The sequence below is a fragment of the Balaenoptera acutorostrata genome, chromosome 20, assembly GCF_949987535.1.
Source record: "Balaenoptera acutorostrata chromosome 20, mBalAcu1.1, whole genome shotgun sequence".
Lineage (NCBI taxonomy): Eukaryota > Metazoa > Chordata > Mammalia > Artiodactyla > Balaenopteridae > Balaenoptera > Balaenoptera acutorostrata.
In genome coordinates, this window is record NC_080083.1 from 62010759 (window position 1) to 62117109 (window position 106351).

At 47.0% G+C, this 106351-nt stretch overlaps 1 protein-coding gene and 1 long non-coding RNA gene across 5 annotated transcripts; one reads left to right on the top strand and one right to left on the bottom strand.

Moving 5' to 3' along the window:
* Positions 1 to 15480: 15480 nt before the first annotated feature.
* LOC103010405 (uncharacterized) lies at positions 15481 to 58185 on the bottom strand. Its single transcript, XR_009006320.1, has 3 exons — positions 57954 to 58185; positions 25374 to 25536; positions 15481 to 15610 (listed from the first exon to the last, which is right to left on the bottom strand). It is a non-coding gene; the product is annotated as an uncharacterized LOC103010405 (long non-coding RNA).
* On the top strand, positions 56796 to 102930 carry FAM20A (FAM20A golgi associated secretory pathway pseudokinase). Of its 4 annotated transcripts, XR_009006317.1 has the most exons (12): positions 56796 to 57686; positions 89778 to 89962; positions 90637 to 90687; positions 92442 to 92520; positions 96641 to 96733; positions 98089 to 98204; positions 98716 to 98896; positions 99831 to 99940; positions 100432 to 100513; positions 101017 to 101076; positions 102013 to 102267; positions 102362 to 102501. XR_009006317.1 is itself a non-coding variant. In XM_057536158.1 (11 exons), the coding sequence occupies exons 1-11, from the start codon at positions 57331 to 57333 to the stop codon at positions 102581 to 102583; spliced, it is 1566 nt and encodes a 521-aa protein (XP_057392141.1). In that variant the 5' UTR covers positions 56801 to 57330; the 3' UTR covers positions 102584 to 102930. The 4 variants fall into 4 exon arrangements, 1 of the variants encoding a protein (XP_057392141.1); XR_009006319.1 differs by lacking the exon at positions 102013 to 102267 and having other exon boundaries at positions 56798 to 57686; positions 101017 to 101177; positions 102331 to 102471; XR_009006318.1 differs by lacking the exon at positions 102013 to 102267 and having other exon boundaries at positions 56798 to 57686; positions 101017 to 101144; positions 102331 to 102468.
* The last annotated feature ends 3421 nt before the right edge of the window (positions 102931 to 106351 follow it).

A 106351-nucleotide genomic window follows, 5' to 3' on the forward strand; every position in this document is an offset into this window, starting at 1 on the left:
CAGGTGTCTGTCCCTCAGGCTCAGTCATTCATTCGGCAAATGTCTGCGTGAGTCCCTACGACATACCAGCACCGGGCAGGTGTTCGGGATACCCAGGGAGCAAGGCAGATGTGGTCTTTACCCCCAGCCCAACCCAGAACCTAAAGGTTAGTGTGAAGAACAGACAAGCAAGTGGTTGCCATAAAAGATGATACGTGAGTATCTCCATGGGGAAACACGGGATTCCATGGGGCCATATTGGCAGGGGACTTGGCTTTACCTGGGGGATCAAAGAAGACTTTGCTGAGGAAGTGATATTTCCACTGAGATGGGGGTGAGCCAACCAGAGAACAGGCATCTTCCAGGCATGAGGAACAGCACGTAGGAAGTCCCAGTGGTGAGTGGGCACAATGCTCTCAGGAAACTGAAAGGGGCCCACATGGCTGCAGTGGGAGACTGTGTAGGGAGAAGGGAGGGACCAGGTGAGGTGGAAGAAGCACCAGGTGCCGGGGCGGGGGGACCTCAGACACCAGGGCAGAGACTTCAAGCCTCACCCCCAGAACAGTGGGGACCCACTGATGGATCTCAGCACGGGAGAGCCATGCAGGCTTGCCCGTAAAAAGGCTGACCCTAGTTACCACGAGCAGGGAGCGTCAGAGTATCGGAGACGAGAGATTCTAGTTAGGAATCTAATGCCACAGTCCAGGCGAGACAAGCGACGACCTGGCCCAAGCCGGGGGCCAGAGACACAGTTCGGGGGTACCCTGGAAAAACCTGATGTTTGAGCAGATGTCAGAAGTGTGGGATCCAAAGGTTTCCCAAAGAGCTTCTGGGTTTCTGGCGGGAGCAACTGGGTGGGTGGTGGTACCGCTTGCTGGAATAGGGTCAGCCATCCTGGCTGACCTGGGGACCCATACACCACTGTCTCCAGACAAGACTGAACCCCCGGTTCCAAGACACAGATCTAGCAACAAACTGCTGAAACAGAGCTCATACAAAACTAGCAAATCACAAGCTCCTACTATATAGTACAGGGAACTAAAGTCAACGTCTTGCGATAACCTAGAATGGAACAGAATCTGAAAAAGAATAGGTATACATGTATATCTATATACGTATATATATAGAACTGAATCACCTTGCTGTACTCTTGAAACTATCACAACATTGTAAATTAACTATACTTCAATTTAAAAAGTGAACTGAAAGACAAAAACAAAAATAGCAAATAGCCTGTCCATGTATGATTTTGTTACATCAGGGAATTTCAAACAAGGCTAACTCTTTATAAGCACGCCTGGGTCTCACATTATCCACATCCCTGAGAAACCAAACAAAGCAGAAAAAAAAAAAAAAAAAAGCAAAATCAAAAGACTTGCTCACAGTTTTGTTTTGTTTTGTTCCTATTTCTTGCTGACTGGAACTAAATGTTGCCATATGGTCAGAAAACGTCCAACATTTGCATGTTGGGGTTTTTTTTTTTTTCTTATTTAGTTTTATCTGGTCAACTCACAGAGCCTTCAGCTATGAAACCCTATAATCTGCACTTCGTGACTAGCCATATAATTGAGCAGTTGCAGTCACGGCTGAGGGCTGCTGTGTGGACGGTAGTCTCTGGGTTTTTTTCCAAATTTTTTTCTGAATGCCGGGAAAGGGAACCACGTGAGTGGAATCTCAGGGCCCCTGGTCCTGGAATCTGCAGACCTTCTTCCAGGAGTAATGAAGGTGAAGAAGCAGGGCCTTGGAAAGCACAGTGAATCCAGCTTGGGAGCATTTCCCAGGGTGATCTTCTGTAGTTTTTTTTGTTTTTTTTTTTAAATTAGAATCTTGGGAAAAGCTACATCTGCCCAGAGCCTACTTGAGCGCTTAGAAGCGTCTTTTTAGGGCTCTGTGCCACAGACACCACTGCTTGCAGAGTGCCACCCATGCCTCAGGGCGTCAACACCAGCCCACTGCTTGATATCTCAGCACAGAGGTGGGGAGTAACTTCCTCCACTTTTCAGGTGTGCGAGCGGGCTGGCTGTGGGTTAGCTTGTATTACATCAGGCTGTGCGTAACTTACAGTGACAGATCTTGAACCCAAGCCCATGTGATGGTCAAGAAGATAAAGTCTCCCATTGTACCCTAAACTTGTTGACCTGTGAGTCAAGTGCAGAGACGTTCCACAGCCCTGAAACAGCACCATCTGTACTTTTGTCCCTCTTCCCAGGGTTCTAGAATTGTCCGGGTGTCTCTAAGTCCAACATGTCCCAAACTCCAAACATCACACCTCCTCCAAAGTCTTTATTCTTTCCTCCTGTATTCCCCGTCTCACTTAATAAAGCTGCCGTCTACTGTTATTAGAAAAGGAAATCTTGAGGAAGTCTTAATATCTCTCTCCCTCCTCTGTGTGTGTGTGTGTGTGTGTGACCCACTTCCCTTCCCTTCTAAGCATCTTTCGAATTAACTACATCCCTCATCTCCATCCTCCCTCCACTATCTTAGCTTTAACCCTCTCCATCTCTACTCTACATTTACAAGAGCCCCATAACAATTCTCCTTGTCAGAACGATTTTTCTGAAACACAAATGTGATTGCGGGTCCCCACTCCTCAAATTGCTCCTCGTTGCCTCTAAACGGTAGGAGTCAAAACCCTTGGCGAGTCACACAGGGCCCCTCTTCATGTGCTCCAGCCTCATCTCCTGCTTCTTCCCACACACCTTCTTCAATTCCGCCCCCTCACGTCCACACCCCTCCGTGCACACTGAGCCCTCTTCACCACTGAATATCCTGGATGCTCAAGTTCTTCTCTACGTTTACACAGAATCGTCCTTCTGCCATGACTGTCCTTCCTCTCCTTATCTTCTGGGGAACTCCAGCGTGTCCTCAGGACTCAGCTGGAAAGTCACCTTCTCTGTGAAGCCTCCTCCCTACTCACAAGCAGGATCCGTGCCTCTATTTTGCTCCGCTGTTACAATCTTTATCGCAGTGAGTCGCGGTTATCCGTTGTCTGTCTTGAGGACTCTGATTTCCTGAAGAGCGGCAGTGATGTCTTAACCACCTCTGTGTCCTCCCACGCCCAGCCCCATGCCTGGTACTCAATGGCTACTCATTCAACGTCTGGCAAAGAAGAGGATGAATGAGGAAAAGAAAAACATGGCCCCCAGGCTTTGGAAAATCAGGTGTGGTTTTGCACTAAGGGGAGAGCTGTTACCAGGCACTGGAGAAGATGCTGATGAAGGCACAAGGAGACTCAGAGGTCAATGTGCCCGTGACGGACGGGGTGCACATGGGGTGTTTGAAAGCTCCAAGAGCTACAACTGAACGCCAGCAGGCTTCCCTGCAACTGGCCAGCAGCTTCCTTAAGCAGCACCGTGTGTTTTGTGTAACTGAGGCAGTTCTACCCATCTTGTAAATCAGAGTCTGAAAATGGCCACGTTGCGGTAATCTTGCAAGGAAACAGGAGGAAGGCTTTGTTGGGAGGCCTTCCCCTGTCAGGCTGGGCAAATCGTTTCCCAGGTCTCATTTTATTTCAGCATGAATATATTGCACACCTGTTGGGGACCTGGCCTTTTGCTCTCCACTCTGATGAAAGTTTTTAAGTAGTAGATATTCTCTCTCCACTCAGGAGATTGCAGTCTGCTTGGAAAAGCCAGCATATATACCTGGAATTATTAGAAGTCACAAGACCGTATCAGATCAGTGGAAGATTGTATAAAATCAGTTGGGAGTAAAGAGGCACCTAGAGAATGGACGGATGGATGGATGGGTGGATGGATGGATGGATGGATATGTGGATGGATGGATGGATAGGTGGATGGATGGATGGATAGGTGGTTGGGTGGGTACATGGATGGATGGGTAGATGGATGGACAACTGAATATTCTCTGGACCGAGAATTGCTTTAAGTTAATCAGATACGTGAGAAAATTTTAGTGCTTCAAGGTGCCAGTCTTTCAACACTCCAAGTAACACAATGATTTAGCCCAATTTAAAATAGTCAATATTACTTTAAGGAATGACACTGATGAGTGTGAGATGTGAGAATTTTTGGAAGGTTGCAGGTATTGACATGTTTTTTGGTCCCCAAATGACACCTACTTTGCCTGCAGAAAATGCTAGTCCTGGCAGGAAGTCCCAGCAGCGCCACACCACTTAGGAATGAAAATAAGCGGCAAACAGGAAACCACGTTTATTTTTTACTGCAAGTCAGCCAAACTCCCACACCTGTGCTTTGCATTTCCTCTGTTGGGTGTCATAAAGTGCAGCAAGAAAATGACACTTGCCTGCTGCCTTTCTCCCGAGAAGCTGTCTTACCATCACCCGGCTGGGTTCAGAGAGTGTGAGAGAATGCAGGGGAGCACAGCTGGGGACAGTACAGGGAAAAGTGCTCCATCCTCCAGCCAGGATTCCTCAAGAGAGTCATTTTGCAACTCTCCCTCCCAGGGAAGCATGTAGCTCCTTAGCAATGGCTGTGCTTCTGAGTACAAGGTAGCATTTGATAAACCGGCCCCTCCCACTGACAACATGAAAATTATTCTGTAATGAAATGATTTGGAAGAAAACAATCGACCCTGACAGCCATGGGCTGTGCTCCATGTTTCTTGCTTACCGGGACAGGGAAAATTTGCCTTCGAACGATTATCTTGCCCACGATTTCTTCAGTCAATGGACTTTATCCCAGGGAGGCTCTTCCTGAGAGCGATTGAAACGTGAATACCTGTTCTAAGTTAGACCGCTCTTTCAACTCCATTTAAGTGACTGTTATCATGCCTCGTCTTCCATAATGATGCACCTTGGGGGGCCAAAATGTCTCTGAGGTGCAGGCCTTTAATGAGGATCTTCATCCAAGAGATATAATTCGACCCGTCGGCTGTGCAGCCGTCACCAGCTCAGCTGGGCCCTGTCCCCGCTTGCACTGAACTTCTCTTGCCCTCTTAAGAGGACTTCTGCTTGGCTCTCTCCTGTTTTCTCACGGCCTAGGCACCTGAGGTGTCTCTCTGCTTGGACCTGCCTGTGCGGTCTTCATATAGCAATAGCATCATATCTGAACACTAACAGACAGATTGGAGAAATATCCTTCTTCATATTCACAGGAGTAAAAAAATCATCGGGTTGTTCAGCTGAGAGCAAAGTTGCTTTCTTTTTTTAATTTTAATTTTTTTATTGAAGTAGAGCTGATTTACAATGTTGTATACGTTTCTGGTGTGCAGCAACGTGTTCAGTTATACATATACATACACATATGTATATTCCTTTTCCTTAAGGTTTATTACAGGATATTGAATATAGTTCCCTGTGCTACACAGCAGGACCTTGTTGTTTTTCTATTTTATATATAGTAGTTTGGATCTGCTAATCCCAAACTCCTAATTTATCCCTCCCGCCTCTTCCCCTTTGGTAACCGTAAGTTTGTTCTCTATGTCTGTGAGTCTTTTTCTGCTTCATCAATAAGTTCATTTGTATCATTTTTTTTAGATTCCACACGGAATCTATCACATGGTAAATGGATATCATATGATATCTGTCTTTCTCTGTCTGACTTACTGCACTTAGTATGATAATTTCTAGGTCCATCCATGTTGCTGCAAATAGCATTATTTCATTTTTTTATGGCTGAGTAGTATTCCATTGTATATATGTACCACATCTTCTTTATCATTCATCTGTCGATAGACATTTAGGTGGCTTCCATGTCTTGGCTATTGTGAAATAGTACTGCTATGAACATAGGGGTGCATATATCTTTTCGAATTAGAGTTTTGTCCGGGTATATGCCCAAGAGTGGGATTGCTGGATCATATGGTAGCTCTATGTCTAGTTTTTCAAGGAACCCGTATACTGTCCTCCATAGTGGCTGCACCAACTTACATTCCCCCCACCGTGTAGGAGGGTTCCCTTTTCTCAGCACCCTCTCCAGAATTTGTTATTTGTAGACTTTTTAATGATGGCCATTCTGACTGGTGTGAGATGGTACGTCATTATAGTTCCAATTTGCATTTCTCTAATAATTAATGACGTTGAGCATCTTTTCCTATGCCTATTGGCCATCTGTGTGTCTTCTTTGGATACATGTCTATTTAGGTCTTCTGCCCTTAGAACAGAGTTGCTTGCAAATGTAGTTGCTCTCTACCTCACACCCATTAGGATGGCTACCACTTAAAAAAAAAACAAAAAAAACAAGATAACAAATGTTAGCAAAGATGTGGAGAAACTGGAACCTTTGTGCACTTTTAGTGGGAAGGTAAAATGGTACAGCGACTGTGAAAAATGGTATGGCAGTTCCTCAAAAAATTAAAAATTGAATTACCATATCATTCAGCAATTCCACTTCTGGCTATATACCCCCAAAGAATTGAAATCAGGGTCTTAGATATTTGTACACCCATTTTCATAGTAGTATTATTCACCATAGCTAAAATGGGGAAGTGACCAAGTGTCCATCAGTGGATGGATGGATAAGCAAAATGTAGTCTATACATACAGTGGAATATTATTTAGTCTTAAAAAAGAAAGAAATTCTGACATATGCTATAACATGGACGAACCTTGAGGAAATTATGTTAATGAAATAAGCCAGTCAAAAAAAGACAAATATTATATGATTTCACTTATATGAGGTACCCAGATTAGTAAAAATCAGAGAGACAGAAAGTAACTGGTGGTAGCCAGGGGCTGGCGGGAGGAGGAATGGGGAGTCAGTGTTTAATGGCTTTAGGGTTTCAGCTTTTCAAGACGGAGATAATTCCGGAGACAGATGGTAGCGATGGTTACACAACAGGGTAAATGTATTTAATACTACTGAGCTGTATGCTTAAAATGGTTAATGCAGTAGATGTTGTGTGTATTTTATCACACTTAAAATTTTTTTAAATTCTTTATACAATGTGTGCCTGAGTTTTTGCACATATTGAAGAATCTAGACCATTCTGACTTTTTCCCAGGTACAAAAGAGTCTGAAAACTCTTCTAAGAGTTTCAGGAAAGCAAACTGCCATTGCTTTCAGTGTAGGAAGGATCTTGTCCTGAACTTAAGCTGTGTTTCCCTGAGGACTCAGGTATGAGCAGGAATCACTAGAGGCCTCTAAGGTTGATCAAATAATGATGCAACCCCTCGTGGACTTAGGACTGAGTCCCGGGAAGAAAGGGGCTACAAGTAAAATGATGGAAATATTATGGGATCGTGGGGGCCATGACAGTGATGGCCTGGAACCGAGACACGGTAACACAAAATGGGAAGAGACGGGGCATCCCAAGCAACTCTGGCACCCCACAGCCACCAGCCAATTAGCAGCGCCCAAGGCTCCAGCGCTGACAGAATGAGCCCCCAGAACCCACAGCTAATTGGGAAGCAGGAAGAGGCACCGGCAACTCTGGACCAAAGTCAGTGCCCTCGGTGGAGATGCCAGTATTTTTAATCATGGTGCCCTCCCACGGCAGTGCTGTGGCCAAGTCCTTGGGTGTAGCTCCACGGGCAGAAAATATCCTCAAAGGAGCCAAGGCGGAAGGAAAGGAACATGGCAGAGGCCAGATGAAGCACAAAGATTTACTTATGAGCACATATGAGGACACCCAGGAATAACGGGTGGGGATACAGAAGGGAGCCCTTCATCCTTCAACGGTGAGCAAGGCACATCCAAAGTCAGGACCCATTATTACTATTATTAATGTGAGCCCGTTCTGCCCCCTAGGCAGGCTGGAGATGCCATGAGTTGCATTAAGATTCTTAAATATATTTGTTAAGTGAAAAGTTCTCACCAGGCTATGTGTATAGACGGGCATGTGGGCATTTGGAGTATGAACAACCTGTCCTAGGATAGGAGCCCTAGGACACAGCGCCGAGGAGGAGATACCTGTGACTAAGGCTCGCCGCTGAGTGCTCTTAGGAGCCGTACTTGTGAAGGAGTGAGGGACGTGGGACGGGGAGAGGGAGGCTTGAGCTCTGAGGCAGTTGCCAACTGCAGCCTCAGTCCCCACCCCACGGGGAGTCCTGAAACACAGATGGTCCTTCTTTCTAGAAAGCTGAATCTTTGGATTTCTGCATCAACCAGCCACTGGACGGGGTTACCCCGTGGGAGGACGTGCTTTGACTAAGGATGCTCTGTTCAGTGAAGGGGGCGCTGGGGGCTCAGCACGATCCAGGCAACGCTCGGGACAGCTATAGGAACAGCCTCTGGTCCTGAAGTGGGATCTCAGTGGCGTATTTCATCATCCACTACACTCGATTTCACGTAACTTCTTTTTACTGCCGTGCACCCCTAATCCTGAGTTATTCTGAGAAGTAGAACACAAAGACCCAGCTGAGCCTTCCAGGCTCCCTCCCCCAAACTCACTTGAACTAGAAGAGGGAAATAACGGGGTAGAGGAGGGGATATTAAGCAGAGACCTAACTTTTTGAGATTAGACTTTGGGAAGGAAAGGAACCAGCACCAATAACCCTTAGAGACCATCACGGCATCTGCCTTTGGTGCCATCTGACCTTCCTTTCTTCATCCTGCCCCTCATCTTCCTCTTCTTCCCTTCTCATTAATGATTGAAGTCCTTCTCTTGTACGGAAGGGCAAGACCCCAGTCTTCATGGAACTTCCCGTCTAGTTGGAGACACGGGTAAATAATTACAGTAGGGTAATGAGAGGTTACGACTCTTGCAGCACAGAAGGGTGCAGGGGGGCGGAATCCAGCACCAACATCAGGCAAGCCAGGAGCTGGGAGGAGGTCAGGAAATGCGGGGTGAGCGTGCAGACGGGGAGAGCTGGAGGGCTACTCACAAGCAGAAAGGACAGAGGTGCAGAGACGTCAGCTCACACCATTCATGAGCCCTCTACCTGAAAAGTAGTGGGATGCTGTGGGCTGTCGTATGATGAAACAACATGATAAACATGTTTTAGTTGTCATGGTTTCTGTTGTTGTTTATTACATCATTCGGAATTCCATCTAACAGCCTCCCCACCCCAGCCCTGCCTCTCAACTTCAATGTTTTCTTTTTTCTCAATCGAAACTCCCATTCCAGGAGTGTTGCTGCCTGTAACTAGGCGTGGAGTTGACGGCCAGGTTACAGCAATCAATACGAAGGTGTACCAGTGTTCACAGCAAGCAGCATTGTTTACAGTAGCCAGGACATGGAGGCAACCTAAGTGTCCATCGACAGAGGAATGGATAGAGAAGACGTGGTGTATATATACGATGGAATACTACTCAGCCATAAGAAGGCATGAAATAATGCCATTTGCAGGAACATGGATACACCTAGAGAAAACCATACTAAGTGAGGCAAGTCAGAAAGAGAAGGACAAATACCATACGATATCACTTATTTGTGGAATCTAAAAAAAATGATACAAATGAACTTATTTATAAAACAGAAACAGACTCACAGACGTGGAAAACAAACTTACCGTTACTGAAGGGGAAAGGTGGGGGGAGGGATAAATTAGGAGGAGGTTGGTATTAACAAATACACACTACTAGACATAAAATAGGCAACTAATGGGCTTCCCTGGTGGTGCAGTGGTTAAGAATCTGCCTGCCAATGCAGGGGACACGGGTTCGAGCCCTGGTCCGGGAAGATCCCACATGCCGCGGAGCAACTAAGCCCCTGCGCCACAACGACTGAGCCTGCGCTCTAGAGCCCGCGAGCCACAACTACTGAGCCCGCCTGCCACAACTACTGAAGCCCGCGTGCCTAGAGCCCATGCTCCGCAACAAGAGAAGCCACCGCGATGAGAAGCCCGCGCACCACAACGAAGAGTAGCCCCTGCTCGCCTCAACTAGAGAAAGCCCGCACGCAGCAATGAAAACCCAACAGCCAAAAATAAATTAATTAATTAAAAAAAATAGATGACTAATAAGGACCTGCTGTATAGCACAGGGAACTCTACTCAGTACTCCGCAATGACCTATATGGAAAGGAATCTGAAAAAGAGTGGATATATGTATATATATATATGTATAACTGAATCACTTTGCAGTACAGCGGAAACTAACACAACATTGTAAATCAACTATACTCCAATAAAAATTTTTAAAAAATAAAATAAAATAGGGCTTCCCTGGTGGCGCAGTGGTTGAGAATCTGCCTGCCAATGCAGGGGACACGGGTTCGAGCCCTGGTCTGGGAAGATCCCACATGCCGCAGAGCAACTGGGCCCGTGAGCCACAACTACTGAGCCTGCGCGTCTGGAGCCTGTGCTCCGCAATAAGAGAGGCCGCGACAGTGAGAGGCCCGCGCACCGCGATGAAGAGTGGCCCCCGCTTGCCAGAACTGGAGAAAGCCCTCGCACAGAGATGAAGACCCAACACAGCCAAAAATAAATAAATAAATAAAAATAAAATTAAAAAAAAAAAACAAACGGAGAATTTAGCTCGTGCAAATTGAACCACCAGAGCCTTCAGGAAGGTTTGCCAGCTGTTCTTTGCAGTTTGTCAGAATCATACCACCTCTAACCCCTTCCCTCTGGCCAGTCTTTATCTCTTCCTGTCCCCCCTGAAGTTGCAAACGCCACATCTTCAGAAGCTAAGTAACAGATCGGTCCACTGTGATGACTGAATAAGAAATAAAGCCATTTGCCTTGAAGGGAGGGACATCAGTGTGGAACGGGTTTAGTAACAGTGAAGCCCAAAAGCAGGGATGGGTGAGTGGAAGGCCTATCCTTCCTTCATTTAATCACCTCCCACTCCTACCACTGTCCTGAGATTAAAATACACAAACATTTGTTTAGTCGAGATGGCGTTCACCCAAAAACAGAATCTCTCACCTCTTGGTCCCCTAGATGCTGACCTCAGATCCAAACCAAAGGAAATGCAGGATGAGAAGACAAAGACAAGGCAGAGTTTGGACCTTAATGGCCGTTTCCTCACGCCAGATGGGTCTGTCCTTAATTTCACTGTCCTACTAATTGGTAGGTCTCTGCTGTTATGGACTCGCTGGCATTCGGGCCTGGTCTGGTCTTGATTTAAGAGAAGGAAATAAGTCACAAATCTTTGTGGACAAAGATAATTGCCATGGGCCATGCATTTCCCAACCAGAGTCTTTTCCTCATTGCCACCGGATTCACGAGGACTCCATCTCGCCAGCCTCGGCCACAGTTATTCCCCCAGAGTGGGCGTCGGGGTCCCTGCCCTCTTGGCTTTTAATGTGGCCATCTGCTAGTCTTTGAATTTCTCCTCTTCCACCCCCTGCTACCCATCTCCCGAGGCTTAAGAGAAGTTTCCTTGAGAGCAACAACTCTCAGTTGTCCAGAGAAAGGCTTTTGTACTTGTCCATTTGCAGTCTAACTGTTCAATTCATAAATTGATGAATGAAATGGTCTATTATCTCTACGTCTACGTATGTTGTGATCTGGCCTAAGGGTCATGCATAACTTGTAAGCTCTTTAGGGAGATCATGGCAGCTGCTAAAGAAGTTTAGGGTGGGGAAGGTTTAGCTATTCTCTTATAACCTTCCTGCCAGGGCGTAAGGAAAGAAAATCTCAGACCAAAGTCTTCCAACCACATGGACATTTACTCAACAAACGTTCCTTGGCAAGCAGACACAAAACAGTTCACGCAATCAGTTCTGCAGACTCAAATGAAGTCCCAACTCTCTGTCTCTTGGGAGCTTTGAACAGTTCCTTTATTAGAAAGGTTTGGTCAAGACAGACACAACAACTCCAGAAGCAGGATTCAATTCTCTCAGTTGGATTCAGGCCACTGGAAATGTTCCAGGGTCACAAGCTAAACATAAGACTACTCACTCTAAGAGTACCGGCTACAGCCTTGCAAGATTTTCATACCCTGGGGTTGGAAGGTACGGGTGTCTCCAAAACACTTTAGCCAACACCCAAAAACTGAATGCTTTCTTTTCTCCGATGAGAGCTGATTTCTAACAGTCATCGTGCTAGCTAACAAGGTACTATTTTCACCAATAAAAGTTAATTCTAATATCACTCTGTTTCCCAGCAATGTCTGCTGCTTCCAGCCACCAGCCTGTAGTATTGGCTACAGTGGGCCCAGGAAAATAATACAGCATCAAAGGGGAGACACTGAGCTGTTGGCTGGCTTCATGGATCTAGAGCTCAGAAGACCAGTACATGGGCTGCAAGTTGACAACAAATGGGTCACGAGAGGAGAAGGATGCAGCTGCCTGAGGAAAGCAGGCAGAGCGAGAAGAGAGAGTGCAGGACAGAATGATGAAGAAGACCAATCCTCCGGGTCAGAGGAAGAGCGGTCTGCAAAGCACAAGGACTTTGGAAAAGTAACGAGAGAGGAATGCACGGTCTTCGGCGTGTTAGGCAAAGCTCCAGGAAAGAGTCGACTTTTGGAGAACTTGCGAGGTGGCAATGAGAAATTGGATGAGGATGGATTTTCGACACTGGTGAAATCAGGGTAGGAGCTGTACTGGGAAGATCCAAAAAACGAATTAAGAGAATAAGATCAGGGCCTGGGTGTGATGGGGGGAGAACAGCAAGATAACACAGAGGATGCAGAGAGTGCAGGGGCAACGAAGCTGCAAGCGACACACGGAGAAGACCGGCTGACAATCGAACAGCAGAGAAGCACGCTCTCAGGATGTGTGCGATCACAGCAAGCCTACATCGAGGTACATGCTCATGAAGAACCAATCAGAGCGAGCCTGGGGCCTCCAGAGTAGTCATTCTTTTTTGCCGGTGTAGACCTTAAACTCAAGGGGGTGAATGATGCCCTAGAGTTAAAACTATGTACAGACTTGCAGGAAAGGCCCCTAACTCGGATTTCCCCTCACTTCTTTTCAAACCAGAATTCCTTGGACTTGACTGAATCTAATTCACCAGTCATTTGTATTAACAAGCCCACGCAGATCTGGGAGTTTTGCTTTATTCTGTGACAGCGTATAAAATGCTAATGAACACAGTCTCCTAGCTACTTTTGAAAAAAAAATAGAAAAGAAAAAATTATGTTGCAAACAATCCTCCTTGAATTTTGACGCTGCTTCTACAACTTTCCCTCTGGTAGCCAAAAGTAACTGCACTCAGTTGGGGCAAAGAAATCTTTGTTTTCTCATTATAGAACAGATGTTTTACAGAAGCCATTACCCCTATGCCACCCGTAAAAAATAATCTAACAAATTGATCTTTGATTTAGAAAATAGCTATGTGATTCTGCCAGCAAAAAAAAAAAAAAAAATCTTATTAGGAAAAAAAATGAGTTGTCATTTATATGGACCAGATGTATTTCAGAGCAGCTTTCCTTGATTTCCCAGGATTCTGAGAGTCCAGGAATTAGGGACAAGTGCCTGTCACTGCTGGTTCCGTGGAAGTAGGTAAGGGGGGTGGAGGTTAGGGGGAGGGGGTACAACACACTTTATTTTGGCAGAACAGGTATTTCATGAACATGCTTCTGTTGGCTCTCAGGACCGAGGTCAATCTCAAGTAATATCTGTTCTGTAAAAATAACTTTCAACAGGATCATTGTGACCCATCATTCACTTAATATTCAACTTTACGGAGCATCTACAGTCTCAGGCAGGTACCACTGCCCTGCTCAAGAACTTTCAGTGGTCCCCCTATTGCCTACTAAACTAGGCATTAGCGCTTCTCCTGGAAGCTGGAGACCCGCCGTGCATGCTCCTAAAATCCTTCTCCAGCCCCAGTTTCCTCTCCTCTGTGCTCCCACCAAGCTAGACCACTCACGTTTTCACCATCCCTCTCAGCTTTCCCACCCATCCCAGCTGGACCTTCCTAGCTGGAGGTGGGTCCCATTGTATGCAATGAATGTGTTTCTTCGATTCACACATCTTAGGACCAATTAACCTGAAGCAACATATATAAAGTTTGGAGTATATATTCTCTGACCAGCCAAAGCTACAAGCAAATTTGTTCTTACAGATGTGTAGCCGTCAGTTTTTCCAATTTCCAAATCTATAAACTATTTTAGGACTTCTGTTAGCCACAAATATATTTTAGAAAGCATCCATTTGAAACTGTATATTTCTAATATTACCCTTTTCCTTTAAACATTTGTGTAAATTACCATGTATGTTGTCCAGTAACCTCCTTTCTTTGCTTAATTGTTTCCTTACTCACAAATACAGAGCCACCTTTTCATTGTTAACAGTTGTTTAGCATTTCAGTGAATGAATACACCACAATTTATTTAACTTTTTTTTTTTTTTGCAGTCTTGCCAAATCATTTCTTCAGGTGTAGCCTGGAAATGTAACTATGTGTAATCTGGGAGGGAATTGTGGGCCAAATTTTATTACCAGATTTCCATTCATCCATTCTTTCAACAAACATTTACTGAGCAAGGACTATGAATAAAACCTTGTTTAAGTACTGGAGACACAGTGGTGAAGATGGCGGGCACTGACTTTGGAGACAGTGGTGAAGATGGCGGGCACTGACTTTGGAGACACAGTGGAGAAGATGGCGGGCACTGACTTTGGAGACACAGTGGAGAAGATGGCGGGCACTGACTTTGGAGACAGTGGTGACGATGGCGGGCACTGACTTTGGAGACACAGCGGTGAAGATGGCGGGCACTGACTTTGGAGACACAGCGGTGAAGATGGCGGGCACTGACTTTGGAGACACAGCGGTGAAGATGGCGGGCACTGACTTTGGAGACAGTGGTGAAGATGGCGGGCACTGACTTTGGAGACAGTGGTGAAGATGGCGGGCACTGACTTTGGAGACACAGCGGTGAAGATGGCGGGCACTGACTTTGGAGACACAGCGGTGAAGATGGCGGGCACTGACTTTGGAGACACAGCGGTGAAGATGGCGGGCACTGACTTTGGAGACACAGCGGTGAAGATGGCGGGCACTGACTTTGGAGACACAGCGGTGAAGATGGCGGGCACTGACTTTGGAGACACAGCGGTGAAGATGGCGGGCACTGACTTTGGAGACACAGCGGTGAAGATGGCGGGCACTGACTTTGGAGACACAGCGGTGAAGATGGCGGGCACTGACTTTGGAGACACAGCGGTGAAGATGGCGGGCACTGACTTTGGAGACACAGCGGTGAAGATGGCGGGCACTGCCTTTGGAGACACAGCGGTGAAGATGGCGGGCACTGACTTTGGAGACACAGCGGTGAAGATGGCGGGCACTGACTTTGGAGACACAGCGGTGAAGATGGCGGGCACTGACTTTGGAGACACAGCGGTGAAGATGGCGGGCACTGACTTTGGAGACACAGCGGTGAAGATGGCGGGCACTGACTTTGGAGACACAGCGGTGAAGATGGCGGGCACTGACTTTGGAGACACAGCGGTGAAGATGGCGGGCACTGACTTTGGAGATACAGTGGTGAAGATGGCGGGCACTGCCTTTGGAGACACAGCGGTGAAGATGGCGGGCACTGACTTTGGAGGCACAGCGGTGAAGATGGCGGGCACTGACTTTGGAGGCACAGCGGTGAAGATGGCGGGCACTGACTTTGGAGACACAGCGGTGAAGATGGCGGGCACTGACTTTGGAGACACAGTGGTGACGATGGCGGGCACTGACTTTGGAGACACAGTGGTGACGATGGCGGGCACTGACTTTGGAGACACAGCGGTGAAGATGGCGGGCACTGACTTTGGAGACACAGCGGTGAAGATGGCGGGCACTGACTTTGGAGACACAGTGGTGAAGATGGCGGGCACTGACTTTGGAGACACAGCGGTGAAGATGGCGGGCACTGACTTTTCCTTCATGGAGCACCCATTTCAGTAGGAAAAGACATAAATGTATAGACAAGTAAATATACAAATAAGCAAGGTAATTTTAGATGGGATTCAGTGCTTTGGAGGAAATAAATGGGGTTTTGTGATAAAGAGCAACTGGTAGGTGGGGGAAGAGGGATGTGTCCTTCAGGGTCAGTCAGAGAAGAGGACCAGTACAGATATATATTACGAGGTTTATTGCAAGAAACCGGCTTACACAATGGTGGGCCCTGGCTACGCAAGTCCAAAATCCATAGGGCAGCCTGTTGGGAAGAGCAGGCTGGCACTCTGGACATGGACTTAAAGGGCTAAGCACAGGTGAGATTTCTTTTTGTTTATGGAAGCCTCAGCCCTGCTTTTGAGGCCTTTCAACTGGTTGAATCAGGTTCCCCCAGATTATCTAGGAAAATCTCCCTGTGTTCACATCAACTGATTATGGACTTCAATCACATCCACAAAATACTTTCACAGCAGTGCCCAGATTTGTGTTCGGCTCTAGAACTAAAGACTGTAGCCTAGCTAAACTGACACATCAAAAAACCATCGCAGTGTCCTGGATGGGATGGTCCCAAAGAGTGACATTTGGACAAAAACTTGTGGAAAGAGAGAAACCGAGCAGGAGAAACAATTACCTAGGCCCTAACACTGGAAAGATCGCAGTGGGTTTAAAGTACTGCCGGGAGGCCAATGTGCCTGGACTGTTATAAGCCAGGAGGAAGAAAGAACAAAATTAAATGGAGGCTACCCAATTACGTGGGCCTTTCAGGTCACAGAAAAATGTGTGCATTTTATTCTAACTCAAATAGGAAGTCATAAAAAGTTTTAACCAGCAGAGTGATCCAAATTCACACCATTTTAAAGAGATTACAAGGGAATACCCTGACGGTCCAGTAGTTAGGACTCTGAGCTTTCACTGTTGAAGGCCTGGGTTCGATCCCTGGTCGGGGAACTAAGATCCCACAAGCCACGAGGCACGGCCCAAAAGAAAAAAAAAAAGAAAGAAAGAAAGAAATGTGAAGCCGTTTTAAAAAATAAACTAAAAACTACAAAATCAATAAAAATAAAAAGATAACCAGTCGCTGTGTAGGGAGATCAGTTAGAAGGGGATGCAGGTGAGAGTGGATTGTGGTACCACTGGGCTACTGGAGGTGAGATGCAGGGAAGCACAGAGGTTTGGGAAATATTTTGGAGGAACCCCAAGACAGACACTGCTACTTAGCTATCAGGATCCACACTCCCCTTTTCACTTACAAGTCTCACTTTTGTTCGAGGCAGGAATATTGGAATGCTTATTATCCTCAGCTATGTCTACTGCTGGAGTTGCCCAGGGACCTGTAAAGGATTCTAGGAGAGCTTTTCTTAAGGACAGACTCAACTGGCTTGATTTTTGCCCTTCCGCCTTCTTCCTGCCTAAATAAGAATGCAATTTTAGGTATAGATGCTATCTTGAAACAATGAAGGCAAAAGCCACACTCTTGGGGGTGTTCATCTGTGCGTATACCTGTACGGAGACAAGGGGCTTATTTGCATATACATAGCATTAAGAAATGGAACCCTTTATAAATGAACTAATTTGTTGAGTCTGGACTTGAGTTATCAGAGGTAAAAGTTCTCAGAAGTCTCTTCTCTTGTCTTGACAAACAGAGCGCCCGTTTGTCTTTTCCTAGCAAGACACAATTAGGCCTTGATGTAGAGATGGCAGGTTGAAATATTATGATTTCATCCATCATATTCATAATTGATGCATTTGCATCTCTAAGGAACCAGATCAGAATAAACAAACTCCTGGCATTTTCTCAAATTTTGGTCTCTGTCATTTATCTCTTAATAATTTCCAGAAGAGGCGGTGGAAAAAGAAGCAATGGTTCAGCTGGGGTCAGCTTCCAAGCAACTGACTGATGTTAGCATTGGAATCTTTCTTCAGTGACGTCTTCAGAAGAGAGAGGAGTGTGAAGGCATAATGCGTAATCCCCACGTATCCTGAAAGGATGCAAGACACTCAACAGAGATGCTTACAATCTAGTGCTTTTGGATTTCTTTCTCTTTTTGGCTTTGCTGGTTACTTTTGTTAGGAAGATACCTCCATCTTGTTCCACTGAAGTAAATGTCAAAGTGGCCTTTGGAATAATAGGACCCAAGAGTTTATTTGTAGCATCTCTTGTTAGGAAACTAGAAGAGTGACCCTAGAGAATCATTTGCTGCATCAGATGTTTTGTTCTCACAGCTCTGGTTTCCCAATTGTCATCTTATTTACAAACGAGAGATTAGGCTGCAGAAAGAGCAAAGGCCTAGCTTTGTAAAGGTGCAGATTCTAGGGCTAAACCTCAAACCAATAAACTTCAGGGGTGGGACCTGGGAACCCGTATGTGATCCTGATAACCTATGACTCTTCCCCACGCCTAAGATTCCAGCATATTGTGATTTCTTCTGGAAGCAAACAAGAACAAGGTTGAAAGAATAATCCAGAGGCAAAGTCTGTTGAAAGTGGCTAAATTCAGAGCTGGGGAATATGCAGGAGAAAAAGCTACCAGGCTCGCCACCATTTATTGGGGAAATCAAGCCTATTCACAAGGTCAAATGTTTCAGGAGTAACACAAAGTACCACACCAACAGAAGAAAGAAAACCAGCCATAAATGCTAAAGGTACGAGTGGTAAAAGAATAATCAGAGGTGGAAGGGGACTGTTTCTTGCAAGAAAATTAGTTTGTTTTGATACTGGGGAAACTGCACATCTGCATAAGAAATACTGATTTGGTGACAGTTATATATTAGAATTAATTATTTTCAGCCCAGAAACAAAAGCATGACTGTGTGGGCATATAGTATAGGATGTAGCATATTCCAAGTGGAGGGGAAAAGAAACACTATTTAATAATTGTGTTGAGATTTTCCATTTTGCAAAAGGAGTTAGATTCCTCCCTCATACACAAAAATGAATTCCAGATGGATTAAATACCCAAAGATAAACCACAAGCTACAAAAGCATTAGAAAAAATAGACAAATTTTTTATAGTTTTAAGGCTAAGAAAGTCTTCCTAAGCAAGACATAAAACTGAGGTCTAATTGAAAAGATCTGACAGATTTGACAACACAAAAATGGAAAATCTGCACTACAAAAGTTACCATAAACAGAGTTAAAATCAAACAAACCAATAACGGGCTGAAAGAAAATATGCTCAGCAAATAAAATATAAAGAAATAATATCCAGAATGTAGAGTTATTGCAAATCAACGAGAAATGGGCAAACAGCACAACAGAAGACCAACAAACAAATGAAACCAGGTGAACGGTAAGAACAGACAACAGGAAAGGAACCGAAATCATGAGCAAACATGAAAAAATGCTAAACCTCATTGAAACTCTAGCGGGATAAAAATTATTACAGCAAATATTTTTATGATATTGATAACATCCACTGTGAGCAAAAAGGCAAGATCAAAGACACTGTCCATACACTGTTGGTATGACTGTAAATGCACAAATATTAATTCATTAATGCCCATATCCCTGGAATCAGAAATTCCATTTCTAAGAGTGTATCCTCAGAAAATACCAGTGCCAGTACTACAAAGATGCATGTAGAAAACAAAAAAGTTCACTTCAAAACAAAAAGATGTGTATATGTCTATATACATATAGACATACACACACACAATGGAATACTACTCAGTCATCAAAAAGGACAAAACTGCTATTTGCAGCAATATGGATGGACTTGGAGGGCATTATGCTAAGTGAAATAAGTTAGACAGAGAAAGACAAATACTGTATGATACCACTTATATGTGGAATCTAATAAACACAACAAACTAGTGAATATAACAAAAAAGAAGCAGACCCACAGATACAGAGAACAAACTGGTGGGTACCAGTGGCGGTGATGGGGGTCGGGGGGAGCTGCAGTACAGGGGTGGGGGAGTGAGAGGTACAGACCACTGGGCGTAAGACAGGCTCAAGGATGTAGTGTACAACACAGGGACCATAGCCAATATTTTGTAATAACTGTAAATGGAGTGTAACCTTTTAAAATTGTACAAAAACTAAAAATTAAAAAATTAAAATTAAAAAATAAGTTAAACATTAGAAATGCCTGCAAATAGAATTCTTGATCAAGGGGTAGGAAGATTTTTAAGTTCTCTATTTTTTTTTTTTTTTGTAAATTTACTTATTTATTTTTGGTTGCATTGGGTCTTCGTTGCTGCACACGGGCTTTCTCTAGTTGGGGTGAGTGAGGGCTACTCTTCGTTGAGGTGCATGAGCTTCTCATTGCGGTGGCTTCTCATGTTGCAGAGCACGGGCTCTAGGCGCACGGGCTCTAGGCGCACGGGCTTCAGTAGTTGTGGTGCACAGGCTTAGTTGCTCCGCGGCATGTGGGATCTTCCCGGACCAGGGCTCGAACCCGTGTCCCCTGCATTGGCAGGCGGATTCTTAACCACTGCGTCACAAGGGGCACCAAGTTCTCTATTTTTAAGAGGCATATTTCAAAATACTCTGTACATTTTCTACACAGGACTCAGGATAAAAATAAGTAAACTACCCTATAATTATTTGTTCAGCAGTATTACAGTTCTGCCGCTGTAAGCTACCCGAGGGCAGAGACCATGCCCAGCCTGTGCCTGATGGTCATTATGGAATGAGCGAAACCTTCCAAGCCTTGATCAAACACCAAATTCTAGTGAAATAAATAACTTCAGCTATTTATGAGAGTGTGAAACTCCTAAAAGGACCCCGCTTTGTGTAACGAAGATGGCATGAAACTAGGAATTGGATGACTTAAGTCAAATCACCTTACACAAGCCATTTCACCTCCCTGATCTCCAATTAACATGTTTGCAAAAGAAGGATAATAACTGTCCCTCTAAAGGATTCCTGTGGGGATTCATGAAATAACCTAGGAGGTCGAGCTCAATGTAGATCTGGAGTTTTATCAAGACTGAGTATTTTGTGCAATAAGATGAAAATTGAAAGATACTTATGACAGGTAATTGCTTCCTTCAGGAAATGGTTTCTTCAGGGAATGGTTTCTTAGAAATAGTGATGATTTACCCCAACCCGGCATCCGTGTATCAGCAGAGCCAAGAGTAAGCAGAATGGACAAGTCATCCTGAGCTCTCAGGAAACAGGGTTATGCTTCAGGAAAAGAAACAAACGCTTGTTGTTTTGTTTCAGTCTCAAACTGGGGTTTTGACATACATCTAATCTTCACATCACTTCCTGAGCTTGTGTGGTGGATGCTTGGAAGAGGATAGGTCCAGTACCCTATGACGTGTCATTGTGTCCCTTTGCAAAGTCGTGAACCCCTGGAATCCATTCTGTACACGGTGACCTCAGCCCCTGGTCACAGATGATTAGTCTAGAAAGGGGTAGCTGCCCAAGCTGGTCCAATCAGAGTATCTCTTCTAGAAACTTGCAAAAGGCCAGCCTCTCTGTTGACCAAAGCTGTTAACTTTAACCCTGAAATGGTATGGCAACCTTTCTCTTTCCAGTTGTTAAAAGTGGGATTTTTGCACTCCACTGACTAACCTCAGAGAATTTATCAGTAGAGGTAAGACTGAAATCACAACCTGTTATGTATTTTTGGCTTTGATCTCTCTGTCTCTCTCCCTCCCTCTCTCCCTCCTTCTCTCTCTCTGGTCAATTTCTTTATCATCATGCACAGGAGCAGGGGGGTAGGGAAATTCACAAAACATTAGTACTTGTCATGTAGTACTCCCCCCCCCCATGGTGCAAGTTTAAAAAACAGTAACAATAGTAGGCTTTCTCATCCACAGCCCCACTCTCCTCCAGCTGTTGAAATTTTATAAGGCGAGCTTGTGGCTGGATGAAACAGCACACAGAAAACAGACAAAGTGCTTCCTAGGTCACAGCTCACTTGGATGCACTGGAGAACGTGGTGTGGCTTTTCCTGTGCACCGAGGCAGGCTTTTTGCGGCCACTAATACATGCAGCAGAAGCCGTGTGTCCCGGAGCGCACCAGTCAATATGAGAAACAACTTTGAAGAAGACCTATGTCACCAATATGGAAAGGCCCCAAACGAGTATTTTAAAATAATGACTTCCACAGCCAAGTTTATACAGATATCCTCCCAAACTCCCCCTCCCCCCATAAGTAGTTTAGAAGCTGGTCTGGAGGGTGGGATGGGAGAATGAAAACATCGGCAAGGGAAACGTAGAAAAGAAAGAAGAAATTCTTGTTCCGGGATTTCCAGTGGCTTTCCTGCTCCTGGTTCCTTTTTTTTTTTGTAAGTTACATGAGATAGATACAGAAGCAGCCTTAAGATAAATTGCTGAAGTTGTCTTGGGTGAGGTTCCAATGTTTGTAACAAAACAAGTCTAAATTTTACTGATAGATGGTACTATCCCCCTCTCTCAGTGAGGAACCTGAGGGTTAATGAAGGCAAGTGAGTTGGCCAAGATCAAACGGTTCTCGCCCCAGGTTTATCTGACTCCCAAGCCCACGGTCTTTCCATTGAGCTGATGAGGACAGGATGTGTCCCAGCCGATAGCAGCCTGAATTATCCGGGTACACTGCCTTGTTGATTTCCTTCTTGGCTCCAAGCAACAAGTTATCTAATGAGACAATCTCATTCATTCCTTGTTCCTATGCTTCCTAGTCTCCTGGTCAGGACTAGAATTCCATTCCCACCCACAGCCCTTGAAACCTCTAGGTCATAGCAGGTCAGGGAGAGAGGAATCTGGGAAGGAAAGCTTTGTGTACCTCTCCTCTCAGACTCGAGGCTGGAAAGGGTGGCTACTGTTTACCCTTGTATTATTTGACTGTGTTCTTAAAAATTAAAAGGCAAGAGGTAAATTGAAGTCCTTCCAAAGGTCAGCTCACTCAATCTTCCCTCCCACCTTGCCTTACACGCAGGTATTTCTGAAGGAAGTGGGCCCTACAGTTGAACAGAATTGATGCCTTTGAATTTTCTTTATTTTGGTAAAAATTAGAGGGACAGAAACATGTATCACCCAGAATCCTACCATCCTAGCAGTTCCAGTGTTAAGGGATTTGGTACATCTTTCCCATCCTTTTTCTTATGCATCTGTTTCAAATAAAGTTGTTGTGAAGGGGTCCGATTTTGTAACATGTTCTTTTTTTAATAAGCATTTTCCCTGTTGCTGCATGTTCTTTACAACCATACATTTAAGGATAGACAAATTTTAAGGATATAGCATAATTAAGATTTTTTACAGGGGTAAATTAAGATAATTTACAGGGGGTTCTCTGCAGGGAACTGAATCACTTTGCTGTCCACCTGAATCATTGTAAAATAAACTTTACTTCAATTTAAAAAAAATTAAAAAGGTAAATAAGCACTAGGAATGTAATGCACAACAGGATGACTATAGCTACCACTGTTGCATGATATATCAGAAAGTTGTTAAGATCCTAAGAGTTCATCACAAGGAGAAAATCTGCTTTCTTTTTTCTTTTCTTCTTTCTTTTCTTTTTATTGTCTCTACATGAGATGATAGATGTTAGCTAAACCTGTGGTGATTTCATATATTTCACCATATATGTAAATCAAACCATCATGCTACACGCCTTAAATTTATCCAGTGATGTATGTCAATTATTTCTCAATAAAACTGGGAAAATATATATACAGTCAGTGAGTTTTGAAAAACACACACATCCGTGTAACCACCACCGCAGTCAAGATGCAGAACTTTGTCTTCATTCCAAAAAGCTCTCCATCTCTACCTTCAGCCCCAGGCAACCACTGAACTGTCACTCTAGACTGATTTTGTCTGCTGTAGAATTTCATAGATACCATTCACTCTATTTCCTTCCACGCATCATAATGTTTTTGAGATACAGCCATGCTGATGCAGGTATAAAGTAGTTTTTGTTTCTTTTTATTGCTTTATATCCACCGAATGGATATATCACAATTTCTTTATCCATTCACTATCTGGTGAACGTCTGGGCTGCTTCCAGGGTTTTTTTTTTTTTTTTTTTTTTTTGGTTATTATAAATAAAACTGCAATAAACATTTCTGTATAATTCTTTTTGTGGATGTATGTTTTCATTTCTTTTACGTACACACCTAGGAGTGAAATTTCTGGATCGTCTGGTAAGTGTATAAACTTTATGAGAAACTGTCAGACTTTTTCCTAAAGTGTTTCTACAACTTTACATTCCCAGCAGTAATGAAGTCGGTTCTCATGTCCCCACATCCTCACGGGCGCTGCCGTTGTCGGCCTTTTTAATTTGAAATGGGTGGAGGCAGGACCAAAATTCCAAACTCTTTCTCTGGAAAGAGGTAAAGTATTATATACTACTGTGCTACACAGCCATGCAACTTGTGCCTTACCAGATGATACTGGTTAATTTCTGTGACGTTTGTTTTGGTGGAGAGCAGGCTAGAAAGAAAGAAGCAAAGGGGGAGGTAAGGGGGGGGGATATTAAAGAAGTGAAGGAGAGTGTGTAGGTGGGAAGCGGGGTTCCATGGAGACACCCCAAAAGGATTAGCTGGGTGACGTAACAGCAGCCAACCTGAGTTAGAACTCAGAGGTTGGCAGATATCTGTCACTCCCAAGCTTAGGTTCCTGGATAGAAGGAGTCCATAAAATTGGAGCCGGAGCCCAGAAATCACACTCGTGGCAGCGGACGGAGACTCCTGCATATGTATGAACTCTCTGACGATAAGACTCAGCTTAGAGCTCTGTGAATTTTATCAGTCCTTGCTCATGGCTTGTGAACACTTGTCTAGAGTTTTGCAACTTGTGAATATCCAGCCTCAATTACTGAAATGAACTGTGTGTTTAGGGTGAAAATACCCTTTCCTTTGCCACCTCCAAAGCATGTGTCTTGCTTTTTGGACATGACCAGTCATGATGTCAACAGGTACAGTCTAACCTAGTCTTCCCACCGCAAGCATCTGTGAATATGTTACAAGAGGCCATGCTTCAAATCTTGTATATAAAAACCAGGGTCTTAGGTTTGCTAAATCAACATGCTCAAAATAAAATATGTTAGAGCCATAATTCCCATGGTGAAAGAAACAATGGCTAGTGTACATCAGAGGTTTTGCCTACTTTCAGACTCATGCACAGTTAAATAAAGGTCTTTGTGCCTCTTGGGTTTTTCCATCTTCATAAACAAGGACCAAACAATGGACCTCCTTGATGATAACTAAAAAGGGGAAATTTTCAGAAAACCAACCCTATTTGTATGATGATTATCATAAATTAACATTTATTCTGTGCTTGCCAAAGGCCAGGCATTCATTGCGCTAAGCTCTTAACATGCATTTGAGTGACTCATTTAAACATTTAAACAGCCCTATCCCATACAGTCGTCCCTTGACATCCCTGGGTGATGGGTCCCAGGAGACCCTGCCGATACCCAAATTTGCGGATGCTCAAGTTCCTCATATAAAATGCTGTCCTAAGCGAGTACAGTCAACCATATCTGCGGGGTTTTGCATCCGAGGATTCAACCCACCGCAGATCGTAATTTCGCGATTGGAAATCCTCCATGGGTTGAATCTACGGATATGAAACCCGCAGATACGGAGGGCAGGTGCTGTACTCCTCTTATCCCCATTTTAAAAACTGGCGAGGTGGAGTAGCTTGCCCAAGGTCAACAATGTGAAAAGTGCCAGAACCAGGAATCGAACATACGCTTTCTCACTCCAAAGCTGATGTCCTTAACTACCACCCAGTTACAGAACACAGTAAAATGAACTTGCCACCAGTACTATCTCAATGAATGGAATTGAGTTAATTAGTTTATCTCACCTTGCTACAAACGCACATAGGTTGGGCCATTGGTATAAGCCACGTTTTCCAAAGCATAACCCAGCAAAGTTTCCAGGAGGGTTCTCTTATTCTCCTTCCTTCTCCAGCTCCGGAGCTCCCACCTCTCCAGACACCACACGTTTTTAGCAGACATCGGGTGAACCTTAAGAAAGAAGGCCAAACATGAAGAGTAGCTTCTAGGAGAATTATAGTATCATTAAAATGCCTACGGGGGGCTTCCCTGGTGGCGCAGTGGTTGAGAATCTGCCTGCCAATGCAGGGGACACGGGTTCGAGCCCTTGTCTGGGAAGATCCCACATGCCGCGGAGCAGCTAAGCCTGTGCGCCACAACTACTGAGCCTGCGTGTCTGGAGCGTGTGCTCCGCAACAAGAGAGGCCGCGACAGTGAGAGGCCCGCGCACCACGATGAAGAGTGGCCCCCGCTCGCTGCAACTAGAGAAAGCTCTCGTGCAGAAACGAAGACCCAACATAGCCAAAAATAAATAAATAAATAAATTAAAAAAAAAAAAAGAGTGAGCAAAACTTATTCTAGAAAAAAAAAATGCCTACAGGGTGGAAAAAATCAAAACACACTTAGATCTACACACATTTCATGGCAGTTCACCTGGGGCATTAGATTTCGTAGCAAGGTAATATATTTCAAACACTGTTAACTTTTGTTCTCTCCTTTTGGGCCCTTCTTCCGTTTTTAACAGCAAAGCTATTTCATGCTTATTGGTTCAGGGGATGATGTAAAGAAAGAAGCAAAGGGAAAAAATAATACTTTCCAGACTGTAATGTTTTAAAAGCCCAGGATGTTAGGGCCTGGAAAGGACTCTCAGCCTAGACAAAATATTTCTTGGAAAACATCCTGAGTAAGAGTAAAGCCAGGTAGGAACCACGCAAAAGGAACAAGGAAGTCCCTACGGGGACATGCTTGGGCCAATGAAGGAAGACCAAGTTGGGTGGCAGTTGTCTCATCCGATGCCCTTGTAACCTCATTAAAGAGTAGATAAGCCCGTGGGACATTTGGTTCCCCCAAATTTAAATACAATCCTAGAGCAGAAAAAGAAAAAAAAAAACAGTTAACCGAGATTAAATGTTTTCCACTCTGGTGAAATAAGGGTTTGAAATAGAAGTTAGATTGAATTTCAGAAATACATTGTAAGTTGTTTTTCTTGTACACTCAGGCTTCTGGGCTAACATTCACACCTATGACAATTTATACAATTGAATGCAAAGCAGGCGAGCATTCCTGGCGGGCTCCTGTCTCAAAGGGTATCTCAGGGAAGGATGGAAAGGAAGACTTTACAGGCCACAAGTTTGGGAAATTTCTGGACAGCAAAAGGGACAGGCCATGCTTTACTGCCAAGTCATCTCGTATTAAAGGACAATTTGTTTCTTTATAGACATCCCAGAGCAGGGACGTCAAACAATTTCGAAACACTTCTTCGTAGGGAAAGGGCCAAAATGTTACATAAAGTTAAACACCAATGTGCAGCCCAAGGCCCAAGACGAATAGTGAACCTCTCCAAATGTACTAGGAACCCTGTTTCCTGGAAGGGGCAGCGTCCACCTTTGTGCTCTGTGGACTTGATGCCACTGTTTGCTTTTCTCTTTGAGAGGAGCTAGACAGGCTACATTTTTAGCCAACAAATAAAGGAAGGGAGAAATCCACAGAAAAACAGGTGCTGTATCTGGTTCCCCTCTGACTGCCAAATATCCTGAGTGTGGATCCAATTTCATGCACACTTTTAACTCAATTGCTGCTTTACAGACAGGACAGGTACAGAAATGACAAGAGAGGTGCTTCCTACAGTCACAAAGGATTCTGGGTCTTTATATGCAAAGTGTGGTCCAAGGATCCACAGGAATAGCATCACCTGGGAGCTTGTTACAAATGGCTCTTGGGCCCCACCCAACACTGGAGCACAGAGGACTTTTAGGGCCGTGAAAATACTCTGTATGACATTATCGTGATAGGTAAACGTCATTATACAATTGTCCAAACCCATAGAATATACAACACCAAGAGTGAACCCAAAGGTAAACGACGGATTTCAGACGATGAGTTAATGTAAGTTCATCCGTTGTAACACACGTCCGGCTCTGGTGAGGGGTGTGGATCATGGGGAGGCTGTGTGGGGGGAGGGGGCAGGGGGAATATGGGACATCTCTGTGCCTTCCTCTCAATTTTGTCTTAAACCTAAACTTCCCTAAAAAATATATAAAGTCTTTTTTAAAAAAATGAGACCCCCAACTGCTCCAGCTCACAGTGGGAGCTGTGTGAAACCCTATCATAAGCACAGAGAGGAGTCCAGGCCTGGAGGGAGTCTGCCTGAGATCGAACCCTGCCCTCTTTATTATCAGCTCTAGAGCCTTAAGCAAAGTGCTCTCTGGGCCTCAGTTTCCTAACCTGTAAAATGGGGACAATGATGATAATAATGGAATTTAGCTTCCAGGATTGTCGAAAGGATTAGATGGAACAAAATACATTAAAAACATTTAGAATGACACCCAGCACAGTGAGCTCTCAATAAATGTCAGTTTTTAGTGTTTGTAAGAGGAGGTGTTTTGTGTGTCGATACCTAACAAAGGAGCTGAGACCGTCTTGGAGATTTCTTCCCTGCTCTTTCTTTTCAGCTGCAGAAGACACAGTAAATGGTTTTAACTGCTTCCGTCGGGTCCACGCTAAATGGTGGGCAGTGTAGTCAACTCTCGGAAAGAACGGCTTACATCACTGTTTCTCAAACTAGTCATTCTAGAAACATCTTCATTTTTTTAAACCATTTCCATATACAACCCTTATACATTATTTTTACATAAATCAGTTTACAATGAATTTGGTTTTTTTAGAAGCCACATCCTAGGCAATAAATAAGACCTATGAAATCAGTAGTTTGATGTGCTAAGTTGTATTTTTTTTCTAATCCATGTGAAAGGGAAACCATAACTATGGAAATAAAAACATTCACATATGCATAAAAGTGTGACTGAGAACTTGAGGAAGTCTCTTCATTCTTCCGTGAGCATTTTATTAGCTCCCAGCTGCAGTTCTAAATGTTTTGACATTAAATCTCTCCACCCAAGTGACTTGAGCAAAACCTTTTGGCTTCCAGCTCCTCCAGCTCAGCCGGGGACCAGAATCACCAATCGATTTGCCCAAGATTTACACGGCCGTGCAGGGCGGAATAGACCACAGCTTTTCTGAAATACAGAAGGGGTGAGCATCCGTCTTTGCCCCAACAGCACTGGGACAGCAGCTGTGTCTGCAGCCCTATTCCAAGCCTCCCCACTTGGTGACTTTGTGTCTCATTCCTGTGATTGTTTAGAACGCCTTCCTTTCACATCAGTTTGATTGCTGCATTCATACTGCAGAGCTAGAAGTAATTATTTCTAAATGTCATGGCTTTCATTTTGCGGTTTTCCAACGTCCGAGGGGCCCAATTTCTTCCAGAGTCACTCATCAAAGTTTTTTTCACAGAACCAACGCAATGGCTTGGTGTTCCTGCCATCCTGCTTGTCACAAAGCATATTTCAAAGGCTGAGTCTCCTGGGCCTCAGATTCCATTCTTCTTAAACATGTAAAAAATAAAAGCTACTACAAAAGGAATGTGTGAGCAAACTCCCATGAGTGACAGCCTCCAGCCCAATTATTTCTTTCCCACATTTTTTCCTCGGTGAATTGCCTAGCAATATTCTAGGGATTCTTGACAACATTAATTAAGGTCTGAGGAAGGAGGACAAATTAGTAGTGTCTCTCTGCTCTGCTTTAGAACAAGCGTGATAACATCCTTGGACGTTGTTATCAACAACATTCAGTTCAACTCAGTAACTATTTTTTGAGGGTTCCAGGCAAGCCACAAGCACTAAGTGCTTCCCGGTGACAAGACTTCGATGTGACATCCTGCGGTCGTCACAAAAGAGGGATGTGTCTTTTCCACCCAACAAAAAATGTTTTCAGCTTGTGTTTATCTAAATCATGCATTCTCAGTGGGAGGAAAATCGGTTCTTAGAGGTGAAAATACCTTGGCTATGAGAACGGTACACGGCCCTCCAAAGCTCAACTCTACCCCACAAAATCTTATTCCCTAGAAGTTAATTCCTCTCATCAGAGACACATTTAATTTTAATTAATTGAAGTATTTAATTGCATTTAATAATTTCATTTAATTTTTTTCTTAGGGGCAGTGATAATGGGGGAAAAAAAGGTCGAGAAACACTGAAAATGAAATGAGACTGTACTTCAAATGTACTTCTCCTTTGACCTAGAAATTCTGCTTCTCTTATCCTCCTAGAGAAAAGGTTCCCAAAAGAAGCACGTATACAAAGTTGCTGACAGCACCATCTTTTTTAATAGTGCAAAAACCTAAATATCCATTAGTTGAAATGGTTAAGTAAACCAAGGCACATCTGTATTATGAGATACTACGTACCAGTTAAAAGGAGTAAGGTAAGTCTAGATACAGAGAGCGAACCATGTCATATTACTGGGTAGAAAAAGCAATCTGCAGAATACATATGCGTGATCGCATTTATATTAGAACAAAAACACAAGATCTATATGGTTTTATATGCACATGTTATATATGTAAATACAAAAGAAAGTGAATGGTAGGATACACACAAAAGTAATAAACCCAGGTTACCTCTGGGGAGAGGAATGGATGTGATGGTCGAGGGGTGGTTGAAGAGGTCCATGGGCTGTTTATTTATCTCTTGCTTTGTGCTTTGTTTTTGCATTTTTTCACAAGAAAGAGTCATGAACAACTTGTAGAAATAAGAATAATAATAAATATTTACAAAAAAGTAAACACTACCTCAACCACCTGACTACTGCCCTGAAGAAAAAGTTAGTCACTTTATTTCTAATAAAACTGGAAATCAAAAGCCTGCAAGCTCCAGCTGGGTTAAAGTTGTATCTGTTTAAAAAATCAAATTATAGAAAAAAATGACAAAAAGATATGCCAAGGCTTTGAAAAAAAAAAGTTTACCAAGATTTGAATAGAAGAAATCAAAAAGTAAAGAGATCGATTTTACTACGTAAAAATGAAACAACAGCGAGCAATATTTCTCCAGGTTGGCTTGGAAATATGTGTCAAAGTGTAAACCAGCATACCTTTTAACCAGCAGTCACAATGCTAGGAATTACACAAGGATGTTTATCGCTGTGTGCTTTATTATGCAATAGAGAAAGATTAGAAATCACTTAAAAGTCCATTACTAGAGGATTGATTAAGCAAAATATGGCATATACGTACAAAGAAACACTCTGCATTCATTCCCAATGATGGTCTATTATGGAAAGAAATTTCCAAGACATTACTGTATTTTTTTCAAGTTGCATCCACCAAGGAGATTTAATGTTGATTTGCAGATACAATACAAATAAGGCTTTCACTAACTGGCCAGAGAGGAAAATTCTAATTGTTAAAAAAAAAAAAAATGTATTGATGGTCAATCAAAGAAATTTGCTGGCCCTCTTTCAGGTGTAATGATGACCCACTTGCAAGGTCAAACAAACAAACAGATATATTATTCCCATCTATCAAGTTATCAAATATAAAACATACATATAATGTAAAAAAAAATTAAGAAATAATATACACATAGGAAAGGACAAAATGTTCAATGTAACAGTCAATGAATTTTGACCCCAATGTGCATACACACACAGTGAAACAAGACTTTACTGTATTTTAAAAAGTAGGTTATAGAAAAACACAAGAGGACAATCTGATTTCCATACATAAATATTTACAGCTGTTCTGATTCTTGGCAAGAGGACTCGTTTCCTCCCCATGTGTACCCTCTCTCAGGACTGCTCCAGTGTCTTCGGTGACATAGTAGCTAGTTTCCCTCAGAGTGAGTGACCTAAGAGTAGGACGGATGCCTCAGTGTTTGAATGACCAAGCCTCAGGAGCCATGCTCTGTCATTTCTGCGATATCCTCTTATCCACACATGTCAGTCCCATTCAATATGGAAGGCATGAAACATACATAAGGGCATGAAAACCAGGATGCAGGAATCACCGGGAAGCCTTTTGAAGGCTGGCTACCACCAGTATATATTTTTCTAAGTTTTTGTAAATCTTATGGAGGCAAAATGGAACAAAAATAAGTCCATAAAGGCTATAGCACTGTGCCAAGAGGGGTACGCGCATTCCTGTTGTACATCAAACCTAGATGTAAATACTGCTATTCTCTATGCCGCCGAAAAGGAACTAAAACGCTCCCAATAAAGTTATGGCGTGAAGCTTACTTATCACTTTGAATTTTTACTGTCTACTTATTGAGAGAGCTGCTTTAGACATATGGTTAGTGATTGTTTATCATAGATCCCTTCTGTGTGTGTCTTAATGAGAAAGAAAATATAAGACATTTAAAACGTTGAGTCTGAACGTTCTAAATCGTTTCTCAATCTGAGTCATCAACGTCCACGTTTTTCCACACAAAATTCAGGCGACCAATGATTCTCCTCCGGGATTTTCTTCTAACACTGACACCTGTTCTGCAGCTTTTGCTGTTGGTGCTTTCTTGATCATACTACAATCAATCACAACAACCTCTCATTGCTTTGAAATTTCTTCCATCTAGTCTGTGGAACTTCACAATTTCTCCTGCCTTCAATCACATAGCTTAGTAAGGGATAAAAAAAATCCTTCTGTGTGTATTTCCAAAATAAATAACTAAATAAAGCAGCTTTACCTACTCATCGATATCAAATGAGTCGATATCGACTCACTTTATCGAATCCCTTCCTTAGGGTCTCATGAAACCGTCATTGTTTTGCAAGAAAAAACATGGAACTGTGGTCATTTCTCCACTGATGAATACTTGCTTCACAAATATCCAATTTATGTGCCACCTGTCTGGCAATAATTGTAAGATGCATCCTTGACTTCAGAGATGTTAAACTATGGACAATATACATCCTAGAATTGATGACATATAGTGTCCTATTTGAACCTCCCAACAGCCCTGTGAAATAGTTACTGTTTTTACAGATGAATATGCAGAAATGTAACTAGAGAAAAGAACTTGTCCAAGGTCACACAATCAGTGAGACAGAACAGATACTCAACTCCAGAACCTTCTGACGCTATAAGCCGAGCATATGACCTCCACACTCTGCTACTTCACAAGTCAGTAGAGTCATTTTCGTCCCTAGCATCATGGTCGACATTGTCATCACCATGACTCTCTTTGTCATGGTCTTCATCATCACTGTCATAGTGAGACAGGCTGGGACCTGGGACCCTTTGCTGCAGGGCTTGCACCTGGACAAACGTCTCCTCAAGCAACAAAATACAAAGAAACTATAAGGGACTAAAAATAACTGCATGCATGCCCAGTTGCGGCAAATTCTGGACAAAAGATAAGACCAAAAAGCCCAACTGTCACTTCCGAAGAGCCACGAGCAAAAGCAGAGTCCTGTGCAGGCCCCCTGAGCTCAACACCACCTAAGGGGTGGGCAGACCACCTCAGCCACCCCTCCTGCCTGACCCCCGGACGCACCCCTGCCCTCACCCCATGTAAGGAGCCAGCTGCCCCCTGCCTCAGGGAGTGAGCAAAGGAACGTGTTGTTTGTTCTCACTCCCCCCTGCTGCAGCAGGGGCCCCAGCAAAGCCTTGCCTGAATTTCTTGTCTGGTCTCTAGTCAATTTCTATTGATTAAGGAGGCCAAGAACCCCAGTCAGTAATGACAGTAATCACCAGCATCTTCGTCATCAACACAGCTAATATTTACTGAGCATGTATTTACCCTGTGCTAGGCTCTGTGCTAAGGTTTACATGGTCTGCCTCATAACTACCCAACAGATAGGTTTTTTTATAACCTCATTCCACAAGCATTGATAGTAAGATTCAACAGGGTCAAGTAACTTGTTCAAAATTATTCATCTGACACCCGAATTCAAACCCTGGCCACCTGACTATAGATACCACACTCTCAACTACTACAGGATTAAGTACAGGACACAGCAAACTGCAGGCACTCGGTCAATGGCATGTATACTGTGCCTATCCCAGTGACTGGTATGCAGGAAATAAACAATTTTAACAACAATAATAGCAGCTAGCATTGACCGAGCAATTATGACATGCCAGGCATTATGCCAAGGGCTTCATACGGTTTATTTCTTTTAGTCTTCATATGAGCCCTAGGAGGCAGGCACTGTTTTACCCTCATTTTACAGGTGAGGAAATTGAGAACTGGAGAAATTAAGAATGTGTCCAAGGTTATACAACCAGTGAGTGACCCAGCACTAAATCAAGCCCAAGAAGCCTGATTCAAAAGCCCATGTTCTCAAGTACTACACAATATTGCCTCCTACAAAGAGCATTCTGAGTGAATTTGTTTCCACTGACTCACTCCACAAATATTTCCAGGCCTATGTGTTGTGCCGAGTGCAATGGATACAGTAAAGAATAAGAGAAAGATCGACTCTGCCTTCATGGAAATTACAGTCTGCATGAAACACCAATAAAAATGAGAACTGTGAAGACCGAATAGAAAGATGGTGATAGAACACTCGCATTTACATCCTACCCTTCCCAAAACTCTGCTAAGAAGATAATGAGATTACAATGATGATAAGTAAAATTTATCATGATGTGTCAGACATTGATATGAATGTTTTACAGGTATTATAACATTAAACTGTAATAGGAAAGAACAAATCTGACTCCATATTGGATCTGTTTCTTTTACTTTAACCTTTGTACTCTATTGCTTTTGCTATAAGTTAATCACTAAAAGAATGTTGCTTATAGCCTGAAATATACAGGGTAGCCCATTCTCAAGGCTCTGACCTTTATAGGTATAACACTTTCCCATTCATCCATAGAGAAAAAGTTGCAGAACAGAGAATAACATTTGTCTTGTTGGAGTGACCTGACCTATGGGGACAGATGCAAGAACAAAGGATTCTGACACCAAGAAGTCTGCAACAACCAACCACACGCCCTCCCCTTTTAGTACAAAAGAAGCCTGAATTCTAACTGGGGGAAGAGGATTCTTTGGGACACTAGCCCACCAGCTTCTCGGTCTGCTGGCTTTCCAAATAAAGTCACTATTTCTTGCCCCAATAACTAGTTTTTCGATTTATTGTCCTTTCATGCAGCAAACAGTATGAGCTTGGACTTGGTAAAAAAAAAAAAAACAAAAAAAACCCAACCTTATAACAACCTGTTTTACAGATGAAAAAAATCTAAGGCTTGGAGCAGTCAAGGAATTTGTCCAAAGCCATGCAATTAGTTTGTGGCAAAGCAAGTGTAAGAATCCAGAGCTTGTGCTTTAATGCACCTCTTTACACAGTAAAGGAACAGAAGTATACATTCTCAAGGACAGAGACTTCAGGAGAAGGGATATCCTTGAATGGATCAATAGAATCTTCAAGAATGGAAAGCAGGGCAGGAGGAGTAGCTTATTTAGCCGGGCAGAGAACGCCATGAATAAAAGAGGAGGACTGAGAAAAGAACTGCTTCTCCCCACTGCTGGACTTCAAAGAGACACATAAATTGGGGACATCTGATGTCACAGAGTGTGGGAGGGGGTCACAAGAAGTCACCCTAGAGTGTGCGGTGGAAGCCGATATTCATCACCATCAACACCTTCACCTGCTCCTGTGCAGGCAAGGATCCTCCCCGCAAGCAGACGTCAGCAGGGAAACGTACCAGCTTCCGGTGTCTTCTTCCAAATGGAGATGTGACTCACTCTTGGCCTCTCCCAAACCCTCACCTGCTCCCCCCACGGGGCAAGAATGGTTCACCTGGGAAGATCTGGCCACGCTTATTAGTTCAGCCCCTGCCTCGCTTTCTTCTTGGGAGAGAGTCTGTCCAGGAGACAGCATGTTTCCTTCTGGTCTTCCCTGATATAAGTCTCACCATGAGAGGAGGCCTGTCTGGGGCCAGCGCCGCCCATGAGTGGGTGTGTAAGTCTACACGTTCTAGGGTTCAGGCCACAGGCCCACTTGGCTCTCACTCGAAGCCACATCTCAACCTGAGCTTTTAACAGTTTAATAGAAGTGGTGTTTTGATCTCCCATCTGCCTTAGGTTTTTGTCTTATTTCTCAATTTTCTCAGAACTTTGGTTAATTAAGAAAAACAGAGAAAGAAGCAAAGAGACAGAGAGAGAGACAAAGGAAGAAGGAAGGAAGGAAGGAGGGAGGGGAGGGAGGGAGGGAGGAAGAGGAAAGGAAAGCAGAAAATGCAGGATTTTTAAAAAAATGTTAAATAACATCCTTGGAGAGAGATGAGGAGAATAATGTATCCATAAAACAAGAATTTATTAATCAGAGAGCAAAGAAGAGTTCTCGAAAAGTAAAGGGAAAGCTCTCGAAATAAAAATTTCTCTTGATGAACTTGAAGATAAAGTTCACCCTAGTTCCTCTCCCAGAAAGAGAACAAATATAGAGATAAGGAGATGAAAACTATTGGGTGGAGGGGAGAGAGACATGAAAGAAAGGATCAATCCAGAAGCTTGAACAGCCAAATAATAACAGGAGCTCTAGTTCCAAACAGAAAACAGTAGGTAGGAAATATATATGTACAAGGAGAAAGGAGCCTCCAGGTTGAAAGAGCATTCTAGGAGCCCCGCATCAGAAGCTAAAAGAGACCTACCTCAAAGGTACGTCATCACAGAATTTTACAAATCAGGGATAAAGAGCCACAAAAGGCATCCCCCCAGCAGTGCCCCCCGCGACAAGGCACTGTGAAAGCCACGCTTTGAGGTTAAGACAGCGAACTTTGGAAATCTTCACACCTTCAAACCCCTTGATTTTCTGCCACAGCTTTTCTTTTCTTTTTTTTTTTTTTTTTAGCAATTCCTGACCCTGAATAAAGCCAACCATCCATTCTCTCTGTTCCTCTTCCCAAATGTTGCTGGAGGAAGTGCTGAAACTGTGCTAATTGTGCTACAGGCCCAGGGCTCACAGCTTCCACTGGGCACACGCTCTGGGTCATCAGGCCCAGCGAACAACCTTTCCATCCCTGCATGGCCGTAAGAAGACAGTCGGACGTGAGTGTATGTTCACATGTGTAGATATGCTGCTTTCATATTGTAAAGTATATTACACACTATATAAAATATAAATAATGTAGTATATAATTCTGTATTACAAACTATATTATTACATAATATATAAAATATGTAAAATATTTTATATATAAATATCAATACATATATTACCATATATATACACATATGCATATATGTATATACCATATATATACACACACATATGTATATATATAAAAACTCAGATCATGATAAGGGCTGTAAAATCCACATTCCTCCGTGAACGAGACCCTCACAAAACGTCACCCTGTACGTTGTTACAGGGATCCTTTTGCCTGGACTATTCCTACCCATTAATTAATGTTCATTAATGATAATTAGTGTCTTGGGTCAAACCTCCTTTCCTGCAGAGGCCTCCTTTGAGCCCCCTACCCCAATGCGTTGTGATGCCCCAGAGCACGGTAGCAAATTCACAGGGAACACTCTGGGGTATTTTTTAATTTCAAGGGAAATCCTACAGTGGTTGACATCTGTTGGACACATAATTCCTAATTCAAGGTGTTTTGCAGTTTCAACTTTAGATCACTGCCTTCTTTTTGATCAAATTTGAGCAAAGTTGGGATTAGGGCAGTTGGCGTGATCAAAAAGCAAGAACCACCTGATAATCACTGTGGGAAAGGACCTGAGAGTGGCGGGGTCTGATCTGATGCCAACATTTGAGAAGTTATCCCCAACAAGAACACATGTAACGTTAGCAAGTAATCATTTTTCAAAACAAAATAAAAGAGTTTTCTCTCGATTTCTGTGTATTATTTTTCAAACTTCTACTAAATTGTTAGGACATAAACCCTAAGTTTTTTGGACCTGATCACTTAACAAACAGAACTTGGGTATTTCTTTTGGCCTCGCGTGCTGCGGAAGAATTACTAAGGCACTAAGGACTCTGTGAACCCAGGAAGTTTGGGAATCTCTGTCCTAGACCATTAGATCCACAATCATCTGTCTTTGCAGGGCTCTTTACTTCCCTTCACACAACAGTCACTGTACTTTTTTTTAATATATAAATATATTGATTTTATTTATTTATTTTTGGCTGCATTGGGTCTTCATTGCAGCACGCGGACTTCTCATTGCGGTGGCTTCTCTTGTTGCGGAGCACTGGCTCTAGGTACACGGGCTTCAGTAGTTGCAGCACGCAGGCTCAGTAGTTGTGGCTCGCGGGCTCTAGAACGCAGGCTCAGTAGTTGTGGCATGAGGGCGTCAGTAGTTGTGGCGTGCAGACTCAGTAGTTGTGGCTTGTGGGCTCTAGAGCGCAGGCTCAGTAGTTGTGGCGTGAGGGCATCAGTAGTTGTGGTGTGCAGACTCAGTAGTTGTGGCTTGTGGGCTCTAGAACGCAGGCTCAGTAGTTGTGGCGTGAGGGTGTCAGTAGTTGTGCCGTGCAGACTCAGTAGTTGTGGCTTGTGGGCTCTAGAGCGCAGGCTCAGTAGTTGTGGCACACAGGCTTAGCTGCTCTGCGCCATGCGGGATCTTCCCGGACCAGGGATCGAACCTGTGTCCCCTGCATTGGCAGGTAGATTCTTAACCACTGTGCCACCAGGGAAGTCCCAGTCATTGTACTTTGTTGCAAGTACTTGAGAAGCAAAGTACTTTGATCTGCCTGCTGCTAGAACAGACCACGCGTGCGCACATGCACACACACACAGACACACACACCTCTATCTCCTTTCACATGCATGGGAGCCTCCCTCCATTTGTAACTGGCATTTGAAAGAGGAAATTTGGAGAACAAACCAAATGAAGACGAATGAAACCGTGTCCACGCACGGGGCCCCTTTCAGGTCCAGTAGGAGAGAAAACAGTAGAGGCAGAAACCAGGGCAGCTGTTGTAAAACTATAGACAGAAAAAGGGATATTTTGCAACCTCAGGAGACAAAGCATAGACAGAGCCCAGCCCAGGGTGGCACCCTTGCACTTGACATTGATGCTCCCCCGAGCACAGGTTTTTCAGACAGTGGGACTGGAACAGAGGAATGGGAGCTGGAATGGGAGGGTCCAAGCAGGACAGATGCACTGCAGGGGACAGACTGGTTTCTGGACCCATCCGTTGGGAGAGTCCCCTCAACATCTGGGAAATCATTTAAATGAGGGCTGAGAGCCTGCCACTCATAGATGGGAAGATTTTGGATCAACGGTAAGCTGTATGAAGACAAAGACAAAATCTAACATCCTTACCCTCGTGTCTCTAGTATCTATGACAGGGCTGACCCCACGGTAAGTGCTCATTCATTTGTTTTCGTCTATGTGTGTTTCTTTGTTTACGTCTAACTCCCTGCTAAAAGAGCACAAACCTTTCCAACCTATCAAACTCAAAATATACAAAGCCAAACTCAATGTCTTCTTCTCATTTGCTCCTCCTTGTCTTGGAAGGTCCTTTAACTGTCCCACATTCTTCAATACCCCCAAACCAGTCCTCCGCTATGGTTTCCATCTCTGACCTCTCTCTTGAATTCTGCCTGAGTCAGGTCTTCACTGCCTCTTCCTTGAGCCTCTCCTCCATTCTAGCCCATCCTACACACTCCTTCCTAAAACTGTGACGGGGAGAAGTATATCTGACTCTGTGTGGATCTCTTTCTTTTCCTTCCACCTTTGTGCTCTGTTGCCTGTACTTAGTCATGCTGACTCTGCACCTTTTGCAACAGAATGTTGCCTATAGCCTGAAATATACAGGACAACCCATTCTCAAGTCTCTGACCTTTTTTTTTTTTTTTTTTTTTTAAAGAAATTATTATTATTATTTTTTAATTTATTTATTTTATTTATCTTTGGCTGTGTTGGGTCTTCGTTTCCGTGCGAGGGCCCTCTCCAGCTGTGGCAAGCGGGGACCACTCTTCATCGCGGTGCGCGGGCCTCTCACTGTCACGGCCTCTCCTGTTGCGGAGCACAGGCTCCAGACGCGCAAGCTCAGTAACTGTGGCTCACGGGCCCAGTTGCTCCGCGGCATGTGGGATCTTCCCGGACCAAGGCTCGAACCCGTGTCCCCTGCACTGGCAGGCAGACTCTCAACCACTGCGCCACCAGGGAAGCCCGTCTCTGACCTTTTATAACACTTTTCCATTCACGCAGAGTTAAAAAGTTGCAGAACAGAGAATAACATTTGTTTTGTTGAAGGTTGACAGGAACACCATGATCTGACCTATGTGGACAGATGCGAGAACAAAGGATTCCAGCACCAAGAAGAATGCAGCAACCAGCCACACCCCTCCCTCACTTTGCCTTTAAAAAGGTTTTGCTGAAACCCTTTGGGGAGTTCGGGGCTTTGGGGGCAGGAGACACCCATCTACTTGCATGGCCCTGCAATAAACCTTTCTCTGCTTCAAACTCCGATGTTTCAGTTTGTTTGGACTCACTCTGTGTTGGGCACACAAACTTACGTTCAATAACCGGTAACAAAACCCAACTGTTCGCTCTGCTACTCAGAAACTTTCCATGGCTCCTTAGTCCTGTCTAATAAAGGCCAAATTCCTTAATGAAGACTGTGAAGGCCCCTTCTGGCCCCTTTCAACTTCAGTTTCTCCCATTTCCCTCACCCTGTACTGAATGCCCTACACTCTTGCATCTTTGTGTTTTTACCCATTGCATCATGCTGTATATTCTCTCTCATGCTGGATTGTAAGTTCCTTGAACCCTAGGACATGTATTATTTGTCTTTATATCCCCCTGTGCCCCTGCACCCAATACAAGTGCCTTGTTTGGGGAGGGGTACTTAATACACAGTCTACGGGAACAATATTTATTAGCATGATACTCAGGGCTCTCCCTCCCCCCCTTAATGACTCCACCCCAGGGAAGGAGAAAATGACTTATCTGACTCATGAGTTTGGCAAAAGGATCTGAGTTTGCTCAACTCAGCACCCACCCCCCTCCATTCTCTCTTTGAGGAACCAGCCACCTATAGTTAACCTGTATTCTCACTGAATTCTCATTTCTTCTTGGCCACCCAGAAAGTTTGGGGCAGGATCATTCCAGCAAAGAAGGCCTCAAGCTTTGGGGAGGGATGCAAGTTTAATCCAGGGGCGTGTAAACAAACCTATTGGCCAGATTAACCCATGCCCTACAATATAATGCTTTGTGAATAAGAAAGGTGATATTTTTATCTCCATCTGTCTAATTCTTATGTCCATTTTTCAACTCTTCCCAATTAAGGCAGGTTAGAGGGGTGTTATATTTTAGGTCCTCTCAGAACCTAGTGTCTCATCCAGACAATGTGTGTCCTATATGTAGCCTTGATTTAGCTGGCTTGAATTCCGTCCCAGAGACTTATTTTCAGCTTTCTCATCCTGAGTGAGATTGAACAAACAAAGCCTTACTTTATAAATAGTACAACAGCAACATGGCATCTCTCAACTGAGGAAACTGAAACATTTGGGTTTTGAGAAACATCATTTGTTATTGCACAAACAGCAGGCGGTTGGGAAAAGCCAAAAGTGAATTTTCCATGTCAAATTCCTCTTCATCTATAAATCCTCCCCTTCCCAGGGAAATTTATCGGATTCTGGCTCCCGTTTCCCTTTGGTCATCAAATTTAATTTCCCAGGAGTTTTGTTTTTCCTTTTTTTAGTTTCTATTCTAAACTTGTAAAATTTTCCCAATTCTTGATGTTCCAGATCTTCTCCTGTCTCCTCAATCTGTCACTTCTAACCTATTCCTTCCCTCTACCTCCACTCTCCACTTTTATTCCTCTGTAAATTCTAGAGATGACCAGACCTCCTGCTTCTCTAAGATCCATTTTGAGCCTTTGCGTTTCTTTTGTTAACATCTCAAAACATCCACCAACATTCTGCATCCTTCTCTCCATTCTCTGATCATACGCCTCTCCTCCTCCAAAGTGAACTTTTCACTTCTACCCTCCATTGAACCCAGGAGACCCACTTTTCTCCACTCCTTTTACATCCTCTCTATTTCTTTTTCTCCCCTGGCTGCTTCCCACCTGCCTTTGAACATACCCAGATCCCTTCGTTTTGAAAACCCTCTCACTTTTCACTTCATTTATTGCCCACCTCTGGCTGCCTTCCCGGCTCACCCCCCTTTCATTCACTGTCAAAGCTCTAAAAACATCATTACACAGGTTCTACCTGTATTTCCACATCACTGAATTGCTCCAGGACTCCATGACCTTTTGCTTCCAACCCAAGAATTCAATGGAAAGAACTGCTCTTAAAGTTCACCAACAATTTCTTCATTGTCACATTCTTCAGTCTTTACTCAGCCCTTGTTCCTCTTGAATTCTTTGATTCATTCAACACTGATGGCCACTTTCTACCCGACCAACACCACTGGCTTATTTATCTGTCTTTTTGTCTTAGTCTCATGTTCTTTCTCTCAAAACTGTGATCCAGTCCTGAGTCTTGGTAAACTCTATAGCAAGCATTCATGGTTGCCGTGCTCACTTGACGTGACTAATAGAACAACCCAATCACGGCAAAATGTTCCCATTTGACAGTGAGTGATGTAGGGATGGGCATGTGACCCATTTCTGATCCATGATAAAGGGAAGACCTCTTAGGGGTTCAGGGAAACATTTTACTTCGTATAAGAGAGGCATACAAGGAGAAAAGCATTTCTTCCTGCCCATCCCTATTTTCTTGGGATGTCATCACATAAGAACATGAAGTATCGAGCCGTGCCATCTTGTCACCAAGAGGGACGGTCAAGAGAAGAACATAGAAGCCAAGACTGTCCCCTGATATCAAGGAAATTCCAAGCCGATGCTGAAACTTCCCATATGCTTGAACAACAATAGGTCTAGAGGTAAGTAATCAACTACTGACTGTATTTCTATTACTTGCACCCAAATACATTGAAGCATTCTTCCAAAACTCTACCTCATCCATTCTCACAGAATATATTGTGATATCTATGCTGACCTCATCAAAATTCTTATCTCCAAATGTCTCTCCCACCCCCAGACTCCCCAAGTCCTAGGTGTTTCCACTCGGGTTTCACGCCATCAGCTTAAAGCACCATGTTCAAATCCAAACTCATCAGTTTTCCGCTAAAGTGAGCCAGCCTTTTGTCATCTTCATAAAGATTAAGAAACCATTTGAGCTTTATTAGAAGAACATGAGTTTCAACCTTGCTAGAACTTCCCAGGTGGTATGGGTGGGGGGGAGTTATGCAGACAGGTAAGACAGAATTTAAGATTTATGTCTTAATGAGGCTTATCTCTGTCTGGGTACGCTAGATATTTCACAATGGATATGGGTATAAAAACATGGATGAGACACAGGGTACATAGCAGGAAGTGGCCAAAGATAAAGCCAAAATGAGAGCAGTCATGAGACCATGAGAGACGCCTTCCTAAAGAGTTAGGCCTTAATAGCGTAGATTGTGTAAGATTTTAAGCTATGGAACAACATGACAGATTTACATTTTGCAGAAGTAGCTTCAGCAACAGCATGAAGAATGGATCAGAAGATGAAAGCCTGAGATACCAGAGCTTTTAAGGCAGTTAACTGAGCCAGGCAGCGGTTGGCAAGATCACTTCTTAGCTAAGGCAGCCCTGCCAATGACAGAGCAAAGCATGGTACAAAATCCCCACCAACGCAGGACTCCAGAGCTCTCCATTGGGCTGGTAGAGACTATCAGAGCTGCATCGCAGTCAGATGGCCCCTTCTGCCCAGTAAATCTTGTGTACGCAGCATCTGTATCCCAGAGAACCCAACGGACGCAAAGGACACGAGTTCATGCCTATTATTCGATTTGCTTAAATAAGCATTTAAAAGGCATTAAAGTAAAGAGGTAAGAGGTTAGTGATTTCTTCAACTAACCAAAACTACCAAATACTGATATTCTTATTCAAAGCAATTCACTTTCTAATTAATGTGCTCAGTCCTCCCTGGTTCTTTTTTTAAAATTAATTTTTATTGGAGTATAGTTGCTTACAATGGTGTGTCAGTTTCTGCTGTACAGCAAAGTGAATCAGCCATACGTATACATATATGCCCTTTCTTTTGGATTTCCTTCCCATTTAGGTCACCACAGTGCATTAAGTAGAGTTCCCTGTGCTATACAGTAGGTTCTCATTAGTTGTCTATTTTATACATAGTATCAATAGTGTGTATGTGTCAATCCCAATCTCCCAATTCCTCCCACCCCTCCCCCCTTCTCCCTTGGTATCCATACATGTTATCCATGTCTGTCTCTATTCTCCCTGATTCTTTATCTCTGTTAACCCAGAATATAACCATATTCCATCAATACTCTCTCCAAAATATCATCAATTTCTATTGTTTTACTTTCCTCTTAAATTTTATCTTGCAACCAAATATTACATAGGAAAAATAAACGAGGATGAATTAATAAATCACGTGTAAAAGAATTCTTTCAAGCCCCTTTGTGTATGTCATTACTGATTATTTTCCAGACTCAGCTATCTTATGACATAAACCACAGTCATTCAACACATAACTCCATATGGCAAAAGCTCTGTATAGTAAGGTGAACTTACAAGGCATGTATTAAATCTGTTCCCAGAACATCATGGGCAGAAGCATTGCCAATAGAATTAATTGAAAAGATTCTTGTTTCTGAGAATCTAACAATTTATTTCACAAAGACAGAGGTTCATTTTCTCTTTCTTCCTTTTATACCAATCATCACTGATCCCAGATTAATATTCCAAGAAAAGCACATATAGCTACAAATATGTTGGCATTTCCTTCTTACAAAAAAAACAGCAGGGACTTCCCTGGTGGCACAGTGGTTAAGAATCTGCCTGCCAATTCAGGGGACACGGGTACGAGCCCTGGTCCAGGAAGATCCCACATGCCGCAGAGCAGCTAAGTCCATGCACCACAACTACTGAGCCTGAGCTCTAGAGCCCACGGGCCACAACTACTGAGCCCGCGTGCTGCAACTACTGAAGCCCACGTGCCTAGAGCCGGTGCTCTCCAACAAGAGAAGCCACTGCAATGAGAAGCCCGCGCACCGCAACGAAATGTAGCCCCTGCTCACCACAACTAGAGAAAGCCAGCACACAGCAACGAAGACCCAACGCAGCCAAAAATAAGAAGAAAGAAAAAAAAGAAAAAGAAAAACAACAAAGCAGATAAAAATCTGCTTTCCCAGATTCTAGAGAGCCAGTACTGTATTACTGGTATCCTATTGCAACTTTCTGATTTTTTCTTTCAGGGGTCAGCAAACTACCACCCATGGACCTAATCTGGCCCACCACTTGTTTTTGTAAATAAAGTTTTACTGGAACACAGAGGTGCTGTCTGTTTAAATATTGTCTCTGGCTGCTTTCCTACTACAATGACAGAGTTGAATCATAGCAACAAGGACCATCTAGCCCACAAAGCCTGAAACATTTACTATCTGGCTCTTAACAACAACAACAAAAATTGTCCTAGTTAAAAAAGCATGGCATTTTCTCACATTTCAGGTATTTATTCGTTCATCATTATCCATTCACAACATTTTAACTGACACCTTAACATGTTAACATCATTGTTAATGTGTCAATCTGAAATCAGCAATGATTTTTGAAGATCATAATGAATACTCTTCTTTTCTTTTGATTAATATGTGATTATTATTTTTTAATGAACCTAATTTAAAAAAATCTATCACCAAGAAGATATTTAGAATCTTGAGTATAGCACTCTATATTCATCCATGTTTTAGGTTAGCTTTAAACTTCAAGCTTTAAAACAAAAAAAAGATTAACCTCCACAAGAGACTGGAAATAAAACTATAGCTTTAAAAAAAATTAAAAGATAATTATGCCCTAATTGCCGTGTTTTCCTTTCTTTCCTTTTGGAAAGATTGCCTCTCTAAATAAAAGAAGATGTCAGCCTTTTAAAATGCCTTTTATCCCCGGATCTTTTGACGTCACGGACCTTCTTATTTTAATGGTGCAACATCTTCTTAGGAATTAATCAATGAATCATAGCCTGAGAATGAGATGGAAAAGGAGGAGGAGGAGGTCTACACTGAAAGAAAGAGATGCAGGGAGATTCCAGACTTGATCTGCTGCTATAGGCGGTGAGGGCTGCACAGACCACAAGTCTGCTCAACTCAGATGCCCAGGAGGCTAAGCGTGGACGTCTGGTTACCAACTTCCGTGTCCAGCTTTGAGCTGGGAGCTCTTTAGGTTTGCCCTAGAGCATACATGAACACAGGTCTCTGCGTGATGAACTTGCCCCTCCTCCTGAGCTGCCTGATTTCCTCCCCCTGTTTCCTTCTCTAAGTGGGTACAGTTGTTTGGGGTTCTGTGAACTGTGGGTTCAACCATGTCTTCAAGAGGATGAGATCGGCATTTCTCAATGTGGTCCCTCATTTGTCATACGCCAACTGTTTTTTTACTTTTTATTTCAAAAGTAATACAAAGATCTTTGCATAAAAATCATAAAAATACTGGTAAGCAAAAAAAGACAAAGGAAAATTCAGATTATCCATAAATCCTACCACCCAAGGAAGCCACTGTAACATGTTGCTATGTATTTGGTCATACATGTAGTGGGTCAAATGTGCTCATCCACTGCCCCCAAAAGATATGTCAACTAGACCTGGAAATGTGACCTGATTTGGAAAAAGGTTCTTTGCAAATGTAATTACGTTAAGGATCTCAAAATGAGAGCACCCTGGATTATCCAATAGGTCCTGAATCCAATGGCTCGTGTTCTCATAAGGAGAGGAGGAAGTACGTGAAGACAGAAGCAGAGACTCGAGTGATGCTGCCACGGGCCGAGGAATGCCTGTGACCGGAGCAGGACCCTATGGTCCCTCCCCCCACGTCCTCCACCTGCCTTTTGTCTGTAGAAAAACTTTAGCCAAAGAATAAGTTTAATCAGAGAAGTGAGGAAATGAAGAAGCAAAGGAAAGCAAACAGGCCAAAATAATAGCAGTTGAGTCATGAAACAGGGTCAAGGACTTTTGGTTCCTTCTCAAGGGCTCTAGATAATATTCTGAGCCATGTCCTGCGAGCTGCCTTAGAGATACTGAAACCCCACCAGGCGGAGGAAGTTAACTCCATGATGACCAGACTGTAGCTGCGACATAAGCTGCCATAATTCCAAGGCCTCAGGAAAATGGGAACAAACCTACCCTGGAACTGAAGATTTATTGTACTTAAAACAGTCAAGATGACGCTGATCAGATACCACAGGACCAATTTCAAGATGAGTGTCAAGCTGGCTGTGCTGTCTCTACACGTAGCCCCCTCCTTCTGCCTACGTACCCCTGAAACTCCCCTTTAAAACCTCTCGCCCTGGTTGCCAGTCAGGGAGCTGGCCTTTGGGCACGAGCCTGCCCTCCCCGCAGTTGCCAGCCTCGGGAATAAAGCAGACTTTCCTCTCCACCAACCTAGCCTCTCGTGCAGGGAGCAGACACACCCCACTTTTGGTAACACCTGGAGCCTCCAGAAGCTGGAAGAGACAAGGGAGCATGGCCCTTGCTTTCAGACTTCTGGTGTCCAGAATTGCAAGAGAATACATTTCTGTCGTCTAAAGGTGCCAGGTGTGTGGCCATTTGTTACAGCAGCCCTAGGAAGCTAATACAATACATCTGTTCAGTAACTATTGAACAACAGCTGTGAACTAGCTATTATACCTAGGAATTGAAGAATAAGACACCAAACCTTTCAAAGTCTTTTTCTACCCATACACAGAAATATATGCATAAGTATATTTTTAATGGGTTATAATGTAAAAGTTGCTGTTAATACATCTTTTTACCTAATAATCTAGACACATGTTCGTGATAATAAATACACAGAGCTTCATCTTACAGATTTTGCCTAAACAGTTCTCAACTTTGGAACATTGACCTTATTTCCATTTTTTTTTTCTATACTGCAATAACCATTCTTTATCTAACTACTTATGTACACATGTGATGATTTCCTTAAATTTTTAAAAATGGAATTTAGAGGTCAAAGTCTGTGCCAGTTATCAACTTCTTGTCTCAGTTCCAAATCTACCCTTCTTTCCCCTGCTTTGTGAAACCAGAGCTGGACCCTGTAAACATTTCTCCTCCACCAGCTGACACAATGTGGGGCTTTGTCAACAGAAGCTGCCGTAGAAAAACCGCAAGGCAGCAGTGGCAGGAAGACACTTCCTTCTGGGTCCCAGCGCCTCTTTTTTTAGGCAGCAGAGAGGCCGCCCTCGCAGACCAGCTCCAACCCCAGGCCCAGCCACGTGAACACCTCCACACTGTAGCTGTTTCCACTGCCACTCTGGCCATGGCCTCAGACATCTGTCTCACCTTCCATGGACATGTCTACAGATCCACACGGCGTGCTGTGTGCACAGTTTCTCCACTACCCGTGGCTGGGTTTTCCAGTAGTGGACACATGACCTTCAAGGAGATCTAAGTCTCAGCCTTGCGTAGGGGATGGGAGACCCCTCCTCAACCTTCATTCCTTCACTGTCTACTTTTCCTCAGCCTAGATGCAAGAGCTTCTTTTCTGCACATGCTACTTCTGGATCCTTGAAAGGTGTCCTATCATTTTTACTAGCTAACAGTCCTTTGGATTAAATCTTTCTCATTCAAATAACCAATGTGCTTTCAGTCTCCTAACTGAGTCTGGCTGATAATCAAGCCTCAATGCACTGACGTGACCGTACAATGCCTTCCCCAAGCTATAACCAATTCTGGATATTTTCATTCATTTTTAGCAATGACAATAGGATAAGAAAGAAAGTATCCCTTGTCGATTGCTTTCATTTGCCTTTCCTTGATTACTAGGAAGGTGGAGGAAAGACTATGTGAGTGTATGCTGTATTGGAAGGAGTTATATCCAACCAATAATACTGTCCCCCGGGAAGGGACTGAGGTTAAGGAGAGGGAGGTGGAAGGGGGTCGTCCATTTATTACTCTAAAATCTTATATATTGTCCAAATACTATCCACAGAGAAGACGTTCATGGATTACTTCTATAATTAAGCATATATCCATCATGACAGCAACGTGCTGTTGCAAACTCTCTCTAGCTGGTACTAGTCAGAATCTTCATTAGCAGAGCTGAGCAACCGACTTTGGAAGTGCCTTATCTAGACCTGTAACCGCAGGCTCCAGCCCTCATCTCTCTAAGGCTGCATCTCGAACACCGAAAGGAAATGAGGGCCCAGCATATGTGCTTGGTCACAGCAGCTCTACTTCCTGTATTTCGGGGGGTGGGACGTTGTTAGAGCACATGTGAAACCATGGGCTGGATCCTAAGTTCAGATGTTTAGTTCATGAGATCTGGTCACCATACCTCTTGGGGAGAACAAAAGGAGAATACAGAGACCAATATAGGGTCCAAGTGCCTTTTCCCAACTATGGGGTGAACACGGTTGGAGATTTTGAAACGTGGGACTTAGTCTAACCCAGAGAGAAGAGGACATGATTAGTTCAGCCCAGGGATGGGCTACAGTTATCTACCTCCTTCCAAAATGATTAGTCATCTTTCACACCTTTCATCCTTCCTTCCCAATTAAAAACAAAAAACTGGGACTTCCCTGGTGGTCCAGTGGTTAAGATTCCACCCTTCCGGGCTTCCCTGGTGGTGCAGTGGTTGAGAATCTGACTGCCAATGCAGGGGACACGGGTTCGAGCCCTGGTCTGGGAAGATCCCACATGCCGCAGAGCAACTAGGCCCGTGAGCCACAATTACTGAGCCTGCGCGTCTGGAGCCTGTGCTCCGCAACAAGAGAGGCCACGATAGTGAGAGGCCCGCGCACCGCGATGAAGAGCGGCCCCCGCTCGCCACAACTAGAGAAAAAAGCCCTCACACAGAAACGAAGACCCAACACAGCCATAAATAAATAAATAAATAAATAAATAAATAAATAAATAAATAAATAAAATTAAAAAAAAAAAAAAAAAGATTCCACCCTTCCGCTGCAGGGGGCGTGGGTGGGATCCCTGGTCGGGGAACTAAGATCCCACATGCCACGGGGCATGGCCAAAAAATTAATTAATTAATTAATTTTAAAAAATGTTTAAAAACCAAAAACCATGAAGAGTTAAGATGATGGAATTGTACTTATCACAACTGAGAATTGTATAATTCTCTGTCTGATGGGGCCAAAATATGATAATATTGTGTTACAAATATTTGAAATCCTTTCAGGGAGGAAAGATTCTTTAATTACCCAGATGTTTAAAAAGGTACACTAATCATCAAAAACCCCGGTAAGGTAATTTTCACTTCACCACCCCGTCAAAAGACATTGACTGAAGGCAGGTTAATTTTCAAAGCCTTTTGGACTCATTTTTTCAGCTGTGTTGATGTCCTGTGGCTGAACTTTGAGCCGGAACAAGATATTTGTTTGTGTTACATTTGTCTAATGTTTGTCTCACCCACTAGCTATGAATTCGCATAATGGGTTAGGAACAGTGAAAAATGCTTAAAGACCTGGCTTTCTAAAGACCCCCAAAATCCCAACCTCCCACCTTCTGAAAACAGCTATGCTATCAAAGTAGCAAAAAGTGAACCAGGGAAAACACATCTTTTGTTGTTCGGTGAGATTATAAAACTCACATAACATGCACAAGTGTGCTGCTTAGAAGAATTACATGATTTGGAAGCAGCTACACGTAAGTTTATGGATTTCTTCCAATTCAAAATAGAATTTAATATTATGCAGCTGATTTAAGTCAAGATGGCTCTCACACGTATTCTTTGCCCTCTCATGTATCTCCTTTTTAAAGAAATGGTTCAAGTTTCTTGACTGTGGATTTTTATTAACCTGCTTAATCTGAATATCAAAGCCCAACTCTTTAGCTCAACTGTCTCTTTAAGAAGATTGAATACCCCAGGATATGAGCCACAAGGAAAATCAAGTTTTTAAGGAAATACTGTAAGTATACAAACAAGCATAGAGAATAATATGACTAACATCCATATACTCACCACCCAACTTTGTCAGATTTAAACATTTTGTGATATACACTTCAGATCTCTTTTTCTAAGAAATAAATCATAACCAACATTATTGAAGACCCGTGTATAATCTTCCACCATCCCACTGGTCTCACTTCAATCCCATATATATCCACTATGCTGAATTTGGTAATCATCCTTCTCATACAGGTTTTTATAATTTCACTAAATCTGTATTTATCCATAAATAATATTGAGAATTGCTTTGCCAGTTTTGAAGTTTATTAAATAGCATCCTACTACTATACACACACGCTCACACACACACCTATATATCATATATAAATATTCTCATCCTTTCTCTACTTGAAGATGTATCTCTGTTCAGAAAATACAGTTCCTTCATTTTAACTGCTGTTTCCCATTGTACAGCCATACCACAATTTATTTACTTATTCTCCTACGGATAGACATTTCGATTTTTTGCACTTCTTTGCTATTATAAGGCAGGCTGCAGGGAAAGTTCTTTGGGATAGATGTATGCATCTTTTGTTTTTTATTTTCTTTTGTTTTTAATGTATAGATAAGAGAATACTATGACCAATAAAATTCACCTTTTTGAAAAAGGTGCAGCTCTGAGAGTTTTAAGGCATGTACGCACTGGTGTGACCACCACCACAATGAGAATTCAGAGCAGGTCCGTCACCCAAAACAACTCTGACAGGTTCCTCCTTTGTAATCACACGTTTGTCGCTGCCCCGATGCCTGGTAGCCACTGGTCCATTCCCTGTCACCATAGTTTTTCCAATTCCAGGATATCATACTAATATGGCTGCTTCCTTTCGGCACTATGCCTTTGAGATGCATCCGGGCCGTAGCGTGCATCAATACTTTGTTCCTTATTATTGCTAAGTAGTATTCCATTGTATGAATGTACAACACTTTACATCTATTTTGCCCATCGAAGGACATTTGCATTCCTTCCGAACTTTGGCAATTATTAATAAAGCTGCTCTAAACCTTCACAGACAGGTTTTTGTGCACACAGAAGTCTTCGATTCATCTGGGTAAATACCTAGCTGTGGGATTACTGGGTCTAACGGTAAGTTTGCGTTTATCTTTCCAAATTCTTGGAAATTTACAGGGATCTTTCTGTAATAGATTTCTAGTATAATTCTATTATGATCAGAGAACATAATTTGTATGATTTGGATTCTTTTAAATTTTTTAAGGTTTGTTTTATAACCCAGGATATAGTCTATCTTGGCGTATGTCATGTACGCTTAAAAATAATATGCATTATGTTGCTGTTGAGTGGCGGATACTGTAAATGTCAATTAGATCCAGTTGGCTGAAGCACTGTTCAGTTCTACTATATCCTTGTCTTGCAGAGAAGAAAAAAATTGGTTTCTAGCTATAATTGTTGGATTTGTCCATTCCTTCCTTTGGCTTTATTAGTTTTACTTCATGTTGTTAAAAACATACATGTTAACATACATCTTGTTAAAATATTCACATTAAGGATTATTATGCCTTCTTGGTGAACTGAGGTTTTTTTGTGGTCACTTTAGGGGTTACAATCTATGAATGTAACATTTCTCACTCTACTCAGCATTAATATTACCACTTCAAGGGGAGTATAGAACCCTTACCAGCTTTATAGGTTACTTTACCCTTCTCCTTTTATGTTTAGTGGTCATTAAGTCTGTAGATGTTGTAACTCCATCAGACATGCTTTCAACTATCATATATATTTTTTTTAATTTATGAGGAGAAAAAGAATCTATTATATTTTCCCAGATATTTAGCATTTCTGTTGCTCTTCCTTCACTCCCAACGTTCCAGGTTTCCCTTTGGTAGAATTTGTCTTCCATCTGAAAAACTGATTTAGCATTTCTATTAGAGCAAGCCTGCTGGCAATGAATTCTCTTAGTTTTTTTTATTCGTATTTCATCATCATTCATGAAGGATAATAATTCTAAGAGGGGATTTTGGAATTGTCTAACTTAAAGAACTCATTTTACATATGAGGAAAATGAAGCCCAGAGGCATCAGATAATTTGCCCCCGTGTCACCGAGCTGGTTATTGCCTGAGCCAGGATCGAGGTTCCTGCTTCCTGACTCCCAGCTCAGTGCTCTTACGTTGCCTCAATTATTTACTTTACACTGGAAATAAAGTTGTGCAAAAAGAGCTGGATTATTGTATGCTAGTACAAGAAAAAACTGTACAATTATCATTTTTTAGAACTGAGAAGGACCTCAGAGATGACTCATATCTGTGCTTTGTGTTTCAGATGGGGAAACCGAGGCCCAGGGAAGGTAATTCAGCAAAGCCGTGACTTTTTATAGCAAGATCACACTTGTAAAAAGCAAGCACTGGGGTTGCTTGTTTATTTGTTTGTGTTCCCTATTAGTGGTGATGGATTGCGCTGGACCAAACTAACTTATACCCCTACTCACTCTTTCTCTCTCTCTCTCTCTCTCTCTCTCTCTCTCTCTCTCTCTCTCTCTCAACTTTACGACACAAGTCAGAACACCAGCCCTGGGCAATGCATCCCAGCTGGACCGTTTGGAATCAAATCTATAACTCTGTTCTCATTAGCACTATCCTCTCAACCAATGATTCCCAAACTTCAGCGTGTATCAGAATTGGACCTCAGTGTGTGCAGAACCGTATGAGCTGGTAAGAATCAGCTTATTGAAACTGCACATTCCTGGTCCCACTTCCAAAGACCCCGATTCACTAGATCTAGGGAGTGACCCTGGAATTTACCTTTTTACAAACACCCCAGGTAATTCAGATCCACAGGCTGCACTTTGAGAAATCTCTGGCCTGTGTTGAGGCATTATGTTTTGGTCATGAATAGAAAATTCTGGACTTTCTAGCTCAGAATAAGATAAGAGTGAGTCCAACACCAAATCAGTATCAGTTTTCTGAATCCCGCTCCATTCTGGATCTGCCATTGACAGTAGTCTAATTGCTTCCCTCCTCTCTCACTGGTTACTGAGACAGCAGGTAAAGGTAACCTTGTCCTCATACACATCTATACAGTAACAAAATCTCTTAGGGACACAGATGTCTGCAGTTAGCATAGCTATTTCATTATATGTCTCTTACCTATTGCTCTTTCAATAGGTCCATCAAGATTCCTAAGGTTTAGATAGTCTAACTAAATATAATATTTAACATATTCTGGGGTCAGATCTTAAAAGTCCCGATTTTTTAATTTTAATTTTAATTTTTATTTTGGCCACGCCGCACGGCATACGGGATCTTAGTTCCCTGACCAGGGATCCAACCCATGCCCTCTGCAGTGGAAGCGTGGAATCTTACCCACTGGACTGCCAGGGAAGTCCCAGAAGTCCAGATTTTTTTAATACTCTTTTCAAACCACCTCCTGGATACCTGAGGACACACAGACCCACATATACAAGCATCATTTAGTCCACAGGTGTTTGTTAATTTCAGCTCCATGCCTTCGATGTAAGAGTTCCTATGAAAGCAGGAAAAGGAGGGGGAGCAGGTCGGCCCCGTACTCGTGGAGTTAGCGCCTAGTGTAGAAAACCAACCACACAAACAAGAAACAACTAGTCGTGTTTTAAGGAACATATGAACATGTGCACAATAGAAATAAGAGTGCAACCTTCACAGATTGAAGAGCTCTTGTGTTTAAATGCTGACTGTTGTTTTCATGATTTAATTCCTGGAAATAGAGGGCTTGATATTTAGCTAGACTGAAAGGAAACACAAGTGCCCTTTGCGTTTGCTCCTCCTAATACCTGCCGTGGCTCAGATTCTCTCATCTGCCCAGGGTCCTCTGTCTTAATTGTCTCCTGGATACAGACAGATCTGGCTTCTCTAATAACCAGAAGAGATGCTTGAAGGGAGGAACCATGTCTTGTATTTCTTCTTCATCTCCTACAGGGTCCCAAGTTGTTATTTTATTGTAACCAATAGTTCAGCCCCTCCGGGATACCAGGCTCTGTGTGAGAGGCTACAGCTGCAGAGGTATAGCCTGAGATCCCTGCCTCCAATGATTTCCCTTCATTCCTTCTGCAAAAACTTCTCAAGCATTTCCCAAGCCAATAACCCTGTCCTCAGAGCCCCCAGTCCTTAGGTAACAGTCTCCTTCTACACTTTAGGAGGTCATGCTCCAGCGAGGAAGGCAGACGTGCACTGGATTCGATTGCAAGGGCTGCTGTAACTAAGGGCCACAAGCTGGGTAGCTGAGACAACAGAAGTATATTGTCTCACAGTTCTGGAGGCCAGAGTCTAAGATCAAGGAGTTGGCAGGGTTGGTCTCCCCTGAGGGCTATGAAGGCGAATCTGCTCCATGCCTCTTACCTAACTGCTGGAGGTTTGCTAGCCATCCTTGGCCTTCCCTGGCTTGTGGAAGCAACACCCTGATCTCTGACTTCACCCTCACGTGGAATTCTCCTTATGTGCATACGCCTCTGTGTCCAAAGTCCCCCTTTTTATAAGGACACCAGTCATACACTCTACTCCAGTATGACCTCATCTTAACTAATAGCATCTGCAACGGCCCTACTTCCAAATAAGGTCCCCTTCTGAGGTATTAAGAGCTAGGATTTAAACATATAAATTTGGGGGGGGGGCTACAAAATTCAAACCATAAAGCAAATAAACCACTAAACTCAACATGAGGGACACAGATGAGGCTGGTAAGGAAGCCAGGGCCCAAAACGTGGAGAGTCAGAGCAGGGGCAGAAGGGAAAGGCTCATTTCTGGGAGAGAGAAGGAGAGATTTAGACAAACCCTGAGGACAGTGACCTCTGCCTGGTCAACTCTGCCTGTAGGGTTTCCACTCTCCCACCCCAACCTTATTCACACTTCATATCTGACTTCCACACGCGGTTTTGCCCTTGACCTTTGTAGGGCAGGGAGAACACGTTGAGATAGTCCCTACTTGAGTCAGGAATACTGCTTCCTGAATTGAGCTCACACAAAAGACTACTGAGCGAGCAGGACCCCATGGGTGCGCGAGAAGTGAAGTCATAAGACGTGTGGTGGCGTCATGCCCACGTCCTCTGCCAGCCCAGAAACGCAGTCTAGTTATTACAGATGCAACGCCGACCCACGCCTGACTTCTTCACCCTCTGGCATGGATGCCTAATTAGACACATCCGAAGCTGCAAAGTGTCTTAGAAACTGGAGACCAGTTCGAAATTAATTGCAGAGAAAAAGAAGAAGGTGGTTCAAAAAACCTCCTAAAAAATCCTGCCAGCACACCCAGCTGAGCGGAGCAGCTGGCAATAGTATCATCTCGGACCTGCTCACTCGGACTAGGCATTTTAGGCCACTACGTTGTGTTGCTGACGATGGTCCCTTTTTGGCATCTTCCTTTTCAGTACTTTTCTATTTTTGTCCCACTCGCCATCTCGAACCTATCCCGGTGTACGACAGGAACCAGGAAGTAATCATATTTCTGGCAAACACATCTTTCACACTTACCACGTGCTGTTCAAAGCAAGTTATAGGCTTTAAGCGGCTCAAGCCACACAATAACCCTGTGGGGTAGGTTCTATTACCATGTTCCCTTACAAATGATGGGCATGGCAAAGGCCACAAGGATCTCCCGCCGAACCACAGGAGCAAGAACTCTGGTCAGAACCCACAAGTCCAAGTGTGTCTGAGGGTTCTTGACTCCAGCAGAGAAGGACGGGGTTAAAGAACGGGGTCCCCAGACGCGGGAGGGAACCGCTGCTGCCTGGGCGGGCGGCTCAGGCTGAAGATGTCTTTCGCTCCACATCCAGCAGGCGGGGGGTTTCGGTGAGCACTTCGCCATCCCACCAGGTCATTAAACAGAGGAGCCCGGAGTTCAGGGCCAGGCAACTGGCTCTCCCTCTTCCTCAACGGGAAAATGGAGTGGGGAAGTAGAAGTGACCTCACAGGATATCGGGAGAAAGCCTGATTCATGTGGGCGGACCCGCCTTCACACCCAGCTCACCGCAAAAGTTCGGAGTGGGGTCATGGGGCCGGGGGTGGACGCCCCCCTCGTTCGCTGCGAGACAGATTTCCTCTCGGTAGAGTGCAGGCGCAGTTGGCACCAAACTCCCTCCAAACAGGAAGTCGCCAAGATGCTAGGTGGAACCGGTGCCTTCTTTTTAAAGGTCAAACTTTTTCCTTGGCTAAGCGGCTGTTTCCCGAGCGCCTACTACGTGCCAAGCACATGCACACGACATGTAGTCCTTATGGATCAAGTGGGCGCTCTGCGGGAAGATGCAAAGAGAGAAAAGACCACACACGCGCGCGCGCGCACACACACACACACACACACACACACACACCTGGCAAATCTTACAGGAGACAGGCTTCCCGGGAGCTGTCTTGTTTCTAGGAAATCAACATGAAAATCGAAGGTCTCGTGCACACACCGAGGAAGCCCCCCTTCCCCGCACCGAGCGCCCGGCCTGAGCCCCGGGCAGGGCCAGCGGGGGTCCCGGGCGAGGGCGGAGGGCGCGCGCGCGGCGGGGCGGGTGACCAGGTGGACCGGCAGGGCCGGAAGAGGGCTCGGAGTTGGCGGGCGGGCGGGCGGCGCCGGAGGCAGGTGCCAGCGGGAGTGGGCGGGGGCGACCCGGCGTCACCCTCCTCCGGGGGCCGGGCGCGCACACCAGCTCGGCCCGCGGAGCCGGGGACACGGGCGTCCCCGCCGCCCGCAGGAGGAGCCCGAGCGACCGCATCCTCCGGAGAGACGCCCCGGGCTCCGCAGCCGCCCTCCCCCTCCTCCGAGAGGCGAGAGGCAAGCGCCGCCCGTCCCCGCGCCCCGAGCCTCCACCTGCCGCGGACTCCCGGGCGGCCGGGCGCGGGGCAGAGAAGGTGCGAGAAACAGGGGCCCGGGAGACAGCGGCCCCCGGGGACCGCTCCGCGCGGAGAGGGGACGCCCTTCCACGCCGCCAGCCCCCGCGCGTCCGGCGCCCCGGCCCCGAGTTCAAGGGCCACCGCCCTCGGAGGGGCCTCTCCGCGCGGGGAGCGCCCCGGCCCCGCGGACCCCGGCCCGTCCCGGGGCTCCGGCGCCTCGCCCCCCCCCACCCCCCCGCGGCGGGGCCATGCCGGGGCTGCGCCGGGACCGCCTGCTGACCCTGCTGCTGCTGGGCGCGCTGCTGGCCGCCGACCTCTACTTCCACCTCGGGCCCCGGGTGCGGCGCCGCCTGCGGCCCCGGGAGCGCCCGCCCGGCTGCCCGTGCGCCCGCCGCGCCGCCCCCTCGGCCCCCCGGCCGGCCGCGCGCCACGTTCCCCCGGCCGAGCCGGACGGCAGCGGCCCCGGCTCCAAGCTGCGGGCCCTCTTCGCGCACCCGCTGTACAACGAGCCGGAGGAGCCGCCGCTGCTGGGGCCCGAGGACTCGCTCCTGGCCGGCCCCGAGGCGCTGCGCTATTACCGGAGGAAGGTGGCCCGCTGGAACAGGTGAGACCCCGCGCCCCGGCGCCCGGCCCCGAGCCGACCTCCGCGCGAGGAAGAGTTTCTGGGCAGCAGCGCCAGCAGGAGGTGCTCCCAGCTCCTCTCCCCGCGAGCCCCTGGGGGTCCATCCTGAGCCCCTTCTGTTCCCCGGGCCATCTCCCCCCTCTTTCTCCCGGTCCTGATGTGGAAAGCCGCTGCCGGACTTCGGTTTTCCAGAATGAGGTTCCCCAACAGAGCAACTCGAGAGAGAGCTGCTTCGAATCCGGCACCTACCTCTAGACCTGGGCGCCTTCCACGAACCGAGGCTACACCCGCAACCCGGCTCTTCCCCTTTGCTTATTCCTCTGCCCGGGGTCAGAGATCACGAGAGGTCAGCCGGGCAGAAAGTCAGTGGTCAGTTTCCTGACATGGTCGCCACGCTGTGCTATTTACAACGTGGCTTGTCCCGTGAGTGTTACAACCTGCAGGCAGTTTTATTATCGTGGGGATTTGGGCACGGGGGAGATAAAAATCTACCTGGGAATTTTTTAAAATCCAAGGCAAAATATAGAGAGAAAAAAATGCCAAACGTATTTAGGCTAATATTAAGAAGGATTTTTGTGTGTGTGAAAGAACAGGGTGGGAGGGTCCTTTGGAGAAGCTGGAATGGTCAGTTCTGAGATCCTCAGCTGATGACAGAAGGCCTTCATAGGAGTTAGGACTCTGTTTTGAAGTACACACTGGTCTACAGATCATTCACTCCACTTTTGGACCGCACCCATCACTTTTCTTAATACAAGAGATTTCCAAGTGAGATGTCTTCACTGGTTTTATAGTCCCTCTGGAAGATGGGTAGACATAAATCTCTATGGAAGTTCGGCGCTAGCCCAGTTTAACTGTTTGCTCGTTATTCTGTAGCGCTGAGACTGACCAGGGGTGGAGGGGGCCTTCAGAAAGCAAAAAAGAAAAAAAATTGAGAGTTACTGGCTGAAGTCACTGTGGTGCGTTTCAGTTGCAACTGGCTGATGATTTTATATTAAAAAGAAAGTGGTTCTGGATTCTCTTGCTAATTGGACGCAATAAAAAGGCAGTTTGAGATTGCTTCTCAGACACTGTCATTTTCGATATTACCTTTATTTCATCAATAACGTGCAGATCAGTGAGCTAGGAAATTTTGCCCTTGGAAAATTATCTCCACGTCCATTGAGGATTTGAGGGGGGACCGTGGGAGAAGTTGCTTGCTTTTGTCAATGTCGATCAATATTCGCTTACTCACATTTCTGTGGCCTTAAACTTCCCTATATTACTTTTGTCCTTAAGGAGAGTCGAAGGGAATATTTTGGCAGAAAAGCAAAAGTCTTTCTCACCAATCTGTCCTACAAACAATTTTGAGCTTGAGTTCTGTGCCATTATAGGTCAGGAAAACACATTTACTGACCAGGAATGATCTTGGGCATTTAACAGAGGTTTGATGGGGACTGGTGACCTTGCTGTATTCGGCGCTAACAGAGTAGTTTTGTGTGGTTGGTTGAACGTGACAGTTGTGATACCTATTCATCACTGCCTTTTAATACTTGAGATCTCAAGTGAGGTTTGTGGGCTGTAACAGGAGGGGAGCTACACTTACAAGTGTTGAAACCGGACCCCAGAGGCAGAGAACCTTCACCCAAACTGCATTGTAAATGTCAAGGCAAGGATTTTAATACGTGTATATACCAGGGCTAAAAATAGAATGTGGGAGACTCATTAGCCGGGGTGCGTTGGAATTGCACTCCAAGTTCTATTGTGAGAGATAGTCACTCATTACCTTAAGTGAGACAGTGCCCTGACGATGTGAGGACACATTAAAAAGTACCTGCTACGATGTGCGGGGCCAACCAACGCTCCAGATTTCAGTGCAGACAATTAGAACGAGCAGCAAAGCAAAAAAGAACAGGGAGGGACCTTGCCAATTGTTTCCCTCTTGCACAGACAAGCCCCCCTTGTTTGTAGCCACAAGCCAGCCAGTATTGAAAAGCCAGGGCTTTCTTAGACATATGTGGATGCCACCCTACCAGTAATTACTTAGCCTCATTAACTGCTATCCAGAATAATTGTAGCAGTAAACCAATCTGCCTCCCCGGGAGCCGTGCAGGTAATAAACTAACCAAATCAGCATTTCCTCCCCAGTGGCCCAGAGGAGCCCATTAGTCTGAGTGAGTGATTTTTTTATTTTAAACCACCACACTAATAAGTACTGGTATGAAGTCAGAACGTATCTTTCTATAACTTGAGCTCGTCACGGATAGGAGTTAGGACACGGCCTGCCTTTTCCTCCGCAGCACGTCTCTTTTTGATTTCAGTGGCAGATGGAGCTTATACACTGTTTTGAATGTTTCAGGTTCTTGATTGGTATTTGTCCGCGGGACATCAACATGTAGTTGACACGATGGGTAGGGTGTGCTGTCCTTCTGCTGTCACGAAGCTTTCTGCAGACCTCCTCGACGAGCTGCTCTTCCCTCCCTTCCTCTCTTTTCCCCCTCGCAATGTAACTGAGTGGGGCAGCAAGCCAAGTTAAAAATGCAATCGGGGAAAATATCTCTGTCGGGCCATTGGCCGCTGATCACCGCGAGCGGTCCAACACGTTTGGCGCCTCTCTTGACTGGCGAAGAGGAGGGCACACAGGGAGCCCAGGAAGTGGGGTCGTCACTATTTCAGACCTTAAGCCAACAAGCCAGACGAAGCCTTTTCCTTTCAAAGCAGTGGTGGAGGGCGGCGCTTACCTGGAGCCCAGGTTCATGCTGGTGCTGCCCTTACATCTTAGAGGCTGAGCTCTGGGTTCCTTCCCCGCCCAGCAGCTGCCCTGAGCCAGACAGCATCTGTCCTTTGACATGTCAAAGCCGGTCACCTTGGCTTGGCCGTTTGCCCTCATATCTTTGGTCGGTTCCTCTGTAACCCTCTGGTCTGACAGTCAAGGTCAGACAGGGTCATGCCTGCCTGGTGTAAGAACTCCGGCAGCTACAGCACACATGCAAGTTTTCCACTCTCTGCTTTTCTTTCTTGACCTCATCCTCAGGTATCAAGAAGGTTATATTTTCCTGCACTTACCGAGTCAGCATTTCTCAAACGTGTGCATACCTGTGTCTTTCCCTCCATCGGATGCCCCTGTCTTCCGCCTTCACACCTCCACCGCTTGCCTTCGCTGAAGAAAGGCTGGCCCTGAGTCTCCCTCTGAAAATCACAGCAAAGAGACAGCTTTGCAAAAATGACAGCTGTTTGAGGGAAGTAAATTGGCTCTGGTTTTTCCCGGAGAAGCTATGAGAAGATCCAGAAGCCAAAGCAGTTGTAGGAGAGCGGCAGCGGAGGGTGGGGCCGGGGCGGGGGGATGCCAGAAGAGACGGGCAAGAATTCAGCTGGGCATGAGAGTGGTCTGGTCTAGGAATTGCTGGAGAAAAAGCTTCTTCCCACCGTGGCATCCGGGGAATAGGAAATAAAATCTCCTTATTCTCACCCCCTCCTTTTTATCTCTTTCCTGCTTATCTCACGCTGGCCCCAGATCGTTTGGAGCGCAGAGTTATTGAGAACAGGCAGTTCAGCTCACAGAGCAGATAAAAGCCCGGGGTCTCACTCAGGGATGCCGGCCATTTGTCATTCACCCAGAGTCAGCAGGACCTGGACCCCTTGTTCGATTCTTCCGCCAGTGATGCCAGGCTGAGAAAGGAAATGAGCCTCCTGGGATTTGAAGAGGGACCTCAGTCACCACCTGTATGTGGTTAGCAGAACAAATGGGAATCTGGACTTCCATTTCTCTTTTCTCCCAATTAGAGCCTTGCTTGGCCGGTTGGGAAAAGCTATGATTGTAGTGGTTTCTGTATCCCTGGATTTGTAGCTGGAGGAAACCTCTCCACTCTTCTCAGAGCCAAAAGCTTCAAGCAGATGGTTTCAGAGAGAGCTCATCCAGAGGCCGTTTCCAGGTTCCTGCTCCCTCACTTCAAAGCTCAGGTCGCATTGCAGTCAACACAGCAGAGACCTAAACCAGGGAGGGTACCAGTGTTCATCCAAGGAGGACGGCACTTCCGGTCTCCAGCTGCATCAGAATGAAGCCCGTGGGCCAAGAACTGAAAGATGCTCATCAGCTGTTCCATTGGTCCCAACCGCTGACAGCCCCCTTTTACCCCAACCAAATTCTCATCCATCTGGGAACTCCACTGGGTAGTTCTTTGCATGCAAATCCTCCTACCTGAGACATGCTTGGTAGGTGCCAGGTACTTGACATACACTTGCTAACTCAGGCCTCACAATTTCCTGAGAAGTAGGTGCACACTTCATTATCCAATCCAATGCTAATCTAGGTACTGCAGTAAAGGGAATTTACAGATGTAATTAAAGCCCCAGACCGGTTGACCTTGGGATAGGGAGATTACCCAGGTATGCCGGACCTAATCACATGAGCCCTTTAAAAGCAGAGTTTTCTCTGGCTGGTCAAAGAAGAGGAGGTCAGAGACTCCACGTATGATAAGGGTTGGATGTCCCGTTGCTGACTTGGAGATGGAGGGGCCATGTGGCAGGAGAGATGAGTGACCCTCAGGGCCTAAGATGGGCCCTAGTCGACAGCCAGCCAGGAAACAGGGACCTCAGTCCTACAGCCACAAGAAATGAATACTGTCAACAGCGAGAGTGAGCACGGAAGCAGATCCTTCCCCAGAATCTCCAGGCAAGAACTCTACCTAGCTGATGACAACTTCACCCTTGTAAAGCCTGTGCAGGGAACTCAGTCACGCTGAGCTGGATTTCTGCCCTATAGCTCAGGGAGCTAATCAGTGGGTATTGTTTAAAGCCACAAGGTTGGAAAACTAATTCAGCACTGTGTTTACTTCATTTTATGGAGGAAACGGGGGATGGGAAGGTGGTTATAACTTGCCTTCTTAAGTCAGGCAGCTAGCAAACCTCAGGCAGCCTTTGCACCCAGAGGGTCTGGCTCTAGAATCCATGCTCTCTGACCAGCAGCTTTCACCCTCTGCATCCTTGGACGTCCACAGGTGCTCGCTTTTCCTCTCCTGGAAAGGCTTTTCTGACTACTTCCACCCACTCTGGTCCCTCCCTGACTAGACTCATCTTCTCCATATACCATCACGTTAATTGTTACGACCGTGCAGCTTCATGGCAGCTGTCACGTGAGCATGAATGGCCACTTGCTCCTGGCATGAAAAGCCCCCAGCTTGCACACGGTTGCACGAATACATCTGTTTCATGGTTCCCCGTAGGGGAGAGCCAGAGTAAATATCTGTGGGACAAACAATGGGGGACAGACGACCTCAGGATTTGGGGGCCGTTAGTCAATGGCCTGTTAGCCCCTATGGGAGAGAAGAAGCCTTGAACAAAAACAATCTTAACCGTAAAATTATCCCACCTATAACCTGGCTCTTCCTCCCTCTAAAAGTCAAAGGCAAAGCCAGCCTACTGAGACATCCTGGAATTTGGATCTGGGGTGCCCTCCCTACTGCAGTAGCGTAAATAAAATCAACTTCCAAAAAAAGAAAGCCCTGAAAGAAAGTTGAGGAGGTGCCGTTTGCCAAGAAGAGAGAATTTCCTCAGCTTCCTGAACTTTCTGAGGAAGAGCAGCCAAAAAGTCATGCATTCAAGAAAAGTGGGAACCACAGAGAGACCCTGACTCAGACAAAGCAACCCCCACTCACCCCTTGGTAGGTGCTGACCTGTGTTTTCCTTGTGATTATTCATTAAACTGGAGGGCGATGAGAACCTGTGGATTCTGCTGAAGTCGGCTTTCGCGTGGCTAAAAGCCGAGTGAGGACTTCCCTGGTGGCGCAGTGGTTGAGAATCTGCCTGCCAATGCAGGGGACACGGGTTCGAGCCCTGGTCTGGGAAGATCCCACATGCCGCGGAGCAACTAGGCCCGTGAGCCACAGCTACTGAGCCTGCGCGTCTGGAGCCTGTGCTCCGCAACAAGAGAGGCCGCGATAGTGAGAGGCCCGCGCACCGCGATGAAGAGTGGCCCCCGCTCGCCGCAACTAAAGAAAGCCCTCGCCCAGAAACGAAGACCCAACGCAGCCAAAAATAAAATAAATAAATAAATAAAATAAATTTAAAAAAAAAAGAAAAAGAATTAGAAATGGACTGCTTACCTTTAAAAAAATTTAAAAATAAAAAATAAAAAATAAAAGCTGAGTGAGAATTCTAAACAGCTGCAGCTTTAGTGGAGCAGAAATTCCTAGGAGTGAGAGCATCTGCACACCTGTTATTACAGGCAGGCACACACGTATATGCCTAAGGAAAACCATAGCACGGAAAAAGAAAAGGCCTAGTTCTTTTTATGGCCTGACAGTTGGCAGGATGTCCTGTGGTTGAAGCGTGAAATCAAGACAGAACTGAGTTTGAGTGCCTTGGAGATGCCAACATCCAAGATGTCGATCCCTGGAGGCTGACCTTGGAAGCCAAGAACTGGAGACCGCCAGCATCATCGGGCTTGAGCCTATTTGATCAGATTCTCTAGTAACAAACCAGGTAAATTTGGGAAGCCACAGGGGATAGAAAATAGCGCAGGACTATGGTTCCCAAGAAGCCAGGAACCTGTAATAAAATTCAGCAAAATGTGGAGAGTAGAGAGAAACCTGTAATAAAATTTCAGCAAAATGTGGAGAGTAGAGAGAAACTTGAGGAGTCGTTGGCACAGGGGCAGATGAACTGAGGCGCTGGACCATAAAAACCAAGATGGCCTGAGGAGAGATGGGAATTTAGACAGCTTGGGAGAGGTGGGTGGGTTAGAAAAGAGCTCTGCTGGCAGAAGAAGACCAGAGCTGTTCAGCCCTGGGAAGTCAAGTTCAGCTCTCAGAGAGCAGACTTGCCTTCAGCTGTCTGTACCTGGGTCAAGCTCTGTAGTTCGTGGGTAAGTACTTTTCGTGATGGTCACCAAAACGGAGCCTGTATGGAGGGACAGATTCTCTCTCCTGGCCAATGCAGTCATCCCGGTTTCATCAATTTCAATGGGCTTTCTATTTTTCTGATTCATTTTCTTCAGTGGCTGAAGAGTGACAAATCCTGTAGGGAAAGTGTGTTTATCTGCACTCACAGCCCAGCTCATGTTATTTTCACTCTGAGTTAAAGAATTCTGCACAACCAGTGGCTGCTTATTTATGCCTTCTGTGCTCCTCTTGAGCACTCAGAGACGCTAGGGGAAGTCAGACTGACCAGCCACAATTCCATCATCAAGTCAAGCCCTGATTAACCACCCTTTCGTTGCAGGGTTTTTTTGTGTGTTTGTTTTTAAACTGGGGTCATTGGATCCTACTGAGTTCAGGTGATGAGGTCTCTGTTTCCCTTACATTTTATGCATACGTTGCATTCTGTGCATATGTTTATTTTCTTAGGAAACTGTACATTGTATTTGCAAAGTGTTGCCTACACGCATCAGAGTACTTTGATGTCAAATGACAGAAACCCAACTCCAACCAACGCAAGCAGTTAAAGGAAATGTAGAGAATCAAGTAACCAAAACTCGGTGAAGTCAGCTGTCTCTACTCTCCCTACGCTTAGTTCTTCCTCTTGTTTTAATCCCCTCTTGCGGTTTCAAGCCCCAAAAACCCTGGGACCAGAGAGAGAAAAGGGCTTCTAAAATTTCCGAAAAGAAAGATCCCGGGCAAAGCCACTGATTGGCCAGGCCTGGGGATACAACTAGGCTCTAGAGGGTTATGATTGGTCCAGTTCTGAGGAGGATGCCCAGGCTTCAACCAATCACTGACGCCGGGGAGGTGGAGTCATTGGAAACTCTCCACTGAGCTCTCCATTCAAGCCACGTGGCTCAGTGTGGGAAGAGCAGTTCCCCCAAACCTGGCTGGGTGCCCAGACCTCAAGTGACCCAGAAGAACTTACGTGACCAGAGTGATGCTAGAAAGTTTCTCAACTTGTGTTTGCTGCAGTTTCTGACTCTTATAGCCACTGTTCTGGAGTTTTAATAAGACTTTTTAAAAACAAATTCATTCGTAACAGATTCCTAATGTGCAGAACTTTTACACCAACCATTAAAATACCGCAAGAAGATAGGAATCTTTATTTGGGCTTTCTCTTAAATCAGCCGTGCTCTCTTCATGGGAGCCTAAAGAAGGAATTCATGTGGACCCATTAATGGGCTCGTGTCTCTTTCTCCCGAAACTCAACTGAGAACCAAGATGCCTGAGTGTTAATCCCAAGAGAAACACTAGCCTTCTCCAGGCCTACGTTCCTCCTTTTGACATGAAGAGGGTGAGTCTGTGGTTCCCAAGGGCTCTGACAGCTGTTTTCCAAGCTCTGCACATCTTCAACCAGGATTTCTTCTGAGTGAACATATGGGACAAGCATTTTCCCAGTGTGTTTCATGAACTTCCAGGGTCCCTGGAGGTGCTTCACAGGTTCTGCAAATGATTGATTGAATTTGCATTTTGAAAGTATATACTTTAAGGCAATTTCGACGTAATATGAGAAAATGCACACCTGATTGTGTTATGCACACTGTAGCACACTGAGCCTGCCACGGGTAATTTATGTGGACAGATGACTTTCCTCCCATCTTTGTTTCATTGAGGAGTGTCCTGACATTGCAAGGAGAGCTGTTAAAAACTGTCTCCTGGTCCCAATGACTTCTGTGTGTTTATCAGGATTTTTTACACTCTGCTCCCAAAATAATATGCAGAAATTAAGTGGGTACTGAAATAAGACTATCCTGTCCTCCATTACCCCCTGATTTTGAGTGCTTGAGTTCATAATCCTATTATCCCTCTTGTTCCTATTAACTTTTTTTTTTTTAATTTATTTATTATTTATTTTTGGCTGTGTTGGGTCTTCGTTTCTGTGCGAGGGCTTTCTCTAGTTGCGGCAAACGGGGGCCAGTCTTCATCGCGGTGCGCGGGCCTCTCACTGTCGCGGCCTCTCTCGTTGCGGAGCACAGGCTCCAGACGCGCAGGCTCAGTAGTTGTGGCTCACGGGCTTAGTTGCTCCGCGGCACGTGGGATCCTCCCAGACCAGGGCTCGAACCCGTGTCCCCTGCATTGGCAGGCGGATTCTCAACCACTGCGCCACCAGGGAAGCCCTGTTCCTATTAACTTTTAAAAATAATTTTACATATTTGACCATATAAATTCAATTTATACCAAAAAGTTAAAAGTTTGACCTATTTTATACGTTGGGGATTCTGTGTAAGATTTCTTCTGAAAAGAAAGTTCCACTTCTAGAAAAACTTTGAAAACCACTGATTTGGCATATACAGAAATAGAGTAGATTTCTTTCCTTTTTCTCTAAAATCGATGTGCCTACATCCCAAGCCTCCTGCTCCCCTCGTCTCCCAGCCCCAGCTATTGTCACTCATTCTCTCTGATAACCAGGCCCCCGCCATGACTTCGCCAACGCTTCTGGCCACTCGAGCATAAAAGAGCAACTTTTAGGCCCTGTGTACTCTTTGCTTTTGTTTCCTAACAAATCACTCCAATACTTAGTGACTTAAAACAAGGACCATTTACTTAACTCATGATTCTGCAGGTGAGCGATTGGGGCTGGGCTCAGCCAAGCAGTTCTTCTAGTCTCTGCTGGGCTCCCTCAGGCATCCATGGTCTACATCTGGGATGTACTTCCTCCTATGGAGTCCCGTGTCTAGGACCTGGGCTGAGATGATGATCTCGGCTCCACGTGGCCTCTCATCCCCCAGTCCAGCCAATCGGTCTTGTTCACGTGGTAGCAGCAGGGTACCGAGAGAGAGCGGAAGTGTGCGTAGCCTCTTGAGGTCCTGGACAAAACCTGACGAATGTCACTTCTGCAACATTCGATTGGCCCCAGTAGATCCAAGGCCACCTGGGGAGATGCAGGTACTATGGCCATCGAAGTGGAGGTGGTCTGCACAACTTTGTACTCTTCTAATGAGCAAAGGCTTGAGGGTAGTCTTTTCTCCTGGTGAGTTGTTGGGTGGTGGACAGGCAACTGTCAGGGGTCAGAGCCCTTCCTGTGTGTCAATGGGAAAAATAATATAACCCTTCACAAATCTAGTGAAGCTTCTATGGACTGAACTGTGTCCCCACAAATTGTGCTGACTTAGGCTCGGCTCTGCCTCAGTGCCCGGGGCAGGGTGCTGAAAGCCATCTCTGAAACTGTCTCCCTCCTCCCGGTATGGCCCTTCCAGCCTCTAGAGGCCTCTCGGCCTCCCTGACTCCCAGACAAGATGGGCTCAATCCCTTCCTTGGGGCCACGTGTTTAGCTCTTCAGTTATTCTCTTTTCAACCTATCTATTTATGGATAGACTTTAAGCTCCACCTTCTTCTGCAGACCATCTTTGAGGTCAAAAGCTGAAAACCGGCCCTTTGTCTCTCTTTGCATTCCTCCTATAGTAACCCTAGTCCTCCCCAAGGCCACAGATGCTCTGCTTGAGTGGAATGAGTACACAGCATCCTCTCACAAGGATCTTAAAGCTTATCTTATACATTTTTAAACACTTTCGTATCAACCAACCTTTTGTATTAACCAACATAATACTTAGAACAATAATGAAGGTTTGTTCTTCCTTATCAGGTTTATTAAGAGCCTATATATATTTTTTTAATTTATTTATTTATTTCTGGCTATGTTGGGTCTTCGTTTCTGTGCGAGGGCTTTCTCCAGTTGCGGCGAGCGGGGGCCACTCTTCATCGCGGTGCGCGGGCCTCTCACCATCACGGCCTCTCTTGTTGCGGAGCACAGTCTCCAGACGTGCAGGCTCAGTAGTTGTGGCTCACGGGCTTAGTTGCTCCGCGGCATGTGGGATCTTCCCAGACCAGGACTCGAGCCCGTGTCCCCTGCATTGGCAGGCAGATTCTCAACCACTGCGCCACCAGGGAAGCCCCAAGAGCCTATATTTTATAAACAAATTTCCAAAGGCCATTATCTGTCCATTTATCTATAAGGCATCTGTGAAAATAATTGTTAATATTGTTAACACCATGAATAGGCAGAGTCCTTTCTACTTCCTGAAGCTCTTTAAACAGTCTATAATTAGTTCATTACTGAAAAAGATTGGGCTTTGCAGCCAGTAAGAGGTTGACCGGCATATCCCCATGGAAAGATGTCCAGTCAATCCGTATTTTATTATAAAGCAGTATCCCCTGGCATTGCCCCAGGCTGGCGAGGCTTCAGTGAGCTCCGTGTAGGACCCCTGATGAAAAAACTCGGCAAGAACCACAAGTGCTGCCTTGTCCTGAGACCCTCAAGAGGCCAGACCTCTCAGAGAACTCTCCACTGAAATGGACAAAAACACCATCAGTGCAACTCGATGCCCTCAAAGCAACACAGGGAAAAGTGTGTGCTCCCTGTTTATTATAATCAGTATGTTATTATAATATAATGGTGAGAAGCTGAGATCTTCTCATGTAATTTGCTATTAAAAAATTAAATATGCCATCCAGGATGGGTTTTCTACGACAAACTTTTCTGCCTCAGTAACCTGGACCCCTTTCAGAGATCCCTTTATGAGCTGCACAGCAACAGCTGGAAGCCTGAGACATTCCACTTCTAGGAAGCTGGAAGTCAAGTCTTTAAGCCATAGGATCTCTTGGCATTTCCTGAGCAGGGTCTAAAAAGAGAATTCAGTCACTGTATTTGTTTCCTAGGGCTACCGTGACAGATTGCCACTGTTTAAGTCACTCTTGGTGGCTTGAAACAACGTAAACTTATTCTTTCACAATTCTGGAGGCTGTGATCTGAAATCGAGGTGTGGGCAGGGTACCAGGCCTTCCAGAGTCTCTATGGGAGAATCCGTTCTGTGCCTCTTCCAACTTCTTTGGCTGCCAGCATCCCTCGGCTTGTGGCTGCATCACTCCAGCTCCGGCCTCCTTGATCACATAACCTCCTCTTCTATCTCTGTCTCTCTCCTCCAAGGACACACGTCGTGGATTTAGGACTCACCTGGTAATCCAAGACAATCTCATCTCAAGAGCCTCACTTACCTCTGCACACACTCTTTTTCCAAAGAAGGTCACTTTCACAGGTTTCGGAGATCAGGTCACAGACGTACCTTTTGGTGCAGCACCATGCAGCCCACCACAGTCGTGTCTCACGACGACCATAAAGGCCATGCAGGTGCCATTTTATTTTTATTTTTTTAAAAAGACTTTTATCGTTTACCTAAAAGATTTACGTAAGAGGAGTATTTTATCGTTTACATTACAGATCTTGCTTCCTCTGCTAGAGCTTCTGCTAGACATTGAGGGGCAGTGCATTTAGGATGAAACGCTTGGCGGTGCCTGGAATGTAGGTCGTCAAGGTTGTCATTCGGAACAGAGGAATAGATCTAGTAATTAGCTGAACTTGGACATAGGAACAAAGGTTCTTTACGAAGGTCGCGGAGTCAAACGGGATCAGTGAGTGAACTCAAGCCACGGACCTCTGTCCAGAGAGGGGCCCAAGGGCCGGGAGCAGCCTGGACTCGCCTCGGACAATTCTTTTGGACCTGCTGTGACAGGTGAGCCAGCGGGTAATCAGTGCATCAAAGCCGTGTGCCGTGGAATGCAACTGCAAAATGTTTGGCTGGGAAAATATTAAAAATAGATGATAAGCCAATGCCCACCTTAGGTATTAAAAAACCATCAATAAAGCAACCATCGGAGGCCTAACGTGAGCAGTGTAACTTACCAGGGACCACTCTGGGTTAAACTCATTGCAAACTGTACACCCCAGGTAACTGAATGAGGTGGCGTTCTGTTCTGTTAGGAGCTGTAAATCCATCGAAAGGTCTGGGGGGGTCGGCCAAAAACGATGATCTTGGATTTATAGCAATTGATCTGCAGCCCTTCTTTTTGGCAGGAACCAAGCTAGCGGTCTGTTTAGGCTACTTGTAATTTGTGATATTAAAACCACTTTATCTGCATCTATGAAAATGCTTCTTCCTCACTCTCTGGGCAGGGGATGCTGTGCCTAACGCACCCAAAATGTTTTTTTTTATTATTAATTAATTTATTTATTTATTTATTTTTGGCTGCATTGGGTCTTCTTTGCTGCACACGGGCTTTCTCTAGTCACGGTGAGTGGGGGTCACTCTTCGTTGCTGTGTGCAGGCTTCTCATTACAGTGGCTTCTCTTGTTGCGGAGCATGGGCTCTAGGTGTGCAGGCTTCAGTAGTTGTGGCACACGGGCTCAGTAGTTGTGGCTCGCGGGCTCTAGAGCACAGGCTCAGTCGTTGTGGCGCATGGGCTTAGTTGCTCCGCGGCATGTGGGATCTTCCCGGACCAGGGCTCGAACCCGTGTCCCCTGCATTGGCAGGTGGATTCTTAACCACTGCGCCACCAGGGAAGCCGCCCAAAATGTTATTTACTCATTAAGGTATAAGTAAACAACCAGGTGGGCCAGAACATTGGGCCCCACTGGAGATGATCTGCTGACTCTTGTCCTTCAGGTGAACTTGCAAAACTGCCCACTCAGAGAGATCTTCCTGCCCCTCCCACATAAGGGATCCCAGGACCCTCTTTTACCAACTCCTGCTTTATTTTCATCAGGGCTCTTAACACATGCTCTCTTGTTTATTGATATGCTTTGCATGTATCCTCACTGGGTTGTCAGCTTTTTAAGGATGGATTGAATCGAGTGGATATAGCCACGTCCTGATCCCCAGAACGTGTCACCGTTACCTTCTTCGGAAAAAAATTCTTTGCAGATGCAGTTAAGGATCTTGACGTGAGGAGATCCTGCTGGATTCTGTGGGTGGGCCCCAAATCCTATGACACGTGTCTTTGTAAGAGAAAAGCAGAGCGAGAGTAGACACAGACAGAAAAGGAGGAGACTTTGTGACCAAGAAGGCAGAGGCTGGAGTGACGTGGCCGCAAGCCAAGGGACACCAGCAGCCACCGGAACGGGAAGGAGCAGAGAACGGATTCTCCCCTGCAGCCCCCAGAAGGAGCACGGCCTGGCCCACGCCACGGTTTCAGACTCCTGGGCCCCAGAGCTCTGAGAATGAACTTCTGTAAAGCCCCCAGGTTTGAAGTCATTTGTTAGGGCCACCACAGGAAACGAACAGAAGGCGGGATGCTTGTTTGCTTCTTGGGCAGTGTAACCCCGGGGTCTAAAATGCTGCTTGTGTATAGCAGGTGCTTACTGAGTGTCTGGTAAACGAATGAATAAGGGAGCACCTCGGGGGCTTTGCAGTTGGGCAGCTCTGGGTTTCAGTCGTGACTCTGCCTCTGAAGCACTGGGAGGCCTGAAGCGCGTTTCCTCCCACCTCTGTTTCCTGCCCTGTAAAGTGGGCGTATACCTATCCCTGGGGGGTGTCGGGAGGGCAGAGTGAGGTCACGTGTGTAACACACGGGGCGGCGCGCCTGCTTCCTGCGGCCCTGAGTCACCAGTAGGTAAGGGACCACTAGTTAGTTGTTATTGTACGCTCCGTATGGGTTATCTGATAGCCGCCAACAGCCAGCCGCGTTCATCGATGTTTGATGCCCAGTTGGGTCGAGGGGAGGAGGAAGAAACAGCCTTTGTGGTCCCCAGATGCCAGGGAAAAGCACCCGTGCTTCCGGCCCAGCGCCTGGCCTGCCTGGCCTCAGCGTCAGCTGCTGCTGTCAGAGAGAAAGTGCGCGTGTTCACCTCTCTGCAGTCACTTTGACCTCAGATACCCAGAGCTTGCGGGCAGGGGAAGACACAGACCTGGGGCAGCCTGCAGTTAGTCTACCGATGTCCGAAATTCTATCCCCACGTACGTGCGTGTGCACACACACACACGTGTACACGTACACACATCCTCACATACACAAACACACACATGCCTCCACATACACACGCATATACATACACACACACCTCCACATACACACATCCACACACACCTCCACATACACACGCATATACACACACATACACACATGTACACACATATCCATATACATCCACACACGCACATCCACACACACACGTACACACACATCCTCACACACACACATACACGCACACCTCCACACGTCCACATACACACACATACATACACACGCATACATACACACACGCTTCCACATACACACATACATACACACGCACATCCATACACGCCTCCACACACACATATATACACACATCTGCATGTCCACACACACAAATACACACACACGTCCACATACACACACATGCCTCTACATACATACACATGTACACACATATCCACACGCATCCACACACACACATATAAACACACAGACGCACATCCATACACGCCTCCACACACACACATACACACACACATCTGCACGTCCACATCCACACACACACACACACACACCCTTCTGAGGGAACCAGTCAGCTATAACGTTCCTCACTGGCGCGACAGGAACCCCCTTTCCCTTCCTCTTCTCCCTTTTCCCGAAGGCTGCATCAAGCCCCCTGAGCAGGGCGCTCCCCGCTGGCTGGAGGCCTTCCCCGGGCCCCGCCTCTGCTGAGCTGGGGGCGCGGACGCCCCCTCCGTGCGCGGCGCAGAGCCGACCCCCCCAGACCGTCTCCTTTAGCCGCAGAGCTGCCCCATAGAGAGGCGCTGTAGCCCATCCTCAGGTGGGGGGCTCAGACCGGCTGGGTCACAGCGGAACCCGGACTTCAAGGCAGAGGTGCCGCATTCACGCCGACAGTGCCCCGCGTCTTAGGTCGGATCCTGGTGCGGTTTCAGTGCGGGAGGCGAAGTGGGCGGCGGTCGGAGTCCCGGCCCTGCGAGGCCCACAGGTGGGAAGGGCAGAGCTGCTTCCGGCACTGGCCTCTGCAGGTGGAGACTGCCGTGGTCCTCCCGGAGAGGACGTTGTCACGAAGCCCAAAAGCTCCACAAAGAGCCCAACTTGTCCGTCCTTGTACACCGTAGAGCTGCTGTTGATCTTTAGACTTAAAAAGTTTTGTTTTTTACCATCAGGGTAAAAAGCTTTATTGGAAGAATCTCTCACCCATGTCCTGATTCCAGGCTTGGGTTTAATCACAAGTCTGCCACTTCTTAGCAGAGTGACCTTGGACAGTTCACTTGGACCGCCTTAATCTGGGTCCCGAGGTAGTAACAATAATACTGACCTTCTATGGAGCTCCTGGGAGGCCTCAAAGAGTTAAAATTGCAGAGTGCTTCAGACGGTGCTTGGTGCAATGTTAGTGCCAGGGGAGGGTGAGCTACGTTCCTTGTTATTATTCAGACCTGTGGACCCCTTTGGGCCACTGGCTCTTCTTCCGCCTGATGTTTGTTCACAGGGACAGAGGTCCCCGTGGCTGCCACACGTGGGATGGTCTCTGTCGTGCCTCTCCCCGTTCCGTCCGCTCCGGCTCGGAAGCCCTGATCTCTGGGCAGGGCTTATTCCACCGCCAGGCCAGAGCTGTGGTTCTGGGACAGCAGCATGGGACCAGGGACCCAGTGAAGCCCGGAGTGAAAACAAGTGGCCCATTGCGACACAGCTCCAAGAGGAGAAAGCGATTGTATTTCAGCCAGAAAGCAAGGGGTTTGTGCCGGGAAATCAGCCCGTTTGGCAAAATCTCAGTGAAATCTCCGTACAGTTTTTACTTTCTCAACAGAAAACAGATAAGCAGGTTCAGAGTTTCCACCACCACCCTGGTGTTTCAGGAGTTTCCCTCAGCGTTCTCGATGCACCTTGACAAAGCGTCTCCGTCTCTGCAGCCTCCGTGGAAGGGCAGAAAAGGCTTAGGTCAGAACCCTTGCTGTTACTTTCTCCTTTTCCACGGACCGTGTTGCTACTTCCCCTGTGCGGACCTTCCTTTCCTCCTCTGTGGATTGGAGGGGTGATCTAGTCACAGGGCTTCGACAGCACAGGGAGAGAACCCCCAAAATACATTCTCAATAAGCTCTTCGCAAATGCAGAGATCAATATTATTAATTACAACGATGCCTCCTACGTCAAATAAGTACCACAAGGCTGTGGGAGAGGCTTCGGGATCCACGGGTGTCCCAGCCCCCTCACAGCTGGGGGGACCATGTGCCGAGTTCCAGCCCGTGGGATGTGAGTGGAAATGATCTACGTCACTTCCCGGCCAGAGCCTTTAAAAGCCGGGACCTAACCCCTCCAGTTGCTCTCTTTTGCAGCCCTGCTGGCTGGGAGACCACAAGTGGGGGTCTTGGTGTGTCCATCCAGCTGACCCCTGAGTCCCTCTGTGGAGCAGAATTCCTACTGACTGACCTTCGTTAGAGAAGCAGCACAACTAAGAAATAAACCTTTGCTGTGTGAAACCACTGAGCTGTCAGGACCATGTTGTTTCTCCCCAGAACCTGATTTTACTCTCCAAATGCAAGTGTCGAAGAGATGTACTGAGGATTCCTGTTTCTAAAATCACACCCAGTGGGATTGTAAGCCCGTTTCCCGTGAGGTTGGTTGGACATTCAATCTCAGTTGTCACTGGTGTTCCTTTCCCTAGACCCCCTAGTGTCGGGGGAATGTCCTTAGGGTCTTAGGTAGCAGAAGGTCTGAGGTCCTCATTCTGTCACCTGGTCTCGTGCATGAGGGTGGCAGTGCTTCTTCTGTGCCAAGCTCGGGCACGGGACTATTTGCTGGTGCCTGAAATGCGCCTTCCCGGGTGCACCGCACAGCTGCTTCCCGCCACCTAGGGTCACCTCCAGGACTCACCACCCCAAGCCAACTTTCCTTTCCTGATCTTGGCGAATCTGCCTGTTCCCCCAAAGCGTGTGCTTCTGCCTGCACTTCCCTCCTCTCTCCCCTGTCTAGCCTCTCCCTTCGCTGAGTTTAGGCTTTCCGAAAATAAAACCATTTTAAAAGCCAGAGAAGGAGTGGGGAAGCCTGTCTAAATGTCTGCCTGGTCCTGGATCATAAACACCCCCTAAGACAGGGAAACACAAAGTCCGGCCCCTTCTTAGAATAGGGGTGGGTAAAATTCCACAAGAACAAAAACCACATTAATATCTCAATAACTTATCCTACCCCACGGGTGACTTCTCATGCTCGGGAGGAAAAGAGGCCAATTATCCTCTTCGTGTGTAAATCAGATGGAAAAATAACACCATGCAAATTAGCACCAGCGCATGGGCCAAGGACTTGAAAGAATTTAATCTGTGGGTAAGCCACAAGGAAATTTGCCTACAAACCATGAAAATACGTGCCTCCAGCCCCTACAGTCAGATCCTTCTCTCCTTCGGATGCACATGCCTGGTGACAGGCAGTAAGGCAAAGTTCAAACACTTTTGAAAAGATGTATATTCCCTTCAACCTTTGTTTATTGAAGGACCCAGCGTGTGGATTTTTAGTCTCCTCCTTGTTCTTAGTCCACGCTGAGCGCTGCCTTTAGACCTCAGTTCTGCTTTTTGCACTCGGGAAAATGGTGGAGGAGAGGGGGGATACACAGCCATCCAATTCCAATGTCAGTGTCATTTGCTAACTGTGTGTGTGTGTGTGAAACATATATTTGTCTATTTTAGGTTGCACAGTTGGAAGAGGAAAGAACCAGAATTTAGTAGTGCATCCTTTGCAAGTAACACGTGTGTTGGTATTTTGTCCATATGCTTGTTAGGTCAGTATAAGCCTGACAACTAAATGACGGCTGACTCACATTTGTTGTTTTTTTTTTTTTTTACACAATTAAATAATACTTAGATTTTTTGCTGTGCAGAGGATCTCGGAGGAGTGTAGGAGACCCTGAGGAAGGCTTTTATGCTGTCTATGGAAAATATTAAATTGCGCAGAGTCCAGAATCCATCATAGCAATTTTCAGGTCATTATCAGAGGACTAAGTGCTTTCTGTGCTCATGATTCTGTAACTCCAGCCAAGGGTTTCTCAACCTCAGCACTACTGACATTTGGGGCAGATGATTTTCCGTCGTGCTAGGCTCAACAGAAAATTAAATAAAAGAGGAGAATGCATTAGAGGATGTTTAGCAGCATCTGTCAGCACCCCCCTCCGCCAACTGAGATGCAAAAATGTCTCCAAATATTGCCATCCGTGAGGGGTGAGGTTGCCCCTAGTTGACAACCTCTGGTCTACACCATGGAGGCCGTATCCCATGGAACAATGTAGTTCACAGCTGTGGGACCTCGGCTCTGTGAATGGTCACGTCGTGATGAGGTTGAGGGTTCAGTGTTAATATTTAATGTTTCTCAAGATGCGTTGTGTGCCACACAGAATCCAGTGCATGTCGTCATGGGCTCTGTAAAGGAAAGGTTTAGGGAGTGCCCTCTGCACAGGAAGCCTGACTGCAGGACTTCTCAGAGCCTTTACTGTCTTCATGTAACTGTGACTCTCCCAGAGAGGTTGCAGTTTGCAACTCTTTCCAATTTTATTTGCATAGGGCAAGTGATGTGTGTTAGTTGTGCTGGTGCTTTGCTTTGTGCTCAGGACCGGAATCTGGGCAACGTGGCCCAGCTAGAAGTTCTCTGCTAGGTCCCTACCTCGACTCTGGGGATCCCTTAGACCAGGATCTAAGAAGACCTGCCATCTTCTCCAGGATGTCCAATCTGCTCTCATCTTTGGCAATAGGTCTGGAAGTTGTTGCAAGGATGGAGATGCAGGTTTCTCACTGAGGCCATAGTCCGAGCTCCGGGAGTGTCCTCACTCTGTTAGCTCATCCAAAATCAGCAAGGTCTGTTGACAATTGCCAAGACGTGGAAACAACCTAAGTGTCCATCAACAGATGCATATATGTATATGTATACACAATGGAATATTACTCAGCCATTAAAAAGAACGAAATTTTGCCATTTGCAGCAACACGGATGGACTTGGAGTGTATTATGCTTAGTGAAATAAGTCAGACAGAGAAAGATAAATACTGTATATCATTCATATGTGGAATCTTAATAAACACGACAAACTAGTGAATAGAGCATAAAAGAAGCAGACTCACAGATACAGAGAACAAACTAGTGGGTACCAGTGAGGGGGACAATATGGGTGGGGGTGGGGTGGGAGGTACAAACTGTCGGGCGTAAGACAGGCTCAAGGATGTATGCACAACACAGGGAATACAGCCAGTATTTTGTAATAACTGTAAATGGAAAGTAACCTTTAAAAATTGTATAGAATTAAAAATAAGTAAATAAATAAATAGGAAAAAAAATCAGTAAGGTCTGAGCAAAACGGGCAAGTCTAACCACTTTGATAAGACCAAGAAAAAAAAAAAACAAGACCACATTTTGGGTCATGAGGACCGAGGTTCCTCACTTCATCTCGGATTTCTGAGTGAGTCCAGCAAGTCCCTTTGTCCCTATATCCCCAGCTCCACTTAGTAACGTCTTCCGCAGTAGCCAGCCGCCAGGTGAGTGGAAGTTGTCTCCAGCGACGCTCCCCCTCCGGATGGAGCTCCTGGTGGCATCACGTGCCTGTGGATCCCTCTCCCTGGGGACCAGCTGGGAGGTCAGAGGGAGCCTGGGCTCGGCGCTGCTTCCACGCGGGGAGCGGAGGGCGGGGTGTGGGCCCCGGTGTGGAAGGCCCGTCGAGTGGGAATGCAGAACTTGACCTCAGAAGCCAGCTGGCCAGGTTCACACGGCTGCTCTGTGGTGGCACTCTCCAGCCAGGTGACCTTGAGCTAGCTCACCCGTGCCGGCCTCCTTGTCTGTGAGATAAGGCCAACGGTGTCCCTGCGCCCTCGGGAGGGGGAGGAGGGTCCCGAGCCGGTGGGTGTGGGCTGCTCACGGGGGGGGGGGGGGGGGGGAGGCGGGCACGGACCCCATCGGCGTTGGCGTGATGACTTCACGTGAGAGCAGAGCTGGGGACAGCCGTGAGGAGGGGGCCAGACAGCCGGCCAGCCGTTGCCAGGGCTCTCGTGTTCTCCTGGGAGCTTGTTCCACTGGCCAGCCAGGTCCATTTAAAGGGCTCAGTGGGCAGCCATGTTGCAGAACTTGGGATGGGAGGGAGAAGCAGAAGCCTCTCTCCAACCTATTAGCATCCACTGCCCCCACCCAGTGGTAGCTCCTGGGCATGGGGGAGTCGGTTCCTTGGGGGGAGCCCCGTGGACTTGCTCCCGGCAGCAGCGGTGTCCCAGGACCACTCCCTGCCTGGTGGTTCCCATCGGCTCCATCAGCTGTGGCCCCAGTGGCTGCTTGGATTCGTTTCCTAGAGCTGCCATCACAGGTCACCGCGCCGTGCGGGGCTTAACACAACAGAAATCTATTCTCTTACATTTCTGGAGGGCAGAAGTCCAAATTCAAGGTGTAGGTGAGGCCATGCCCCCTCCAAAGGCTCCAGGGGGAAATTCATTTCTGGCTTCCAGCCTCTGCTGACTCCAGGTCACTCCTCTCCAAGGTCGGCCTCAGGGGCCACGTGGTCTCCTGCTCTGCTCTGTATCCGCTGAGGGCCTGTCTGATGAGGATACTTGTGGTTACCTCCGGGGCCCATCCAGATATCCAGGCTCAGCACCCCACCTCCAGATCCTAACTGCATCACTTCTGCAAGTCCCTCTGGTCGTGTGAGGAAACATTTGCGGGTCCCAGGGTGAGGATATGGATATCTTGGCCCAGCACTCAACCCGCCGCAGGGATGCAGCATAGAGCAGAATTCGGGGAACTGGGAAATGAAGCAGAGGTCACAATAATCCTTCACGGCCCTCCTTCCCCACCCTATACAAATGGAATCTTAGAAATCATAGTAATAACTCACTCACCTATTAATTAATTTAATCCTCACTAAAACCCCCCTAAGGTAGTACATTTATTATCCCTACTTTTCAGAGGTGCAGAGAGGTCAAGGAACCAGCCCTAGGTCACACAGCCGTGCGTGGCAGAGCTGGGACTCTGGATGAGGGACCTGCCTCTCCTACCCGCCCTGTCTCTCTAGATGTGCAGGCTCGGCACTAACAGTGACTCTGAGTTACAGATACGGCAGCGTCGTCACCTGTCACCTACCCCTAAGAGTCAAGCCGCAGCCCATGGGCTCAGCGAAGCGGACATTCCTTCAGACTGAAGGACTCCAGGGGGTGAATGCTTTTCTGTCTTGGGAAGTGAGATGAGGAGGTGAGGCGGGGTTGGGGACCCGCTTTGGGGTCTGACAGCTGGTGGCAGATCCATCTGGCTCACAGCTTCCGTGGACTTGCCTTGGCCTCGAGGGCACAGGGATAAACAGAGAGGGAGGCGGGTGAACAGAAAGGGCTGCAATGGGGGCTGTGCTCTTGGAACCCGTGGGATGGAGCAGTGGGGAGATGCCCATTAGCATCCTGGCCCTGTTTGCGAAAAGCCACGGGATTTTTTTTTTTTTTAATTGAAGTAGAGTTGATTTACAATGTTGCGTTAATTTCTGCTATACAGCAAAGTGATTCAGTTACACACATATATATTCTTTTTCATATTCTTTTCCAGTGATTCAGTTACACACATATATATTCTTTTTCATATTCTTTTCCATTATGGTTTATCCCAGGATATGGAATATAGTTCCCTGAAGCCACAGGATTTTGATGGTGAGCCCACCAGTCTGCTGAGGTGTATTTGGGGAGAGTTGGCTGTTCCAGATAATTCTGTAGTGAGAACATGCAGCCTGCAGGGACCCGATGGTCTCAGAAATAAAGTCCATTCGAGTAATAAACAGAAAAACCATTTCCAGAAGCCCACAGCCTTCTTGGCCTCCATCACTTGTCCTCATTAGCTGTTGTGCTAATGTTCCCCTATCAAGTGTTGGCTAGGAGAAGCAAGGAGGTCCTTCACATAAAGCCCTGATTTCCCTAAAGTTATGTGCCTGCCCGTGATATTCATACCAGGTATTCAGTCAAAAGCTCTGGGTTGTGAATTGTGTCATTGCCCATCTGAGGCAGGTCTACCACGAAGCTGATAAAGCTTCTGCCCAGGGCCTCTTGCCTCCCCTGTGGGTGCAGGAAGCTGTAAGCGGGGTGAGTGGGGTGCTGACTAGGAAGAAGAGGCAGTTTCTACGTTAAGTATGAAATCTCAGGGAAAAGGGATCTAAATCCTCAGGGCACTAGTGATTTGTTGATATCTTTTCTCATTCCAAAGAAATAGTCACTCGCATGTCTAATTTTGTATTCACAGTTTGGTACTCTTTTTTTCCTAGAAGTGGTCCTCCAAATGTGTAAGCGTCAGGTCCCACTGAACCCAGCTCCTTCTTATTCACAGGAGAAATAGGACAAAACAAAGGAAGGCTTTTCCAAACTCGTCACCACCCAAACGAAGCAACTCTGGGAAAATATTCTTTCTAAGACCAAGGTCAAGGCTAAGAATATTGAAACAGACCCGTGGATCAAACAGAGGCACAGATTGAGGTCAAAAGCCGAGTCCCTTAGAGGCTCACTGTCATGCTTTTATGATTTTCTTCATGGCAGAGTGCTTTTGGAAATTCATAAGATGAGTAAGATAATAAATAAGTCAATAAGTAACCTTATGAGTTCCCTTCTAACAGAGACAGAATTCTAGTGCAATTCCTGTGTTCAAGAGATTCTCGCTCCCCCCCACCGCCAGCCCCAAGTTTTGATACTAGGATTTTGGAGTCTGATGGAGTTTTTGCAGCAGGAAAATTGTTCAGGCATCTAAGAATCAGTTATTTATAGAACATTTCTTGCACGCAGAGCACTTTGTCAAATGCTAAGGAAGATGTAAAAATCTTAGGCAGGCTCCGGCCCTCGAGAAACGTAGAGCTTTGTTGGGAAGAAAACCCACATGGCTCTGAAATCTTTCACTGTCGCCCCATCTCCTTCCCGATGCTACAGCACAACGACCACTCAACTGAGTTTCCAAAAGAGGGAATTTTGCCCGAGTGCCTGACAGCCCCGCCTCCCTCCGGCTGCTCAGGATGCTGGGAGAAGATGGTCTGGGCTCTGTGAACCTCCGCAGATGATCTGTCCTAAGCCAGGTGATGGGGTTCTGGGAGCGCCATCGCACTTCTCCGCCAGGCGCGGCATCTCCCAGCCATGCTGGGAACGAACAGCTCTAAAAAACAAGCAGGGGGTCAGCCAATTAGAAAATAATTAATGGATTATCACCAGATTCCTCCCCAGGGGACCTCAGTGTGAGCCCTTAAAGCAGAGAGTATGTCATCTCTCATCACAGCTTCATAACGAGAGAATGTAGCAAAATATAAATTCTCAGGCATGCAGCTTGAAATAGCTCTGCTTGCAAGGGCTTGGCATCATTGCTTTTGGCAGGGAACGTGGGTCCAAATGCCAAAGAGAGACTAGTTATTTCAGCCGGAAAGGACAGAAATTAATTCCCAGGATCGGTTCAGTCTGTCCTGACTCAGGAGAACCAGGAAATTTACGAGGTGCTACGGTTAGAAAGACGGAAGGACGGCAGGCAGGATTTCTGGAAACTTTAGCATTAGAGCAAACATACGCTATCCAAAAAGCATGCAAATCAGCTGCTCTTAAGTAAGCCTGTGATTCCCATTAATTGTCTTTCCAGAAAAATACAGAGGGTAGTTCTTACAGAGCTGCGCGCCCACTGTGGGTGAGATAAGGAGCACATTCACTGGTTCCCCAAACTTTATTGAGCACCTGTTGCATACAGCAAGAACAACAGAAGAGACGGGAGGTGTATATGGATTTGCAGGAGTGAGAGAGAAAGCTCACATCCAGGTGCAGAATTGGAAAAGCTTCAAAGAGGACGTTCCTTGGGAGTCGGACCCTGGAATCTGGAGATGAAAATGTGGAAGTCGGCATTCCCATGGGAGGAACAGCCGGAGGTGGGGAGGAAGGTCTGGGAGCCTTAAACATAGTGCTTAGGTAGGAAGGGAATGGGGGCGGGGAAGACTAGAAAGGGTCAAAGGGGCTCTTGGGGGAATACCAGAATCAGGGCTTTGGACCAGATTTCACCGGCAGCGAGGACATGGCGAAGGATTTTGCAGGAGGGAGACGCGTGCTTGGGGCTCTGATTTCCAGATAATTCGGCCGAGATCGGAGCCTGGAGAGACGGGGGGGAAGACTTGAGTCCTGAACATCCGTTAAGAGGCCACTGCAGGCTCCAGGCGAGGCGTGAGGGCTGAGGTGGCAGGGCAGCAGGAGGCAAGGGAACACTGTAGAGGTTGCAGAGGTGAAACTGCGGGTTTGAGGAACGATTTGGAGGGGACAGGAGTCAGAGGTGCCTGCGCTTCACAGCCAGGTCACCTGAGCAGTGACTAGCTTGTTCCTGGAACTAATGGGGCCTCGACTGCACCTCCTGACCCAACCTCTCCGCTTTATGGGCCATCAGACAGTATTCTTGCGTATTTCTTTGCAGGGTCTGGTGCCAAAATTATCCCCAAAGGGCCTGACCCCGCCCCATGAGGAACCTAAATACAGTGGAGGCATCTACACCCTGAAACCAAGTGTGGGGAGGGGGCCTATCCTTCCCCTTGTCTTTCCTCCAGACCGGAAATCGAGAAACCGAGGAAGTTTTTCAGGCCTGAAGCCGTGCGCTCAGCGGCTGGGAGCGTGGGGCGGGAGAGGGTGGCGCCCAAGCCTCTGAGAACCTTCCAGGTCCTTCCTGAACCCCCTGAGTCACAGCAGCTGTCTCCCCTCCTTGCCAGCATCTGGCCCCTGAATACCACACCCCAGGGGCTCTGCCCTGAGGATCCCAGGAGGGACCAGAGTCCGGGATGGCGTCCTCCACACGCTCTTGGCTCCCCACATCCCAGGAAGAGGACCCAGGCCCTCACTTAGCTGGGCGGCAGCAGTTGAGGTGCCCGGCTCCAGGCTTCCCACCCAGCCCCAGGCCAGACCTGCCTGAACAGTCAAAGGATGGAGAAAGCATTTTTCTCTAATGCCCCAAAGATAACTTGGCTACTGCTTCCTTAGCACACCTGCAGACCGCAGACGAGCCACAGTGGGATTCCCGGGTCCCTGGGATGATCGGTGACCTTGCAGACGTGCCGGGGCAGGCGAAGGGCAGTGTGTAGCGCAGCAGTAAGACGGAGGTCCTTCCCTTGCTTACAGGATGTTCCGAGGATTTTGCTGTGGCTTGTGAAGCCGGTGGTTTCTAGTGACCCACTGCAAATGTGATGATCTACCTGCTCTCTAGCAGTAATAATAGTTAAAAATGGCAACCATCCTTGGGCACCTGCTGAGTCATAGGGTAAACTCATTATAAATTTTGAAATGGAAAGTTGCCCTCTGAAAAGATGTACCAATTATACTTTCATCAGTAATGCAGGAAAGCATTATACTCGATGCGACTCAGTAAGCCTGTTTAAACCCTTTTAAAGTTTCCATTTTAAAAGCATCTTATAATCGTAAAATTCATGTAGGTAACTACACAAGTTGGTCTACATAGGAAAACTCTTAAAAAGAGCAATAATGGGGGACTAGCCCTACCAGCTATTAAAGTGTTTTATGAAGTTTTTAAAAAGTTCAAACTATCATACCAGAGCATGGCTAGACAGAACATGAAACAGAACGGAGAGCCCAGAAATAGACCCAAAAATATAAATGGAAATTTATTGTGTGAAAAAAGATGACATTTTTAATCAGTGAGATTTTTAAAAATGGACTGTTTAATAAATGATTTTTAGAGAACTGGTTAGCTATCTAGCGTGGAAAAAGGTGCATACCATACTAAATATTTTTTACATACCTTTTACTAAATATTTAAATGGAAAAAATGAAACCAGAAAACACTAGAAGGAACCATGATTTGCTTTGATTTGGCTTTGTATTCCTGTCACTTCAAAGTGAGACTGGCTTTTCTAAGTATAATGTAGAAGTCAGAGCCTGAATAAAAGGAGTGGTCATTTCAACCTTATAAAAATCAACATTTTTGCATGAAAAAAGATCATCCCAAATAAAGTCCAAAAATCGGGGTGGGGGAAATATTTGCAAATCATAGTAGGGAAAAAGAGCTGATTTTCTACATGTGCACAACCAATAAGAAAAAGATGAACAACCCAGCACAGACATGGGCAAAGGAAATAGAAATGACTCTTGAACACGTGGAAAGATGCTCAGCTGCGTGGTCAGCACAGCTTAACTCCTAGCAAGATAGAGATGCACGTTTAAAATACACGGATATACCATTTTTCACCTATTAGGTTGACAAAGATCAAAAAGTGTCGTAACACTGTTGGCAACGCTTTGTGAAAATAGTCTCAGACACTGCTCACCCTTGGAGGAGGGCAGCTTGGTAATTTCTGTAACAATGACAAATGTATTAATATCTACCTTTGACCCATCAATTACGCTTCTAGAATTTCACGGTACAGACGTCCTCCCGCACAAGGGAAACGTCACAGGTACAGGTTAGACTTCACAACATCGCTTGCGGTAACAAAAGATTTCAAACAACCTAGATTTTTACCAAGAAGGAATAAGGTGAATTCTGTGATTCCCAAACACTGGAATACTAGGCAGCCTTACAAAGGAATAAGGAGCGTTCTGGGTGCTGAATTGGAACATTTGCCAAAACCTAGTGACGAGAGCAAAGCAAGTTTCAGGACAGCGTGGATTTTATGCTACAAAACCTATAAGGGTAAAAGGGGAGAGAAATGGGAAAAAACTGGCCACATCAGTTACCTCTGGAGATGGAAGTCGGTGAACGGGCAGACAGGGATGGAAGGGAGATTTTTGAAATTTAAAACTTTGAACCATGTAAGTATTTCCTATTCAAAACAGTTTTTGTGGAAAACTCCAGTACTTCAGAGGGTGATGAGGAGAGTGGATTTTACTCCTCACCTTAAGGTCATGGGACTTGTAACTGAGGTTTTCTTTTTATGAATGAAAGCAACATCCCATCAATACTTTGTGCTTTATTTTTTGGTATCTACTTTATTTCTTCCTTTAAAAGTAAGGCTAGTTTAAAGACCAGGATTATCTTGGCTGATACTCTACATAACAATCCCTCCCCCCATATATATAATATTTTTAAAATATAGTGATATTTACTTTTGCCACATTGAGCTGCGTTTTTAGAAATCTACTTTCTTTTTTTCCTTGGGTATAACAAACAGGTAAAAAAAAGCAGGTAATTTCTGTATTCGCCATATTTTTTTACTTTTTATTTTATATTGGGGTATAGCCGATTAACAATGTTGTGTTAGTTTCAGATGTACAGAGAAGTGATTCAGTTATACAGATACATATATCCATTCTTTGTCAGATTCTTTTCCCATTTAGATCCTTATTACAGAATATTGAGCAGAGTTCCCTGTGCTGTACAGTAGGTCCTTGTTGGTTATCTCTTTTACCATTGTTATGTTTGCAAGCACACAACCATAATCAGAGCACAGGCCAGTGTGCTGCAGAAGGGGCTCTCCTCTGGGGGCCAAAAAGCCCCAACCTGTCACATTTGCCAGTTTCCATGGTGTAAATTCTCCCACGACGGCAGATGTCAAGCTACCTGTCCAAGCCAGCTCCAGCACACCCTTGCTGGCTGTCCCCAAGGAACAAAGGGCACACAAACAACGTTTCTGATTTAAAAAAAAAAAGAAAGAAAGAAAAAAAATAGACAACTCTGAGCAGCTCTACCTTAACCATTAAAAAAACCCAAAAACAAGCAAACAAAAAACCCAGTGGGAAGGACCCCGTGATGCCCTTTCTTTGTGCTTCCCCCCCCGCCCCCGCCCGGGTTGTGACACTGGCCCTGGAAAGGGCAGAATCGCTAACCAGAGAGCTATGCATCCCCACCCAACAGTAAATATGAACGTTTTCAAGAACGAGTCGTCCTCCTGCGGAAGTTACACTCAGTTTGCCACATTTGTTTTTCTCTCCGGAGGCTGGAGCCCCGACTGTTGGACTGTTGTTGTAGCTGGAACCCATCAGCTTGCAGCTCCACTTAAGAAAACTCCACCTCTTCCCCAGCCCTGCTCCCAAATCCCAGAACCATTGTTTCTCTTTCTGCTGCTCTAGCTCAGGGTGACTAACTCAGCTCAGGACTTTGCAGCCTTTCCACCAGACTCCCAAGGGAGTCGAGCAGTCCCAGAGTTTAAGCCTCAAAGTAGCCTTGGGAACTAGAGCCTGGCCCGGCTCTCTTTTAAAATAAAAATAAATGTGAATAAAGTAAGGAAGAGCTGGCCGGTGGCCTGCAGACCTAGTAAACTGCTAGGACTGAAGCAGTTTAACATGAGACACTTCGGATAATTATACCAGTAGTTCAAGCCTCCCCTCCACCCCCAGCTGGAAGGCTGCCTGCCCAGAGCTTGCTGTCTTGGGGGGACGTCCCAGCCATCTTTTCTCACCTCCTTTTGGAAAACAAAGATCTCCTACACTTCTAGTAAATTTCAAGTATACAGTACAGTGTGATTAACTAGAGTCGCCATGCTGTGTATTAGATCCCCAGGGGTTATTCATCCTGCACAACTGAAACTTTGCACCCTTTGACCAATATCCCCCCGTTTCCCCCGCCCTCCAGCCCCTGGCAACCACTGTTCTCCTCTCTGCTGCTATTAAATTTGACTTTTTCAGAGTCCACATAGAAGTGAGATCACTCAGTGTCTGTCTTTCTGTGTCTGGCTTATTTCACTCGGCTTAATGTTCTCCAGGTGCACTGATATTGTTGCAAAAGGCAGGATTTCCTTCTTTTTTAAAGCTGAATAATCTTCCGTTGTGTGTATATACCACATTTTCTTTATCCATTCATCCATCGACAGACATTTCGGTTCCTTCTGCTACCAGCCAGAGAAAACTCCCTGCTTTCAAGAGTCATGTAACTACATTAGGCCCTGCTGGATAATCTCCTCATCCCCGGTCAACTGTGCCACGCAACATAGAATAATCCTGGGAGTGACAGGTCATCATGTTCACAGGTTCTAGAGATGAGGGCGTGGAACCTTGAAGGCCAGTTCTAGAATTCTGCCAAGCACAACATCTCTATTTTCTCAGAGATATGTGATGTGGTTTCTCTACATTTATTCATTATTTGGCTACCTTAATAGAAAGAAAACATCTTGAATGGGGGTGGTAATTAATCCTCTTCTGCTCTGCACTGGGCGATCCATGTTGGGTTCTTGCATTTCATTCTGGGTGTGAGAAATAAGAGGGAAGTGGGACTTCCCTGGTGGTCCAGGGGTTAAGAATCCGCCTTCCAATGCAGGGGACGCAGGTTCGATCCCTGGTCAGGGAACTAAGATCCCACATGCCGCGGGGCAACTAAGCCCGCACGCCGCAACTACTGAGCCCATGTGCTCTAGAGCCCATGTGTCACAACTAGAGAGAAGCCCACGTGCCGCAACGAAAGATCCCGAGTGCCGAAAGGAAGACCCGATGCAGCCAAATATTTTAAAAAAGAAAGAAAGAAAGAAGAGGGAAACAGATCCACATAACCAAAATCACAAATGGATTCACACCGTGGCCTGGGAAGGTGGTGAAGGGAATGCAGAAACTCAACCTGAAGATGGGAACTGAGGTCACGTGACATCCATCTTCAAATATTTACAAGGCTACAATGTAAGGAAGGAATTTGTTCTGCATAAATCCAGGGGATAGAGCCAGGACTCCTTGATGGAAGCTCTAGAAAGACTTTGGCCCGGTATTGTTGACTTGGTTATATGACTAGATACTTTATTCTTTGTTGTTGTTGTTTGTTTATTTTGATACTTTATTCTTAACAGATTCAGAATGATAAAAGAAAACTTTCAAAAGGGATAGCAAAAAATATTGAATGAGGGGTGGATTTTAATATGTTTGACATGATATAAAGCGAAGGTCTCCAAAAGTAGGGGCACCCAGAGGCCACCAGGACCCTGGAGCAGGTACCAAGAAGGCTGGGACCAAGAGCCGCCAGACATCCCTCCTTCCACATCAGTTTATAAAACTGAGCCTCTTCCTCAAGACAATTGACTCTCACCCAGGACAGCGTTATTATTTGACTGTATTCACACAGGGCGAGGTGAGTGCAGAAAAAAACAAAACAAAACAAAACAAAACTCCATTCCCTCCTGAGGGTCTGGATTCTTGGAGGTAAAGTCTGAGGTGACCAAGTAAAATTTTCTTGGAAAACTACTGTTTTCTATTAAAAATGATTGTTTCATTTTCCTCCCCATAACGTGTCTATATTTATTTTAATATAGACATTTCCTCCCCATAACGTGTCTATATTTATTTTAATATAAAAGTAATTTTAAAAACTATTTACCAGTGAGAACATTTGACAGGCCAAATATCGGCCGTGTTTGTTTTGTTATGTACCCCACCACAGACCTCAGAGGTAAGGTATCACGGTTTGAGAAATACGGATGTATAGGGGCACCCAAACCCTGCCCCATAATCCCACCTAGCCCGCCCCGGTCAGCTTCACCTCGCCAGATGACACGTGCCGACTCGCCTTGCTTTCCAGTCAGAAGACCTCCATCTTTTCACTCAGCCATCTATTTTCTCAAACATCCTTCCTCTCTAATCCTCAGATATACCTGTCCCTCGCCTGCCTCTCGTAATGTCCATGTTGTCCCCAATCCAAGAGCACACCCTACATCTCCCCTTCAATCCAAACACCACCCACGTGGATCCAGCTGAAGTCCACTTTCTCCCATCGGAGTCTTCCTCTGACTACTTCACCATATAATCCTCTTTCCCTTCCCCAAAATGTTAAGGCGTTTTTGTCTGAACACATGTCCAGCAGTTGATTACAACTGCCTTATATTTTGCTCTGATGATTTCATAGACGTACCGCTTGTCTCCCAGACTGGGCTCTGAGCCTCTGCATGGCAGTGGCATTGTTTTTCAGCTTTTTCTTTTTATCCTGGCAGAAAAGTGTCCTGAGCAGGACCAATAGTACATGGCTAATTAATTCTTCTTTTCTTATAGGACGTATTGATTAATCTCACTCAGCTTCCAGCTCTCCTTAACAATCCTGACCCTCATTCTTTTCATTCTCATCAATTACCTTCTCTCTCCTACCTCCTGACTCCTAAGGTCAGGAAATATTGGGAAGTATAAAATACAGACTTTTTCATGGGAAAGTGCCGGAAGAGGCCCAGGATCACTCCCTGAGATTCCAGATTATACGAGGCCCCTAATTTGCCTCTTAACCGTCTGCCGTTTTCCTTCACAGTATTCGTCATGGTCTGTGGTTAGGTATTTGTGGATGTATGTGTGGCACTGTGTAACTGTTTGCCTGTTTCGCTCACTGGATTGTAAACTCTCTGAGGGCAGGGAAGCCCTGTGGCCGCTTTGTCCCCCATGGTACCCTGAGCACAGCGTCAAGCCTCCTACATATCAGGTGCTTCATACTCTTGCCAAATGAATGAAAGAACGGAGAGTCCAGACAAGGCGCCTCGGCAGGTCTTTGCGCCCTTGTGCCCCCAGCTGAAGAAAAACTCTTCCTGCTCTTTCAGGCGACACAAGATATACAAGGAGCAGCTGAATCTCACTTCCCTGGATTCCCCGCTGCAGCTCCGCCTGGAGACCAGCTGGGTCCAGTTCCACCTGGGGATCAGCCGCCACGGCCTGTACTCCCGGTCCAGTCCTGTCGTCAGCAAACTTCTCCACGACATGAGGCACCTTCCCACCATCAGCGCTGGTGAGGGTCACAGGACCAGGCGGGATGGACTGACTCTCTCCCAGAGAGGCTGGGTAAACCCCAATCAGGCCAGGCTCCAGGGTGAAAGAGTAAAGGGTTGATTCTGACACCCAAGAGAGAAAGAAGAAGAAAAACACAGACAGTGATCTCTTTCCCTTTGAAAGAGATCTTACAACCGTGATCTCATCACAACCCCATAAGGGAGGCACAGGAGGTGTTCCGTAGCTTACAGAAAGGCGATGGCCACCACCGATCCAGTGCTCCTTTTGAATCTGGCGACTCCCTCTTACACAGTGATCTCGTGATGTAGACATTATCACTGCCGCTTTACAGATGGGAAAACTGAGGCTCGGACAGTTTAAAAGTGACCTGGCCGACGACCCAGTGGTGGCCTGCTGCCTGAGGCCTCGAGCACTACGCCAGCCTAAGGGACACACTGAGGGATTTGCAGACACCAGCCAGCACCGGTTTCCCCACCAGCTGTTGCTGGAGCGTCCACGGAAGAGCTAGAGAGCATGGGGCCTGGATGCAGCGGGCTGGGAGGCTGCGGCCCCAAATGGGGCTCGGGGAGGTCCCCTACTGAATGCGCAAGGGCCCCAGGCTGCCTTCCAGCCTCCCCCTCTGGGGTCTGAACCAGAGTCGAGGGTTCTCAGCGCCCTGCTCCTCCTTCACAGACTACAGTCAGGACGAGAAAGCCTTGCTTGGAGCCTGCGACTGCACCCAGAGTAAGTGGCCTGGCCCCGCCCGCGGCCACCCCGGCCCGCCCCGGGCCCTGGCAGCGCGCCCCGGCTACGCCACGCCCATGCCGTGGCCCCGCCCCATCCCCGGCCCTCCCCGGGCCCTGGCCCCGCCCCCGCCCCCGCCCCGGCCCCTGGCCTCGTCCCCGCCCCCGGCCCTGGCCGCGCGCCCGGCTACGCCACGCCCATGCCGTGGCCCCGCCCCATCCCTGGCCCCGCCCCCGCCCCGGGCCCTGGCCCCGCCCCATCGCCAACCCCGCCCCACCCAGGCCCCGCCCCACTCCCAACCCCGCCCCAGGCCCTGGCCGCGCGCCCCAGTCACGCCACGCCCATGCCCTGGCCCAACCGTGGCCCCGCCCCACCTCCATCCCCCACCATCCCCTCACTGCCCTGTGAACCCCAGTACCTGGCAGCAACGTGGAGGTCCAGCTGTCCCCTCCATGGGGATCCGTCAGGAGCTGAGGCGCATGAGTCCCTCTGCCTCATCTCTGAGAACCTACATTTCTCCCCACCTTCCCGCACAAAAGAAACGGCATTTTAGAGGACCTCTTGGGTAGGACCCTGCTGGGCGGCATGTGGTCCTTGGCCCAGCATCTTCCGTAGCATCCAGGAGCTTGTCAGCAATGCAGAATCTCAGTCCCCGCCCTGATTTTCTGAGTCAGAATCTGTATTTTCACAAAATCCTCAGGGAACTAGAGTACATTTTCAGATTTAAGAAGCAGTGGTGCAGGACGGTGGTTCTCAACCCGGCGGCAGAGTAGTCACCCAGGGAGCTTTAAAAATTGCTGCGTCTTGGTCCCCACCCCAGGGGTTTTGATTTGATTGCCAGGGGGAAGCCCAGGCATCAGCATTTTATATAAAAACGCTCCAGGTGATCCTCATGCAGCCAAGGTTGAGACCCCCTGGGGTAAATGATGAGTAGAGTCAAAAAGATAGGCGTGAGATACACCACGGTCCCTGCCAGGGCGCTGTGACTTGGGTACGGGTGTGCCTGGACACTGAGGTCCCACCAGCCACTGCCGGCCACGAGAAGCCCCCTCCAGTGACCTCGACGAACTGAGCACACGTCAGAAATTTCCGTGTGTCACGACTTGTTAAAGACACAAGTTTGTAGGGCCTGGGGCTTCCGTTTTCTTTAGTTTCGCCCCTGCCATTTGCCACTTTTTAGAAGGCAAAGGTGAGGGAGGCATTATCCCGCCCCTCGCGGGGCTGACGGCAGGGCCGGGGCAGGGCCAGGCGAGTGCGGTGCCCAGGACACACATCAGGAGGCAGTACCCACTGTCAAGATCATGCACGTGCACCTCAGGTGTCACCAAGCCCCATCACAGCCCAGGTGGCCAGTTTTACGTAGGAAGAGATATCAATAACCAAGTCTAATGCCATGTAACAGGGGGCATAATCAGAGTCTCTAAGGCACAGTTGAAGCAAAGAGGAAGGGGTCAGCTCTTCTTAGGAAAACATCCTTTGGGGTTTTCAGCGAGTGTCCCTCTGGGGAAAGCTGCACTGTCTTGCCCTTTCCCTGTAACAGCAGAGGAAGTTTTGTCTTGAGTCCCCGGACACACTCTCCATGGCCTGACCCGATGGATTGTACCCTGCCGGCTCTGAGAGCAAGTCCTGCCCTTTAGGGTCTCAAGGAAGAAGGGCGAGGAGAAGCAAGGGGCTGGGTTTACTGAATGAGGAAATGATCACAGCCCGGAGCTTGGGCCCAGAAGCATCGTTAACTCCCCCTTCTCCCCAAACAGTCGTGAAACCCAGCGGGGTCCACCTCAAACTGGTTCTGAGGTTCTCGGACTTCGGGAAGGCCATGTTCAAACCTATGAGGTAAGTGAGTGCTTCCCTCACCTCCATATGCACAGCTGTGGCAGCCCTGGGGGAGTTCTGACCAAAAATGAATAAAAGTGGTCTTAAATCTTTAAGCCAAGCTTTTATAGACTCTCTTTGGGGCCATCTGCACAAGCATACAACTGTTTTGGTGATAATGATTCAAAATAGTAAGAGCTGGGTCTTTGCTAGTATTTCTGCTACACACTTGACATGCATTGTGCCTTTGGATCATCAACTATCTTTTGAGTCGGGGACTGTTAATAATGTCCACTTTATGGATGAAGACACTGAGGCCGGGAGAGGCCAGCTCACCCCAACCTCCCAGCTGCAAGCAGTGGAAGCAGGATTCAAACCAGGCAGCTGGACTGCCAGATTCACACTCTACCTCCAGAAATGAGCCTCGCTTTTTTCCAGGGCTAGGACCCTCAAAAAGGTTAGAGGTATCTACATAATAATACTTGTTTTGATTGAAAAACTAGACCATGAAGAAAGGCTACCCTGAAGCGAATCACACTTTTTTAAAAAAATTTTATGTATTTATTTTTTATACAGCAGGTTCTTATTAGTTATCTATTTTATACATATTAGTGTATATATGTCAATCCCAATCTCCCAGTTCATCCCACCACCATCACCCCCCTCCCCGCTTTACCCCCTTGGTGTCCATACGTTTGTTCTCTACAGCCAATCACACTTTTAAATTAATTTCTATTTTATTCGTAACAACAGCAAATACATGCCTTTAAAATTTTGTAGTGTGTCCATGTGGGTGAAATAATATGTATTCAGTCTATGGACAGAGCTTGGTGTGCGTATGGGTTCCTGGCCCCCAAAGGGTCTGCAGCAGAGGTTTGAGATTCCTGAATCAGGAATCGTCCCCTGGACACGACATGCCCAAGAGAAAATGGCCCAGGAGGGGTCCCGTTACCCAAGTCATGCTTTCTGCCAGAAGGCACGGTCTTCCGGTGGAATCCCGTTCGGCTGACTTAGATTCCAAAACTTCCGTCAACGGAGAGGCATACTGAAGGCCCTGTAGGTGGGTCTGATGGTCGAATGAGCACTAAATAAAGAGTCTTAGCTCTGATCCCTGCACTGCCCTAGCAAAAACCCTTATGAAGCACTAAGCACTTACATACTTAGGCATATAAAGTACTAAGGAGAGCTTTATAATACATCAGCTGTGCGTTGAATCACTTGGGAAGCCTTGAAAAACCCCGATGCCTGAATCCCACCCTCAGGGGGTCCAATAGGATTGGTCTGGGGGCCCCCTCTAATCCCAAGGCAAGGACAGTCTTGAAAACCACTGCCACACAAGGAGATCCTCCATTTTTCCATGTGAAAATCTAAAAATCTAGTTATTTGGTCAATTTAAATATATAACGATGTATTGGGAGATTGGGATTGACGTATATACACTAATATGTATAAAATAGATAACTAATAAGAACCTGCTGTATTAAAAAGAAATAAAATTCAAAAAAGAAAAGAAACAGATGGAGTACTACAAAATAAATAAATAAATATATAACGATGTACATGAAACGAGGGAATGTCTGCCTGTATTAATTTACCGATGAAGAAAAATCTCATCATATAAAACAATACAGAGATTTGGAAATATTGCTCCCCCCCCACCCCAGTCTCACATGTCACTTGTCCAAAATTTTTGACATTGGTCCTCAGCCTCGCTGGAGTCGAGTTTGGGGTCAATGTTAAATCCATGTTAAATTCTGTCCCCGTCACCACCAGCAGCCTGTTTTAACCAGTTCAGTCAGGTAATAAAAGCAGCATCTCAGCTGAATGAATCTGTCCCAAACAAAATAAAGAAATTGAGAGGGAGCCCTTGAATATGGAAAGACTCCCTTTTCTGAGGGACAGTTTGGGGAGGGGGGGGTCTCATCTTATATTCAAGCCTATCAAGTACTAAAAAGAACTGTGTTCCTTTTAAAAGAGAGCAACAGCTTTGCACACACAGGGCAATCAGCCCAGGTCCAGAAGCAGGCACAAGATTCTTGGGTGCCACTCAGCTGAACACAGAGCCACCGTCGAGTTTGGGCCACTGGAGAGTTTTAAATGATCGTTATGGCTAGTCGTGCATGTTTAATGTAGAGTCCTAACTGAGCATCAGTTAGAGAGGAAGCAGAAGGAACACTGACGTAGAAACACGAGACGTTAAAGAGAAGCGTCAAAATAATGATAAATCTGCAAATTCACCATTTATCGCCAGATCCACGAATTGCGTTCTCTGAGCAAAATTCATATGTGGCACATTAAGATGTCTGTAATTTTTAAAAACTGGAAGCTAATGGAAAGTGGATGAGCTCTATTTGGGGGAGGAAAAACTACTCACACTTGTAGTGTTTTATTTGCAAGAAAGCCCATGACAGCCTGAAATCTCTTCTCTGCCTTGTCAATTACGAACAAAACGCAAAAAGTGCTCAACTGAACCAGCTGTCTCCCTGAGTATAATGCAAAAGCTTCCAACATTAGGTCACAAAAGCCATTTGATCTACGCTCACGCCATAACACAAAGTTTAATCTGCATTTTCTAAAATTTAGTCCCAAGCCACAGTATCATTTTAAAATGTATTTCTTGAAAAAGCATGCATTTTTTTTCTACAAGTAAACAGCATCTGTCCCTTTTTTAAAAAGGAAAGTAGAAATTTATCTTTGGGTAATACAAACTGACCACAAAGATTATATTTTTAATGTAATATAATTCAATAGATGCAATGAGAAATACATCTGTGCTTCTCAAGCTTTGGGAAGTACCGACGTAAAGGAGAAATGATTTTCAAATTTAAAATCATGCCTAAATATGCCATACAAAAGTGAAGAAATGATGGTTTAGAAAATTCTAAAGGGCATCCCAGAGATTGTGTATTCTCTCTTTTTTTTTTTTTATTTTTTCTTTACCTTTTTTTTTTTTTTTTTTTTCCTGGCCAGGGGTTAAACCCGTGGGGTTGCAGCAGTGAAAGTGCCGAGTCCTAAACACTGGACCGCCAGGGAGTTCCCAGACTGTGTATTCTTACATACAGAATTCAGGAATGCAAACGAGCTGAGGACACAAGGACAGTCCTTGCTGGCCTGGACATTCAGCAATGCTCTAAGCAGCCCTGGGTCAGGCCTGGGCTGTACTCTAAGTGTGGCGGCACCTTTTAAAGGAGAGTGCCCGCTCCGGGCAGCCCCCTGCCGTGGTTTCCAGGACTGGCTGGTATTTGGGACGAAGCGCCCGTCACTGTTTCCATTTCGGGCGCCGCGCACTTACAGCTCATTAGACAACATTACGCTGATTTACATTCACATTGCTTTCGCAGCCCTCGTGCAGCCCCGCACGGTGGATTATAAAATTATTCAAAGATCATCCTTCTTCCAAGGATTATCAGCACTGAGGCCAGTCAACCTGGGCCCAGCAGCCGGGATCCCCTTCATATTACTGGGAGGCACCTAAACGTACATAGCCAGCCGGCCCTTCATGACCAGGCAGGATGGTGCTTTTCAGGAATCTAGCAGGGATTCTTTACTGTATATAAGTACGTGTCCTCTGCATTAGCCTCCCTTCAATCTCTGGCAGGACCCGCTCTCACGACCCAGGTGAGGCGTCTCTGAGTTGACGGTCGATTCACAGACCCAGAACTTTTCGCTCTTCCGTGTCAGTCATGCTAAATCGCACCTGTAGGGCACTTTTCCTTTTATGAAGTTCGGTCTCGTACCCCACCTCTCTTAATCCTTGGCCCCCGGGTGTACACAACCTCTGGTGTGTTAGCCAGTGCCCTTGCCCAGTGTCTTCTGTGTATCTGCAGAAGAGTGGATTTCTTCCCTCCAACCACTGGGCTTTTCAGAGAATCAGCGGCCGTCACCAGAGCTGCTCGAGAAGGAGGCTTGGCACCGGGGGGCCTCCAGGATGGTCCGCGTCTTGCAAGAAGCCTCGCTCCTCCCGCCTGCGGGTCTCCCCAGCCGAGGGAGTCACGGGCTGTTCCTGATGTGCTGTCCCATCATCCGTGCCTCCCTGAAAAGCATAAAGGCGTGTCTTCCTTTCCGTCTGGTCATGTGTGTCAGCTCTTTTCTCAGGCCCCCAGCTGAGGTCTGAGTCCAGGGCGGGATTCCTTCCTTCCAGACAGCTGCGAGATGAAGAGACGCCCGAGGACTTCTTCTACTTCATTGATTTTCAGAGACACAACGCTGAGATTGCAGCTTTCCACCTGGACAGGTAGGGTCTGGCCCCAGGGAGGCGGCGCTGACTGCGGAGGCCAATCCCCAGAGGGCGCCCCAGGGAGACCCTGCCCCCCCCCCCACTTCTTCCTAGCACTTCATCTTCTTCGTGGGTCCCAACACCTTCAAACCCAACACGACCCATCCAACCCACGGATCGAAAATCACAAGGCCTTTTTTGTTATTTATTTATTTTATTTATTTTCGGCTGTGTTGGGTCTTTGTTGCTGCGCACGGGCTTTCTCTAGTTGCGGTGCTGGGGCCTCTCATTGCAGTGGCTTCTCTTGTTGCGGAGCACGGGCTCTAGGCACACGGGCTTCAGTAGTTGCGGCACACGGGCTTCAGTAGTTGCGGCACACGGGCTCAGTAGTTGTGGCTCGTGGGCTCAGTAGTTGTGGCTCACGGGCTCAATAGTTGCAGCTCACGGGCTCTAGGGCGCGCAGGCTCAGAAGTTGTGGTGCATGGGCTTAGTTGCTCCACGGCATGTGGGACCTTCCCAGAGCAGGGATCGAACCCGTGTCCCCTGCATCGGCAGGCGGATTCTTCACCACTGCACCACCAGGGAAGCCCCACCAGGCCTTTTAATGTATGTAATGAAAAGAGTCACGTAGTAAGAAAACTAACCCTGCCAGACTGCCCAAGCTACACCTGAACCTGACGTTGTGATTTGGCTCTAGTTTCCTGCCCTGAAAGTGGGGAGAACGTGCCCACGGCCATTTCCCCAAAGGGTCTCAAGGTCACGATACTAAAAGGGAGAGCACCTTCCTCAGTTTCCTAGCTCCCTCTGTTTGCCTGTCATTGCTACTCGAGGTGTGGTCTGGGGACCAGCAGCCTGGCCACCCCCTGGGAGCTCTTCAGAAATGCAGACTCTCAGCCTCACCCTGGACTCACTGACTCAGAGCTGCATCTGAACAAGATCGCGGGTGACTCACGGGCACATTGGAGCGTGAGAAGCACTGAGCTAGGACACAGCTTGGAGGGTGGAAGCTTTGCCCAGGAGGCCTCATGGGATAAGGATTCGTTTCCCACCCCTTCTCCCAGCCCCTTAGATGCAGGCTTGCCCTCGGCACGGTCAGCTCTGCACTGCGGAGACCCCCGCCCTCGGCTGGGTGTGGTCAGAAGGCCAGTCCATTTCTTTCTCTTTTTTCTTTTCATTTTTTTTTTTTTTTTTTTTTTTGGATCCTGCCGCTTGGCTTGCGGGCAGGATCTTAGTTCCCCGACCAGGGATCGAAGCCGTGTCCTCTGCAGTGGAAGCACGGAGTCCTAACCACTGGACCGCCAGGGAATTCGCAGCAGGTCCATTTCTAATGGGCGATCATCCCCCAGATCTGAACTGGGCTCCCCCTCTTTCAGGATTCTGGACTTCCGACGGGTACCACCGACCGTAGGGAGGCTAGTCAATGTCACCAAGGAAATCCTGGAGGTCACCAAGAATGAAATCCTGCAGAGTGTTTTCTTTATCTCTCCAGGTAGGCTTCTGGCCAAAGCAACACTCTGGGTCTAAGAATGTGGTTGGTCAGTGTGGTCTGACCTCCTGCTGGTGGCCCCATCCCCTATCAGGCGGCTACAGGCTGCCGTCAGACACTCGCACCCTGGGCCACCTGGGCGTCACACAAGGTGACGTGGGGATGGGAGACGGCTGGACATGAGACGCTCACCACCCTGGGCCCTGAACTCTGATGCCGGCCGCCCCCGAGTCAGATGCCACCCATCCGAACGAAGGCCGGGCTGGCCGCGTGGGCGCGATGCAGCGAGGCTGCCCCCACACTGTCTCTACTCTGAGACGTTTGAGAGCTGGTCCCCAGGATGTTCAGTTTAACAGCATCCACAAGCCCCTACATCGGGAAGAGGCGCTGTTTTCTTCTTCCCCGGCCTTTTCCCCCCGAGCCGCGGGTTCAGGGTTTCCCTTCCCGCCTCATGGGTTTCGTGGGGCAGGAGGACGGCATGCGTCCTCTTACTGCTCTCCTTCTCCGCCTCTAGCCAGCAACGTGTGTTTCTTCGCCAAGTGCCCGTACCTGTGCAAGACGGAGTACGCCGTGTGCGGCAACCCGCACCTGCTGGAGGGCTCGCTGTCCGCGTTCCTGCCGTCCCTCAACCTGGCCCCCCGGCTCTCCGTCCCCAGCCCGTGGATCCGCTCCTACTCGCTGGCGGGCAAAGAGGAGTGAGTGGGCCCCTGGACCAAGGACCTGCTCGCCTGGCTCGGGGAGCCCTGACGCTGCCTCAGTCCTCCTCTGCCTCGTCTCCCGTGGATCCCGCCGTCCGTTCCGTCCCTTTCGTTCACGCGTTTGGTTATAAAGAGCCCACTGCGTACCCAGCACTAGATGCTGGGGGGGACAGAAAGGACAGACCCGGGCTGTGCCTTCAAGAAGCTCTGCGGTCCAGCGGGGCGGCAGACGGTGGCCAGGCTGTGGGAACGCAGTGCCCACCTGCTGTCCCGCAGAGATGCCCACGGGGAGGCCGCGGGAGGGACCGGGCCTGCTGAGCCCACGCCGTGAAGCCGGGACCTCACGGTTGCTCCCCAGGGCGTGGTACACTCCCGGGCACAGGGCAGGTCCTCAGTTACTACAAGGCGACTGAATGAATGGGCTCGTCGATCCAGACACCCCAACCGTGGTGGGAAGAGGGGTAACCGGGCCAGAATCTCTGGGGGACGTGACAGATCCTTAGGGACTCGTGAAGGCTGAGGAAGACCCCCCCCCCAGACGAAAAGGGACCTGGGGGCGCTCTAGGCGGAGGAGCCCATGTGGCAGAGAGATGGCAGAGGATGGCTGGCGGGGGCGCTGCGAGCGGCTCGGGAGAGCGGAGGGCCAGCGCCCGAGAGGCTGGGCGAGGGGCCGCAGAGGGAGCAGGTGCCCCCCGGGCACACGGGCAGAACGGCGCCCAGCCGGGCGGGCGCTCGGGAAACGCGCGGAGAACGGGCCCCAGCCCTTCTGGCCCAGCGAGTCCACAGCTCCGGCGGGTCCTTGCCCAGGTCCTTGCCCAGCTCCTCCGGGGGGCGCCTGCCGCCAGCGGCCCGGGCAGGACCGGGGGGCCTGGATGCGGGCGCGGACGCCTTGCCGCCCGGCTTCTGCAGCCCAGCTCCTCTTCTCCCCCAGGTGGGAGGTCAACCCTCTTTACTGCGACACGGTGAAGCAGGTCTACCCGCACAGCAGCAGCGGCCGTCTCCTCAACATCATCGACATGGCCATCTTCGACTTCCTGACGGGTGCGTGCTGCCCGCGGGGCCCGGCCGGGCGGGGACCCTGGTGGCCTGGGCCACCGGCCTCAGTAACCTCGCGCCACCCACGGGCTCCAAGTGGTAGAGGCCCCGGGGACAGGAGCGAGCGGGCCGCCCTCGGGAGGGGACGTCACTGTGAGGGCGGGGACGCGGCTCCGCGAGAGGCCGGGCTCCCCTCCGGCCGGGGGGCTGCGGGGAGGCGCCCAGGGCAGGCGCGCCAGGAAGGCGGCCGTGCGCCCCGGGAGGCGGCCCGCGTGCTCCTGGAGCCCGGGCCGCGCCTGAGCGGGGGCGCCGGGGCAAAGCCCCCGAGTGGCCAGCAGCTCCCACGGGCTCCGGGCTCCCTCCTGCTCCCTCCGCGGCGCCACCGGCCACGCTGGGGGCGCCACAGCTGGCGGCCCGGCTCCGAGCAGCTCGCAGGCCTCCGAGCCCCGCGGGGCTCACGCGGCGGGAGCCCGCGCCCACGCCTCCCTCCTCCACAGGGAACATGGACCGGCACCACTACGAGACGTTCAGCAAATTTGGGGACGACGGCTTCCTGATTCACCTGGACAACGCCAGGGGGTGAGCGTGCCCACGGCCCTTCTCCGGCGGCGCCGCCGTGCAGCGGCCCAGGGGCGGCGGGCCCGAGCCAGGGCCTCCGCGGTCGCGTCCCGCCCCCTCCGGGCCCCGCTTCCTCTGCTCTTGATCTCGGCTGAGCGCCGCGTGGCTCTCCTCCAGCCTGAGCGCGCTAGGAAGCGGACCCACGTTTTCCGTAACTCACCCCACGCTCCCCTCCCGGAGACCCAGCGCGCGGCTCACCCTCGTGCTCGGCCTTGGCCCTCTGCGGCCGGTGGATAAAGGAACGGACGAACGCTTGCTTTTGCCAGCTGCGGACGGAGGCTCTTGTGACCTGATGGAGGAGAAGGGCTGCAGGGGCAGCCGCCGTGACCCCTGGCATTCTACCCCAAGCTGGGATTCAGAAACGGCAGAGGGGAGGCAGGAGGAAGCACTGAGGCGGGAGGTGGTGCCCGACCCCCCCACCCCGCCCCGGCGCCCCCGTGAAAGCCTGTCTCTCCTCCCCGCAGGTTCGGACGGCACTCCCACGACGAAATCTCCATCCTCTCGCCGCTCTCGCAGTGCTGCCGGTGAGCTTTCCGTTCAGGGACGGGTCACAGCTGTGACACTTCGTCCTGCTTGCCACCAAGCTGCGCAGGTCTGCATCCGTTTTCACTGGCCGAGGATGCGGGTGGGTGGAATGACAGGCACGACCTCGTTCCTTATGCTACAACCACAGAACCGCCCCCAGCACTTCTCACACCCTCATCTCCCAGCAGATGACTTAGGATCTAATCTTTTAAAACCTCTCGGTCGCCCGCTTTAATAACACACTCAGATCATCACTCACTTTCCGAAGAGCCCCGCGGCCCCTGACAGGACTAACCAGACCTCTGCTGCTCCCCGCACTCACATAAGCGCGTTAAGTGTGACTGCCTGATCGCCGGCCAAGCAAAATCCTGACTGAAGTCCCATGAACGCATGTCAGATTAGAGGAAGTACGCAGGCCTCTGCCTGGCCAACGCTTCTCCAGAGACTCTCTGCCCTGCTTCTACACCTCTCCGGTGCTGCAGCCGAGCTGGTCAAGATGGCCCACCTGCACAGCTGCAGGGTCCGGAGCTAATTAGAAATACGTGGGCCACACGTAACAGAACTATTTCCAGCTGGAAAACTCAGAGCAGAGCCTGAACTTCCTTTCTCCACTTCTTGGGGTAACTGACGTGTGCCTCCCTCCCTAGCCCCTTCCTCTGCTCCCGAGTAGGAAAGGCAGGAGTTGCGTATGACGATGCGTGGACACCTAAGCTGCTTGCACATCTGAGTCCAAGTCACATTCCCACATAAAAAGAAATCAAACTCCTACAGGCAAGGTTGGCCCTCCCCCACTTCCATCCCTGATTTTAGAATCTGACACAGAGAAATCAGAATCACAAAGTCGAGCAGAAACAACTTGGAGCCCAGCGGTACCCGCGGCCTCTGAGACGGCACACGTCTTCACCCTTTCACCTACTGGAAGCTTCTCTCGTTAGCTTTCAGTGTCCTCGAGAAGTCACTATTACACGGCACTTCCGTCCGGGCTCCCCGAGGAGCAGCCGATGCTGTAGCGTCACAGCTGTTAGAGCACAGATGCTCGGCGGGGCGACTCGGCCAAGGACCGCGAAGTCCTAGCCGCCACCCTTCATCCACTCCCTTCTTACCGGGTTCGCACTAAAACGCGCCTGAGAAGACACTGGGGGCCAAGGCTCTCCAGACGTCAGCCCCCAGCACTGTCAGCGGGGAAGGAAGTAAGTTCGAGAAGTTTCTTTCTTTGCGTTTACTTACCTGGTCCCCTGACTTTGTCCTTCCAGAATAAAAAGGAAAACGCTCTCGCACCTGCAGCTGCTGGCCCGAGCCGACTACAGACTCAGCGACGTAATGAGGGAGTCGCTGCTGCAAGACCAGCTCACCCCTGTGCTCACAGAGCCGCACCTCCTCGCCCTGGATCGCAGACTCCAGACTGTCCTCAGGACCGTGCGGGGCTGCATAGAGGCCCACGGAGAGCACAGCGTCGTGGCCAACGGCCCCACGGGACAGTCGGCCCCAGACTCTGGCCCCAGCTAGGGGCTGGACGAGTCCAACCTCGGAAACTACGCCTGGAGCCCGCGGTGGACTCTGGAGTGTGGACCACAGTGTCCTCACGGGCCCCGGCCAGGCTGGGGCCTGGGTCAGGAGCTCAGGAAGCAGGCAGGGCACTGGGGTGATTCCCAAAGAGCAGAAGAAGGGGGACCCACTGCACTTTCCTCCTTGGAGCACTGCCCCGGTTCCCTCCCTCCCCAGAAGCTCTGCTTCAAGGCCACACGCCACCTGCTGAGCCCAAGGGGAAATCTGGACACGGGCGGCCTGGAAGCCTGGCTCCCAGGAGAGAGCATTAACTGCAACAAATAAAATTACGGGCCATCAGATGGACACCCCCAGATCTTTATTATATCTACAAGGATCATTCCCGATCCAGATTAATATAAACATCTGGCATCTCACGAGCAGACCAAAAAAAAAAAAAAACCTAAATATGGTAACTCTCCAACTGGTTCAAAGTAGTCTGCGCACTTTCTATTCATATTCTAAGCACTATGGCCCAGTCTGAACACAATAATCCCTACTGACTGGTCCTAAAGTAATTTCTCAGAAGTGTCATTACAAGAGGTGAAAATAACATAGGGATTTGCTCAGAGTATCAGAAAAGCGATATTTCAATCCGAAGAGTAAACATCAATTGAAATAACATCAAGGCTGTCAAAGCTAGCATCCAGTAACAACAGAAGGCAAAACAAGGGTGGCCCTGAAGGTGGGACAGCAGAATGGGTCCAGCAGGCACATGAGCCTGGACTGAGACAGCAGAACAGCCAGGGCCGACCAGGGCCCACCAGTGACAGCCCTCCTTCCCCTAAGATTCAGGAATTGTCCCTCACCCATCCCCAAGAGGAGCAAGGCTATCTGGAGAAGTCGGACACTCTGGATGCCAGTCCCCTCCACAGCTCACTCAGAAAGGACTAAGTCAAGTTTACTTTCTAAGCCTCCCTCAAAAGTGGGCATCTCAGGGGTTTCCTGTCTCTTCAGCCTCCTCCCTGCTGACCTGCTCGTGTCTGAATAGGAGGCTGTTTCTTATTCAACAATCCATGAAAACACACGGGATAGGCGTGTATTCACATTAATCACTCAGCAAGTAAAAACGGCTGATTTCATCAGCTCAGCTTTTCTGGTACAGGCCAGAGGCGCAAATACCAGTACGAGTGGGGTGGGAAGAAGCTGTCGCTAAAGTGGGTATCAGGTCAAGATGCCTCTAGACGTCATCCAAGACTTCTGCAGTGTGCCCAGAGACCGAGGTGCTTCTGGCCCACCCTGGCTCCCCCCATTACTCGTACACTGCCCCAAACCTATGTCCCCATGATACTAACATCACTTCCATTCATGGAGCTCCTTCTCCATGTGTGAAAATCAAACGCGGGCTTCCAATCCTCCCCGACAGGCAGAATCCCTGACCCCCAGTGTACCTCCAAGAAAACTAAGGCTCAGGAAGGTTAACTAAAATCACGCAACTTAATGATTCAAAACTATCCCAAAGCGTTCTTTCCACTGTAACACAAAAACTCAACAGTAACTCACCCAATTTATGAAGTTGTATTCGTTGGCTTTAAAACAAAAATCAGTCTTTAATAGAGGAACCTTAATCCCAGAGCCTTGCGTTACTTTGGTGTCTCTACTGCCGCTCAGGGCCTCCCACTTCACAAATGGTTTCTTCTACTTCAAGCCTACATTTCGTTTTGGAGGAGGAGCCAGGTAATTACACACAGTGGGACGAGAGGAAAATATTCAGGCGAAGGTGTTCAAAGACTTTCACAAAATGGTCTGAAATTCCAAACTGCAGAGCCTCAGGAAGGTAAGTCCAGCTCCACCTTAACCCAGCCTCTTCTGTGACAACGGACTAGTTTTCAGATGGCCTATAATAAAAATGCTGGCGTACTTTACAGACTGAGAGTAACAGAACCGAGTTTGACCACAGTATGTCGCGTACCTAGATATCTCATTATTCACCCATCCATTACTTTTTCACTAATACCAAAATTAAGCCTCTACCATTTGTCAAAAATACCAGGAAACAAAAGACCCCAGTCTTAGAACTATCAAGTTCTTCCAACACGTTCATTTTGGACCACTGTTCAATATTCCACGACATAAAAACTCTCCTGTCTCTATGTAAGAACTTTTCATGTTTAGTTTTAGCAAACTAAAAAATGAAAGGGAACGGACAGCCCACGAGCTGGTGGAGAAAGGGGTCTGGAGGAACTCACTTAGCCTCCCCGAAAGTCAGGAGGACAATCTGAGTCTGAAGACGGTAAAAAGGGTAGTTGATTCTCTTATCTGTGGTAGTTTTATGGTTGATGAGGTCACCAAGGACACGGAATTGGCGGAGACAACCATCTGCCCCTAAAATAAATACAGGGTTGTAGGTTCCTGTGAGCTGAGCCTCTGGTGACATTTCTGTCAACCAACCAATAACGATCTCGAGTCCTGTGTTATGGTGTGTTGAGGACACCTCAGTTAGTATCCACTGTTGGTTCACGGACACTGAGCTCGGCCAACAGCACTGCCGCTCACGCCTGGGAGAAGCTGGCTCACACGCACCCCTCTAGAGACACGCCACCGCCTTCTCGCCCTCGGGACCCCAGCCAGGGCACGAGCACTCCCTGGGGGCCACTTTAAATAGAGAAATCACTAACAGGAAGTACAAAAATGCAAAAAAGTGGCACTAAATAGACCAAAACAAGGGCGCCTGATTTCAGCTGAAACTAGAAGGCAGAGTGGGCCTGGTCTGACCTCCGCCAGGCACCTGCGTGTCGGGAGACGCGGGCCCCTCTCCACTCAAGTCCGGGAATGACTGTGACAGTGCCGGGAGTACTGATCTGGGGGGTTACAAATGAATTTCAGCGAGTATGCAAATTTGCAAAGTTCGCAAATACAGCATCCGTGAATAATGAGGACCAACTGTAACTGACCTTAAGGCTAACAAAGATGATAAAAAGCCCTCCATCTAGTGGTGGCTTAGAAAACCACAAAGCTACTGAAGCTGCACTGGCAGAGAGCTTTCGCAAAACGAAAAAATTCTGCTCATTAGTGGTCTGGGTTTTTAGGCAGCATCAGGATGAAGTCACAGCTCTGGACTTCTGTCAGTACACAAATTTCAACTTTATATGTACACAGTAACACTGACTGCTGTGTGAAATTCCTTAGGGTAAGAAGGGAGAGATTTACCATTCTCCCTTTTATGTTCTCCTCTCCACAGTCTTTACTGATGGCTATTATTATGGTGATCGACACACTGCTTCTCCATGTTGTTTTAGTTTTAGCCCATCTAGAAATACACTGCCAGGGCCTAACAAAAATACAAAAAGGGTTCAGCTGTTCATCTGTGGTTGGAGATAAAGCAATATTAAGAAAACTAACATCATACTACTTCAATTTTATACTGTCAATATTTAAGTCATTAAAAAACAAAAAGGGATTTCATATAAGCCAGTGTTTTAGAGGGAAAATTAAACTACAACCAGTACAGTCAACCCAGGAAAATTTTCTTCAATTATATTGTGTTGTGACTCAAAAGGTTCCAACTCCAGCGGGTTGAGGGAGGGGATTACTGAATCTGGACAAAGTGCACGTGTTACAAAGCAGCACAACTTAAGCAATGTTCTAGGCAGTACAACATTATCTTCAATTTCACTGGATATAAAGAAATTAATTCCAATATGCGAATGAATTCAATTTAATCGTCCCCGCCTCAGAAATCTGAGAAATAAATGTTAGAAATGACTTTATATGCATGCAAGATATAGA

What these genes read in the sequence shown, in the direction of transcription:
- FAM20A (XM_057536158.1), top strand. Translation starts at nt 57,331, where the DNA reads ATGCCGGGGCTGCGCCGGGACCGCCTGCTGACCCTGCTGCTGCTGGGC. An exon ending in CCTTCCCACCATCAGCGCTG is followed by an intron (nt 89,963 to 90,636) that starts GTGAGGGTCACA and finishes CCTCCTTCACAG; the next exon opens with ACTACAGTCAGGACGAGAAA. An exon ending in GCCATGTTCAAACCTATGAG is followed by an intron (nt 92,521 to 96,640) that starts GTAAGTGAGTGC and finishes CCTTCCTTCCAG; the next exon opens with ACAGCTGCGAGATGAAGAGA.